Genomic DNA, 139,059 nt, shown 5'->3' with positions numbered 1-139,059 from the left:
TAATAACGTGCCCCTTCCTGGCCTGTCACTGTTCCTGTATAGAAGCATCAACTTCCTTTACGTGGGAATTACTGTCATTGAGCATATGAAGGTACAGATCACCTGCAGGGAATCACAAGGGCATAGCAGCTTCTTCCTATTTTAAGAACAGAGATCTCATGCTTGCCCTTTGCATAGGGGTAAATGGCACACAGAATGAGGTGATTCATCCCAAGTCATGCACTGAGGAACTGGCAGAGTCAGCATTTGAACAACAGTTCTGGCTTAAATGCACTGATCCCTTTCTCCCTTGCCTCTGGTCCTCATGGTCACTGAATTGCACTTTTGTATTGGAAGGTAACTCTGAGCCTATTATTTCATAGCTCAGGACTGCCCAAGTCTTGGGGCCTAAGCCCATAAGATGACTTTCTGTTTATTCTTCCCACACAGCCTGGCCTGGATCATTCACACGTTATAGCCCTGCACTGGTGCTTCTCTTCCATCCTGTAGCATTGTAACAGAAGGCCAGTGGATATTGGGGTCTCTTACATAGGGATAGAAGACATCTGAGAGGCCTGCATTTTCCCTGTATTATCTCAAGGAGCCAAACTCACCATCTTGACAGGTCAGCTGGTCCTAGTGTCACTTACTACAGTTGTTATCCCATTGCATCGCAGGATGTTTCAATGCAACAGTTCAGACTATGCAGAGCCAGCTTTTGGTGCATGCTACCTCTGCCGTTGAAGGGGACCTGAGACTCCGGGTAGCCCTGTGAAAGCTGGATCAGGAGCAAGCCCACCTGTGGACTGTACGTCACAACAGCCACCTTGATCAACCACACCAGAGGGGTTTTGAACCAGCAGAGCTGGGGCCAGCAGCGGGCAGAGGAGAGGCCAGTGCTATGCCACTGCCTACCCTACAGCTCGGGAGGCCAGAGCCAAGCTTACCCCTGGGAACTAGTTGAGGGTGGGCTTCCAGGGAAGCAGAACTGGTAGCCATGAAACACAGGGGCCTGCTGCCTCGCACCTCATGCTGCCCCACTTGCACAAGGGACTGCGTTTCCTAGAGCTAGCCTTGATGCTGCATGCCTATTGCAAATCTGTTCATGTGCTATTTCACACATACTCCATTGAACAGAAACTTTAGTAGATATTCGTTAAGGTTCAGCTGAAATGACAAGAATTTCTGAATGATGAGAGTTTCATATGACCAAATATCTTCTTTTTTGCCTCTGAATTTGTGAAGATTGTTCTTAAAAACAAACAATTATATTGTGATTTAAGGTAGGCAATTTTTCTTTGTAATGGAAACATTTCTAACTGCTAAGCCATGAGAAAAGGATGGAAAAATGTATAGAAGGCACTGTAAAAGGGGAAGTTGTTTTTAAGGCATCTTAAAATACAGACAGTGATGTTTCTAAAACTAAAGCATAAACAAGGTCACAAGCTGTCTGAGAAAGCTACAACAGCAAAAATTTTGGGTCACTAGAAGGGTGACTGGATTGTCAGAGGAAAACCATTGAGAGATGATACACATATTTTTTTAGACTTTTAAATGCATCCACTTGAGCTATCACCCACATTTTGTATAACAAGGCATTATCAACTCTGTTCCATGCAGCAGATGCTCCAGCTTGCTGAAGTGTGGGAGACTCTGGCCCTTGCTCTCCAGTCTGTTTGGTTCCACCTTTAGTGTGCTAGAGTTCATTTGGTTGTTTTAAAGAGTTCAAGTCTAATCCTTTCAGCAGGAGCTTGTGACCACATTTATGAATGGGCACCCATGGTGCTCTTTCTGCCCTAGCTTTGCTAACAATTCCAAGTAAGACATTCCCCAGCTCTACAACTCAGTCCCCCGCCTAATAAAAGGCAATCTTTTCTACTTTTTTACTCATTAAAAAGTCAATGTTTAGTCACATAATTAATACAAAAATCCTAGATAAATACAACAACTTATGCTGAAATTGCACTAGGAATTTGTCGTGGTTTAACCCCAGCCAGCAACTAAACACCACGCAGCCGCTCACTCACTCCCCCCAATCCAGTGGGATGGGGGAGAAAATCAGGAAAAGAAGCAAAACCTGTGGGTTGAGATAAGAATGGTTTAATAGAACAGAAAAGAAGAAACTAATAATGATAATGATAACACTAATAAAATGACAACAGCAATAATGAAAGTAATGGAATGTACAAATGATGCGCAGTGCAATTGCTCACCACCCACTGACCGACAACAGCTAGTCCCCGAGTGGCGATTCCCCGCCCCCACTTCCCAGTTCCTATACTAAATGGGACATCACACGGTATAGAATACACCGTTGGCCAGTTTGGGTCAGGTGCCCTGGTTGTGTCCTGTGCCAACTTCTTGTGCCCCTCCAGCTTTCTTGCTGGCTGGGCATGAGAAGCTGAAAAATCCTTGACTTTAGTCTAAACACTACTTAGCAACAACTGAAAACATCAGTGTTATCAACATTCTTTGCATACTGAACTCAAAACATAGCACTGTACCAGCTACTAGGAAGACAATTAACTCTATCCCGGCTGAAACCAGGACAGAATTATACTGGTTTGTCTACATTTTCCCATTCTTTGCCCTTTTTTTCAGTAGTAGTACACTCCAGGGCCCAGGTGACAGCTCACTGGGTCTGCTGTGATGGATTCTTTGGTTCTGTGAAGCAAATTCTAGTTGGCAAGCATTGTAGAATTACCCATACACACCAGAAGATAATACTGTCTTTGGTTAAAAAGATGGATTACAAGAAAATAAGACTTCCAAATGAAAAGTGCAAAGGGTCAGATACAGTGTCACGGAGGCCAACAAAACAACATGGGCCGGTCAGTAGATGCAGGTAAGGGTAACTCTAGAGATACGCCCTTGAAGAAATAAGAAAGCAGGAATCATGGGAAGGATACACCAGTAATAGCTAAGAGCAGATCAGAAACTCTTTGTAATTAATCTCAGTGTCCACAAAAGTCAGTGCGCTGCCAAGATGCACACAGAAGCACTGTGTCATGGAGCAAGCTGCTGAGTCTGATTCACCTCAAGTCCTCTTCCTGTTCCAGCTGATTATGTCTTTCTTTTTTGTTCCTGTCCTGAGAAGCAAAGGATTGGTGTTCCTGGTTTGGCTCAGGAAATATGACAAATCACCTAGTTGATCCAGTTCCCTGAATCCCAGTCACGCATTGGTTTGCTAAAGAGAGACAGCATCTGTCCTTCACTGGTGTATGATGTGCTGTGTGGTATTGAAAAGCTGCCTGGTTTCATTCCAGAAGTGGCTGCAATCCCTGCAGTGATCAATAAGCCAGGGTTTATACCTGATGACAGATCTCTGTTCAGGACTAAATCTCTAGAGAAATTAACTTTACTATTACATAATAGATGAGGAGGCTGCTGCTACAAACCATTATTTTCCCAATAGCATACAGTCAGATTTATCTGTGATTTTGCCTCTTGTTGACTAGCTGGTATGTTAACTCTTCACTGAAAACACGGAGGAAGCAGATGGCAGAAGGCAAATTTGCTTAGTTTACTTGAACAAGGAGACAGATAAACTGATTTTCCTAATGATATATTTGACTTATAGAGACCAAATGTTATTTTTATGAGCCAGGCTTCTTGTTTATAGAACTTTACCATTTTGCTTTCCTGCCAACAGACAAAAAAATAAAAGTGACCCTGTGACCTATAAAGGATCAGAAAGCAAGCAGGCAAGAGTAGGCATTCAGACCATGCTTTTCCAAGACTCTGCATGATTTTGAATGCCATCTCATGATTTCGGGGAAGCATGACTCCCAGATTGGACTGCAAAAAAGGTAGACAGTGCTGAGATTATATATAGCAGCAAGTGGGTTGGAAGGAAGAACACTTGGCTCACAGGAAGTGGGAGGCTGTTCTGAAGAAATCAAGTGACTTGCTTATGTTACAGTATAAACTGTAATGAAACCACACTTGCCTCCCAGTTGCTGGCTCTAACCTTTAGGCAATGCTACTTCTCCATCTCATACCTTCAGGCTCTCTCAACACTCAGCATTGTCAGTATTTTCTTACTTGCTGAGACTTGTTTGGGTATTGCAAAAATAGGCACTTAAAGAAGTACTGGCGAGAGCTTGACAGAGATGAAGCAAAGCCCCAGCCAGTGGCCTGCTAGGGTTAGGTTTGGTATATTCTATTTGATTCCTTGCTCTCTGCTCTGTCTTCTTCCCTACTTACATAGAAAGGTCCGTCCCTTGGGGAGCAAGCTAACTCGCGAAGCACATTAAGACATGCAGGATCCCACATATTTCAGAGGGCTGAGGCAAACCTGAAGGCAGGTTGACCTCAAAAGGCAGGGGCAGCTGTAGGGCTACTCTTAGCATGGAGTAATGTCTGTTCATGAGTATCCTATTTTAAAGAGGGGATGCAACAATCCACACTAAAAGTTATGAGGCTAGGGAACTAGATGGAACCAAAATTATGCATGTGCTTAAGGATCAGCAGCTTAATGAGGAAAGGAAGATATTCTTGGTTATAAAACTGTCCTTCCTTTTTATCATTAGCCACAGGACTTCAGCTGCTGATGAAAAGCTTTTGAATTAAAATCATGATTTTCTCAGCCCATTTGTGAATACGGAGAACACAGAGGGATCTAGCAGAGCCATCTGCTCATGAATTGGAATTCCTGGTTGGGAAAAGTTGAAGTACTGTCCTTCCCTGAAGCACCTCTCAGCTGAGAGATTGTCTAGCTGTCTCTGCTCTTTCTCCCCCTGTGGCAGGTTCCCCATCTCACTGCATTGCATCTAAGATGTCTGATCTGATGGCCAAGGGGAGTATCTTTAGGGTGATGCCATATGATCACATGGCTGTCAAGAACAGGAGGACCATTATGCAAATTCCCAAGTTCTCAACTGCGTCTGCCTCACCACCTAGCTCAGCTGTGTGCTTATTGTGTCCCTCATGCCACTGTATCTCAGCACCCCCACAAGCTGCCTCATGAGGAACCTTGAGGGACATCACCATCCTATGGCTTGTACTCACAGCACCCATCGTCAGCATCATGCTGATTTTTCTTTCAATCAACCAAGACCCCTTGCTGGTTCTCTTAGTCTTGTGAAGTTGGCAGGCACAGAGAGAACAAGGTGAGCAGATTTTCGAAGAAAAATATTAAAGATACTACTCTTTAGGCTCTCCATGGATGGAAAGAATCATTTTGCCACCTAATAGCCAAAGGCTGCCTGCATCCTTCAAACTAATGATTCCCTTCTAGTGCATTTGCATTTTTCTTCTTTAGATAGCTACACTATGCGTTTGCCATGACTAAGTCCATCTGTTGAGAGTTAGTCCTTTAAATAATTATGTCCACATCTCTGTGGAATAGTTCCAATTAATGCCGGTCTTTTACATACTGTTCAATATCAGACTGTAAGCCACTGATTCTTACAGCTCTGAATAATACCCTCTGTCTGCCTATCATGCATGTATGAACTCTTTATTCTAACCACAGAGCTATGAAATGTCTCCTTTCTGTCAGCCTGAAGGGAGAGTTTTTGGAAGAAGCAATAATCATTTATATGCATAACTCCCAAGCCACTAGTGTCATGAGGGTCTGATCTCCAGTGCTTTGAATTCTGGCTTGTCTGACCTCTCCCAAACATTCAGAAAAGTTGTAAAGATTTAAAAAAAAAAAAGCTGTCTTCCCTCTGAGCAGGGAAGAGTTGTTTCAAAACAGAGCAAAACAGAGCAAAAGAGTTGTTTAAAACATTTAAAATTAACAAAGTGGAAGGCTCACTATAGTTTTCAGTCCCTCGGGGACTTTAATAAAGTCAAACAAAATAGATATGTCTGAAAATACAGCAGATGATTTGCCATTCTTGTGCCATGCTGATAGAAACATTTCCAAAAAGTATAACTCACAGCTACAATTTTCAACCTTTTCTATACCAGATGTCATGTTAAACAGCAGAAGTGTCAAAACACCTCCTCTGACCTCACACGAAGGGAAGGAGTACTAGTGCTAGTGTGGAGGGGTGCTCTGAGACTTATTAGTAACTCCCATGAACAGCTCTTCTAGTTAACAGGCTGTGCCTCGAAAACAAACGTGTTGTGCATTGACTGCTTCCTAATCAATCCCACCACATCTTTTATAGGTGGATGAGGGATTGTTATCTTCATACAGACAGGGGAAACTGGGACACGGAGATCAAGTTTCTTGGGCAAAGTTGCCAAGGAATTAATAACTGAGGAGCTGCTGGCTCCGAGCTGTGATCCTGGAGCTTGGTTTCACCCCAGTGGACCGGAAGCATTTTTGAAATGCTGACTGCTTCGTGCTGAATGCTCGCTGCACAATTCACACCATGCGTTCTAGTTCCTGAAACAAACACTTGATGGCAGGAGCCAGGCTTCCAGGCTTGTCAATACATCTCATTACAGTTTCCACTAGCCCTTCTAGTGTCTGCTATTCCTCAATCACTTGGGGATATATATATATAAAAGTGTACATATAAAATATATGTATCCATATATGTGTATATATATCTGCTTTTTCATCTGTTTGCTTTCCTTAATATCATCTTTTATCCCAGCTGCCACTTCCTGGCAGTCAGAGGAGAACCATTTTGGCTTGTGTTCCAAATCAAATTTGGAAAGGAGGTGCAGAAAACCCAGGATTCTCCCAGATCCCCTCCAGGGAATAAAGGAAGAGAAGAAAACTGAGAAAGGGAAGAGTGGAGAAACAGGGGGCGTCTGTCTGACATGTGACCTGGGTATCAAGCATCCAGAAGTCAAAACCAAAGCCCAGGAGCTGCCCACAACTGGCTTAAGCTTCCTGTGATCCTCTGCTTTCACCAGAATTCAGACAGGACAGGTGTCTCCCAGAGCTTTGGCACCTGGAGATGGCCAAAGGTGACGTTAGCGGGGTGAGGGACTTGGTGCTCAGTGGTGTTGCCCCTGTGGTTCTGCTGCCTCTTTGCCTTTGCCTGGGGGTTCCCCTTCGCCCGCCCAGCACCTCCTGCAACACAGGAGGGAAGTTCAAAACCGAGGAAACCTTAGGCAGGACCCAGGCAGCCGGAGGGGACGGGAACAGGGACAGAGATGGGGACTGGGAAGTCTCTGCTCGCTGGGGAGAGAGGACAGATTAGCATCTGCTCAGGAGGATTTTGGGAGAAGTACGGTTACGTGCTTGTTTACCCCTTGTTTGGCAGACAACAGTCATGAACCAATCCGAACGCAGGGATTTACAAATTGCGCGGTGATTGGCGGGAGGCCTGCACACTGGTTATGCCAATCAATGAACACGGCCAACCCAAGAGACAGTACCCAGAGGGTGTGGAGCCATCAGCAAAGTGACAGGGTGGTGGCAAGGCCACCGCCAGTGGTGCAGCCAGCCCGAGCAGGCCGTTTGGCCAGGGATGCTCAGTGGTTGTGACCTGCTGATACTTCGTACAGGCAAACAGGGGACTGTCCCAACCGGTAACACAGCACCGTATGTTGTACTGCTACAGGACTGATTTCCCAAAGATGAAGGAAACTGTGAGTCAAAACTGACAGCGGAAGATTTTGCATGGAAGGACACAAATTAACGTGGATGAGTCTGTAAAAAGACTGCATTAAGTTGCCAAAGAGCCATAATTCCTCCTTCAAGAGAGTCCATCTGGCACAGACTCAGTGCAAAGACAGCAATTAGAACAAAAAAGCAATATGTAACAAATAGAAATGAGGAGATGGATGGATTGAGAGCAATTAAGATGAATTAGTTTTATGAAGTGCATGAAATACAGAAGGAAAAAAGGCAACTTAAGACAGAAATTCCTGGCTGTCAGTTTTAAGGTCAAAATAAGGTATATTTAAAATTTTATTTAGAGAAAAGAAATCCTAGTAACAGTCTAGGACTTTTAATAGATGAAGAGACTAACACTGTTCATAATTATGCAGAAAAAGCCAGAAATCTTTGATAAATATTTCTCATTGGAGTTCAGAAAGAATCAAGAATGATGTGACAGAATCACATAACGATGATGTGCTATTTTCCAGTTCATTAGTTACAGATAACAGCAAGTAGGGAAAAATTGTTTAAAACAGCCAGTCTACAAAGCTTACACGAAGCATCCTCAAAGAGCTAATTGAGGAGACCTTTGGCTAGCTAATATTAACTGTTAAATATGTGGATTTGTGGAAATTTTTAGAAGAAAAAATACCTCTTCTGCCTTAGTATTCAAAAAAGATCAAGTGGGATAACCCAGACTAGGCAAGCAGTCAGTCTTTAAAAGAACCGGTGCATGCAAAGCGAATGACTCTCCTGGGTGTTAAGTGCTTGTAAAACAATGTGAGGTCCATGCAGTTACTTGGTGACTGCCTGTGGCTGGCTCACCCATCTCCAGTAGGACCCTGCCGCCCTTAACTACCGGAGAGTCCCTGCAGTAATTACAATGTATTGAGGCAGCAGAAACTCCTAAACCTGGAGACCAAGAATGTGGTAAGATTTGATGACTCATAACAGCAGTTCCCCAAGTGATAGGAATCTTCCTGCTTTGGATTCTAAGCTGGTCTTTTAAGGTGGCCAAATTTGGGAAGCAGAGTCTCACACGTTCCCTAAAGCATCTAGTCCTGGTCTGTTCTGGATATGACACTGAACTAATGGGCTTTGAGTTTCATCCAGACTAGCAATTCCTGCATTCCTATTAATTAGCTCTATAACTTGCTCTCAAATGAGGGGTGCTCTGTCTGAGGAGAGCTGAGGCTGCATAATGACTTTTACCTGCAGAATTAATTCAGCCCAGGCCCATTATATCTTTAAAAGGGATGGTCTGACTGACTGGTGGCTCATTTGGAAGATGTAGAGAGACTGCAGGAAGGGTAGGTACGTTAGTAACACTATCATATTTCAGTCTCCAGAGTCCTTCTCCCTGCTCTCAGCCCACAGCACAACCCTCCCCCCCCCCGATTGTGCAATACACCCAAGAACTTAAGGACAACAACTCAATCAGATGCGGTTTTCGCTCCCACAGCAATGGTGAGATCATGGATAAAAATGGGTTGTGAATGAGGTTTGGTTTGCCATAACTTACACCAGAGGTTTTCTTTGGTGTCTTCAGAGTGATTCCATGGTGTGGTCACTTGGCTAAAACTAAGGTTTTAGCCCTTTCTTTGCCATTAATTTTAGTGACATTACATAAGTCATCCTCACTTCATACCCCAGAATTGTTACAGTAGAATCTTAGAGTAAATTCTCATTATCATTCAAAAACCTTTTCTGAGCACTGCACTATTTTTTTAGAGAGTGGATTTAAAATGATCAGTGGTTCTCTTAGCTTTTGTGTAATTCCTTTCCCGGACACTCAGTAATAGCTGTTTACAATAGTTGTTCTGTATGGACACATGTCATCACTTAACTGCTGTCTGTCTTGACTGTGAGCTGCTGTATAAAGTTCTGTCTCTGCTCTCTTTCTTTTGCATGGCAAACACTGTATAAAAATAAATGGGACTGTGCAGCATTGTTCCTAGATGGAGAAATTAATTTGCCTGCGTTTGCACATAAAAATATTAGTAAAAATGTGTGTCCTAACCCAATCGCTGCCACTGTCAATCACCTGTGATGTAATGAAACACCCCAGCTCACTACTAAAAACTAAAAACTGAGCCCAGTAATGGCAAAATAATCAGGAGATTAAATAGTTCTGCTTTGTGTATGATACTGTTTCCTTCTCGGTAGCCCTAATTCAGGAAAGCACTTAAGCCCATGATGAATTAAGCATCTGTTTCAATATTGTGTTGAACAGGGAAGTTTCCCTGAATCAGTGTCTGTATGATATCTTTTTCCTGAGGTGAAAGATTAGGGATAAAAATGCCTGTGCAAGGTTAGGGTTTAGGAACAAAAGCCCTCTATATATTGATTAACTGGGATTATTATTAAAAATCAGTTACAATTAATTCATTACAGAATCAAAATTAGGAATTGGCCTTAATAAATCATCCAATCCATCTGTCTGGCCTAAGGCAGGATCAGGTCTATCATTAACAATATTTTGTATCATAGTCCCATGTCTTGATTTGGGATCAAGTAGAATCTTGGAAGTCAAAAAGGAGCTTTAAAGAGAAAGTACCTTCAAAACAGTAGATTTCTGTGGACTCAGGACACCAATGGAGATGTTGATGTCATTGAGAGTTTCTGGTAGAATATAAGAAAGAGTTCCCTGAGCACAAATGCTAATCATTACTTTTTCAGCTTTTCCTTGCTACTTTCTTTTTAATTCCAGTCTTAAGTATTGATATTTGAAGGCCTTTCCTTCTTTCTTCCTTAGATGTTAATTCCAGGCACAAGTGTCTCTGATGCTGATTGTTTGTAAGTATAATCCTGAAACTCTTGAATCCACAGCTGCTGGATTTCTGGTTCCATTGGTCCATATGCTCACAAGAGGGAAGTGCTAAACGAGCTCTTCTCGGGCAGTTTATGTTAATGGTTCACAGTTGTGTTCCCAGCACTGCTCACATAGGTTCCAAAGAAGGACTGTAGCCTGCCTGGCTGTACATATCCTGCCATACATCTTCCTGGACAGAGAGCGTGCAGAAATTGCTGGTCAAAGATCGGAGACCCACACTGCAAGGCACTGTACAACATCTCACAAAAAAGAATTCCTTCCTAAAGAGATACAAGCATGCACAAATAGTCATACATGCATATTCCAGGGATACATTTACATATGATCACTGCACACATGTACATCTGACATATAATAAGACTGATTTTTTTCCTTTTTTTCTTTTTTTTTTTTTTTAGGGAAGTGGGTCTGTTCTTGCTGAGCTTTAATTTGAAAAACTGGTTGGAACTTGTTAAGTCAATAATTATTCTTGTGGATGTAGGTCAAACTATTTTCTATTTTTTCCTCTCACTCTTGGGACTTGGAAAAGGATTTCAATACTCCAGTACTCCAAGGATAGAAGCACCGTGCTTTCCATTAGTAAGAGACAATTCTCAATAACAAAGCATAAAGACTTGAGGGATTCAAGATAAATATACTCCTATATGCTTAAGTAGGTTTTCCTATAGAGCAACTTCCCTTGAAGCAGGAAATTTGCAGAAATAAAACTGCCTTCTCAATACACTGCAGTTTTTGAAGCAGTCCAAGATTTTCAAAAAAATTAACCGAAAAATGGAGTGTTATGATAAGTGAGTTCGGTATAAGTGCATTCTGTTCTGTCGAGAGCTTTTCTCCACAGCAGATAGCTGCCCATTTACATGCACTCAACAGGCAGTAAATCCCTGGCACTTTCCCATAGCAGGTAATTTGCAGGATCTCAATGTTAGTAACCTAGTTATCAACAGTCCCTCTATGATCAATGGAAAGATGGGCTTCTCCAGAGGAACATTTTATTTCAAAAGCTCAATGGTCCACATCAAACTAATTGCCCCATGGGGGATAAAATTGATAAGGCACACAGTCGTGCAAACAAGCTTCATTGTAGCTCCAGGCCACCCTCTGCTCCCCGGCCTAAGTGACTGTGTATTCATCTACAGCTGCTGATACAAGTGTCCAGGAAATAATTCACCCAGCTCTGATAACATAATGGAGTGCATTTGAATCCCACTGATTTTATTCTAAGTGTATGCTGAACATATTATTCAACCATATTTTACCATCATAGTTGGGATATCAGAGGGCCTACAGCTTTCCACCTTCTGCAGACCTCCAGAAATAGATCTCACCTTATCTTTTTAAGGCATTTGCCTTATTAGAGAAAAAAAGCAACAACACCTTTGGCAGTTTCCTTCATCAGTAACTCCAAGAAATACTTCTGCACAGCAGGAATTATCGGCTGTATCAGAAAACTGTATTTATACACCCACCTCACCAGACTGAGAACCCTCTGGCATGAGTCACAATTGTTTATGCTCTGTTCTGGGGTTTGGGGGCTTTTCTTTTTTTTGCCCTTAATACAGTGGAAAGCTTAAAGACTGGAAACTGCTGGAGAAATATGACTTTATCCACCATAATTTTATTACTGTGAACTGTTTTTGTAAGATATAATTCCAGGATGTGGACCGCTGCTATTTAAACACCGCAGGCCAATTTCTTATTTATATCAAAGCCCTTTACCTCACTCCAGCAGTGTAAAAGTTGCCTCCGAGTGTGTGTAAATTCTATTTATAGCCACCAAAAGCCTCCTAATAGTCATCTTCTGCTTTAAAGAGGCCTTGCAGTAATTCAGAAATTTTGCAGCTGCTGTCTTTATCTGGCCTGTTATGCTTGCTTTGAGTTACTGATTCTGAAGGGCGTAAACAACCTATGAAAATAAGACATGGGACAGACTTAATTCCACAGAGGGTAAAAGTCTGTTACGGCACCAGCTAAGAAACAGTGGCTTCAGCAGTGGAGATCGTGTGTTTGATCATCAGTGTCAAACAAGGTGGCAGCTACCACAGAGGTGTCACCAAAATGGTGGCCAGACATTCTCAACATCCATAGCACAAGCAAGATTGTCACGTTCCTCATTCTCCCCCCCACCTAAAATTTTTGGGGCAAGGCTACTAGGTGCCTAATCTGCCTGGGGTCTATGATAACCACAGCAGCTTCTGCTCCTGGTGCTGAAAGTCCAGGTTGCGTGTGCCACACAGTTGCCAATGTGTATAACCAGATTGCCTCATGGTTCATTTATCCTCAGCTAAATGACTATTAAAGACCAGAGATACAGGACTGCAAGGGGCCCCGTCTCCTCAACACTCAGAGACCAGCGGGCTGTCAACAGTTTTCACCATAACTGTTATGATTTCTTACTTTGGGGGGCCACATTTCTTCCATCCCTCCAGTCTTGCTAAGTGGAAAGAGAAGGTCATGCATGTGCTAGAAGAGGATCCTGATAGAAAAACCACTGTAAGACTTTCAGATATGCTGTTTTGTTTTTCTCAAGAAAAATTAGGACAGTGTGAAAATGTTCTATGGGCCACAGCTATAAGGCTGTCTTCCCATCTCCAAAAAAGGCCCATGACAATGCAGTGTGAGGGATGGTGACTGCATGGGACGCCCAGCCCAAGAGGGGAGTGCAAAGCAAGTTAACTACAACTCCCTTGAGGCACCGCAGCAGAATTTAAAAACTGAAATATTTTGGGTTTGCCTCATTTGACAGAAGGCCCAACTTTTTCTGTGGAAAAATCAACTGAAAATATACATTTTGTCATTGTTTTCATCAAAAGCATTTGTGGAAAATCTTCAATTCATATCTCCCCCCTCCCTGGCTTTGTTGACGGCTGAACCAGTCACAAGATGAAGCTAGTTTCCACTCACTGCTGATCTAAGCACTGCAAGGCTGAAAATCCAATTTCATACCTTGCTGTTCTCCCCCATTCTGCCTGGGTCTCTGCTTTGAAATGCCTTTTTAAAAGCTAGAAGGGCATCATCTGATGCTGAGCAGCAGATCCTTGTATACTGCTCCTTGCCAGCAAACAAGGGCTCCTCGCTCCAGACTTGCTGTGGGACCAGAGGAGATGGTTGCTGCTAAAACTGACTTGCTTTACAGCTTTAAATGCAACAGACTTCAGAGAGTAGGGCAAGGCTGGTAGAGGAGGCAGGCTGATTCTCGGTGTGAGAGGGGGCTGGTTAATGAAATATCTTTAAGGATTCACAAATGAGCCACTAGTTTTGTGATTAAAATTTGATTTTCCTCGAAACATGCAATGCGTAAAACTTAAGGACACCCTACAACTCCCCCTTGCTGCAGACACAGCAGCCCCAGTGGTGCTGATCTGCAGAGCCGGGCACCCTTTGCACCCTGAAATGTGCTCCTGTGGGCAGGTTTGCTGTGCACTGTGACAGCTTCTCTCGGTGCCTATTTTCCAAATCAGTTCAGCTGCAGGCTGATGCATGGCCCTCTGTTGTTGTGATGGGTTTATTGTTTGTTTTTCAAACCTCTTTTCCCAGACCATTGTGTACCCATAATACCCCAGGCATTTCCCAGGTGTGTCTCCGTTATTTCTTCAGAAAGGCAGAAGAGGGAAGGAGAAGGGGGTTTGCCTGTCTTTGAGCCAGGGAGGGGGAAAGAACCAAAAAAAGCCACTTTGGCTCAGCTGCTCAGCTGGGTGGGTGCATGGGTGCCTGCACGCACCCGGGGTTTCTTGCGCTGCTTCTCCTTATTTGGCTGGGAGCTGGAGCGTGCCGGGGATTGGCTGTGGAGAGGGAGCAGGCAGCGGAGATGGAGAAGGAGAAGCAGGCAGAGAGGGTGAAGGAAGGCGAGCTTACTGCCTGCAGAGTGACAGCTGACAAGCAAAGCAAAACCACACTCACGCTCATTGGCATTTGTCAAGCAAATCGCAGCTATTTTTATAGGAGACTCTTTGCCTACATCTTAACTAAGAATCCAGGGCCCGATCTGATCTCCCTGAAGTGTAATGAGAAATACCACTTCTCAACCCCCCTTCCCCCCATCTTGCATGTGTTTTCAAGGCACAGTTGTGCAGAGTCGTGCATAAGCAAGATTTCTTGGCCATTAGCAGGCTTCAAAATTGTTCTTTTCTCTGCTACTCTGCCAGGGTGCTCTTTATTCTTATAATGATACAATTTTTGTCTCCAGAGCTGACATAATTGACACACTGGACAATACAGCCAGCCCTTTCTGGGAATGGCAGACTTGTTGCTCTTCTGTTGGCCAAGCATGCCCTCTTTGTGCAGTGTTACTCCCGCATGGATAGACCCACAAAAATGGTGTGCGACGCACAAAGCAATGTCTGTGCTCTCTTTGGCTTTGAAGCTCCATTAGGGTTCATTGCAACATGCCAGTGTCTTTGGAAATGCCGTCAAAGGCAGGGGACCATCTAAGGGGCTGGCAGGGAGGGAGCAGAGAAACAGAGGTGGAAAAAACAAGCAAGGGGTAAGGAGAGGTGATCAGATGCAAGAACGAGGACAGGAAGGGGAGCTGAGGCTCATACTGGAATGGTGAGATTATCTTGGAAGTAAAGACCAGAATAAATGTCCACAAACAGATACTTTGGGAAACTAAGCGATTATAGGGCAAGAGGAGGGAAAGCAGAGGTTTGAGGAGTGGGATTCAGAAAAAAAAAAAGAGTAGTCAGACATGAAGATTAGAAACTGGAGAAAAGTGGTTGCAACAATATTCCACTTTGCCAACAACCTTCATTTTTGGTGTTTTTCTTAAATTGTCAGGCTCCTGGAGTCATGCAACTAAATGAGATTCCCGAAAAGCTAGAGACAACAGCAGGCAAAAAGAATTCTGTATTGACTCTTTAAAGCTCTTCCTTGAAGCCTATATCTTCATCTCAGAGGGTTTGTAATTTCTATTGCTTCACTAGTCCAGCAGAAGCAGTTGTCAGTTATTTTTCAGGTTACTGCTTCTGCTTTTCTAAGTTCTGCACAAGACTCAACACAGAGCCTTGGAAAACGAGCAAGCTGTTTCTTCAGGTCTTTCCAGACTATCTGGATGCAGGAAGCACAGGGAAATGTGTCCAGCCTGTTTTTCAGACTTCTGAAATATCTTGGAACAATTTTTGAATTTCTGAGGGCTTATCCAAATGAGTCCCGAACACAACACTTTTTAAGGTTTTCCTGTCACAAAGCATCAGGCAGCTTTTTTGTGCAGCTGGCAACTGAATGGCAACAGACCTGTTGCAGACTCATTTGTTCTGCGGTTAGTTTTGGCCCACAGATAGTGTGTATTGCAAAAGGGTCTAGCAGTTTGTGTTGTGGAGTGTGATTCCTGCCGCCACCCCAGGTGCCAAAATTGCTGTTGGTGTCTCGCCGCTCAGGCTGACCAGGTGTATCAGCTACATAAGAAGTGAGTAGAGGCCATGGTGTGACACTGAGAGTAGTGAATAGATCTACGTACATGTATATGTATGTATCTGTCTATCTATCAAATATTTTTGCAATATTTGGACTTCTCTGGGGAGAAAAATTCCCTGTGGAGACCTCCTTTTTCATCACACTCTGCATGATCACAACAGACAGCTCAGACTGAGCGTGTCTGAGATAAAAAAAAATGGGAACAAGTTTATACAGCTGGTTATTTATCGTGACATGGCCTTGTTGCCTAAGCAGAACATGTGGGTTTATAAATCAGGACTTTTCCTTTGGGGTAGATTGGTGTGATTTGTAAATCTTTAATAGGAACTGTAAATCTGCAGCAGGGTTAATAAAACTAGGCTCAGATTTATAAACTGAGAGTAGGGTTTGCAAATTCATCAGTGGGGGTGGAAATCCTATAGGCCAACTCCTACAGCTGTTGAATGTTTTTATTCTCCATCTGATTTTTAAGAGAGTGATTTTTTGAAACCAGTCTGTAAGACTTGGCATATGCAGGTGAGGTTATTGAAATATGAACCAAGAAATAGGACATTTCTTAGCCTTTAAAAGCAAGCCTAGAAATTGTGGAAACCATGGAAGAGTTTAATGCATTTTTGTGTATTACAGATCTATTTTTCCAAACTGTTCTTCCTATCTCTGCTTGGATCACTGTTATTGTAAAAATAGCCTGTACACTTTCTTTCTGCAAACTACCAGTTACTGTTGAAGAGGTCACAGAGAACAAACCTTGTCCTTCGTTACCAACAGATGGAGTGATTTTATTGACACCAGTAAAGGGAAATAGAAATATTCTCCCACAGAATTATGCTAAGGCACAAAGTTCAGATTCAAGCCCAAGTTATTAAATCTGATACTGGAATTGGTGAGTGAAAATATCTGGCAAATAGAGGCAGAGCACTTGGCTCACAGCCGTATGGTGACACCTGGGTGTGAGTTGTGCTGTCGATGAGTTTGTGGTGCCTCTGGCCTGCTGTCCTGCCCCTCCGGCGTTGCTGCCCTCTCTGCTACCAGCCAGCCTTGCCAGGACATGTCTGAGTGTTATTTAAACGCTCTGTGAGCCTGAAGAGGGGTCTTTTTGGTAGCATTAGATACCTCTGTGACACTGATCTGGTGAGAGCAGACACTGAGGTAGGTCATAGTGGTAAAAGAAGGAAAAAATTGCCTTGATTCTCATTCTGCTGGGTGCAGTATGTTATTGCATATTTTAAGGAAGCCTGTAGGAGGGAACTGTAATTCTAAGAGCTGTAAAGTGTCCAGGGCTTGAGCTTGTGGTGTAAAAGATGAAGCCAGTGGTACTGTAGGATCTGATGACTCTCTGGTAGTCTGTGTGAAATAAACAGGCTGCAGAGAGTTAATGCATGAGTGAACAGGCATGCCTAGTGCCCACTCCCTATGGGCCTGTGCTGCTGCAGTAGGTGCTGGATAAAAATGTAGCCCCATTTTCTCTGCTAAGGAGTGAGTGAGGGCCTGGGGGAAAGGCAGCTGATGTGGTGGAGACTGGACCTCACCATGGCAGAGAACTCTGGTTCTGTGGCCGGCCTTCCCTCAACTACAGCGAGTCCTAAATTTACCCAGGCTAAGAGCTCTCCCTCCTTACTCCTCATTAGAGGAGGCTTTGACAGTAACCTGGAAGCAACAGGAACTTGCTCCCTTCTTCCAGCCTAAGCCAGCTTTCAGTTAATGGCAAAGGTTTAGGCAGGAAATACTCGAGTCCCAGCTGAGCTGTTAGCTGTTGCCTGCTCTCTGGTAACCTCCCTTGTCATCCGCCTCTCTTCTCCCCATCCCCAAAACATGGTCCTTCTTAGAAACTTCAGGGACTTCCTGAATCCTGTCTGAAAGGCTGGGCAGGTTAGCTTGGGCGTACCAGGTACCACAGCATTGCCAGCTGTTGTTTGTGACCTTTCAGCTGTTCTGCAGGTTTTCAGCATGAAACAGAGCTTGTGCTGGCTTTTTTAAAGGCTTCAACTCAGAGTAGCACTGCAATAGGCTTTCTGAAATATGAGGAGAGTCACTGGGGAGACCCGCATCTTGTTGGTGCTACCTGGGTTGCAAGAGGTCACACATGATTTTCAAGTGGTTCAGTACTTTTAAAATTGAAACTAAATGCCTTTCCCACCTTAACCACTGCTTTAATAAAACTATAAGGAGGTGACTTGCTTGAGTTTGCTGGCAATGCTGTTGCAGCATTAACAGAGGATGCTGATCACTGCCCTTACCTTGTGTAAACAGTGACACACACTGGTTTGTACTGCTACCATCCATCTCACTGGGTCAGGAGCATAGATAGCCCTTCCATTGCAAAAGACTTTTTGTGGAGCAATCCAGTTCATCAGCATGAAAAAGTGCTTGACATTAGTCCCGGAATCATCACTTGATTCTAGTTATGCAAAACCCATTAAGAAAGACTTCTCTTTTTTTTTTTCCCTTAATTTTCCTTTAATTTAAAAAAATTCTTTTCATCACATCCTTAAAATCAATCAAAATAAACAGAGCTGCAGCAGACTGGAACAATGGCCCAGAGTCTGTACATATGGAAGGTTTAATTTACATAAAAATCAGTGCAGATCTTTTTCCAAAAGCAACACGCCATTCCATTCCCCCCCTCCCAAATCATCTTTTTAAGAAGAGGAAAGGGGAACCTGAAATACAAGTCAAAGAGGAAAAGAATTGATAGATCAAGCAACATTAAAATCAGTATCATGTTTGTAAATATTCTTTTGAGCAGTTGCAGCAAAAAATAGCACCTTCAAAGCCCCTTTGTAGAATATATGTGGAAACCAAGGCTTTCCAAGGAGTTTAAATGAGTTAGAGACATGACATGATGTTTTGCTTATGGGCAAGAATCCTCTCCTTCAACTTTAACCATTTGGGCTTGTGTACAGTTAATAGAAAGAAATCAATACCTGTAGAAGGTGACTTATTCATCCCAAGATAAGCACCTAAATTAGTTTAGATCTGCTGGAGATACCATTCCTGTGGAAGGAAGCTAAATGACTAAAGGTAGGCAAAATGAATCCTTTCCTGACTGACCTGACTTTCAGTGATGTTTGTACTCCTAAACCATTTAGGCATTCTTGGAGAACGGAGGGACCCAAGCCCTTACATTCCCTTCTAGCTTTTCTGAAAACTCTTGTTTTGCTCTGAGCCGTGACTCGTTAGGGGATAAACCCCATGTGGCTCGCTAGGCATGAGTATTCATGAAGCTCAGGGTCAGATCTCCATTCACTCACTGTCTTGGTTTGAAAATTATTCGATTCCTTCAATTATTGGATACAGAAAAGTGAAAGAGGAGAATGTTCCTTTCTCACACAGCAAAGCATACATAAAGGTTAATTTCAGGGAATTCTGATTAAATGGATTTTGGATGATTCTTGCATATCTGTGCTTCCTTGTGCTTTGAAGTTCTGATCCGTTGCTCCTGGAGCTGGTCTTTGCTGGGTGATGAATCAAAGCTAAGTGTAGAGGATCTTTGGATTTCCAAGTAAAATGGGAGATGGAACACTTGTGTCAATGAGCTCAACCGCCCTGCACAGCAGGGATTTGCAAGCAGGTGGGCAGCGCTGGTACAGCCTATCAAGCTTCTCGGCATGGATTCAAAGTGTCATAGCATCCTTCAGATGTCTCCTGTATACAACTGCCTGATCCCAGCATCAGTCCTTGCCAGTTGTGTGGATCAGGTCCTCATGCACATATTCCTACAAGTTTCATAGTTGATATAAGTTAATGCAGCTCTGTGGAAGTTGGTGCAACTGAGGGCCATTTGTGGCTGTTAATTATCTGGCCTAGCAGACAAGCTTCTTCTTACAAGCTGTAGCTTTTGGTGTTTTGATGAGGACTGGGTTGGCAGATCAACATGTCCCTAATCTGCCTGCACTGCTGTACTTAAAGACCAAACAAACCTTCCAGCAAATAACTAAAACTCTTGAGTCCCTGAGATCCTTTGCTTTTGCCAGAAGGCCAGGAATTGGCCTGGGTTATTGGATGGGCTGGGCTGTGACACAATACTTCAGCATCACACCCACCCTGTTGCAGCATGGAGAACAAATCTACAGGCTCTGCTAGTGGAGCCAGATTCAGTCAAATGCTGAAGCATATGCTCAGAGCTATCGTATCAGTGAAGGAGGAAAGAGCCTGGGAGCTTCATGGAGCAGGAGCACCCTGAACTTAACTGATCCATGCACAGACCCCAGGGTGCTTGGAGTGGCCTCTCAGCCTGCAGCTGGCTTTTCTGCTCCTCCTGCACTCCACTTGGTTTCTTTAACAGAAAAGAGATGTAATGATGGCAGGAACAGCATTCCTCCCTTCCCTCTCCCATCCTTCCTTCAACCAGTACATGCACTCCTTCAACAAGCTCAGCAGTCTCCTAGAGCACACTTCTCTGGGGTGTTGCCTGCTTGTTTTTTAGACTCATGTAATAGTCTCTAAACCCTCTCTTTTCTCACCCAGTCACCCCCAGCTTTGCTCCATTTACATCAGTCACTGTTTGGTTCTTCCCAGCACCTTTTGTTCACTATGGGTTCTTGCAGCTCAGATACAAATATCTCCCGGTCCTCTGGAAACCATTAATTATTTATTCTGAGGGGAGGATAGGGGGCCCTAGGCTTCTTCCCAGCTTTGCCGATTGAAATGCAGTGCCAGTTTGGTGGGTAGGGAGGGGCAGGTGGGTTGGATGGATAATGTCTTCTGCTCTCAGGGCCCAGCTGTGCAGGTGAGGTGAAATTCACAGAAAGAAGTAGCCTTCAAGTTTTCTAGGAGTATGTGGCTGAAACAATCTGACAGGGCCCTGGGGGAGAGGGGGAGGAAGGCTGACACCTTGTTTACTGCCTGCTTGGTATTGGCACACTCCTCCCTGCAGGGCTGGATGGTGTGTAAGCAGGCAGCAGGGAGCTTGTGATGCAAATCCCTGTGAGCAGAGCTCTGCTGAGAGTCTCTAATTAGGGGCTGTGGTCCCCTGTCCTTCGGTGAATCTCTGCCACTTATAAATTGGGAGAAAGATTTCTTTAAGGGGGCTTTCTGTCATTTTTTTGGAGGGGCAGGGGAGCTGTGAACTGTTTCCCTACAATGGAGTCAAGGAAAGTTGTTTCCCATTGAAAAAGCAGGTAAGCAGGTACAAGCTTTTAAATTTTAAATTTAAAAATATTCCACAGCCGGATCAAGGGCAGGTTCCTTAGTACATTACAGCTGTGCAGAAAGAAGGATTTGGGGAGGGGGATTTAGCAAAAGTCTTAAATACTGCTCAAAGTTTTAACACCTGAGAAACAAGTATGTGGCAGGGGTGCTTCAGGAAACAGCTTCCACTCTGTACTGTGCTCTGTGCTAAGTGAAACCCTCAGGCACAAAGCCAAAATGAAGTTGTTACTCAACTAAAGAATCCCCCACTCTTCCTCTAGACACTGCACTCTAACACTGGACACAGTGACAGCATTGATGCAAGGGATGTCCAGCTTTTGTCATCTAGGTGCACTCTGAACTGGCAGGTAGTGAAGATCCTGTGGCTCTGTCCCAACTAGTGTATCTGGTGCTCCAGCTGTTTCTTTAAACTAGCCCCACATGTCTTTAAACTGCCCTGGGCCTGGGAGCTGCCTAACCCAGCAGTGTGTTGGGCTGCGGAGCAGTATGTGTGACCACCCTGCCTTTGGGACCTGGTGATCTCTCTGCACAGCATAACCTTGCTCTCTGTCTGCTTGTCTGATGCCAGACAGATATCTCAGTGATGAGACCAGGGTAAGGTCTTGTGTGTATGTATGTGTGTAGGGGTCGTAAGGGTGTTCAATGAAACCTGACCTTGACAAGCATCTTGCAGTTAACACGCAGTGAGAGCCACTGGTTAATCACACAGTTTCTGCTCTCCCGTCACCCTTCTGAGCAGAGAGAGACTGGAGCAGCTTTGGAAACTGGGAACTGCTGAACTGCAAATGCAAACTGAGATAGAAATGCTGGAGAATGTGAAGGAGAGGAGCAAACAGGCAATGGTCTTCCTTTTCATTGAAGCCCCTGGGAGGTGGTTCAGGGGACCAGTTCCACAAGAATCCAGGGTTCCTCCGAGACCCAGATGTGCTGCTCAGCTGGTGGATTTCACAGGGGAAGACTGAGGAGGAAGAAGGGAGCAGTTCTGAGAGCGATGAAGTGCTCAGTGCTCCAAGTGGATTTGCCATTTCATTGTTAATGTTTTCCTTTGTAAACGTTTGAATAATGCTGTGGATGACAGCTGAAAGGGAAGAAAGTCAGAAATCAAAATGAAAGGCTTTTGGAAATGTCTCTGAAGGAGAAGTTGGGAATAATTTTCTGGAATAAAAGCAGTCTGGAAATTTCCTTTGTGAAAGGGAGTTTCAATTCTCTACACAGCTCAACACCTTAATCCCTGACTTCTGTTTTAGGCAGACAGCGCAGCCCCCACCTCCCCCAGGCACACAGAGAAGTCAAACCACAGTCAGCACTTCTATGATACCAATTCCTATTTTACATTTATAGCTGTTCTTGCACCAACTACTTCAGGCATTCAGCTTGCTCTGATTTATATGTCAGCTCTTCAATATACAGAGAATTGAGGCTTTTAATTCTCGTCCTTTAAATGATACCAAACATGGGTGCTGCAAATAGTCATGGTTGGTAAGCCCTGACCCCCCTCCCTATCACAGATGTTTGTTCCCTTGAGACCTAGCCTGACAGCTCCCGTGGCTGCTGCAGTGCTGCGCTCAGTGTGGCAAGGGCCATCTATCTGCCTGCCCTTCGTGGGGTTGTGTCAAGTGCAGTCCTTGGAGGACAGGCTTTCTTCAGGTTTGAGATTCCCTCCAGGCTCAGGCATGCAGTGCATGAAGCAGAAAGGGATCTTGCTCTTCAAATTCTTGAACTGCTTTTATAAAAATTATTTTCTCACATTTGACACTGCTTGTTTCCCTTGCAAATTTTTCCTTGCTATGCTGTGAAGCATCCCAGGCACATGCTGGCATAAGGTGTGCCTGCTGAGCCACCATGCCTACTGATTTATTTTTGGCATAGACACCTGCAGAGTGCCACAGTACAGCCAGGTGAAGGGTGCCCATGGGTGCAGGCAGACACAGCCATTCATGGAGACACTTCCTCTGTGGAGAGGCTGGGGCCGGTGCAGCAAGAGGAAAGGAGACAGGAGGGAGAAGTTTAAGCACCAAACAAGCATGAAAGCAAAATACAAAACCTCTCAGCTTCCAGGTGGACTCTGTCCTTCATCCTGTTGTGTAGAGACCAGGTATAAAGAAACTTCCATTTTCCTCTTTGTTTTATTCTGATCTTCCTGAAAAATTGCTGCCCAGTGCCCAAAGCAATTCTGAGGGGCTTTTTGAAGAGAATAGCAATGGTCCCAGAGAGTTTGGAAGCTGAAATTACCACTGCAGCACTTGAGCTTAATGTCTTAGAGATGACTGGGAGGTTGTCTCAGGTTGCAAGTGCAGTCTTCCCGTAGGCCTGCTGGACTGAAGCTCGAATTTTCTGTGCTTGATTTTCTGGGCTGTGGTGGAAGTGAGGGTGAACTGCTGCCTTGGGATCATCTGAATTATGTCTGAGGCAATGGGGAGGAGGCAGCCACTGGATGAGCCTTAGAGAACAGCAAACCCTCATTCTTGGCTGTTGTGAAGCACTTCAGCGTTCAAGCATGTTTTCCATTTGAGTGGCTTGCATGATAAAACTCAAGCAGGCCCCTGAATCCCCACAAGTCTCCAAACAATCTGCTGGAATCCTTTTCAAAGGTTCCAGTGGCAATTCAAGGACAATTCCCTTCCTTCGATGACTTAGGGGTGTTACAGTACATGGACTGCAAATCCATTCACAAAGAAGATCCCTTTTTATTGCAGCATCATAAATTCCTCCCCATCCCCTGGTGCAAGGACCACCCAGGGCACTAGCAAGCTGGGCTGGAGGGAGGTTCCCACTGCAGCCCACCCTCCCTCGCATGAATGGCTTCCTTGGCGTAGGCGTGCTGAGAAGAGACTACAGAGAATCACTGCAATTGCGGCTGAGTCATTTTTATTATTGCAGTTTGTAGGGTTTTTATGAAAAAAGCAGAATTTCTATTTGGTCCTTTCGAATGTGGTTCAGTTAGAGAAAATAAGGGTGAGAGTTGCTGTGTGTTCAGTGCTTTCCTTAGCCGTTTGTATGGCTAAATAAACTGTCGCTTACTGTGATCTGTCAATGAACTACACCCGCTGGGTGGGAGGAAACAGGCTCAGCCCACTGCTCCCTGCCCTCAGGAAGGTTCCCCTCCGGCAGGCCCAGCCACAGCTTCCCTGTCAATTCTCCACTCAGGAAGCTGTGCTCAAGAAGGAAAGAAACAGCAGCACTAACGTGACTGGCATGTGTTCCATACACATGCCATTCTTGCTCATAATTGGCTTTTTGTCTCTAATCCCAGAGGATTGACAGAGGGGAGAACTTTGCAAAATTTAAAATAAATAAAAAAAGAATAAAAAGAGGGCAGAATTATAGCCCATGTGGGAGAAGGGGAGAGAGATATTTTGATCCTTTCAATTTGTGCAATGTCTAGAGTCAGAGGCTCCTAATGTAGGAATGAGTTTATAGATATTCTTGTGAAGCATCTAATAATACACAGAACCCTTTGCTCTGGCTCTGGTGCGTGACTGGGTCTCTTAGCCATGACCTAGTCATACACAATGCTCGGCAGCACAGAGGCTGAGCCCAGGCTTGAAGTTTTCACAGCTTGGTAATCAGACCCGGTTGGAGCCTGGCATTTCTGCCTCATGAAGAATTCCACAATTTGAGTTTAATTTTGTTTTGAATGAAAACAATGTAAAAATTGCCTGTGGAAAAAAGTGTCAGGCTTCTTGAAGGGGGGAAGTTGGTAAAACAAAATGTTTTATTTTGACTTGGAGAGATTTTTAAGGAAAAATTCACATTTGGTATAATACAAAAATATTCCCAAGTGAAAAATATACTTTTCTACTCTGAAAACTCATGGTTTTTTTCCTCCTAAGTTATTCCTTTTCCCTGGGCCCCACCAGGAATGATGCTTTCTAACAGGGAACATATTCTGAAAGAAAGTTTCCCATCAATTTTAGAAAGAGTAAATCTTCACAAGATCCTACTCAGCAGTCATGAGCTGAGGTGGAGAGCAGGGAGGGAGAAGCCGACGTATTGACCACATCTGGGACCTTGTATTCTACAGTTTGAAAAATTGTCCTAAATCATGTCGTACTTGTGCTAGCCTGATGCACTCTGTTCCCTGCAGAGTGGAGGAGAAGAGCCTGGGGTAAGACACTAACAGTGTGAGAGCTGGACATCTTCTAGGGCAAGAACCTAGCACTGGGAGCAGAAAAGCTACCACTCCTACTGTTGTGCCGTGGCTCAGTACCCAGGCAGAACTCCGCTGTCCAAATGGAAATGCTGCACCTAGAGCTGCGTTGAACTTGGCCTTTAGGTTTTCAGACTGGAGCTAGGAAATTGCCTCCTGGGTTTTGGCAGGATGAGAACTGCAATTCTTCCCAGGTTGGAAGTAGTTTCTTCCTAACTTCCTAAGTCAGCTCCATAATTTCCTCCAAATCTTGTTCTAGTTACAAAATTGAAAGGCTTGCACAAGTTGGACTGAGGAGCAGAAATGGTCCTGTATTTCTGCCCAACTCTGACAAGTGTGTAATGCTTCCCTTTTCGGTGGACAGCAGAGACCTGAAGATGGCAACGCTGTGTCCAGACCTCTAGGTCTTATCAGATGTGATTCAATGCCATAATCTTGGGGAGGCAGGAGTGAAATGAAGATGCCCTTAGTTACCTGTCTAACAAAAAATGTCACCTGTTTTGGGTGACTGCTTAATGTTTCAGCCTTGCTTCCAGCACTGTTTTGACCCTGTTAATCAGCCAATTTTTATAGTACCTTGTTGCTTAAGAAAGACTTGAGAGTGCTTCATGACCCCTGTACAGTCAGGATCAAGTGTATTTTCATGCTTACATTTAACATCAGTCCAGTAGGCCAGTCACAACACACATCCATCCCAACTGAGTGCAATTCAAACCTCCAGGTTTTTAGACTAGCTTTCTTATTTTGAAAACAAGGCTAATTTTAATGCTGAATGTCACATCTGGAAAATATTTGCATATTTTTCTTCTCTCAATCAAAGAGCTGAATGGGAGGGTTTTATCAGAGTGGCTGACATGCATTCTTTTTTTTAATCTCTTTTAGAGATTATGTTTTTTCCTCTGATGCATCCAAACAGATCCTTCAAGTGATAGAAAAGGTGAGAAAAAAAATTGAAAAGAGCAAAAATGCTGGAAGCGTGACATGTATACCCCTGGACAGCTGTAGCATGCAGCTGTGTGACAAGAGCTTAGGTGAAAGAGTGATGCCTTTTCAAAACTGTCCTTTAAGAGTGGGCAATGAGCTGTGCTAGAGTCAGGAACATGTGAAAGATTGTTGCAAGGGCCAGATCTGAAGTTTGTAAATAATAGGAACAGTAATAATTCTACCAGTAATTCTAACAGGAAAGTGGGAGAAGGACTAATTTAAAAAAGCAGAAATGCTTTCTTTGCAGTGCTGGCAACTATACATCAGCAACATGAACCTGCATAGTAAAGCTGACCAGACACAAGTGAAAGTAACCAATCTCCTTTCCAAGGGAATTCAACCATTAAAAGAAAATAGACAACACCAACTGCAACCAGGAAATAACTCTGTTGGTTTTAATATTTTCATGGATTATTTGCAATGTAGGTAAGGGAATTAGGTTTACTTTTTTAAAAAAAGTAACAGTTGGATGTTACCACATTGGTGTACTTTAAGCCCTGTGAGACATCTTAACATCCTCCTTTCTTGTCTGTCTGCTTAAAGGAATGAAAACTGAGCCACCTATTTAGCAAAGTGCTTGGCATCACCAAGATGAGGGTATTTGAGCTCTCTTACAGGCTCAGCTTTCATTTCAGTAGGTCTGATTCTGATCTTAGGGGAGCAACAAGGACTATCTGTTGCAGTCTGACTGGCAGAAACCGAGCCTGTGCATGCATGAGAGAACAGAATCAAACCTACCAAAACTACTTCTGGCTCTTGGTTGCCGGCTGCCGCCTGTACACAACCCTGATTTTTCCATTTCCCCTCAGCTCAAAGAAAAGGAAAAAAAAAAATGAAATGAAAATGGAAAAGCCAGAAAACAATCCCCCCCAAACAACCCATCTAGGCTGTCTGTTAGATTCAAGGCTTTGATCCTCTATTTGCACAGAAAGGAAGACATAGAGCTGCTAACTCTCATTGCACGGGGCCAAGGGGGTTCTGTAAAGCATCAATGGACAGACAGGATTAGTTTGAACACAGATTGCATACCTGTAGTCCTCCTTCTGGAGGGCTGTATATGTACCACAAGAATAACAGCTGCTGACCCCAGGAGTTCACAAAAGAGACCTGTGCCAGGACAGAACCTCACTAGCTGCAGTCCAGCGAGTGCCTCTCATGACTCGCTTAAAACTTGAGGTCAGCCTGAACTTCCAAGCATCTTCAAGATAGTTCCTGGTTAATGGGGACTTCCAAGCATTGGCTGGGACGGACCTTTTTTTGTCATTTATTTCCAAGAGGACAGTCAGGGAACAAGACGAGACTCTTGGTCAAGGAGCTGTAATGCAGGATACAGCTCAGACGTTAGAGCAGCAAAGCCAGGGCTTATACAGCGCAAGAGCATCTGTCCCCATTGTTATGCATGTGCTGCTCCAGGCATGCAGGGGCATTTACTAGGAACTGGTGCTTTCTTCCGTCCTCCAAGCGTGACAGAAGTTGGGGGCCCGTGGTGCAAAGGGTGCTCTTTAAAAAAGGAGGTATAAACTGTAACTGAATTTATTGGAACGCAGGGTTGTTTCGTCAGGGGATGTGATGGAGGAAAGGAAGGGTTCAAGCTTTGAGAAGCAAACTTGGGTGAGAACAGGCACCTTTTCACTCTTTCGAACACTGTAAATAATAATAATAATTAAAAAAAAAGACCAAATGGCCGCCCTCCCCTGTCCCTCCCTCCCAGTCCCAAGGCTTGCCTTCACATCATGCTCTTCCTGTACTGAGACTGTGAGCTCTGTTTGGGTTTTGAGTCCGACTGCTGCAATTCAAACTGTTTGTACAGGTCCCTCAACTCTTTGATCTCCTGCAACACCCTCTTGGCTTGGCTCCAGGTGGAGGAAGCCTCCCCCAGCAACCTCTCAGATTCCTGCAGGATCCTTTCAGAGTCCGACTTGGAAGATGATGAGGAAGAAGAGGTGGTGGTGGTGGTGCTGGTGTTGGAATCCTTGGTCTTTCTCTTGCCTTCCCCGTAGCCCTTCACCTCTGTCAGCAGTTCCTGAGTTTTTTCCAGTTTCAGTGCAACCAGTTCTTGTATCCGGGACAGCTGCTCTGGTTCTGCTGAGGCAAACTGAGCCTCCAGCCCCCTCCTCAGCACCGCCCGGTGCGTGGAAGAGTCCCGCCGAGACAGAATTTCTTCCATGGAGGCACATTTATTCTTTTCTGAGTGCGAGAGCTTTTTGGGGACCTGTGGTGTGTACATGGTCCCTTTGTCAAAGGAGTCATTGCGCTGCCCCGATCTGTCCCATGAGGTCACCTCCCGTCTCGGGAGACTCCCTGTCCGGCCTTTCTCCAATGACTTGACATTCTCTGAATCCGACCGGCGCCGTCCAGCAGTAAGATGTGCCACTGACTTATCCAGATCCACCCGGAAACTTTCTTCGCAGGTGCTGTGATCCTCTGGAGAGGCGTCTTCCTCCTGGATCAGGTCGAGTGTCAACATGCCATCAGAGGTTGAGGTAGATGCCTGAACAAGCAGACAAAGAAGAGCTGTGTTGTCACAGGAACAGGCATGGCTGCACACTACTTCTGAGTGTCTCTTATACCTGAGATATGCATCACCTGCGCTGGGATCCGAAGATGGACCACGAATACTAGCAAGCATGACCTAGTGACAGAGGCACAGATATGCTGGGTTTGTGGTTCTAGCTGAGATGTGGATCAGCTGAACAGCCTTGGACAAGCCATCTATGCTAATCCATGACTGAGTTCCCCAGCTGTGTGGCTATTCTCCATCAGGAACTTGAAGGAGCATTTCATTTTCAGCATCAGGAAAACGGGCATCAGTGAAGGCAAGCTACCACTTTGCAAAAGGGTTTGCACAATGCAACAGTCTACTGGAATGGAGGACTAGATCTGATCACCCAGGACAGCCCTGGGTCTTACGACAATTTTCAGTTCAGGCCAGAACTTGTATCTACTTGTAAATGAAATAGTTACAAGGGAACTTTACCTATGCAGGTGTATGGAATTTGTTATACGTACCACAGCCATCAAATGTCCCCGTGTTGGAGGGCGTCGGGAGTGCTGTATTTTTGCTCTGTCACGTGTTGGGTGGGCGAGGTAGCTGTCCTCTTCGACAGTAACCTAAAATGGTGACAAAGGCTAGAGAACGTCTGGGAGCACAGGAAATACAAGCCATTCCTAGTTTCTGTAGCTGTAATTAGCCAGATGCACTGGGGCAGATCATTTATTCCTCCAGGATTCCCTTTCTCTTGTGACCTGGCCATATGCTGAGGATGAACTTCTCCCACATACCTCTGGGCCAGGATCCTTCCCTAAAGGCTGTCAGGCTGGAGGGCTCAGCAGGCAGAAGCTTGGGTTGCAAACAGTGAATCCTGACCTCAAACACAGATTTTGCAATTCTGTAGCACAAATGTTTGATGAACAGGAGGAAAGCTGTGATCACCACCTGAACCAAACCTAGTGCCCAGCTGGAATGAGAAAGGCAGTGCATTCCTGATGTGCTAACTTGCTGGACTCCTCTGGCTGCCGAGCTGTGCCAGGATTGCGTCTGGGAGCGCAGCCTGATCACCTGGTGTTACTGGGTGGCTACAGTCTGTAACACCCTTCCTAGGGAGTGTGCTCAGACACACACAGAACTGATAGGTTTGTAAAACCTGCCTGCATGTACTGGTCCCAAGGGCCATCACTGGTCCAGGACTTGTAGGTGGGACTTGCTGATCTATGTGCTTACAAAGTTGCACAGAGGTGATTTGCAGGTAGAGCCAACAAGGAATGGGGTGTGGGAATCCAGCCTTAGAAGAGTCTTGGGGTGTTTCCCTAGTCTCTCCCCTCTGTGCCTTGATGGGATCAGATCTACTTAAGTCATTCCTGACAATTATCTGTTGAATCTGTTTGTAAAGATTTCAGTGACAGACTTTCCTTGAAGCAATCTATATCATTGTTTGCTATGCTGCTTTCTGCTCTACAGCTTTTCCTATGGTCTGACCTTTGTTTTCCTTCACTACAGGGTTTTGTGTTGCCATCCAAGAGAACAAACAGCATCACAGCTGTGGGCTGCCTGTATTGCGGTAAGCTGAATGTGGATGAGATAGATCTGAGACAGATCTAAACTGAAGAATAATTGTCATGAAGCATTAATGTGAGACAGCATTGAAATGCTCTTTCAAACTGCAGCCCTGGTAGTGAGGGGCACAGCCTTCTCAAGGTAGTTGTCATTCACACTGGAATAAACTATGTGGGAATGCTCATACTGATCTAAACCTGGTCTCTGTCAGCTCAGCTGTGGTTTGAAGCGTACACTTTGTCTCCAGGAGGAGGCTGAATTGATGTTGCTTTGTTTTTTTTTTCTAGTAGAACCTGCTTTGCATAATTGTGGTAGTTACTTTGGGAGTTTCATGCAGCAATAATGCTGCCACTTTGGAAGTGGTAGGAGCTATGCTAGTGTGTTCTCAAGTAGGCAGGGCTATACTGTTCCAGGGTCCTCCTATCGCTGTCCCACAGTGCACTGATGCCTCATCTCTCTGGTTGTCCCTTCTTTTTCCACTAAATGGAGAGCTTGACTTGTCTTGACAGAAATATATATGCCACACAGTGCTGAGAAGGCAGGATTAAACATTCCTGGTTTGATTCTTGAACAGTAGGAAAGGATCTGCAAAGTTTAAATGCCTAGTAAGTCCCCTTCCTTAGCCAAAAGAGAGGAAATGGGCCTGTCTCTGGGAGATGGTGATTGAGAGGGGAGGGGTAGGCGGGATGAAGATGGACTGAGGTGGGTTGACAGATGGTGCCATGCTATTAGGGTGCTCTGAAGATAGCATAAGACTATATTGGGTTTCAGTTAATTCCTTAATTCAGTTCTACTACTTAAAGCTCCTTTGCAAACATGAGCACACTGCACGTTCACTCAGGAGCAGTGGATGGGAGGAAAGACTCTCTAAAGCCCTGGGAAACCATTCCAAACATAGTCCCACCATCCCTGTGTGAGGAAAGGCTGGGCTCCAAAGTGGAGGCATCTCACTGGGGCCAGGTGTGCCGGGAGGGCACAGAGCCTTGGCAGCTGCCCTCTGCCATGACTTTGCATCGGTGCTACATATTAATCCCAAGGCTGGGAGGACCAAACTTTCCCAGACCTTCGGAAGAGCTCACTCTATAAGTGTTAGTGGCTGTGTTTGAGTGCAGTTCATAAAAAACCAATGGCTTTGCACTCCTTTTAAATAGTAAATGGAGAGGATAGGGGCGGCTGCTGCTGTCTCCCGCAGTCTAAAATCTTCATCCAAGATTAAAGTTGAGACAATGGAGCCTGGGTCCAGCCCTCAGAGTCCTGCTTACCTCATCTAAGATGCGGTTTTTAGCACGTGTGATTGCAGAGTTGAGGGCATTAATCCAGGACTCTTTCTCTTCTGGACTCACAGCCAGGAAGATCAGATTTGGTGCCTACAAAAGAGGGAATTCAGGTCAGTGCCAGTGACTAAACTCATACAGAGATGCTTTCACGCTGTCCCTGCCCACAGAAAAGCTACATGGCCTTTACAGCTGGCTTGCCTTAGTGGGAAAATGCAAAGCAGACCTGATCCTCCAGTCCTGCAAAATGGCACTGGTCTGCCACACACTGCACCTGGCCTCTCTGCTTCTTGGCAGCCCTTTGCAAAGCAGACCATGATTCCTTACAGTACCCAGCTTTTCAAACCAAAAGCTGTGTACCATATTTACTTCCCTCGTGGCTGCAGTTCTTCCTTCCCCCTCTTTGCCCTCCCACACACCATCCTAGATTTTGCCCTCATCAAACGATGATGCAGCCTTTCTGTGCGTCTGCTGCTCACATGCGATTTATCTGTTGCCACCTCAGATTTTGACAGAGTCTGTTAGACAAGCAGCTACAGTAGGTACCCACAGAAGGAACCTGATTTTCCATACTTTGATATGTCAGATGCACACTGAGGGCAGAGCAGTTCTGAAAATACAGCATGTACAGGGGATGTAGGATCCTTAGGGTTTTTTTTAAGTTAGATACTCAGTAGAAATGAGTTTTAGCCTTCACAGCATTTTGTTCAATTCTCTCCATTGCTCAGGGCGCTTGGGGACAGTGCAGCCGCTTTCCATTTTCCCTTCCCTTTTCGCATTTCATGGTGTTATACAATCCTTATCAAAGTGCGGGGCGGGCAAGCTTGGTCTACTGAAACAAGTCAGAATGAGTAGTGTAAATCCAGATCACATGTGTGGCTGTGGGTGGGTGCGTGCCAGAGACAGCTTGTAGTTGGAGACTGGCTCTCTTTTTGCAGTGGCAACTGAGACCTTGTGGGAAGTCCTGCTCCTAGGTAGCAGTGCCCCCATTCTGGCACTCGTTAGCTTTCCTCTGGGCAGAAAGTACTCCTGGGACAAATTCCCGTGCAGTTCTTTTGATGCTGCCCAAATCTGGGCAGCAAACCCAGGGACCATCAGCACCCCTCCCTTCCCTGTCTCCTCCTGTGAATAAACAAGTGCAGTCAGCTAAACCACAACTGCCACAAGTGGCAGCAGTAAAATGGCTTTGTCCTTGCTCCTGGCAAATGTTCTGATACCTTCCTTTGCCAAAGTCAGAATACTCTCAGGTAAATGGATCCAGAGCTAAGTGCTTGGTCATATTTGCTTAGTACACCAGAGGCCTGAGTCCTCTCCCAGCAGAAACGCTGCTTCTCTTTCCATATGCCACTGTTGCTATCGGTCCTGATGTGGTAAATGGCCATTCATATATTTTAAACCACGAGACATGATCTGGACTGCTACACAACTCAGGCTATCCAGTTTCACCCCCCAATTACTGTGTCAAACCTCAGGCCTGGAGCAGGCAACTGAGAGGCAGCCTGGCCTGCACCAAGAGCTAATGGCTTTCTTGGGCTGACCGTGTGCTTGAGAGCAAAGCGTACCGTGTTTCCAGGCTGTCTGGAGTGGGCGAGGGTAAATTTGCTGTGGTTCTTTTTGCTTCTGCTTTTGGACTTCCTGAGCTCTTCACATTTCTCATAATCACTCAGGTCAAACATTTCCTGTATGTTTTTTTCATCTTTTACCTGCAAAACAAAAATAAAATTACAGCCTTGCAGATGTCAGAGAGGCAGTAGTAACAGGGCTGCTGCTCCAAGCCAGCGGGGTGTCTTGCTGAGCTGCTGTGTGCACAGGGTGTTTCAATGTACAGAATGTGTGCTGGAGCCTCTGGTGTGTTAGGTGGTCACTGAAACATTGTGCAAGAGTTTTCCACCTTAAGACACAAATGCAGTAATGGCACTATTAGCTGGGGAGTGCTACACTTGGTTTTGGGGGGGAGAAGCAGAGATTTTCAACATGATAGTTTTGACTTGAGTCTCTTCTGGAATGAGGGGGACATATTTATTAGGATAACTTGAAAATCACAGTCTCCTAGGTTAATTCCTGCTTTGCTACAGATTCCTTTGGGACTTAACTGCCTCTCCCACCCCCAAAGTTACTGGTGCTAGGCTGAACTGATATGCAGGTGTGATCAGACACAGTTCTTATGCTCGTGGACCCTCAAAATGAACAGGATTTACTCCAGCAGCAAGGAGAGGACCCTGTCTGCTAGGAGGAGGTTCATGCAGAGGCAGGAGATGCTGGGAGGAGGTGTACTTTCATCTGCTGATTAAAAGGGGCTATCATATTAGCGCTTGTTGCTTTTCTGGAGAGAGCATAACAAAAGTTTGAGGGATAAAGATTAGCACTTCCTATTTTTACCCTGGTGATATTACTGAAACCTGTGCTGACAGCTGATTTGGGGGGTGGATAAAGCACATCCAGTCCCAGATTACCGACACGATGCGTGTGCTGCTCTCCCCTGCTGCTGAGCCTCATCCCTTGTGAAGGGGCCATGGGCAGAACTCATCCAGGCACCAGTGACTGCCCAGATCGTGGAGTTTGTTTCAGCAGCTGCTTGCCAGGCTTTCACTGGTGGGTGGCTGGCCAGGTCTCCAGAGACCTTTGGCAGTCAGGGGATTTGTGGAAGGTTTCAAGAAGGAAGAGAGTGCTCGGGCTTGGCCGTCACTGACAGAAGCATTTCTTCATTGTCCTTTAGAGAGCCATCGAGTGGCCACTTTGTAGCTTCTACAAGATCTCATTTCTTCCACATCCATTCCCCAACACTTTCTGTATCAGCCACGGTATGACAGGCACGCAGCTATAGATAAATATTGCAGACCTTTAAAGATGTGACTTGCACAGGGTCACAAAGGCTGTGTGGCTGAGCTGGGGAGGAAGCCAGGGTTCTTGACGCTGTCCCATGACAGACAGGCCCCTGGCGTGAAGGTGCCACTGCTCAGAGGATACTTGGAGCAAAGAAGTGAATGCGCAGCCTGTCTTCTGCCTGGCCCCCTTTAGTTTTGTATGGCCTTCCTTTTCACTGCTCTCTTTAATGCACTATCCTCACATCCCACGTCTACAACAGGGCAGCTCTACTCTTTCCACAGTAAACATAAGGAATGTAGGTAACTGGGATGGGAAAGAACTTGGTTTTGCGTGTCCGCTAAGGACAGAACTGTAGCAGGCTCAAATCCATGTCAATCTGCTTAATCCGACTCCAGCCAGGGTCATTACAGGCTGGGATCTGCAGTGGAGTTCGAGTAACTCAGGTGGCAGAAAGGCAGACAGTCATGAGGTCTTAGCTCTTGGATTTCTTGAAAGGACTCCACCCATTTAATATGTTTCCTCCCTAGTTTTGGGAGGCACTGAAGGAATTCCCCATGTTTTTTTCAATAGAAGTTCAACAAAGAGGCTGACTAAAATGCTGTAACCAGCTTCCTAACCAGAGACGCAGATAAACTGACCGTCTGGCCTTGCATAATGACTGCAGTTCCCCATCTATCCTTTTTCCTTCTATCCCCTGAGTTTGTCTTCAAGAAGTAGGAGGCAGACACAGTACACAGCTATTCTTGAAGCCCCAGAAGCTACTGCTTATTTCTGCTTATAACAGCCACTGTGCATGGGCTATTATGAACAGATATGGAAATGTATCTCACAGATAAGGCCTATCTACATATCCTCCCCATGCATTTCTAATCGGCTTTTATCTCTTCCCAGTACCATCCTACAATCCACCTCTTTCCAAGAATCTTGGCTGAATTCAGCCCTATTCATTTGCAGCAGGAAAAGCTGATCCCCTCTGAGCCCCCAGCTGTGAGACAGCAGCTGAGGCAGGAGTCCTTACTCCAGATGTTTGCTCATGTAGGTCACTGGGACTTCCCCAGCTCTTCCCTCCTTTCTCAGACATGCAGAGCCTGCACTGTGAACTCATGGGAGCTGGGACTCAAATATCTTGCCTCTAGGAACATCTACAGGAGGCTGCAGAAAGGATGGGTGTAATTGGTTCAGATAAATACCCTTTGGATGTACTAGTCCTTTAAAAGACTTGGACTGACAAGTGCCAGGGCTCTAACACCGTGCTTGTCTACGCATGATGCTCACGCATGATGCTCAGACGGTGTATCACTTTCACCAAAGTGCCATATGTGTGTGTAGACCAGTTACAAAATGCTTAAGAACTGAGAATAAGCAACATCTATTTGCATTAAAAGGATGATGTCGGGGTCTCATTTCTAAGTTGCAGACAAGGTGGGCAGGTTCAGCCTCCCTCCCTCCCCCCCCAGGTATTTTGTGAGGGTGGGTGCACGCTTGGCTACTGTTAAGGATGTGGGCCAGAGTGAGTCAGGTGCCTAAGGGTATGTCTGCCCTTCAGCCAGAGCTGCAGCACAGGGAGGAAGGGCAGGTTCGTGCTCACTTTGAATTGATTCCCTCTTGTACACAGCCTTGGTAGTATAATAAGGCCATAAAATGAATGGGGCTGTAATTTAGTCATTTGAATGTGGCTTTGTTCTGCCTTGGTGGTGGGAAGAGGTCTCAGCATCAGCCTGAAATGGGCTCCATTGCGGTAGTGCAGTGGCAGTGATTTCACAGGGCACGGGAAGGACAGCACTCTTGTCTCACAAGGGGCATTGCCAACTAATTTCCCCCTCTCTCCTGCACTGAGACATGGAGGCAGAGAAGTAAGCAGCAGAGCAAAAGAACAGAGCATTCAGTGTGTAAACAGTGAAACTAGAGAGAAGGAAGGTGAAAGGCAAAATGCTGTAACCAGCCAGCTCTTTTGTCCTTTGTGGGAGGCTACTGAGGCCAAAAAGAGGGAGGTGGTGGCATGAATTACAGAACTGAGCAACCTCAGAGGCAGGAGAGAATGAGTGCTCAGAGGCTGAAGATAGTCATGCAGCCCATCCTTTTTAAAAAAAAGCAAAAAGCAACCCCTGAAGATGCACAAAACTCTGGAACCACGTGGTCAGCGAAGCCTAAATCCTGGTCACCTACGTCAATAGGAGGTGGGTGACAAACCTGCAGGGTGTCTATTCTCCTCCACATTTTCAGTGAGATTAGAGCCACGCAAATAAAACCCTTCAGGTTTCACCAGCAGAGAATTTGGCTTGATGTGTTCCCAGCACCCAGGCAATGTATGGGTCTTTGCATGAAGTTTTGGAGACCTTTGGGAAGAAGTAGCCTCAGGTCTCAGTTCTCAGTAGGAGGGAACGAAGCATGATTTCTCTGTCACCCGGTGTGGTTTGTAAGGGGAATGGCAGGGGCAGCACAGTAGCATTGATCTTCATTTATGTCAGGGTGACCTACCACAGCTTGTCACGCACCCAGGGTGCTCTGTGTCTGAGGAGTTAATCCTAGTACTGGAGATTTACTATGACCATTACATTTGCTTGTTTGTTTTCTTCTTCTTTGGTGAATATAGATTAAATACAGATTTTTGAAAGTGAGGGGTGATTTTTAGTCTCAGATGCTAAACTTGAAACACTTCAAGAAAAGGTCTGATTTCTGGGAAGGGCTGAGTATGTCCTCTGAATAGTCTTCAGTCTGGTCCCCCATCCCCAAACAGTTTGTCTAACTTGCAGAGAAGATGGCTTAAACAGTCTCTCCAGGACCTGACAGTTCCTCTTTTCTACAGATCCTTTTAGGGAGTCAAAAAGAAGCTTCCCTCTCCGGGGTGGTGTATCCTCTCCTGTCCACTGCACGGGGTTGCACACCTGCCTGTGAAGCAGCTGGGGCTCTGCAGACGTAGCTATTTTTTGGATCCTGCTGCTTTCACTAGCCTTTCTTAAGGTCTCCCACACTGTAGTTTGAGGCTGAGAGGAATCAGGGACTGTTTGGCTTAATGTGCTAGGAAGGGAGAGGCCTGGATGGTTGATTTTGGCAAAATCATTCCCAGCTGGGAGGTGGCCAGCAGGTCTTTCCTTCCTCACAGCTGCTGAGTGCCTGGCATGCAGTGAGCTGACTCAGAGCTTGGTGGGCAGGTAGGTCCTGTACTCCTCACCCTGCAGGGAAGCTCTGGATTGAAACAATTAAGGTAAATAAATCCCAGCAATTGCTGCCATGGGTGTCTGCTGGCTTTGCTATCTGTATTGCACCTGCCCTAGGCAGACAGAACAATTTCTTGTCCTGGGGTTCAGCCTGGCTCCTCCCCATGCTCCCAGAAATGCTTCCACGCTCCAAGTAGGCTAGGCAAGGGAAAGAAAACTCAGACACAGAGCAGTGTCCCCCATCACCTAAGACAAAGCCAGGTCCCTAAAGCAGGGTGTGTTAGACCCTGCAGCCATTAGACCAGACAGTCCCTGCACCCCCAGTGGCAGCTGCCACTGCTTGGGGTGTAGCTCCACTGCAGACAGCCATGCAGCCACTGGCTAATCTGGGCCTGCAGTCAGCGGTGAGATATACTGAGGCTGACATTGCTGGCGCATTGCTAAAGTTCAAGGAGGGGAGCTGCATTCCTCACACGCCTCGCCCCCGCAGCTGCTGCCCCAGCAGGGTCAGCCCAAACGTATGCCAGCCACGACGGCACTCCCTGTGTCTCTGGGACGTGGCGATCCTATGGACATGTAGGGCATCAGAACATCAGCCATGGTACTCAAAGTACCTTCTCTCAAAGGCTTGTAGGGCTTATTTCTAGCCTTCCAGCTAGTCATGCTTCCAAAGGTCTGTTTTCTCTTGTGTGAATGCTCCTTTACAGCATTCTGGCAATGGGAGGATCCCTAATGCGGTTTAAATTAACTGCCCCTTGGGTGTCTTGCTGACAGAGAGTTAAAATTCCCTCCCTCATCAAGCTGTCACCTGCAACAACTCCAAACCTCCTTGATTCAGATCTGGGCTGCAGTCACTCAGTCACCAGGCAGAGTTCTGCAGTTTTCCTTAGATTTGTTTGGTGGTGATTTGCCTGAGCAGTTCCCTGTTGAGATGTGACATGCTCAAAGCAAATGCAGAAGGTGCAGAAAATCACAAGACACCAAGTGTAACATATCCACGAGACATTCAAGAGGTCATAATGTGTCTCAGGGTGTAACAAGAAACCTACAGATTCTTGGTAAGGCTGAATATCCAAACATGGGCAGTCTCGGGGACAGCATCAGCCATGTTCCCCTCTCAAGCTAGGATGAAAGTTTCACTTCCTCAAGCTGAGCAGTTCTACCATCTATCAAGGGACAGAAATTTCTGCGGAGCTTAGCTAAAATCAGGCTGTCGCTAAGATAGGAATTCACGCATGTCTGCAACACGAGCTCTGGCAGTGCCGGGAAGCAGCAGTGGTGAGGGGACTGGCAGGTGACGGGGGAGACCTGAGTTTAATGGCCTGGTCTGTCACTGGCTCTTTGTTCTTCTCAGTTCCCTGGCTGCACAGGGGAGGTAACTGTGCGGTTCTGGTCTGCAAGGGAACTAGAAGAAGAAATACAGGAAACATTGGGAGAGTTTCAGGTATTACATTAACAGAGACCTGCAAAATGCTATGCACAGGGGGTAAAATTGCCTGTGTACAGCTGGACACTGCAGATGGTCCAATTTTTCCTTCTTTAGTATCAGTTAACGTGCATGTGTGGCAAGAAGACAGGGATATAGATTGTGTGTTTGTGCAGTCACTGGTGCAGCAGGACCATGGTTTCAGCCAGAGCCTCTGGACTTCGGTAGAATAGAAGTGGCAGTGCTCCAAGAGACTGCCTCCCATCTGCACACCTGCATCCTGAGTGGGAGATTGCACCATGAACTCGGTAGCTCAAGGGCATGAGCATGACCTTCCAGGCCTTTTCACTGCCAGACTGCTGCCCTGAGCTAATGAGGGAGTGGCAGCAGAAAATTGCTACCTACTCCAGTCCGTTGCCCCAAAGAGTTATCAGCCAAGGCTACCAGAAACGCAGGTCTCTCAGAATCAACTGGCCCCTGAACAACACCCTATGCTGGAACCAGCTCTTTTGTATCCCAGTGCTGTGCTGTAATCCCAAGGCCGTGCTGCCTCATCTCACAAACTACCTCTGTTGCAGGGAAAGGGAGTCAGGCTGTGTGTTGTTTGTGCCTAAGTGTTCTTTGACCCTCTCTCTGGTTGTGCAGGACGGTGTCATTGAGACAGAAAAGACACTTCACTGAAACTTTTCACCTTGCTCTGCAAAGTGTAGAGCAAGAGCAGGAGAGGAAAGGAAGGGGCAGCACGTCTCAGCCATGCAGTCACAGACTATTCTTGGCTACAGCCGAAAGCCAAGGGTTTAAACATCAGACTGACACTTAGTACCAGCCCTGTCCGTAAACACGTATGTAGTTGCACAGCTCTGATTTACACCTTGTGCACGCTGAATGCAGTGGACAGCAACATATTTTCTTCACCTACCAACCACAGACATGACACAGAGCCAAGAAAACATGGCCACCCCATACACAGAGGCATTCACCAAGTGCAAATGCACACCATAAAGCGTTGTCACAGTACCAAGTGTGCGAACAGCACATGCACAGAAACACCACAAGTACTTTGCAGGCTCCATCACATGCATGAAACATGTATGTGAATGTTAGACACTACTTTGAATGTGCACAGACATGCACACGCCCCTTCCAGGCAGAGAGCGAGCTGTGCAGTGTTTGATGGTGCTGTAACAAATAAGGAGCGAGAACAGACTACTTTTCAAGTGCTCTTGTGCTAATTGAGTCGATGCTTTTGGTAGCAAACAAGAAAAGGCTTAAGGAAGCCCCGAGAAGCATTTCCTCATTAACATCTCGTCATCACAGAGTCCGTTCATGCTGTCTGGACAGCCTTGGGCTTCCTGACAGGAAGTGGTAGGAGCCCAGCTGTGTCTGTGTTAGTCTGACTGCTATTCCCAAGTGTAAAGCAATAACAAAGCTGTGCTAGAAACAAGAGAACAATTACCAGAAATTTGCAGGGGGGGAGGGAACCTGTGTGGAGGACAGCAAGGGGAAAGAATGCAAAAATGATACTGAGAAGATGTTCTTTTGCTTAGCAGAGCTCAGCTCACTTCAGCACATCTTGTCTTGCATGTTTCTGCCCTGAATGCTTTTTTTGGCTGATGACCAAATACTTAATAATGAAGGGGTTTTTTTGCATAAGTTCACAGAGTTCGGCTTGCAGCAGGGGTACAGATCTCTGTGCAGGCTCAGAGCCCCTGGCTGAACAAGGTCTGTAAGCCTCAGCTACCATTTTGGTGTGTGGTTGGAAGAGCCAAAGGGTCTAGGTGTTAGAGCAGGTTTCACAGGTTCCAAAGGTTGATGCCCTAATAACAGAACATAACTCAAAAGCCCTGTTTGCATTTTCCAGGTGTATCAGCTGGTCTGATAAAATATATTTCCTCTCCTTACAGGCTTGGCTTCTGCCAAGCAGAAAGCCCAGGCTTCCATCAGGCATTCACATCTTCTCCTAACCAAAATAAATAAATCAGGGCTAGTCTCTAACCTGCAAGCCGAGGTCCTAGGTAGGCAATTGAAAAAGCACGCAGATTCCCAGCAGGTATCAATGTGGATATTGATGGGATTTTGGTAGTCTGACTCTGCTTGTGGGAGTTAGCCTTTTGAAAACCTATCCATTCAACCCTTCCAGATACCAGACTGGTGCTTAGCTCCAAGCAGTTTTATTGCTCCGTGTTGTCTTCATGCAACATCATTACCTGCCCTGAGCTGACATCTTTCCCAAGGGATCCCACAGTGTGTGACAATTGTCCCTTCCTAGGCACCTTGTGCCTTAGGGAGATGAGTGTTATTAGCCCTGCTTTCCAGATGGAGAAATTCAGGCAAAAGTAAATAAATGTCTGGTTTTAATTCATTTAGTGAGTGCATGGCACAACTGAGGATAGCATTCAGGAGTCCTGGTATTTAACCCCTTCTTCTGTGGTGCTTTGAGCTGACAGGGAGAGGACAGGAGTCCTGCTTTACCCACTAAACAACCTGCCTTCTGTTCTAGAGCAGCCACTGAGCTTAAGAGGAGCTGACAAGAAACACCAAGGTTAATATGAGTTAACTCATAAGCTCATAAGCTCCACGTTGCTCTGATGGCTTTGATGGAACAAAAATAATTTATAGCAGAGGAGGACTTTGATCTTTTGCGGAAACAGACAATTGAGTCTCCTCTCCCATCACTGCAGAAATCGAACTGAGATTCAACCTGTATAGTGACCATTTCCACTAGAGTTTTCTATTCACGTCTCCTCAGGGGCTCTGCTACTTAATTCTCTCTCTGCCTGCATCCAGTGCCTACCCCATCAGCCACACCAGCAGTGGCAGGGATTCAGAAGTGGAAGGGCCTTTCTCCAGAGCAGCGAAGAGCCTCTCACACAACTCATCAGCGCAACCCAGCAGTGGCTCCATTTCCTCCACTGGGCTTAATCTGGTGTGTGAAAAAACAAAAGAGGCTCCGTCCTGTTCTGATTGACAAATCCCAATTTATTAAGCTATTTGCAGGAGCTGCAGGCACCTGCTGCCAGGAAAGCGAGCATACAGAGGGAGCCTCGTGCTCCAGGAGCAGAGTTCTGAACATGTGTTAGGACCTGTGGACAGGACGGAGTCCTGGCTATGGGCCTCCCCGGGGCAGATCTCAGTTCTTGTTGGTATGTGAAGGCCTGGATTTGCTAAGGAATAAAGGTCCAGTCAGTATCAAAAACCCACAACGTGTTAAAAGACTCGTCTGTCTTTGAACAGAGAGTCTTGGAAATGCACAGCAACAGGGAGTCACACCAAACACATGCCCTCCGTCCACACACACGCACACAAGCGTGCTCACCCAGACAGGCAGTGCACTGTAGCACGTGCCAGGTGGCTGGAGCCACCTCGTATATTGAGATTCCCGGAGATGCTGGACCCAGTGACACAGGCATATTCTTCATTCCCACAGGCACACAGAGTCACTTCAGTGCACATGCAGGCAGCCAGATGTTACCTCTGTAACCACATTTCTACACAACCACAGTTTCTTCCATATAAAGACATAGGCAGTCACTGCTGCATGTTATTTATGGTCTTTCACACACATATTCATACGCGTAGAGCCACAGTGCTGCTTCAATTGCACATGTGTTAGTTTTTTCCCTGTAAAGAAATACACACACGCTCCCTGAAACAAACACAAGTGCTCCTTGTTCAGAACTAGCACCCACATGGCCCCTCAGCCAGCCTCGTCCCTCTTCTGGGCTCAGAGCACACAGATATTTGAGCGGTAGCTACCTGGACATATTTGGGAGGGAGGGATGGACAGACAGACATCTTTTTCCTGCACATCTTCACTGGTGTAGATTACTGTATGAATACATTCTCGCTTGTGCAGGCTTTCCTTAGCCAAGTAGAGCCTTTTGCTGTCAGTTTATTCTCCAGGGTTCAAACAGTTGAGGTACTGGAGAGAGACATAACCACCCACCCAGCAGTGCTGGGTGTCCAGGACATCCCAGTGGTACTGCAGCCAGTGGCAGTCTAGCTGGTGACTTCAGGGTGGCCAGGATTTTGGAAAACACTCTTGTTTTCCCAGGCAAGATCCAGAGTATTTCCCATCAAAGGGAGAGTTCGCACAACTGCTTAAAGGAGTGTATTGTGCCAACGCAACACGGCTTTGCTGTCCCAGACAGCTGCTGTGCAGGTCTGGGCTGCAGACAGAGGGTCTGGGAGGATCCTCCAAATGGGGCAGCTCTGGAGGAGTTTGCTAGCATGGAGCCCAGCCGCTCGGCTGGCCTCCCCTGCGAGCATTCCCCTGTTAGGAGTGCAGGCACCACAGCGTATTTGTAGCAGGTACTTCCAGAAGCTGCTCAGGGCTTATGGGCACTGAATAGCTTTCTGGAAGTGCCCTTTCCCTCTCCCTAGCAAAGGTACTCTGAGGAGGTCCTAAGCTCTGGCAGAATGCAGCCCATGGGCTCAGGTGGTCAGTGCAGCCTGGGTGGCAGTCGGGCCTCCTGTCCCACCTGCAGAGACACTGCAGTGACAGTCCCAGAGTTCTTGTTCTGCCTTTGCTTCAGCAGAGCCAAGTTTCCTCCTCTACCCACCCATATGACTCCTTCCCCCACTGAATGGTGGTGAGATGTTCCTGTGTCTCTCTCTAAGTCCCCCCAAAACCACATACACAACCTCCCTGCTAAATCAACTGTGAATTACAGTATTATTCAATCCCACCGCTGATACTGCACCTTCACACCTGCTTGAAGGACCATACAGCTTCCTGCTAACATTGTTAAGAATCTATCTGCCCAGCCTGCAGGGAATTCATAATTACTGAGCTGCCTAGTCCTGCCTATTCCCAATCCTGCCCATTCCCAATCCCTTCCCAGCAGTTCCAACTGTGTTGGCACAGCCGATACAGTCTGATCTGAGCAGGCACCTCCCCTGTCATTTGGACTTGGTCATAATTATTCCCTTCTCTGGCTCAAAAAGTACAAGCTCCAGTTCGATCCCCGTTAACTGGGCTTAAACATATGTTTCTGCTCAAGCACATGCTTCAGTGCTGCCTTGAATCGGGGCCCCAGTACAGAAAAGGCATTGACCCAGACTGGTAGAACACGAGGCAGCAGGTAAAATCCTTCCAGCCATGTAATCTGTCTGTCTAGCAGTTTCTAAACTCTGATCTGTGGCCCCAGAGGTATGTGAGCTGCTTGTAAGAGTCATGCAAGACAAGCAGGCCTGCTGTTGAGAAATACATGCTGTACAGTCTGCGTTACTACTGGAAAATTTGGAAGGACCACAAATCAAAGGAGATTTGTACGACTCGCTGTGTACCTCTCACATCCATCTTTCCATCTAACTTTTCCCATCTATAAATGTATCTATAGATTCATCATAGGTTTAGTGTCTCACTACCACTAGGGTTGCCTACAGTCTCTAATCTTTCTTTTATTATGTCTCTACCTGCGCATTTCTAAGGCACCCAACCGCACCCTGCAGACAACATTTATTCCCCACGCCTATGTCTTTCTCTGGTTCTGGAGCAGCCAAGACATCAATGGGAGCAAGCTGTGAAATGCCAACACATAGCTAAGCGCGACCTGGGCTTTCAGTCCACTTTTAGGTTCTTTCTGTGTTCTAATAACCCCTGATCCATCTGTACTTTGCCATGCCCCGTGATTCAATTAGCCTCTAAATCATATTATGCTTGGCGCTCTGGACCCTATTACCTCTCCAGATCCTCAGCTGGCAAAGCTGGGCCAGGCAGCCATGCATCTGAACAACAGACCACCCTGCAATGCCCGTCAGAGAGGGACCTCCACTTATGGGAGGAAACACACAGAGACCCAGATCCGTATTTTTACCCCAAACGCCCTGTCCTAACACCAGCCTGACTCCAGACAGCCCCTGTGCCTCTTCTTGTGGGTACAACTCTCACTAGTGCTAGCGATTAGTTTTTAAAAGGTAATCAGAGGGAGGAGTGCTGTTGCCTGGGGAATTCTTCCTGATGAATTTATCAAGACAAAAACTAAGGGGGGAGGCTGTGCAAGGACAGCTGGATCCCAGCCTGCCAGAGCCTGCAACACTCAGCCTGATAGTCACATCCAATTAAGTCTAATGTAAACACTACATTAAACCCCAAACCCCAGCCAATGGTGAGCAGAGATGAGGGGGAGGAGAGGGGACACGTTTTTCAACAAGGTGTTGAATCCGTGGTTAAATTTCCCTGTTGTCCTCTTGCGGGGTGGTTCAGGGGCAAAAAAATACAAGAGATAAGGGCTCGATTCCAGTTGGGAGACCACAGTTATTTCCAAATAGAGCAGTGCAGCAGCTGGGAACAAGACCACTGTCGAACTTAATGACAGAGGACAGGCACAGAAGGAAGCTGGCATTTTCATCGTGGCGGAAAGAAGGATGAGGGTTTTAACTCTTGCTAAGTGAATCCTTTCATGTGTCCAGTGCTGGGAAAATGTCTCCCAGCCAGAGCTGTCTGTGAGACTCGCTGTTGGAGCTGACACACCAACCCAGGCCAGGTTTCTCCGCTGCTGACTTGGGGGGAAGAGAAGCCCCTGAGAAACCTCCTCAACGCAAGCTGGCGATGGAGGGGCGATGTCTGGGCAGAGGCGCTGGGGAAAGGCTGGGGCTGCTCGGCATGTGCTTTTCATATGCAAAGGGAAGGAAGGGGGGATGGGAAAGGAAAATGAAACCGATCGTACCTCCTTCTCCGAGATGTAAAGCTGATCTCCCTTCAAAACCACATAACGGTTTTTCCAGATTTCCCTAAAAATGCCTTTCCCGCAAAATTTCCGCACCCAGCCGACCTTCTCTGGCTGCACAGATTGCTGGTTTCCATCCTGTTGCCCCTAACACAAAGAGAGAGGGAAGAAAATGGGGGAAAACTGTTATTATTCTTGGTTTTACACTCCTCTTCTCCCCCTCTCCCTCTTTGCCCAACTTTTGCCTCCCCCTCCCTCTGGCCCCTCTCTCCACCAAAGCTGGGACCAAGGTACTTTGCTTGATTCACTCTACATAGATTTTTCTGCTGCAGACATGAAGCAACAACAGTAATACCGAGGGGACGATGCAAAAATTGCAAGCAGGGTTTTCACTCTGTGCATTATATAAGAAAGGCTGTTATGTTACATTCGCCTCATACAACGTGCATTTGTCTGTGGAAAGAGGAACAGGAGGCTGTTGGGGAGAATTTAAACTAGCTGACTTTTTTTTACTGCAGTGAAAATTGCATTTTTGAGCCTTTTATGAACAATTAATCCTAGAGGCGAAATCTATGTATGGGTTTATATTTAAGATTCCTTCATAGACAGCAATAAGATCTCTGGGCACAGCAGACACACACATACAGCACAGAGCAGACAGAGAGCGACAGATAGATGGTGTCTCTGTATTTTATCATTTCCTTGTGATCAAAAATGAAAACTGCCTGCCTACATCGCTCCGCACTAAACGGCAAATAGTATCGCCTGGCAAATTCAAGAGGAAGGAGAGGCGCTGGGCAGTAGGAGAGAAGGAGAGACGAGTGCTGGGTTTGGTTTTGTTTTGATCTGATTAGGGGTTTTTTTTTGCAAGGCAAGGGCTGGGGGGGGGGCGGGGAGCAGAGGCAAAGTGAACAACTGGAAATCAAGAGACAAGCCCCCCTCCCCAAAATATCCGGGAGCTTCCCCCGCCCCACCGTGCCCCAGAGAAGAACCGATTCAACTCACCCTTTTTGCAGAATTATTTTTTTTCATCATTCCTTGGTGTGCTGCGCTGGAGGGAGATTGGGGGGGGGGGATCAGAGAGGGCCTCCTCTTGGGGAGAGCGTGGCTGGGAAATACACAGGGTACCTCCTCTTACTCCCTCTCTGTCTTCACCCTTTGTAGATTACAGAAGCTCTCTAGTTACATTAAGACCAGCCCGCCTCTGTAATACATCCTTAGCCATACAGACACAGCATCCCCCCCCACCAACCGGCACCACCACCACCATCACTGAGCTCTCGTGGGCTTGCACTGGGCTGGCCTGGGCTCCCGAGCTCCATCTATAGCCGTGCGCGTATGACGTCTGGAGTTCACAATAAAGGGCGAATCGCAGCCCACGAGGGTTTTTCTTCTTTGTTTCTGACTCACTGCTGATGTGAGTGGCTGGATGTGTGTGTGGCTGGATGTGAGTCTGTCGAGGCTGGGGTCAGTGGGGGGGACGGGAGCAGACAGCACATTGTCAGATGTGTCCCCTCCCCATGTCCGAGCCACATTCCCAGCTGTGTCACAAGGTCACTGCAAAACTTCCTGGGAGACGGAAAAGCGGCCAGGTGGCACTGGGAGGGTTTTCTGCCAAGAAAGTGGCGGAGGGTTTAGAAGTATAAACAAAAGCACCCTGCAGAGAGGAGCAGGGAGGAGATTCCCTGGGGAGGGAGTCAGGGGAGAAGGGATGGCTTCCCAGCAGTGAGGGTCTGGTAGCAGGGAATTACACTGCAAAAAGACAGTGAGATTCAGAGCACAGCTTCCTAAAAGTGAGGAGTTGCTTGGCTTCTTAAAAAATACCCTTTTTCTGCTTATTTGGTCTCCCTCCTGTATGTCCTGCGAGTCTGGAATTATCTGAGCATGGGACTGAGGTCATAGACTGGGTTTATAAGAGAGATGCATGAAAAAGAGGGAAAAACAGAGAAAGAAGAAAGTAGTTCTGTTCAGAACTATATAGATAAAGAGATTGATAAATCATTGATCAATTGATCAGTTGCTTGCTTTACAGTGAAAACCTTCCATCTGATCCTTAGTCTGGCGCACACCCACACTACTGATTCTAGACTGTATTTTAACCCAAGTACTTTGGAATTAATGCGTTGAGAATACTGATGATGTACTTGTGCTGCTAACATCTCTTAAAACATTATATGTTGGAAGCAAAAGCAGTGGTTGAATGCTTGGATTAGAAGGCATTTTCAGAGCTTTTGTGAGTGAGGGGCTGGCAGGTTTATATCTTTTTTAAGTGCTGGCATTTCTGTAGTGCTCTGCTATTTGTGTCGTGAGCTGTGGGATGCACGGAATGCCTGGGACAGTGCAACAAGTTATCGTCTAAAACAAATTCACCCTCTAAGATGCTCAGAGCAGGGATTGCCTTTTCCTTTGGTGCCTGTGCAGCACCATACTCCATGGGGCCCAGGACTAGGAGTTGCTGTCTTTGTGCCTCAGTTTCCCCTTTTGTACCACGAGGATAATAAGTTTTTGACAATTCTAGTGAGGAGTTACGAAGTGGCTAAATGTTTTAGCATTGCTTCCATTGTTCTTATCAGCAAATTCAGCGGTGTCAGGTGCCGGTCTGTTCTGCTTGCTAGACACTGGGTTAGGTGGGTACGCTATAGCTTCTTCCTGCAGAGTGGGGAAGAACCACAGTGATAGCACATGTCCAGCGAGGGCTGCGGAGGTCCAGCAGTGACACCTACCCTGGACAGCTGGATTATGGCATGTAGGCAAAGCTGGAGAAGCAGGTGAGTTGTGATGGCAGAGGGACAGAGATGAGTCATGCTCACTGGAGCTAAAGTTGTCTGTCTAAAGCCCCCGGGGTCAGTTTGCAGAGTCTCCTACTGCACAGTGGAGTGTGCCAATTTATTTAATAACATTTTGCCTCCCAAACGGACTTGTTATTCTTCACATCCTGTTTTCAGTGGCCAGGTCCTACAGAGCACCCCAGAGGTGGCTGCAGGCCAATGCCAGATGGCACAGTGCTGGTAGCAGCGGGAGAGCTTTGTCATGCCCTTTGAATCAAGACTCATGCTGGTCAGGGCCCACTCTCTTCCCAAATGACCTCCTTGCAGACTGTCAGGACAGCCCAGCACTCACAGTTACGTGATATTCTCACCAGTCTAACTCAGGTCTCTGATACTCTGAGCACAGTTTGTCTCGGGATTGTGTTTGGGGTTTTATCAAGGGATTTATGTGCCAAAAGACTAACCATTAGGTGCCTTATGAGAATTTTAAAAGTGGATGGAGAAGATGCCTCTTGCCCACTGAAATTCCATTTAAGAGTCTATATCATGCCTTAGCTATACGCTTCCCGCAGCCGTATGCTAAGTCACTGGTGTAAGATTCCCTGTTGTCACATACAAATTTTTAAACCAATACACAGTATCTGAAAGATTTCCACAGACAATTTCAGCTGTGACCTAAGTTGCTTTTACGAAAGCAGCCGCCTGCCATCATCATGACACGGAGCATACCTACAGTGTCGTCTGACGACATAAAACTTCTTTTCATCCAGTCACATGTTGCCAGTAGGGAGCCCTGGGTGGTGGAGTGTGGTCTGGGTGCCAGCAGCGTGCAGAGGAGAAGCTGCCTTCAGAGGAAGGGCTGCCTGAGCAGCAGTCAGGCTGATGCTGCTGGCCTGCTTTGGGTTATTGTTCTGGCTCTGGCATGCCTTCTCCAAGCACATCTTGCAGAGATCAAAGGAAAGGGCAGTGGGTCACTCCTACTGGTTTCTTCTGATCCTAACAAACTCTTGTTTGGTGGTTCCCAATAAACAGCCCTTCCTACTCCCTCAGCAGCAAGTAATCAATTTACCCAGGCAGTGCAAAAAGGGGCTTTGAAGAAAATATAAAAAGTGTTTGACATCATAAATCTCTGTGGCAGTTTTAAGTCTGTTCTTGTCCTGGGGGAGTGTGCAGGGCTCCTTGCTGGAAGGGGACATCCCTTTCTCACACAGACCACAAAGACAAGGAAACGCAATGGCCAAGCAGCGCTGGGGATGGCCAAGGAGGGTCTTCAGCCACTTGGGAGCTCTCCAGGCGATGGCCTGGATTTCCGCAGGCACTGATGGCCCTTTGCACTGCTCACCCAGCAAATTTGCCATGCAAATGAACATCCCTGGTCTTTGTGCCTTGTGCCAGGGAAGTCGCCTTGTAACCACAGCAGATAAAGCACCTGCACACGTATCCCAAGGAGGAGGAATTTAGCTCAAGTTGAAATCCTCAGGCTGTTTTGGAGACTGTAAGGGGTGTAGCTGGTTGAACATGCCTGCAGGCAGTAGTACGACAGTGGCTTTGTAAAGGATGTGACCAGTGATTCAGATCTGGAAACATCAACAATTTATATGGAAGGAAGGGAGATAGGAGGGAGTCCAGCTGCAATTTCCATACTTGAAACAGGCAGTCACACTCCCAGTGGTGGAACTGACCCCCGGACATTGCTCACACTGGATTAACTGGGCTGGGGAAGGTGGCTAGAAGGGATGGGGGTGGTTGTGGCCTCCCTGAGACATGTTTGCACCAGTGTGTCACGTGAAGTTGTCTGTATGCCTGTGCAGCTCCCCCACCCTGTCTCCATCCCTGTCCCAGCTGTGGTGGGCCCTGATTGTCCTGTGATTTGCATTCATGGTTACCACAGTAAATATGGCCTTGTGCCCACAGACGCAAATGGCCCCCAATGAAATCAGTGGATCTCACATACTGGAATAGCTAATGGAAGAATTTAGTCTTTTATTAGCTGCTAATTAACTCAGTCCATAGTTTAACAACCTTTGTGTAGACTGTATTCTGGGATGATTTGTTTTCCCAGTTTGTATTTTCGGTAGCGGTGTATTTTTTATTGTGGTTGCAGGATATATCAAAAGTACCTAATAAATAACACCACAGGAAAAAGCAAGTTGTGGCCCAGAGCTGGGAGCAACCACCTGGACATGAGCAGGAAAGACGGAACCAGAAACGTTTAGATTATAATGTTACAAAACTATGGCAATCGCTTCTTTAGTACCTTCTTGCGATAGCTTTGAAGAGTCCATGTCAGGCTGTGATTTTCCTGCTGTGAGCATTGCCAAGAGACCTTGGTCCTGGTGCTCAGTGCTGAACATTGGGAGGTGCAGCACAGTATTTCCAACAGCTCCTGCCCTGCACTGGGACTCCTCTGCATTACACAAACTGGCCCAAAGTCTCCACCTTTTGCTTTGTAAGGCTGTAGTCTGAAAAACTGATTCCACAAAGGCTCTCTGTGGTACTCTGCTGGCTTTGAATCTGGGCACAAGGAGGCTCTTGCAGTGGTAGGGGAATGTGGGAGGGTGTCCATAGAAGCGTGGATCACGGTTGTGGGTGCAGGAATGCTCTTCCATGCACCTGCTGGCATAAAGGACTGTAAGCAGGGGAGGCAGTGGAGAAGCAGGAGCCCTGGGTTGGTGCACCATCCTTTGCAGGGGGGATGCGAGCCTGGGGCTGAGTTCCCGTGCCATGGGTCACACGCAGCTTTCTCTAAGGGAGCAGGGAACAATGGACTTGCAGGGAATTGCTAATATCACGGCTTTGAATTTTGTTACACAGAGCATAAAAATATCATTGTTTTTAAAAGAGGGGGGAGGGTGTAAGAAGGAGGGAAAGGACCTTGAAAATGTGGGCAAAATGAAAAGAGAACCTCTTTCTAAAGTTATGTTTATGTCCTCCTGCTTACTGTGCTCAAACATCCTATTTGCTCTGTTCAGCCCTGATGTTGCAGTTTTGCTCCCCTATGATGTGTTGATTCATAATAAACAGTTACCAAAATATCTTCTTGCTGCAAAAGCAGAACAACAAACACTCTCGGTTTATTTATGTATTTAACACCCCCCCTGCATAATTTTGCCTCTGGATATCAACTGTGAAACTGCTGCTTAGAAGATGAATTGAATTTAATTAGGACATGTGTTTTTCCTTGTCTCTGAAGATAATTACAGCACTATTGTCTGGGAAAGGGGTCTGCTTAATGGGAGAATTTAACCCCCTGGAAAGGACCAGGCCAGGGGACTGCCTAAGTTTCCTTTAAGGGCCATGACTCAGCTCTCCTCTCTTCTCTACAAGATCCTTTCAGGGTCTGATGGCTCAGGTTGGCAGCAAGATCTGAGAGTCACCTGCTGTACAGTGACTCACTCAAGGCTCTGCCCAATTCCCAACAACTTAAAATTTACTGTATTGGGCATAGAGAGGGTGGGAAAGACAGGAGAGAAGGAGGCTCCTGTCCAGAGAAGCACTCAACAGGGATGTAATTCTGAGCAGGTCAGGCTGCATCTGTGTCCTGATGAAGTACTGTAAATCCTACAGGGGCTTCCAGCAGGGCAGAACCAGAACCAGAATCAGAGCCGGAGCTGGAGCTGGAGCCAGAGCTGGAACCTACCTCTAGCCCATGATCTGCAGGTGATCTTAGACCTTCACAGAGTTTGAGCCAACCTCATCTGGAGATCAGGTTGGCTTGGGCTAGACATGAGCTAGGGTGTAGGCAAACAGATTTAGGCCACTGGGAACTTGGGGTCAAGGGCAAGTTTGAACTTGAGCTAAGACAACAGTGATAAGAGTTAACCCAGGCAGTTAGTGGAAGGGCCAGGAGTAAACTCAAGATCTCCAGAGACACAGCCCAGAGCTCTGTCCATGCCTGGTGTAGTATTTCCCATGTGAAGGTAAACTCTCCTAAGACGAGGCACCTTTATACCAATCTAACTTCACAGTGCATTCAACACTGTCCCAGTAGGTCCAACCAGTACAAACCTACTGCTAAACCAGTGCACCTCTGGCATGCCTACTTGATGGCCATTCTCAGTGACTCTCCTTTTGCTGGTGCTTTACAGCAGTTGCAAATTTAGCATCTCCTCTCCCTTGACCCTGCAGCACTGCTGATCTGATGCAAAGTAGCCTCCATGTAACAGAGAAACAGGCCTTTATTTCCCCTGCAGTTTATTTTAGTTATAGACAGGTTTGGAAGTTTGGGGTGGTTTTTTTTCCTTAAATGAAATGCCTCATCTGTGTGTTCCTACTGCAGTGTGTTTTCCCTTGCTGCCATGACTTCCCTCCCAGAGGTCCAGTTTTATTTAACATCTCTAATTTAATGATGTGGAAGGGGGAGGAAACCAGCCTGCTAATGAAATTCCCAGAGAGCTAACAAACTGGCCACCTCAGCAAACATAGCTCAAGACTGAAAAGACAACACAGGAGGGGGAGGTCAGGAATCAGAGTGAGATAGAAGGTAGGCCTTGGCCTGGGAAATTGCAGGCTAATGATCCCAGGGCAGAGAAGATCCGTGGAGAGTGGTAAGATGGTAGACAGGGACCTGGTAAGGTTGGAGTTCATCCAGAGCTTCATACCTTGTGCAGGGCTAGCTCTTCCTGCAGTGCAGGGACAAATGAGGTAGCAGCATTCACTGGAGCTAGAACATTAGCAGAGAGGGGAGGAGAGAAACCAACATAACATCTGCCTGGCTCTGTCAGCCAGCACACAGCCTCAAAAACATGCATCTCGACAGGGTTTTGATGCCCTGACTTACCCCTCTGGGATTGCTCCAGCAACCCTGTCTCTGTGGAGAGTTTCAGCAGAGTGAAGAAGCCCCTGGGCCACACTGACCTGGGACATGAGCCAGGTTCTGTCCTTGGTGCTGTGTCCTCACTCCCACTCCCAGCGGGACACAGGTCCACAGCACAGAGCTCCACGTCACTGCAGATCCTCACCATATCCCTTGAGTACAGCTTGCACGATCCAGCTGGAGGGAGCTGCTCCTTGCCTGACGATGGCTGCGTGCTTTTACAACACAAAAAAGAGCTGTCAGGACACCTGTGGCAGGGTCCCTGAGGGAGACTGCTAGCCAGGCTTGGCTGGCCCCCTAACCACTACAGGGCTTTGCTCTGTCCCACATTGCTCCACATCAACAGGACTTATTTGTGATGCTAAGATAATTCCCAGGGATTTAGGAGCTCATTTCATTTGATCTGGCTTGTTAATTCCCAAGTCAATCGCTGATTAGAGGCCACGTGTCAGAGAGCTGGAAACTCACTTGCAGGTTTCTCAGTGAGACCCTTCGCATAACCGTGGGGATTGCAGGGTCCTGGCATCCATGGCTGCTGCCGCTCGACATGGTTATGCCGAGGGTGGCAGGCTGCCGTCAGCCTTGTAGCAGAGAGCAGGTGAGGAGGTAAGCAGCAGGGGCAACTGGGGGTCCTCAGGTCCTGCAGTGCTCACGAGCACTCTGCTGTCCCTCACAAGACTCCCACAGGGACAAATTTACTGGGTAGAGCTTAGGGGACTCTCGCTCCTCATTTAGTACCAGTATCACTTGTGATAGCCAGGGCCACTAACCAGCAGAGCCCCACTTTGGTCAGCACATAGCAGATAAAACAAGAACAAAATCCTTCCTTTCTGAGCTGTCTTAAACTCCTTCAGTTACAAAGAAAGGAAAAGCTGGAAACAAAAAGGATTTTTTATTTCATACCTCTCAAAATGTTTTGGTGTTTTCCAAATGAAAAGTTTCCCCAGAGTTTTGACACTGAAAAAAACACACTACCCCCCCCAACAATTTAGCAAAACACATTTGCAAAGTGTTTCAATGCTACCACACTTGAATTTTTCTCTGAAAAAGCAGCTTTGCTGCAAAAACTTCACTTAGCTCCAGCCTCACCCAGTTTCAGCATCATTCAGCAGAGGTGTCACCTCCCTTTCTCTGTAAACTATTATCATCACATCCTCCACATAACAGCAACTTGCACTTTGTATTCCATCACCTGGGTACGGAAAACGGCAAGGGACATTATTCCATCTGTATTCTCTTGTTATTTCTGCTCCTTGAACAGATTGAAGCTGTAGCCAAAAGAAGAAATTACACAGCTCTTCCCATTTTGCGAGGAGCCTAGCACTTGCCCAATAAATCTCCATCTGCAGAAGTACTAGTCACCCGTGCCAAGGAAAGAAGCAAGGGTTTGAATGACTGAGAGTCTCCCATTTTGCCTCTGTGAGTACAGGAACAATACAAGCCAAGCCACAAAAAGCCGTGGCTCAGCAGAGTGATAAAGGAACCAGCCTCGCAGAGAGTCTTCCCACCTCCTACCAAGGGCCCTGCTGTTTCCTTTTCAGCTCAGTGATTTTTCCATGAGAAAATGCCCTGGGAAACTGGTTCTTCAGTGTGGGGATACTTCTGTTCATGATGCCCTAAAACAGAGTCATCATACGCCTTTCCTTCCAGACGGGAAAACAGAATCTTCCTAAGACGTCAGAGGAAGCCCCCTGGGAGCTGCTTCTCTTTCCCCTCCATCCAGTAAGTTACATGGCCTTCAGAAGGCAAACTAGTAACCCCACACATACTGTGGGCTAAAATTATCTTGAGTGTGATCTGTGCATCCACTGGCATGGCAGAAAGCTCTGAAAGAAAAGACAGAGCAAAATCCAGCGGCTGAAAATTGAAGCAAGTGCAATTTTAGCTACAGTGTGTACTTAGAAAGAAAAAAGAAATCCAGGGAGGATAGGCAGTCTGGGGATATGTGTTTTTAAACAAAGACTGGGTACATTTTTAACATGCACTTTAGCTTAAGCAGAGTTAGAAATAAGATGTAGAAACTACTGAATAAACTTCTCTGGCTTGTCTCGTGTGGCCCTGGGTGTGTTTAGAGCTTTGCATGAACCAAAAGCCGCAATTGCCTGTTCATTGCTAAAGTGCACTCATTTTATACCAGCACAAAAGTTTGTGAGCAAAATCCTTACAGGTGCCTGGAAACAGGATGCAGGTTGCTGCAGGCTCAGCAGAGGCAAGCCTGTGTTACAACCCAAGACCTGAAGCTCTTTGCAGCACAGAAAATACATGGGGTGTCTGATCCTGGCGTGTGTGGGATGCCAGTCTCCCCAGCAGGGCTTAGCCTCTAAGACAACAGCCCAGGAATTGTTCTTGACAATCTCTAGTTAACAGCAGGGATGCCCATCAGGAGGCAGCCCCCTGAGAAAGGATGCTCCAGGTCCAGCATCTTTCTCTCACCCCACTCTGTGCCTCCACAGGACCCACAGTAGCAACTGAGCTCACTGGGGAGAGCGGAGGGCTCCCCAGGCGCTGGCAGAGCTTGGCTCAGAGCTGTGGTACTAATGCAAGGGCTCCTGCTCTGTTGAATAATTTCACTCCCTGCTGCACTGAGAGCAGGTGCCCTGGAGGCCTCTTTGCTGATGGCCCAGTAGAAATCGCAAGCCAGGGATTTCAGGTGAAGAGACAACTTTTGCCTCATTTCTGAGGAACGATTAGCTTTGCCTGCAGGAAAGCAGTGGGATTCCAAGCAGGAGGAGGAGCCTGAGGTGAGACAGTGTGAGATACAAAGTCCAAATGTAACTGAAAAAAAACCCCAAACCAAACAAAACCCAGCATTGTGCCCCTTCTCTCCAATTTTTTATCCGCTCTCATTTAAAAATCTCTGGTTGTTTACCACAATGCTGATCAAAAGGGAGCCAGCCAACCTTACATGATGTCAGCTCTGTTTGAGCCTTTGCAAAGGGTGGCACTATGATCCTCCAAGCCTTCATGATGTGAAGCAAGGGAAATGCAATGGGAATGGGAAATAATGACTATGCAGGGGGCAGGGATGGTTCCTGAGGACTTTGTGTCAGGCTTGGTCCAACCCTTCAGTGCATTTGCCAGTAAGCAAAAATGTGTACCGAGGAGGCTGCAAAAAGAAACACAGAGGAGACAGGTTTCACTTGGGAAAGGTTGATGCAACATCACACATTGTAGGAGTCTCATAATCCACCACTTAATCCAGTACCAGGAGCACAACCTTTTACAATATGCTGTTAGGAAATGGAGCTGCCTGATAAGCTTAGAGCCTGCTGACTAGATAAAGCAAACACCTTGTTTTGTGAGGTACCTCCATCTCCTGCCTCCTGCAACAGCGTCAACCCCACCTTGGAACTCCACTGCCTGACGCGGACTGCAGCATTGCAGGACATTAATCCTACAGGGAGGAGAGGAGCAAAATGTGTCAGCTTCCCAGACACGAGGATGAAGGCGACAGACTGGAAACCATGCCAGTACCCATCCCTTCCAAAACAATGCCTGACGCTCTCGAGTTAGAAAGGAAATGCTCCCTAATGATGTGGCATGGGAACTCTGCCCCACAGCCTGACCCCATTGTTTTCATGCGAGAGCCTGGAGCAGCTCCACAGCGCACTTACTGTCAATCCTTCAGCACTGCAGGGAGATTTTTGGATGGACAGGCACCCAGGCTCGGAATGACCTTGCTTCAGGGAATTAAGCCAGAGAAATGAGTGTGAATTCAAGTACTTTCCATCCACAGCAGCTCTGCAGAGCTCTCAGAGAGCTAGAGATTCAGTCTAATTTAATTATGGGAAAAGATAAGGGGAAGACTTGCTCATTGGTGGTGGACATTCACAGAAGCCAGGCATCCAGTTTGCTGATGTCTGTTTTGACTCTCAACCTGTGCTGCTTTTCACAGTTCCTGTACCTAAAAAAAAGGAAACCAAAAAAAAAAAAAAAATCTTCTTGAAGGTACGGAGAGCCTGCTTTTCTCTCCTGGATGCCTGCACCCTCAGAGGAGGCAGGGGCTGGGATTACAGCTCTCCCCCTGCTTGTCTCCACCTTCCCCAAAGCCAGGGTAGGGGAAGCAGTGAGCACTTTCTGGTCCAGCTCCCATGCCTAGGAGGATGCCAAGCACCCTCCTCTGCTCCCAGGTCTGCTCCACAATTACAGTTCTCTTGTTTCTTTTCAAATCCAACATGTTTTATTACTGCTAGAATTATTTTTATTGTTAAAAAGAAATCACAACACTTTTCCAGTTCACAACATGGGAGCAAAACCAGGGGGCATGGAGTTGTGTTTCTTAAGGTAAACAGAAGTTAATAAAGAAGATTAAGAATGTAGTTATAGCTGAGTGGCATTACAAAAGGGATATTAGGAATCATTTAACAGACAAAAGGTTCAGTCAAAATGGGTTATTTAATAGGACTCAAAATATACAGACAACTGAGCAGAGCAAAGGGCTTCTAGTGCCCATCATCTTCACCTTCCAGAGATGCACACAGAAGTCTGGACCAGGATCATTAGATGTTCATTAGGGGAATCATACCGTGTGTTTTGACAAATCAACTAAGAGCACAGCCTTCCCACAGGCCGGCAGAGCTGCAGAGACTCAGTGCTTCTGTAGTAACATTTTTCCCAGGCTCTCCTGCAGGTTACAATTCCAATTACGCAGCCACGTCCTGTTCAGAGCTGTGTTTGTGAGAAGACAATGAGGGTGCTGCAGTTTGGGGCATGTCCTGGTTCATCAGGGCAGACGCCAACTCCAGCGTTCACTGCCCAGATGCTCCTTGTGCCCATTAAGGTTCCTGGCATGGACAGGGGAAGCTACGGCAGCAGTGCAGTGCAGGAACATCCAGTTCTGCTCCAAAGCTGTACTGTCAGTTCGTGGAAGCTCCGGATGGGCGAGACAGGGTTTCTCCAAGATTTACCGTCTGCTGCTTGACCTTGGTGTAACTTGAGAGCTCTCGGTAGTTCGGCCACGGAACCCTGAAGCTGTAACTTCCTCAAGGAAGCTGCCAAGCAAAGGTAAGGTTAGCAGAGACAAGGGCCAACTTTTCACTCATGCAGACAGAAAGTAACCACATGGCCTGGCCTCAAGCCTTTGAACAAAACCAACAAGTGTTCTACAACCTCAGTGCTATGAAAACATCTGTTTTCTCCCATGGTGTCACCAGGATGGGGGGACAGAGTGACTCCTTCATATGTGGTTACAGTGGCAAAGAGGAGAAGACCTGCTCACAACAGCATGGGATCCAACAAAAAACCCTACCCAGAACAGGGATCCTGGTCCCAGTGGTGATGATGCTCCTTCCCCTCATCAGGCTCATGTCAAACCCAGCAGCTCCCTCTCCAAGGAGGCAGCAGCGAGGAAGTGTCAGGGACTGATGGTCCCTGAAGGGGCACATGACAGAGACACTCAGATCAGGACTCATGTCCTTCAATGTAAAAGCAGCATCCTGAGAGATGGCAGTTGAGGGACAGTGGCAGAGTGGATGGATCATCCTCTGACTGACCTACTCCTCCAGCTGCTTGCAAGGGGAAATGTCCTCAGACTGGGACAGCTACAGCTACGAGACACTAATCAAGGAGGAAATAAGTGAATGGCAGCCTGCAGAAAGCTCCTATTTTCCAGTGACAGATCCTCCCACCAGCCAGGATGAATTCAATGAGGGAGAACAAAGTGCAAAGCTATGGGACTGCAATGACCTGCCCTGGGGACCAAAATCTGGAGCACCCAGCATGGATCACCAGGTCAACATCTTCACTGAACATGGCCATTCATCCTTAAATACTCCATCCTGTCTGGGAGGTCTCCTGTCTCTCCCTGTGCCACAAATGGTAAGGCTTCCAGAATGAGGGCAGCAGCTCCTCATGGGCTCAGCTCAGCATCTGCACCGAGGTGGTAGCCCCACTCGCCTTTCAGTAACAAAGCCAGGAAGGCCAGCATTCAGGCTTGTTTTTCTGCTCACTCAGTCTTCCTGTGTGGATGATAAGGCAGGAAGAGGCAGGGTGGAAACCTCCTGCTGAGGCATCTGTGACATTTCACAGCCAGGGCTTTCTGGAAAGTAGCCCCTTGAGCAGCCTGGGTCACTGTTTGTGCCTCACGCCCCAGCTCCTCAGCCTTGTCCCAGGGCTCACATCCACAGCAAGACCCTACCTCCAGTTTCCAGCCTCTTTAGACCACATTCAGATCTAAATAATGAGCCACAGGAAACCTCTGGGCACTAACCATTCATTCAGTTGGATCTCAAGAAAGTTTTAACCCAGTAAAATATTAAGCACACACTCAGCTGCATCCCAGTCTCTCCTCTGTATGATTTTCCCAGACACCTTAAGGGATTTTGAGGGCTAGACTCCAAGGAACTTGTCAGTTTGAGACTTATGCACAAGTTTGCCCTGTAAAGTCAAGTGAACGGCTCAACTGCACACCAGAGCAATGGTTCCACACAAAACCCAAAAGACAATGCATTCAGAGACACATTTGAATAAGTGAGCTGCTTCTCAAGAAAAAAATTGTCAGGTGGCGATCAGCTGCCAAGGGCTGGCATTGGCCAACTGCAGAGGGAAAAATAAAAATAGGTTGAAGCAGGGATCAAGCGTGCAGCAGTTAATGAAAATGTCTGGGAGTCAGGAGGGCTGGGCTCTGTGTCTTGCTCTGGTTCAGATCCTGAGATCCTGAAATCGGAATCTGCAAGACCGTTCAGTCCTAGCCCAAATCTGTTTCCACTTAAGCCCTGTTACGTCTTTAGAAGCGGAGTTAGGCTAAGCATTTGATAGTTTGGAAAGTCCTGTTCTGGAATGCTTGCGGTGTGTCTTAAAAGCCTTGTATGGACATGGCTGAAGTCGTGATCACTGTGGAGGCAACTCTGTTAGCAAAGAATTTCTGCTGCGTGCAGGACTGGGCTTGCATGGTTAGGTGGCAAGAGAGATGATTTCTACCTTGATGAGTCTGCAAAATGAATTTCACTCATTCTGTCACCAGGCAGTCTTCAAAGGCCAATTTTATCCCTGGAACATGCCACAGCATTTCAGTTTCCAGACTTACACCTGTCATGAGCCCAGATTCATTTCTTATCTGGGTGGACAGGTATGTGCAGCAAGCTGAGAGGTAGGTGTACATACAGACTGGTATTTGTTGGAGCTGCACCAAGGTCAGCTGCATCACACCTGCACTCTGGCAGTCTCAGCCCTGCTTCACAAAGCACAGCGGAGCCTAATCCAGCAAAACACACCAGAGCAAGGGAGACTAAACCTTGGAAACACAGTTGTTTGAATAGGTCTAAAAGTGGGTTAAGGTTTGAGACCGATTCAATCCTTTCAAGAGGACCCGCCCCCCCCCCAACCTTTGAAAGAATAATGCTCTTTGCATCGTTTTTGTTTGATTATAGGCTTCTATATGCTTTCATACGGCACTCCTGCCTGCAAAAGCCAAATGGGAGCATGGCCTACAGAGGTAAGTGCTAGACTAAGACTGAAGCCTGGAGCTAGTCCCAGTTTCACCAGCAAGGCACAGCTCACTCCTGCCCTTTGCTGCTGCTCCCCACCTCCATCTTTCACGTGACTGGCCTTGTCTGGAGTATACACGGACCAGACTGTCTTCTCCTGTGTGCTGATACAGCTCCTGAGCAGCTGGGTCTCTGAGTGCTGCTATAATACCAACACCAGAGCAAGACAGGTGTGAGTGAACCTTCACATGACATCCCTAGACATCTCTGTGAGAAGTCTCTGAAGCCAAAGGAGCTGTGAGGACTGCCCACAAAACAAAGCTCTGGCCCACTAGCATTACTTCATCACAGTTACTTACACCTGCCGGTCTGTGCAGTTTGGGAGGCGGCTGAATACTGTGCAAAACCACAGCAACGCTCCCACGTAAGATCTAATGAGGATGTGTTACCAGGAAGATGGTTACTCTGGCAATCCGATACAGTGCTACCCGTTTCTAGGTTGACTCATTCCTTCAATATGCTGATCAAGTTATCTGAACATTAACGCTTTAAAAAAGAAAAAAAAAGAAATAAAAATCAGGCTATACCACAAATCCTACAAAAATATGATTCCCCTAAAACAGGTCTAAAATAGGTCTACCTGCCCAGGTTGTGACTTTTGAGGGTTTTAAAAATAATAACAATAATAATAAAAAATCTCATGCAAATGCCTGTACCAGTTTCCAGATCTCAACACCACACCATTTAGAAATATGCATTCTAGGAGAGCAGCAGCCTGATTTATAAGAGGTGTACAGGAACATTGCTTGCGCTATGGTCACTCAGCTCTGTGATTACAGCTAGGGAGCTGTCCCTCCTCCCATTTTATTTTTAGGCATTAGAGTCAGGCAGACTGAGTTCTTAACAGAGAATGACTTGCTTTTATTTTTAAAGGGGACTCATGTTTATTTCCTATCTGGAGAGAAAGTGTGTGTGTGTGGAGAGGGAGATGCAGCGAGACGTTGTCACTTTATACTTCAGGAAGGTCTTAAAAGTAGGCAGCATGACCACCTCTGAGCAGCTCCTGCACAGAAGGTCTCCCCATCTGGAGTGCAGCTGATGTAAGAGCCAAACTCCCACCTGCAGCGGAGGGGTGAGGTGGAGCACAGTAAAAATGCACCATGCTGCGGCTGTTGTTATTTCCCAGGACCCTGAGGATCCTGCGAGAAACAGTGAGCATCTAGTGCAGTGGTCACAGCTACTTCAGCTCTGGCTGGGAAAGCCTCTGATCAGGGTGCGAATATCAAACCACAAGAAGAATTTAAACTGATCTCTCTGCTCTACTCCAAACCCTCCCTCACTCCGTAGTAAGGAGGAACTGCGGCTGGTCCAAACACTTCTCCCAGAGGCACAGGTATCCGGTGACCAGGCTCCACTGGCTAAGCACACTGCAGCCACGTTTGGCACAACCAGGCTATTACTGTAACTGGGTAAGTGGGTCAGGCTAGATATCCCCTTGGATTAGTCACAGCAGGTTTGTGCTTAACCTGTGCTCTGGATGAGTCAGCCCCACGTGCCAGATGTTCCTCCTGGTCTTGGTCTTCCATTTTTAGCTGATTATTGATCACTTTTTAACCCTTTCTCCCCCAAACCCAGCAGAATTTCTTTGAAATCCATTTGCGTGTGCCAGAAAAGAGGGGAGCTCGTTGCCCGTGTGACTGGTGGTAAAACTGTTTGCCAACAGCAAGGAATCAGCTCCCTCACTTTGAGTTTTCTTTAGGAAGCGGGGGAAGCCAGAGCCACTTATTTCCAGCTTTCAGCCCAGAGAAGGGGAGCAGCTAGGAGATGCTGCTGGCCACATTAGGCTCTCTGACTTCTTCAATTTAAAGTCCAGTAATTATGTTCCTGGCTTTTCTCTCCCTGCCCTAATGCCTAAGATCTCTTTGCATTCTGCATTTTGGTGCGAGCCCATGACCCTCCACAAATGTTAACTTAAAGAGTGGAGAGCAATTGAAAACCCAGAGATTTAACTCCAGCACAGTTTTGCCCAAATTCATCCAGTTCCTGCAGGTAATTACAGATGTTGCTATGGTCAGTGCTAAGGAATAGCACCAAGTCAAGAAAGAACTCTCACTTTCACCATAAATATAATTTAAATACATATTACATATGTATTTTTTAAAGAACCTATGATTAATAATCCCCAGCCTTCCAGCCCTTCCATTACAGCTCATTATGTTGCAGGGAAAAAAGCAGACAGGAGTTCTACACTCAGACTTCATTTATCAAGTGGTTTGACCCATAGCCAGGTGCAATGGCGTAGCTGCAGACTGAGTCCCCAGCATGAGCCCGCTGTAGAAGAACCACATTAAGTGGGCAGATGTGGCATTTCAATTCTCATACGCTGGGCACAGCTCTGCAGCGAGCTGTTGCTGAGGCTCGTCATGCAGGAAAACACATCCAGGAAGGCTTTTTTACCTTTTTGACAATCAAGTCATAATAGAAGTATTTTTAGTAGGGCTGCCAAAATTTCAAAAGTAACAGAGGCAGCCAATCTGGTTTGATTAGAAAAACGCTGAAAATTCCTTGACAACAACAGATTTTTTTCCACCCTCCTGGTGTTTCTCAAAGGATCCCAAAGCCTTACCAAATGCATATCTGTATACCCTCCTAGACTTAACAGCGCGAGGGTTGCCTGTTAACAGGAACAGAGGAAAGAAAGAAAGAACTAAGTAAACTGAGATGGGACAGATTTAAGGCCTCATCTGCAGCAAAACTGAGTGTGCACAATCAAAGAGTTTTTCTGATCTTTGGATTTCTGCATTTCTCTGGCTTTCAGCACTTGACTTTTCAGCACGCTTGCTGCTTTAATGCATTTTTTTCTCACAACTTGTGGTTGCAGGCAGGAATGGAAGACCCAAGCCACATTCCCAACCCTATCACAGACTGACCTGCCCATGGGTAATGTCAGGAAAGAGGCCAAGGAATAGGTGTGCTACATGGATTTATCTGTTAGAGGATGGAATACAAGAAACAGAAATTTTCTCATACCTTGTAAAGCCACCGGGATTTTTTCAGACGTGAATAAACTCCAGCAGCAGAGCCTGTTAGCTTCTGTAGCCTGATTTATTTATAAAGAATCCCTTAGTCTATGTGTCTCTTTTCAGCATATGAGCATTGTTATTAGATGCCTGCCCCTATTTAGCATCTCTATGGATATAAATCCATAAAGATCAACAGCGACAGATTCTCTTTGACTTGACTGTGCAGCATAAGGAAACTTTAAACAGGTACATACTATGCCCACTTTGGGACCCTCTTTGCAAACACAGAATGTTGTATTCTCCATCCCTACACAGAGTATTTTTCACTCCCACACTTTAAAGCATCTACTTACAGTACATTCATTGGACAATACAGATGGTCTCTTAAACAGATAAGCTTCCCACAAATATACAGCTCTAACAACAGAACCAGCTCCAAAGGCTTGTTTGTCTCCTGTTTTGTAAAAAAGCATGATGGATATCCCTTAAGCCATCCCCCATCCTATAAACACAGATGTTGATCACAATTTAAGTTGGACTGGTAAGAACAATGAAAGCACAGGATTAGTGTGCTTACATGGGCTGCTCAGCGCATTAATATAAAAATCTCCTTGTTTATTGTGACATACCAACCCTAATCCAGCAGAAATCAGCAATAGTTCATTAAAGGAAGGCCAGTGGATTACTAGAGGAGTTAGGACACGAGAAAATCTAGGTTTCCTCAATTAGACACCTTGGTGTATTTGCTGAAATATCCGTGATCCTCACGCACTTGGCTAGAGTTGCGGTTAACACTCAGTGGACAGGAAACTTCGTAATTTCTCAGGTGTCCTGAGTGAGTCGGCTTGCTCCACTGCACAGGCTGCTCCTCCTCTGTGTGCAGGAGCTAAGCAGGCCAGTCTTCCCTTGAAAAGGGCTCGAGATTACCGACTTGAAAGTTCTAAGTTTTTATTATTGTTAATGTGGCCTCTCATCAGTAAGGAAATCTTATTCAAGCCACTAGGGAAAAGCAAATCATTCAGGGCCGGGCTATTTTTAGAATGAGACCCTTGGCAGTCCTCATCCCGGGGTTCCCAGACAGGACCTTGTAGTAGTCAGCCCTTAAAAAGCAACAGCTGTTTTTTTTTTTTCTTTTTCTTTTTTTTTCATTTCATTGTTTGAAATGCAAATTTTGATAGAGTATCCTAGTTTTTCTGTAAATAATTCAGAGACTGCGCCAAAATGTAGTCACGGTAGAAGCCCTAACTAGCTAACATTGCTCATTACAGCACAAATCTAAGAAGCAGAACCCAACAATGTAGCTGCAAATCTTGAACTTCATAAAGCAGAAGTGAGAGACAGTCCCCACTCAGAGACCTTCTGGTGATCTAGACAAAGGAGAAAGTTGCCCAACATCACCTAACAGGTCAACAGCAGAGCTGGGATGGCAACCTAAAGCTCAAACCATCTTCTCACACCCCTCCTGCTCCCCACACTACTGCTTTCCTTCTCCTACTCAAAACACTGCTGGTGAGTTTTCTCTGTTCCCCCCCCCGCCAAGCGACAGTTTTTGCTGAATCTGCTACACTGATACACTTTCAGGGCAGGTCTCAACCTCCAATATGGTGTGAAAAACTATACCATCCCAGAGATCTCCACATTGCTTACTCTGTTTTTTGTGTTTAGTGTGGCGCAATGACAGTACCATCCAGGTTCACAGCACAGATGCTGGTAAAAGTTTGATGCAGGCGTGTTGGTAAATGTCAAAATCAGCCTCAAAATGCACCGGTAGACTAAAAGGTTACAGTGGATGCAAGGCTGAATATGAACCAGGTTTTTTTGTGTCCTTGCAAGATGACAATTTACTTCTTTCTTTTTATCAGTCAAAGAGCGGCTAGTATGTCCGCTGATCTCTTTTTCTTACTATTTCTAGGCTTGGCTAAAACAGGATTTAGTCCAAAGGCTACTTTGTAAAGCAGAAGGTTCAGCAAGCTGGGTAATTTGGGCAGGAATTGGTCGATATGTGGGCTAATACAGACTTGCCTTTGTAACCCAGTTCATAAAAGCAATTTACTTCTGGGCTAGCATCAGTTCAGGAGCTTTCCAATCATCTGACATTAAGCTAAAGTAAGGACCAAGTTTCAGAGTGGGCACTGTGAATTTGGAGAGTCTGGACATTTTTTTCTGAGCAAGTGATGAGAGGAGCCACTGGATTTTCTTGCAAAAGAATTGTTACTGCTTCTGTGCAGGCAGCTTTGGAGCCTGAAGATCCCTTACAGGCATGAAAAGGAAGGGGTTTTATAAATATCACACTGGACTCTGATGCAGCAGCAGCGCACATACATGGTCTGAAAACCAAGCCATTTTTTAGCCTGCTCGCTACACTTGAGTCCACCTGTCAGTAACTGAGATCAATGAAGTGCTTGACAGCTGTATTTCTGACACGCAACGCCTGTGGTGTTAATGGTGTGTGTTTCCTGAACTCCAGGAGACTGCTGAGGCACCCAAAGCTGTTAGTCAGCTCTGAAAATTTCATCCCAAATGTTGAGAAGCATAACTTTTGCTTCCTGTTGCAGGACTGCATTTTGTTTGCATTCCTAGGTGGTAACATTGAAGCTCTCCTTCCACCCCAGCTCAGAGCAGGGTGTTCCCTTCAAGCTCAGAGCAGCTGCTGGACACCACCAGGTTCTCTCCCAGGACTTAGATTTCACCACGCTTCCTGCTGCAACATATGGGAGAGATGTTGGTCACCTGTCACATTCCTGACGTTATCATCCTTCTGATAACTGATCGGCTCCCGGCCATGGCAGTGTCATTACGAATGGGGACCGAACAGCGTGGCGGAAAGGAGCAAGGCACGTATTGAAAGAATTCACGCTCTTTTGCTTGGCTAGCAACAAGCCATGCTGATAGGAAACAATCCCCAATGTGGTCTAAATTTTCACCTGTGCTCAAATACTCAGATGAATAATTTGGGTTCAGGAAACATTGTTTGTATTTACAAACCAGACATTTCACAGAAAATAAACCAGGTGTTCCCTATTGACTGGAATTTTTGGCCAGCTACAGCAAAGCAGTTGCAGGTTTCTGTACAAGCCATCTGACTCTGTAAATCCCGACCAAGACCCTTAGGAATGGCTCACTCAGCTCAGTGCAGGGGACGTGAAATACCATCAGCATTGCGCGACACGAGCCCTTCTAGCTCCAACAGTCAGCTGCTGGAAAACCCCAGAGACAGTGACCTAGGAAATCAATGAAGCTCAGCATGGTCAGTGCTCCCTGGTATTGCTCAGTTTCTGGACGGATTAAGCCATTACAAATGTCTGGCCTCCCAGGAAAGGCAACTCGGAGTGTACAGCAAACCAATAATGAAAGCTCCATTCTCCAGGGAGAAATGCAAAAGACACAGCCAATACTCTGCAGGCTTGTGGGCGGCAGAGAGCCCGCTAGCAGTGTAATCATAGAACTCAGTTCTAATCATAGGTACATTAACTTCACTGCTATCAAATGCAGTTGCTCCAGATTTCAACAGGAGCAATGAGACCACAGTCAGTTTTGAATTCCTGTGTGCTGCACTGGCCTCTCATTCATATTAAGAGTGTGTGGTGAATTATAAGCAGGAAAAACTATACACATCGACTTCCCTGCCCTTGAATTCAGTAGAATGGACATTAAACCTTCAGCTTGGTAGTAAGTCCCTCAGCCATAATGAGCAGAGATAGGCTCGGACCATTTACACACATTTCTCTGTTTTACTGCGTGATGAAGATCCCTCAGGCGTCACAAATTCATGCTCATGTCAGCAGTTTTATACACACAGAATCCACAGTAAAGAATACAGTTATTACCTTTTTGTGTTGTGGATGGTGGTCCCACCTAGGACGATCCGGACCCCCGGGTTGGTGCGGTTAAGATTATAGACAGTCAGCGCCTCTTCGTAAGTTGCCCCTCCAATGATGAACACAATAATATCTTGGGGCCTGCAATAAAGATGCAAATGTTGAGATGGGATCAGACAAAACACAAGGATAAATCCTGTACTGCTCATGGGTGCTGAGGCAATGATCCTGCTGATTTCTCTCCCCAGACCATGTCTCATTTCTGTGACGTGCTGGGCTCAAGACTGACAACAATGTGTAGCCCATTAAATCGCTCTTAAAACATTGTCTCTCCTAAACATTTACACAACGTGCTAACGGTCCTTAAAAGCCTCCTCAGCAACACCCACACGCTGCATCCCCGTGGAGCTCTACCATGACACATACGCCAATGTTTAATGCATGATCGAGGCACTGCTGCGGCTGTTAAAGTAAGATCAATTCAGGAGTCAAACGAGGACAACAGTGGTGCTTCAGACCTCTCAGGCTTGGTTTGAAGGGCACAGATCAGCTGCAGTTTTGCTGGCTGATTACAGAACTACTGGGATTTGTCCATGACTTTACCTCTGAGGTTACATTCCCTAGCCAGCCTAGAAATACAGGATGTTACAGAGAAGTAGCATGAGGGGAAAGGGGGAGAAGGAGTGCCTTCATCCGACAAAATACAAAATCAGCCATATGCCCTGCACATTCTGCTTTCAAAGGAAGGCTGCACCTTCCTTGCACCGCTCTCCCCAATCACTTAAGTTTTCCACTCTCAAGGACAGCAGAAAGTGCTTGCAACCCATAAATCAGCTCTGCCACATCTACAAGCTGAGACAACGATTTCTGCAGAATCTACAGTTAAAAGGTGTGGATCATATCCTGTCAGTCATCCGCTTGATTCAGAGCAGTCAAGTCTCGACACAATTGACTTTCTGTTGCCATCTCAAAACTCATCTCTGTCTTCCAAGCAGGTACTTCTGCTAGAATACGGCTGCTTGCTGCAGTGGTGGAAGCAGCAGGCATTCATCTGCTCACTCTGTGCAAGCTCTGGATCAGTGACAAAGCAAATGGAGCATGAGAGAGGGATGACCCCAGAATGCACCCAGACTCTTGTGTCTCTGGTTACTCCCTGCTGAGAAGCCAACCTGCAAAGCCCTCAACACCTGTTACTGTCCAGAGAAGCAACACGCACATCGGAAGGACGAACAACAGGGACTTCCTTCTTGGCATCACTGAACACACAGTACTACCAAAAGCAAAACTGCTTCTGCTGTCAGAATGGGACACTGGCTCAGAACAAGCCATCAGATCTGCACAACTGCCTCCCTGCGCCTGGAGGGAATACAGAAAGGTAAGAAAAATTAATGGAAAACATTAGCACACACCCCTTCCCAAAGTGATCTTCGTTACCAATAACCTTCCAAATCATAAGTCTTTTTCAGGAAGTTAGGGTTAGGTCTGTGTAAGATGATTTGGACAGACAAAAGGAGATTTCAGACATACTTTAGAAAGTGCCGGTAGTCCCCCTTGGCGGGGTGGAGAGGGAATACTGCAGCCTCAATGCCTGGAACATGGGAACTCTATCATTTCAGGCACACCCTCTGGTGACACACAGCATTGCTATTTCAACACCAAAAAGGTTGTTGCATTCAATATAGTTCTTCTGCAGGTACTATGCAATTCGTTATCCTTGGGGACTATAATAATTCTAATAATGGCCAAGACTTCCAGCTGCGATTTACTGCACAGCTTCCTTGGAAAGAAAAAGGCTCAAAGTGGAATCCTTTGTAAGAAGTCAGCAATAGTGGAATGTGCTATGTTAGATGCCTTATGCCTGCGCTCTCTGGACAGAGCGGCGAGTTTTACCCTGCACATGATTCACCCCTTCCAGCCAGGAGCAGTGGTGCAGGCAGTGCTGCCCTCAGGATTTCAGTGATGCAGTCTTGCTGAAAGTCTTCACTTCCCTCCCAGAGCTCCAGGATTTGGTGTGCTCATCCCTCCCTGCTGAGCTACACTCTGTCCCCTGCACAGAAACAGCCTGTGAAATCTTCTGCACTGCAGCCTTAAGATAAGCAGGTTATATATAGCTACCGCACATTCAGGCTGTGCAGGTTCAAACATCTCACTGAGGCAGACGGAGGTTTTTGCACCTTAGTGACAACACAAGTAGCTGAGCCAGCCCCAGAGGACAGAAGAGTGCTGTACCTTGTCTTTTTAGCTACAGTCAGGCATACGGCTTTGGAAACTAGATGCAAATGTGCCCAAGTCTTTTGGGGAGAGAAATCAAAGGGAAGGGGAGACACAGCAATGAAATAATCTGGTAAGCCACTGTCAGTTGTCAGAAAAAGTATACCCAATATCTCTACAAGCCCACTTTTATCATGATGCATGTAAAAGATGTGCCAAGTAGGCCACGCCATACTTCGCTTCTTACGGAGAATGTCTTTTAGGTTGAGAAAGCTGCACCTCCCCAAAGTCCGGTAACACAGTTAGGACCTTTAGGGTTAAGGTCACCTTACTAACTGGATCAATGAAGTGACAAAGAAACAGATGAGGCAATTTCTTACCAAGGAGTCTTGTGCAGACTGAAAACCACAGGATCAGTCTCCTGGTACCATCATATATGCATTTTTGGTTGGAACTATCAAAGACCTAAGGAATTTAGATGCCGAAGTCATGTGACTAGCTCTCGTGCTCCTCTGGAATATTTTAACATGTACCAGCCTTTAAATTTGCCATCACCTTTCACTGTCACCGTGACACCAGCCTAACCCTAACCCCAACTCTAGGGTTAAGGACTAAGCCTGGCACGGGGTAGTGGGGGCAGGACTACAGCCTCTCTCCCACTTCAGGTGCCTTGCTCAAAGCATCTGGCATTGACCTGCAGACTTCTCACAGACCACAAGTGAGCTAAGTCATGCAGAGGCAGACAGCCACAGAAAGAACAAAAGGATCTTGGTGTTCTCGTGAAGTGCCCAGGGAATTACTGCTTATATCAAGGGCAAATAATAAGCAATTTCGGAACAGGAAGAAACTCCAAGACTGTTATAGGGTTAGTGGGAAAGCAATCTACAGCAACACTGGCTCCAGCTGTTGCGCTCCTCAGACCCAGTTTGTGGATGTGGCTATGTATCTCCTCGGCTTAACTACCAATTTAACAGCTAAATGCTCGAAGACCTCAGACAGGAGGAAAAAGCAACCTCCTTGAACGAACAAGGACACAGTCAGAGTTTTGCCTTAAAAAAACAATCCATGAAAAGCAAACTATACTAAACACAAGATAATATATATGATTTAGGAATAGTACTCCTTTCCCTAATCTTCAGGGCAGTATGTGTGAGCTCTGATGAAAAAGCATACAGCCAAATGGTTCCACATCACATGCTTCCAAAAAAGGAGATTTTATGTTCGCTGCCTAAGGAGATACCTCACCCATCCCTTTAGATGTGTGTCAGCTATAGACATTTCTAAATGGTTCCAAATTCTTCCTCTCCTCAAACAGTCAACAGGAACTTCCCCCTCAACAAAATCAGTGGGAGAAAGATCATGTCCTGTCATAGAATATTCTAAACTAGATAGTATCGGTGTGTTCTCATGTTCCACGTTTAAGTCTGAACTTTGACGGGCTTTCAGACACAGTAACTTTCCAAGATTTTTCAATAAGCAGGTAAGTAATTGTGGTAATTTGAGAGAGACATGGAACGAGCTGAGTCCCATCTGGATCCCCAGGGAGCAGTGTGTCTTCTCCTACTGCTATTTCATAGGCTGCTGCCTGGCTCCTGCAAAACATTGAGGACCCACGTTTGGTTTTAAGAAGTGCAGCAGTGACAGAGCTGTCTTGTGGTCCGATTACAAACTTGATGTTGTAAGAAGTGGATGCTATCCATCTTACGTAAGCACCACCAGGCCCAGTTGGTCTGCTCAGGACAAATGCCCTATTAGAGAAAATCCCAGGTCAAAGCATAAACAAAGCAAAAGCTCCACCCAAAGGGGAGGCTTTGGCAGAGCCTGGTAAGCAGAGCATGCTGAAGGGGTCACAAACTGTAGGAGGCATTTTGTACAGCATGTAACACAGCTGGGGCTCCTGCAGACTGCTGTGACCAGGAGAAGCTTTAGGAACTTTTCTAGCTAGTACTTTCCAGCAGCAAGGTGGAAGGGACTGCAGGCTGATGGCATACAAGAAAAGGATGATATTTAACACAGCGGGAAAGAGAGGAGAAGCAAAAGAAAGCAGAATTGCTTGTTGCTCTCTCCTAGGAACCTTGCTCAGTGCTTTGCAAAGATTCCCTTTCCTTCCCTGCTGCCAATTTCCACAGCTGAATTTGGACCAGGAGCTTTTCCTCCCTTGCAACAGTGTAATGTTTAATACAGAAAGAAATAGTTAAAAAGAATTCTTTCAAATTCTTTGCTGTTCAAGCAACTGCATCCCTTTGATCAAAAAATACAAAGGCTTTCGCCCTGACCTTTTGCTGAACTCCTGCCAATCACTGTAACACCATCCTCTGAAAGCAGAAAGCAAGAAGGCAGTGTAGCCCAGTTTGCCTTGGGCTGTGATTTATTAGACTAAGTTTTGTGAAGTTATTAAATTTAAATTCCTCGCTCAATTGGTTTGGCACTAAGGGAAAACCATCAAATGGGCCTTCTTCTTCCAAACCTGGTACCTAAAACCTGGTTTTAGATGAGCCCCCATTTTCATGATACTGAATATTCGTACTTGAGAGATAACAGTGCTGTGGCCCCCATTTTATGCAGCAAGTAAAGACCAGACATGAAAGTATTTAGGTGCCTACTTTTTGTCAGTTACGAACCCTCATTCCTATAGCTCCTATGTCTTAAACTCAACATGATCTACCATTCCCATCAGGAAACAACCCTAATAACCATGTGCCCTTACGCTTTTGATCATTTTGCAGACATCTGACCCAGCAGCAGCACTGTTGGACCCAGCCACTGTCGGTCCCAAGGACAATCCCAGACCAAAGGAAGACCATAAGAAATTTAAGGTAGAGAACAGTTTGGAAGCTCTGCCTTTGTATTTTGAGATTTACTTTAACAAAACTACAGGATTCTTGTCTTTTAGCTAAGAGACAAGACTGTAGCCACTGCAGAGAAGGGAGGGATGTGCAAACTCCATTTCCCTTCATCCAACTTCTGTTTTCCTTCAGTTCAAGGTAGGAATTAAACCTTTCTCATGCTCCCCCAAATAAATCATTTGCATGGTCTTTGTAGGATTCTCAGGAGCCGGTTCCTGTACCCTTTCCCAGAAACATTTAAAGAGGAATGTAAGTGAAACACAGCTCAAGAAAATGTAAGTGGGAGCTGAAAAAGAGAAGATAAAGGTCAGAAGACCACTTGTTTCTAGTTAGCTCAGAACAAACCCAGGTCAGGGATGCCTGGATGCAGTTACTGCTGTCCTGCAGGTCTCATTTCAGATCTACCACAAACCGCATCTGTCAACCTCTTTTTGTTGGGCTGAAATCCATCTCAGTCGAGAGCTGGTTTCAAGGACGGAGAGGACACCATTTCTGTTGCTAGGGGCCTTGATATTTCACACCTATTAAAACCACCCATCCACCCTATCCAAAATCCACCATTTTATTTTAAAGGAAAACTCTGGAGCAAGGCAGATTTTTTTTTTTTTTTAGTCTACCAGGGACATACACAAACAAATTGTCTCTTGTGAGACAATTGACTATAAATGACAAATTACTTTTTAATTCTTTCTTATTCATAAATAGAATTATTAATATCCCCTGCTGTCAGCCTGGCGTGGAATTTGGATGCTTTCCTGCTACAAAATACAGTTTTGCTTTCATCAGATGGATCAAGGGCTAAGGACGAAGAGCCGTGTGCCTGTGCATCTCAAAGAGAGCCAGACATGAGCGCTCACTCTTTGACATGCTTCTGCCCCTCCCACCCACTTGACACTGCTGAACCTTGGTCCCCAAGTCTACTTCTCTCTCCTGCTCCAAATGAGTCTGTGGTTTTCATCTGACCCAAACTGCCCTGCAACAGCCGCCTTGTTTGTTGAGAATTACTACCTTGAATTTTTTTTCTGCTTCACTAAAAATGTAGCAGTTGCTGATGAAAAGCCAATAATACGCAACATGTGAAGGGAATGATGATTGTTCTAATGCTGCAAGTAAAACACCTTCCACAGAACCCTGGGACATTTAACAGACATTGGAGAAGATTCAGAGAATCACTGTGATGACCTCATCACAGAACACCCAAAGGAAGCAAAGCAAGAGCAGGCTTTTCTCCTCAAAGACTACCACTGCTAGAAGGAATAAGGAACACCCAACCAGCGCTTACCTTAATTTACAGAAATGAAACTGCAGTACCAAAGAAAGGAGTGATCTGTACAGAATGCCATTAGAGGAGGACTTGTCATCTTCTCTCTAATGATTCAGTGCCCTCACTCTGTGGCCCATATTTACCTTTAATGACTTCATTGACAACAGATTAGCTTAGCTCCAGCAAAGTCAGCCAGAACCAGACAGCCAGAGTTCTTTTCAATTACAGTTATTAGCCACATTCAGCAAGATCCCATTCTCATCAGGAATAGTAACTGGCTCAGAAGGGAGAGCTTGCAGTTGGACTATTTTTGGTACTCTACAAATAAACGCCAGATGGCATGGAGTGAAGTTAGGGGGCATGTTGAAATCCATCATGTGGATGTCCTGGCAGCTTGGTGCAATGGCTTAATCCTTTACCTGAGCCCTTACATGGGAATGTCACATCTCGGCCAGCAAGAAAAGACAACCATACTTCAGTCTTAATAGCCCTCTCCAAGGACACCTACTTGAGGATACAAGAAAGATCTACACAATCAAGACATTTCCCTGCCAAGCTGAAGTTTTGTTCATCTACAGACAAACAACAAGCAAATGACAGCACTGGGAGGAGCAGATATGTTTCAGTTCCAAGCTCTGTCCTAAAAGGCCCCACATACCTGTCACGGAGAGTGTTGGGACCCAGGTAGGGGTACTGGCTGTCCTTGAGTTTTCCTTTGATGAGCTGATCTAGTGTTTCGTGAAGAAGAGGCTGGTGTTGCGTATACACATTCTCAACACCCTACAGTACAAGAGAAACTCTTGTTATGAATTAATACAGCAAGGCAGCAAGCTAAGAGAGAAGATCAGCAAAGGCACATAAAAGGAGCATCATCATCTGATGGATACATCAAGTGTTAACCACTGAAGTCCAGATTTAGAGAGGCTTTTCAACAACTAACTCCCACTGCCTTCAATGAGAATTATGCCCTAAAAGTCCAATGCACTTACTATTAAACCTCTGAAATCCATGACAAGTTGCATTGCACTGCACACGAGTACTGCTCTGTGACTGTAACTTTGACCAAAACTGTCATTATTTCATCTGTGGCAGATCCATACCTTCAGTCCTTTGAGGAATTGTTTGGTGATGGCTACAGCATCCTTGGGACTGAACAGGTCACTGCCCCGGACCCGTTTCCCTCCATACTCCACAACAGCAGACACTAGCTGTACAGAGAGAGGCAAAACCAGAGTCCTATTAACCTGGGAAACCAGCTTCCAAGCAGTTTTTGTCTAGATAGGCTCAGTAGAGGTACTGCAATGATGACCAAGGCATCAAGGAGATTGAGCCCAAGCAGAATGCAGCATAGAGAGAGGCGAGGGGGAAGAGAAGAAGTATTCCCCATAGCCACCAAGCAAATCAGTCCGCCGTGACACTGCCTGCATAAGGAGAGAGGCTTTCATTTCCATAGTCTGCTGCAGTGATAGCAGATCTTCCATACAATGTGACATCATCCTGCTTCTCCACCTCCTCTCCAGCTGCTCACTACATTTGCCAAGCACTGCCACCCTCTGCCTCCCAGCCAAGCTCCTTTTACAGTCTCCAGAAGCCCTTTGCTGCAACTATTGCCTATTCAGCAGGAGGTGGGGGAAAAGGGGTGGGGAGGAAGAGGGGAAGGAGAAAGGAAGCATGTTCCAGGCCCTGTTTACATGCCACACACCTGTCCTAGCAGACTCCTGACAAGCCTGCCATCTCTGCTTTATTCAATCCTTCATAATATCACTGATTTTGGAAATGGAAATTAAGTGATTAGTTATGCCTTTTAAAGTAACACCTGCAGGCCCCAGCCAAGCTCAGGGTTCTTTTCGCAAAGTGCGGCACCAATTCCACAAAAAGCATTGTGCTAAACTAAAGCAGGCAAGCTTTATACCAATTAACACTGATTTGCCACCTCTGTGCCCTCCTATCCCACTTGTTCATCCAGCTGAAGGAGAAATGCTGCCATTACCTTTCGGTATTTCTCTGACACACCCCTGTTCTTGAGATCTGTGATCAGCCCTGGCAGGCTATTGCTGCTGTGCCGCTCGTAGTGCAGGGCATAAAGCATCACCAGCCGGGCAGCGTCAAACTCTGTCACCTTGGGGTTCTGCAGGAGGCGTCGCACATTCTGCAGCAAGATAGAGAGCAGTATTAGTGGAGAGGCCTTCAAAGGACATTAAATCAGACTAGTATCAAGCCCACTGCCTAGCAACAAAATTGCATGCAGGAAGAATGCAATAGAATTAAATTGTGTCATAAGCAACAGAGCCCAGCTTCTTATGTGCTCTGCGGTTAGATTTATAGGAGTACAATGGAGCGCAAGTTGCTTTTGGGTCTTTTCATGAAGCTGGGAATTCATAATCCAATTCGGTTGTCCATTCTTAACTTTCCATAACATGCTGTGGGTGAGCTCAGGTTACCATATGCCTCCCCTAAAGGAGGGCATCAACAGGCACTTACAGAAACCTTTAACCTCTGCCCGTCCCTTTCCAACATGAGTAGAGCCAGAACTGGTTCACAGGTTCCATCGTAATACTGACTGTCAAGACAAAAGAGCTAGGACAATTCTGTTTTCTTTTGGAAGGTGCAGGGCAGAAGCATCAAAGTCTCAGATAACCTTTGTATGTGAGAAGTGGAGGAGCAAGTATCAAGCATTTGGAAGCAAAGGAGGAAAAGAATTAATGCACAAAAAGGAAAAGAGGATTACAGCACTGGAGGTAAATACAGTTATTACTTCTAATATGCAGATCATTACTTTTTCTGCTGAAAAGAACATGATACCATTGTAAATATAAAGGGTGCATGCCCCAAAGAGGCTGCCTGTTAAAGTACAGACCCTTTCCAGAAAAGTTTCAGAATCTCCGGTCCATGCCGTTGACCCTCCAGGCATCGCAGGCAGACTGTAATTGCTTGTGTAAGTTGACAATTGGGCATATAAGTGCTACTCCTTCTCATTACAACAAAAAGCACTTATTTCCTCTCTGCAACCTCTCAGTCATTGTGTCGAGTCACAGAGCTGAGATAATGGAGTTAACAGAACAAACACCAGAGCCAAGTTGGTAGCTTAGGTGAGCAGTGGGAGTAATAAGCTTCTTAACTCCAAGCTTTGAGATGGATCTCAAAGAACAGGCATCAACTACCAGATGTGTTTGCAGACATCTGGTTAGGGCTGGACAGATGCTTTAGGACACAGCAAAGTCTGAAATTCTCCCTGTGCTGAACATTAAAGCAAAACAATCAGCCTGTATTAGCTCAAATGCATGGGAGCAGAGGAGCTGCCGGTTTTACAGTTGCAGAAATGGCAGTTCCAAGAAAGTTATGATATTTTCCACTCTGTAAGCGTACATGACCTTCAAACACTCCAAAAGTCCCAGCATATCTTTGCGAGATTCTCCCACGCTCCCAATACAGGTAGGCAACATGGAAACATTCAGTGAACAGCTGTGAAACAGTGTTGTGAAACTGTTGTTATTCACCACAGCGATTCAGCTATATTTGCTTTAATTTGTTTGACTGATGCTGACTAGTTACAAAAATACAGGATAAAATCCTGGCTTTGAGGAGGATCAACAGTTTACCGTTAACCCTGGTAAGGTCAGGAATTCCCCTGTGAGGGCAGGGACAGAGTCCCACGGAGATGTTTGCTTGCAAGATTTTTGATCCTGTGCTGGCAGTGCAGTGCCAATGCCTATATAAGCAGGAAGCGTGTAAAACAGAAAAGCTATTGTCCATCTAAGGAGATGGGATTCAAAACCTCCCATTCATCTCTGAAGGCTCATGTACTATGTCAGGATTAATAAGAGACCAGGGGAAGAATAACCAAAATATACTGTACTCAGGGGCCCTAGGCCACTGAGAAATTAACAATTGCTGAAGTTACATCAGTGGGAGAACAATTCTGCCTTTATTTTGTGCACTGGCTTATTCTTCATTGTTTCTGTGGCCTTGGCCCTTCACTGCCATTAGGAGACTGCAACGGAGAACAGCCTGGGGCAGTGCAGCTAAAGAGATACTGATCTCTCATGTAGAAAGATACCAGTTCCATAGTTTTGCATTTATTTCCTAGCTGCTACATCTTTTCCAGTTGGTCTCAGCTGTTAGAAATATGATAAAGCCCTTCAGGCATGTGGCTGTAAGCAAACTGCAGGCAGATTTTCTGCTTTAAAAACTGCAGAAATACCTAGTTAGTGCAGACTAAGACCTGAATTAGCACCAAGGTGAACTCCAGTAACCATCCTGCCATGACAGTGTGGCACTCGGTGAGAGCTGACCTGCCTGCGTCTCTGTCCACTTTCCAGCACTGCCACATATCTCTGAACTGCAGAGCTGGTAATGCAACAGCACCATCACCAGAAGTTCACATCATCCCTTTCTTCAGTGAATCTGAGATACCTTTATAAAAAGTAGACCAACATTTTCCAAAATGGTCTCCAATGCCAAGCACCCAAGGTTCAACACTAATGCTCTGTGCTGTGTTAATATCAGAAATAACAGATCACAGCACAGACACAATGGGCTGATGGATTAGAACTCAAATACTTAACTTTTAAACTGCAAAATCTTGACCTAGAAACAATGATATAGCAAGAGAACCTCAGAGGCTGTTTTCAGCAAATGCATTTTATGGCTACATTCCCACTTCAATACTTAAGTCATCTAAATTCTACCAAATATAAGCTATCAAATCATAACTATATGCTCACCAATCTATATAGCTGCAATGACTTCAACAGGCCTATACTGATTCACATCAGCTCAGGATCTGGTAATAGATTACAGTACTTGAAGAATCTAATATTATCTCCTAGCCACCCACTTGGAGCACAGAATAACAGAGGCAAAGAAGACATGTATTTCAAATCTGTTGAAGATGCTTATCTTTATTTTCTAGTCAAACTGCTTCTCCACTATTGTGTAAAGGAGTCCATTATATGGTGTAACTTCTACCTTAGCTATAAAAAATTAAGGAATCGTTTTTTAATACTGAGTTGCTGGTTGAACTCTGCTGTAATACAGCCACACTCAACAATACTGCTATTTTCTCTGAATAGTCAGCAGCCACAATTCATCACTGTTGACATACTGTCAGATACTAGGTCAGGTCATAGGATCCAAGAAGCCAGCATGGGGTCAGAACTTCAGTCTATACTCAGCTATAACAGAAGTCTCACTTAGGCTTTTTCAGTCCTCTTTGCCAAAGAAATCTGTTCTCCAAGAGGCTTTCCACTTTCTTCTTTTTTTTAAAAAAAAAAAAAAGGTAAAAGCCAGCACCTCAATGAATAGTCTGATTTAGACAATTTCATGGATTCCATTTCTTCTCCTCCCCAACAAATACAACAAGCTTCTACATGGGGGTCCAAGTCTTTTTTTTCTTACTGGTGCCTGCACAGGCAGCCTGCCAGAACCCAACTGACTGCATATAATGAAGGAATGTTATATTGTGAAATGTGAAGACAGAATTTGCAAAGATGCTTCTCAAGCCAGTTATTAACTATGACTCATCCCCATCTGAACTGAATGGGGAGGAGAAGAGTAATTCTAACATCTAATGTCCCAACCCTGCAGGATATCTGCATGCAGAACTCCCACTGACTTTCAGTATCAAACTTCGATCGACATGGGAGTTACAGGATCATACCACCTAGATTCAGACAAAGGATCGAGGTTAGGTTTTGAGCCTGAGGTACCTGGAGAGCACTGGAATGGTCATTCTGGCAGGCCAGTTCCTGCTCTACTTCAGACACCTCCAGCAGGTTCTGCTCACCAACCAGTCGAGAGAGCTCTCCCACTACTGTCACGTGCTTCGATACTGTGCCTGACATCTTCTTGAACTGCGGGTAATTCTCCACAAATGCCTGCAATGGGGAAACCAAAGCAACTGGTTCTTCAAAAGAAAAGCAAGAGACAATGGATGTGTGCAACCCAGCGATAAACTGTACAAACTAATTTGCATCAGTATAAGCAAGACCAGTGCGGGTGTATGGATGACTGGGCACCTCAATCCCAGGAGCTCATAGGCTTTCTCCAACTACCAAGAGATTTCTGGAAGGGATGTACTTTTTATTTACTCTTAAAATAAAAGGATACAGAAAGTATCTCCAAAGACATCGCCAGGATTCTTTAAATCTTGAGCAGTGACTGAATTAATAGCCTGTGTTCTGAGCTGTTGCTAAGTGACCCAGCTCACATATAAAGTCCACACAGCCATACTGGAGTAAACCAAGTACTTAAACCAGAGCTTACTGATTCAATTGTAGGGCTTTGGGACTCCAGCAAGATCTAAGCAGCAGCTGAGGGAACAGTCAGAACAAACAAGCTTGCAGACCACACTGCAGTGGTGCAGAATGGCCTACCAAAGCATCTAGCCTTTGGTGAAGAACCACTGTAATGAACACAGTGCAAAAAGGAGGTTCCCACTCCACAAAACTAGCATGCCACAGAGATCTGAACTGTTGGTACTGGTAGTGTGGACTGTCAGCGTATAGACAGTAGTGATCTGCACTATCCTGCAATGGATGGGATTTAAAAATTCAGTCGGTTATGTGTGGATTGTCTATACCTTCATATCTGCTATGGATTCCAGCTTCTGCTGCTCCTTAGGTTTCCTCCTCTGGAAATCCTCCATAAGATTCTTGATGTTACTGCCAATCTCTGCAAAGTTCAGGTACATGTTCTGCACGGAACAAGACAGGGATCTGAGAGAAAGCCATTCTAACATGAGTCTTGACACCACTGGAACAAGGTGGCACTCTATGCCCAAAACACTGAAGTGCTGTTGCACATAGTCTCCCTGAGACCCAAGCTCGAGCAAGCAGCTCTGCAACTGGCCCAGGTTTTATTTAAAACTATAAAATGGACACACTACTTCATGTAGGTTGCTACTTGCACTACACACTGATTTGCACCACCTGCATAAGCTATACAGTACATCACCACCCCAATGCTCAAAGTCATTGGAAAGTTCCTTTCCCCTGGCAAAACAAAGAGCAGAACCTGATCCTCGAATTCAGCTACTCCTGAAGATCCCACTGAGATACCTACGTTGGCATAGAACTCGTCGTTCTCAGCAGACAAGACCACCTCTCGGAGATCCTTGCTTATCCCCGGTACCCGAGAGAGGTCGATGCGGTTGTTGTTAATCCCCAGCAATTCGTGAACCATAGCCTGGTACGTCCACTAACAAGGATGGTGAAACAGAAAGGCAAATTATGACCTTAGTAAGATAACAAACAGCATTGGAAAATTAATGGATTTCAGGCTAAACTCAAACAAAGCCAGTTTATATTCCTCTAGTAATATACAGAGAATTCAAAGTGTCCATTTCTCAAACTTTTGCCAGAATGTTACAATAAGAAATAAATATTACTTCTGTTATAATCAGATGGGCATCCCATGGTGAGAGGTGCTGGTATAAACACAGAGGAAACCCACCCTTTCCAGGGTGCTTACTGTAGGTATGTTCAAAAGACACAACTCTCTAAAAGAAGAGCAATGGGGATTAATATTCCTGTTCAAACAGTTCTGTTTGCCACCATTATCTCCTCCTCCTCCGCCTGTGAAGTGACATGTATTTTTGGCTGCAGAGGTTCCACAGTTACAAACTGTACAATTTCCTACGTGCTCCTTTGCTTCTTATGCAGCAGTAGGAGTGTGTTTCTGCACATCAGTGAGTTACTATGTTTATCCTGGGAAGACTAATATTAATCTAGAGAGAAAACTGAAAGCTGATCAGAGCACCGACATGCCCGACACTCCATTTACATTCATGTGAATCTCTCTTCTGGATAGAAATCCTCCGTTATAGCAGGTAATGCTTTTGGTGCCCTGTGCTGAGTGCAGTCCTTAACTCTACAAACTACATGTGAGCTGGGTTTCTGACTGTCAGATCACTCCAAGAATACAAGTATCACCACTACCTCCTACACCCCAGCATTGCAGAAGTGCTGGCTGCTCTTGCAGTAGCCTGGCTGCAGCTCCAGCCATTGCCTGATCACCAGGCTCACCTGTGTCTAAGTGTACCCCACAGAAATGAAAGGAGACAAACATATTCTGCCAGAATTTGCAGCACAGCAAACAAACAAAAAAATCACAATAGCTACATAGTAAGAAATACACCACTGCAAGATCGCTCAATAACTGTGTAAGTGTGCTGCCAAAGAGCCTATACAAATAAACCCTTGAAAAGGACACTACCAAGACACAAGGACTCCAAATGTAAAGTGTGTCTCACAGAGGTGCAAGTGGCCTGGTTTGCCAGGGTGCTGGCTACATCTGCCACTGAAGCCAGCACACACAGTCTGTGCTCAACTGTCTGAAAAATCAGGCCACAAGAAAAAAGAGGGAACTGAAAAAGAACTGGGGCGGGAGGCAGTACTTTTTACCTTTCAGATATAAACCATGCCCTACCAGGGTGTGAACTCCAACTTGCTGCTACCGCCACAGGGCTCTGTGCACTTGCAGAACTTGCATTCCTATCTCAGCCCTTGCACAACTGCGAGATGATTCACCTGGTTCAGAAGTGGGGTGATGGCATCGTCAGATCGGTCCAGAATAAGAAGTAAAGGAGGAACCTCAGTGCGCCGAAAGTCAAACAGCTCGTACTCTTTAGTGATTACTTGCTGTTGAGAAAAGGAAAGAAAAACCACTTGATCTTATGTATACCCAGAAAATGTTTCCTCTTAGTTTGGATACAGGTGAAGAAAAAGTGAAGAGCTGGTGAAAAATAAGTTGTGCTGCTACCTTAGTCTACACTGCTATTGAAGACATAATACAAAAGGCACCAGGTAACCTACTACAATTTATGACACTCACAGGCAATACAGTTCTTCACCTGCTCTCTGGTTGGAAGCAGGCCAAGATAAAGGATGTGACCTGCCCAAAGTCGTGCAACAAAGTAAATAACAGAATTTACATGAATCAACTGAAAAAGGGTATTTCTCTCAAATGGATCAATATGTAAATATATTAAACAAAAATTAAGTACATTGCCAAACTTATTTAACACCGCTGTAGGCTCTCACCATACCTTCACACATTCAGCAAGCCTCTTTGCTGACTCAGAGGAGAGCTGGTACCGAATCATGGGGCATTTCTTCAGAGACAAAAGCAGAGCAGTCAGCCCTTGAGTTGTCCGGGACAGCTGAGCTGGATCCCAGCTGCGACCCTGGAAGGAAAGGCTGCATCTAGTATGGACGCACCATCCCCAAACTCCTTCTCACATAAAGTCTTATTTCTAAGTCTTAAAGTCTTACAGTAAACTATAGTTTGACTGAAGGAGCAGGTACACCAGAGGCCACAATCCAGATTCCCCAGTGTTCCTCCCCTTGCCAGTTCCTCGTAAGGATCAGCTCCCCCCTTACAGACCCTCAGCAGCAATCTGCCTGCTGGGCAGCCCACCACGGCACCCTGCTTGTTGTGGCTACTGGTCTATTAACCATAAAACAAGGCCCTGGAGGAGCATTAGCTTTTTTCATACCTGGCAGCAGCCCAAGAGGTTGAGAGAAAAAACGTGTGGATTCACTGCAATGTAATCGCCATAGAACTCCTGCCAACAAGTGAAAGCAAATACAGTTATGTGTCTTGCCAACCCTTATTCAGCCTACAAGAGTACGTGTTCCAGCATCAGCCACATTGATGCTAAAATCCTAAGCAATGCACAGACTCATTGACTCTGATCATTTCTCCTTCCCCCAGGCCGAACCTCTAAAATCCCTACACAGCTGCTGACAACTCCATTGCCAATTTGTCGTGTGTGTTTTTTAAGTACGTAGCTCTTTGTCAACACCACAAACATGTAGCAGCCTTGTGAAACACAGGTGACAGCAGAACCAGCAGCAGCTCTGACAACTGGAGGGCAGGCAGAAACAGGGGACATGGGACTTTTTCTTCCTTTTACTTTTTAATCCCATGTGTATGTTCATCTGTTCTTGCATCCTAGACTGTTGCACAGTGCTGCTGCACACTGTTCAAGAACTACAGAGTCCTCCCATTGCCACAGCTGAGTTTGTTAGCTTGTACGTTCATTTTGCTGGTGCTTTTGGATTAGGAGATCTATTTAAAACATTCAAAATTCACCTGAACTTCAGCCACAACTTCCTGTTCATCAGCCTCAGCTAATGATTTGACATCACTCTTACTGATCACGTTACTGAAATCTGAAAGAAAACAAGAGCGAAAGAACAGTCGGGCTCTGCAAGTGACACGTAACACACAAGAACACCACAGAACAGTATGACCGGATTTTCCCCTGGAGCAGGAGCAGATTACAACAGAGATCCTTTGACCTTACATCTGCAATTATTATGCAGACATTATAATCCAGAAGTTACCTCACATGGATACTCTGAGCTAATTCTCTGTCCGACTTTCTGCCTCTGGTGCCAATATCCAGTACGTGACTGCAGCACTGGATCAGCATGTGTCATGGTTTAACCCCAGCCACCAACTAAGCACCATACAGCCGCTCACTCACTCCCCCCCAATCCAGTGGGATGGGGGAGAAAATCGGTAAAAGAAGTAAAACTTGTGCGTTGAGATAAGAATGGTTTAATAGAACAGAAAGGAAGAAACTAATAATGATAATGATAACACTAAAAAAATTACAACAGTAATAATAAAAGGACTGGAATGTACAAATGATGTGCAGTGCAATTGCTCACCACCTGCCAATCGACACCCAGTTAGTCCCCGAGCAGCGATCCCCCGCCCCCACTCCCCCCAGCTTCTATACTACATGTGACATCACACGGTATGGAATACCCCGTTGGCCAGTTTGGGTCAGGTGCCCTGGTTGTGTCCTGTGCCAACTTCTTGTGCCCCTCCAGCTTTCTTGCTGGCTGGGCATGAGAAGCTGAAAAATCCTTGACTTTAGTCTAAACACTACTTAGCAACAACTGAAAACATCAGTGTTATCAACATTCTTTGCATACTGAACTCAAAACATAGCACTGTACCAGCTACTAGGAAGACAATTAACTCTATCCCAGCTGAAACCAGGACAGTATGTAATGGTCAGCGATGGATTAAATGCCCGGTGGGACGTGGCAGTGCTGGAAAGGCAGCAGTGGCGCTCTCTCATCCTCTCTCCAGCCTAACATCTGCTCAATTAAGCAACACCACGTACAGCCCACTTGCAGTCAGTAAGTTTATATGTGTAAACGACAAGAAATATTAAATGGCTGAACACAGCAACAGCCACATCTCTGTTGAGCTCCTCGGCCTTGCTGTGCTAGCCAGTCACTGCTACCCTTTCCAAACTGGAGTCCCCTCTTGCAGCCGGAGCCCGGCTCCTCGGCGCTGCGTTCCTGCAGATCAGCAATGACATCTAGAGGCCACTTCAGCTCATTTCCCTGAATTTCACCAAGTGATTACCTGTGCTGGAGGACTAGACTTCAACACAAAAGCAGCTGTGGTTGTTCTGCTTAATTTTTAAAACCACAGAATATTCTGTGGCATGAGTAGAGCATGTGAGAAACACCCGCTTGATATGCCAGGCATCAGAAGAAGCCGTGCAGTTGGGATGTGAAGTCTATCCCAAGTTACTTACCTTCAAGATTTGGGCCAGTCTCTCGTCCTGTGCATCCGTTTTCCATACAATAAAGGCATTCTACCCCCAGCGTTAGCCTTCTTTCATGTTTACAAAGCAACACAAAGCTTTAAAATCCCAGAGATTTTTAAGGATAAGCCGTATTGGAAGGATGCAGATTTATGGTGTGGCTTGGTAAAGATCTCTTACAAGTTGCTTCAGTTTAATCATTTTATCTGGTATGTATGTACTCTTTGCTAAAAGAATTTGGTGACCTAAACAGTGTGAAAACTAGAATTTGCACGTTCTTAGCATTTTAGTAAAGGCCTGACAGAGGGAGTGGTCACAGCATCTCACATCTGTATTTTCTCCTGAACATCGGGTCGGTCTCTGACTGGCAAGTCTGACTGTTGGGATGGAATGGGACATACTTACAAATGAAATAGATGCTGTACTTCGGCCTCCGCAGCTCCTGGATGAGGAGCTCCACGTTCTCCTGGACAAAAACAGCACCGGGGAGCAGCAGATTTAAGAAATGTCGCATCAGAAGGCTTTGGAGTGACCCCTGCCCCCTCGCCATCCCCATCACGGACCCCCACCCTGACCTATAGCTCACGGGCGACCATCTCACCACCTCAGGCTAAGGGCAGGCGCGAAGGGAAGGGCAGGGCGATCCCCGAGGACGCGGTGAGGGGCAGCGCTGGCAGGGGGCTCTACCTTGGTGGGCCGAAGGAAGCAGATGGCCTTCAGGTGCTTCATGGCCTCCCTGTTGGCAGAATCGAGACGCTCGAAGAGGTACACCTCCTTCTGCAGGATCTCGGACTGCGTGTACACCATGCTCACGATACCGGTCTGCGGGCGGGAGGCGACAGCGCCCATCAAGCCGGGCCTCGGGCCCCGCCGGGCCGCTCGGCCCAGCACCGCTCCCTACCCGGGCCCGGCCCCGCCGCTCACCGTCTCCCGGTCCATGAGGAGCACCTTCATGCCCGGCCCGCTGTCCTCGATCATCTTGGACACATACTGCTTGACAGCCAGCACCGCGTTCATCCCGGCTCCGCTCCGCTCCCCTCAGCTCGACCCGCCGCCACGGCCGCCGCCCGCCCGCCTGGGAGTTGTAGTCCGCCAGCGGCAGGGCCCGCCGGGCGGAGCGCGGCGCCGGACTACAACTCCCAGCGAGCCCCGCGGCCGGCCCCGCCCCCTTCCCCCCGCCGCCCGGTGGGGTCGCGGCCCGCAGGCTCGGGGGAGCGGCGGCGTCCCCTGAGGTGGGGACAGCGCTCCCGCCAGCCCTGGCCCCCCCGGGGAAAGCCGGGAGCCGCCCGGCCCTGCGGCCTCCCCTGCGGCTGCGGGGGGTACACCAGCTGAGGAAGGGGGGCGGAAACGTCCTGGGAGGGCGAAAGCAGTTCGAGATGAAACCCGCCTCTTCCCCCCGCCCCACCCCGGGCACCAAACCCGCTTCTTCCCCCCACTATCAGGGCACCCAACCAGGCTCTCCCCCCAGCCCCCCCCCCCAAACACCCAACCCGCCCCCACACCTCCCCCCCGGGCACCCAACCCGGGTCTCCACTCCCCGCCCCGGGCACCTTCCCGCCCTGTCGGTAATGGAAGGAGAAGCTTGGTCCCTCCCTTCAGCACCCTTGCCGTCAAACGGAAGGTTAAAAAAAAAAAAAAAAGCCATTAAAATTCCATTTCGATATCGTGCACAATAAAGCAATGAGGGCAATTCCTTCATCACCAGTATAACCCACCAAGCAAGCTGGGACCCCGTTCTGGGAAGGTCTGGGCCTGGGCAAGGTGAAGCTGCAGGATGTGCAGCTGTAGCATCCCCGCCTGCCTGGGCGTTTGTTCATCTAGGCAGTTTTTGAAGTCCATGCCAGCTTGGCTTCCAAAAGCAAAGCAAATTTGTAATCATGTATGTCTTAAAAAGACACGCATCAGTACCAGGGTTTTGGGGGGAGCGGATGGAGGGGGGGGACGACACTCCCATGTCACTGCTCCCCCTCTGCATCGCTCATCTTCGGGATGGGGAGCGCAGTGTTTGACCTTCATGGGATAACTCGTGTGACTGGAGCTGATATCTATTTTCCTAACCTTTAAAAGAGCGTGTCTCTGTGCTATTTATTCTGCTGCTGTTCTTATTCCTGAGTGTGACAATTTTGGAAAGGGGCTGTTATGTTCATAAAAATGTAATCATCTAACGTGTGTGTTTTATACAGAAAATGGTGAGCAGGTGTTGCTGAAAAATGGAAGCTATTTGCAAATCTTGTAAGTACCTTTTCATAAAAGCTGACACAAAGGAACTCTTCCATGCTTATAGCTCATCTTTTGTTCTGCTTGATTTCTATTTAATATACATCAAAATACATTACGGAAATAGGGATATAGCTAAAAATTTTTATATTTTATAGGAAAAATAAAGGTCAGAGAAAGCGGCTTGTCCATGAAATCTTTTCCTTTTTAGACAGCAGCCAGTCTGTAAGTAATATTTATGAAAGCATTCTTGGAGACATTCACAATACATTAGCGATACGCAGACTATTGAGGTTTGTGTATGGAGATAAGGCATGAAGTTTGTCCATACCATAGTGTAACGGAGTTTTTCAGAAGTGTCATACTTTCCCTGGCTACATTAAGCTGAATATAACTAATATTTTCTCTCCTTAGGAGCTGCAGTCTTTCAACTTTCTAGTGAGTAAATGGGATGAGGTTTAGGAATCCCAGCTACTGCACACAAAAAGCAGTTGTAGTCAAGTGCTGAGAAATATCCTGATGAAGTGAGTTGAGAAAGTTTGGCTTTTAAATACATCCGATTGCTCTGAAGATGGATGTTAAAACAATACCACATTAAGGTTAAGACAAGGCTTTGTTTTGCCGAAGTTTTCTGGTGTTTGTAAAGAACACTAAAAAATTCAAGACGAAAGGGAAAGCAATCCTTTTGCTTGGTATCAAGAACAGCAGGTGCCTAAGTGCCTTTTCACTATTCCTATAAACTTGGCTTGGATAGAGGAAAAATGCAGCTGTGTCTCCAAAATAGTACAGGAGCCAACAGTCTTAAAATCCTTCCCTTTAGTCTAAGCACACAGACTAACTCAAGGCATTTGGATTTGATTGTAGTTTGTTTGCTGGCGTGATTAAGTGAGTATAATACTGACCCTTCGCAATATACACGTCATGTGTAAGCAAAGATCTCTTAGCTGCTGTCATTTCTGCCATCAGATAGCTAGTGCATTTCAGCATTTATTGTAATTTAAAGAAAAAAACATCCTTAAACTTGAAATGATCAGATATTTTTGTATTCTCACTTGTATCTGGAAAGCCATAAACATAGCAATGGCAGAAATACAGTCAGTGCAAGCAGAATGTTTATTAACTTTATGAGATTATATTGTTTTGGCATTGATTTGATATTGTAATTCGGAACAGCATGCAACATAAAGGCTAAAAGGCAAAGTTATAGGTATTTTAAAATCCAACACACTTAGTCAGCCCTCAAGAAAGCTGACGTTAAGGATGTACGAAGTTGATACTCATCTTAATGTTCAAAAAATGCGTTTTTCCTCTCCCAGGTCCAGGAAATCGATGCTTTGAGGACAGAAAATAGGAAGCTAAAAAATGCGGTACATTTTACACTGTTATTTAAATGTGTAGGCAGTTTGTTGTAGGACATCTTTTTGCACTTGCTCAGGGAATAATCATGCACATCAGTTTAACACCTTTGGTTTCTCTTGTATACAGAGGCTTCGCAGTTAGTGTTCCTATATTTGTGCTCATTGCTATTTTCATTCCATTTTCTCTTCCTCAGAACTCAAGACTGAGATACAAAACAAAAGGTATATTTTCTACAGTGCGCCTAAGCATCTCCCAACAGGAAATTCTTTATCATTAACATTTCATAAATTAGAAACTGAATTGAAGAGCAAATGTTTGTTATTAAAAATCTTTTAATACAAAAACATGTAAGGAAAATAATGTGAAGAAATTAATTGTGTATGCTTATAAAACTGACTACTAATACAACAAGCTAGGTGGGATCAAAATGTAGTTTAGATTACTTAAATTCTTACCTAGTAAACTTTCTTATTTGGAGAAGTATTGAAGCCTCCCTTTAAGTCAGTTGGAATTTGCACAGAGATCTGGGTGGAAAGGCTAGCTGTCTTAGGCCCTTGTTTCGCAGTAACTACCACCAAATATGACATTTTGCAGAGTCAGGCACATAAATCATTCATAGCCAAACACGCTGAAATGAAAGAAAAGTCTATTAAGATATCAGTGGAATAATTTGTACCCATCTTTTTAACCCATCTGCTTGGAAAATAACAGTGAGTTTTACTGTGAGTTTGGTAAATGGAGATTCATCTTTTAGATTGGGTAGCAAAAATAACGTATCATTCCTTTTTCTTCCTAGATTGGGCATTAAAGAAAGAAGAGCACAAAAAGTAAGGATGAGAATTATCTTACATTGGGTTAAAATGATACACAGCTGCGCTAAACTAACATGGCTTTGTGGTTTAGAAGGGCAGAGTGAATTTCACTCTTGTTTAATAAATCTTTCCAATTTCTGGTGGCTAAAGTTCTGTGACAAATTGATGCCTTTATCAGCTTTGTACTTGAGAATCATTCTGACACATCTATTTGCATTTTGCTTTGTTTTCAAAGTGAGATCAAGAGACTTTCTGGCCAGATATCCAACTACCCAAACGGCACCAATTTCTGGGTAAATATGTCAGTATTTAAAAAAAAAAATTCTGAGGGCATTTTAATGAGACTAAATGTCCTCTAAAACATATAGTTTTGCTACATGCTGCTGTGACACAAATAATAGTCAGAGGAAGGGAAGGAAGCCCTAGAGTTGTTAATTATAAACACGATTGGAGTTTGTGCCATTTGGTTGTAGGGACTAGGCAAGCATCAGAAATGGTTAAAAAACACCCTGTATCCCAAAATGGAGCAAAGGGAAACAAATTATAAACAGGCACCTTAACTCCTCCATCTGCATCAGAGAACCCCCCTGTTAGGGATGTGTACGAGAAGCACAAGACTTCTGTGTAAACTCCAAAGTGGACTTCTTCAGCCTTGTAAAAAATACCTCGCTTTTTACGATTGCTTATGAAATGAACTGTATCTCTTGTTTAGTACGAAGAGTTGAAGCACCTCAGCAGCCCAGATGTGTTATTTTTAACTGCTGAAAGAACAGCGGAAAATAGTCATAAAGAACGTTCCTCTTTACATATAAAACTGTTCTATATTTGTTCAGTTACATACTATAGCGATACACTTCCTATCTGCTTTGTAGCCACTGTAAGTGATTTAGAATGAAAACATTTGCATTGTATTAGAGTCGGAATAGTGTTACTTAGTTTAAAAGAAATGGTAACAAAGATATCTTGTATTCAGAGTTATAACTCGGATGTGAAGCATGCGGTCTGCAGGTAACTAAATGTTAAAATGATTGTGCTTCTATTTTTAAATTAGCAGATAAGAGAACACCAAGAAAACAGACCAAACATGCGAGGTGAGCAATGGGAAATGTTTGCTTTGCCAGTGCCTCTCGGAATAATAACATCATCACTTTCAAAACTTCATTTTTTAGCTGAATGGCTTAGAGAAATTATTACAAGGAAAACCAAGATTTTCAGAGGTGCTGAAGCAATTCATTTGCCTGCTAGTTAACAGAAATTTTGGGTGCATTCCAAGGTGTTTTCACAAAACTAGTGGCTACATATGCATCTTTTTTTACTTAAAGTACTTAGGTTTGAGTTGTAAAATGTGTGTTTTCATTTGTTATGTTTTAGGAAAAAAATTTTGAAAAGAATTGACGTCCCATGTTAGTATCATATAATTATCAATTTTAATTAAAGCACTGGAATTGAAGAAGCTTGTAGCAGCTTAGCTTAAATAACCAGTTAAACATAAATAGTCCCAACATGCAACTTCTGGGGAAAACTACAAAAGATCAGTGGCATTTTAAAATCGATTTTAATTGTGTTTGAATTCCTGCAGCAGGCAGATAGAGGGCGCCGGCGGAGCGGAGGAAAGGTGACTGCTCATCCTCTTCAGGGCTAAAGGCTTTCACGGCACTAGGAAAACACTGACCCCACAGAATTCAACAGACTTTATTGCCCATAGCTGTTTTCTTTGAAGGGATGTTGCTGAGATGCAGCAGTGCCCCAAAAGATGTGAAGCTGGCCAAGGACACGATGTGTTCGGTGACTCCGGGCTTGTCCTTGTGGCACAGAAGCTGCAGGGGAATTGAAAACCAGCAGCAGGAGCTGGTCTGTGTCTCACAAGCAATGTCTGTGTCCCACTGCTTCGTCCTCTGTGCCACGCAAGGCATATCATTCAGGCTGCTTTTTACCAGTTGTGGTGAAAAATCAGTAAAAGGGAATGACAGATGGGGTCAGTTGCAAGATGTAGCGGTAATGAAGAGATCTGCCTGGCAGTCTGATGGAAAATGTTTGTACAGTATTAATATGTCTGGGACGACTCCATGCATAGCTGCAATCTGTGCGTCACCGGATTCATGGAAGTCCCATAGCTAAATCTCATTATGTCTTGCCAGAGAGAGAGGTCTGGAAAAAAAGAACCTAGACTTGAAGGTCAGGGGACCTTGTTGCTTTTCTTTTGGCAAAATGATCCCACCCTATGGGCTCAGGCCGTCAGATCTGAGCCCGGGTTTTTGGGAGCAGTGGGAGGCAGCTGGGGAAGTCTGACATGCAGCGCAGTTTTGACCAGGCAGGCTCCAGAGAACCCCAGTAGCTTTGGCCCAGAGTGTGCTGGCATGGGAGGGCTAAAACCAGCCTGTAAAAGAGACAAGGGAGTATTGTACACCTTTTTTTCCCCACGTCATTAATATTAGCACACAGGAACTTCTCCTTTTTCTTGGACAACCCACTGTTTCTCATCCCTTTCAACCATAGGGAAAGAATTGACACACATTATGTTCCTATTTAGGAAACCTAAAGATGGCATTAGAGCTTTTTTTGTGTCTCTATCACCCATTCGTACACTTTTGCAAATCCTATCTTTTAAGAGCTCTTTCCCCCCACCTCCTTCCTTTGCACAGTTTCCATCTCTCCCTCTTCCATCCCTAGTCCTTCTGGTCCTTACACCCAAAATCACACAGGCTTTTAAATTTGTGCTTGTACCAAGGAGTGCTTGGTAAATCAGAAGAGTGTCCTTCCAGGTTCCAAGTACAAGCATGTTACTTAGTTTTACTGAAAACGAGGTAATGCTCCTTTTCAAGAACACTGGCTCTGGGTGAGTAATGTTCAAGCACCCAGAAAAGCCTTTGGTCCTGCTAATCGCAGTAAAAATGGCAGTTGGGATTAGATACTATTCCGAGAGGGACAGAGCTAAAAAGGGGCCGCACGAAACAGAGCCAGTGTACCCTCGCTGTCAGATCACTATTTATAGAAGACTGGATAAATGAATAAATCCTGCCTTTCACTTCCAATTAAGCAACTCCCCATTTCTTTGTTGAGTAACCTGCACGTTTGTTGTCTTTTAAGCACTTAGATTACCAGCTGAGATCACATTTTAAATTGCATTTCACTGTTCAAAATACCTTGGGTCTTCTTCCTACAGAGCGGTTAGAGGCCAGGAAGTTTTGCATATGTACAGATCTTAAGACAAAAAAAAGATTTGCATGGTTTAGATGGTTCAGGATTTCTCTAGGAAAAACACTATTCCAGGCACCTGATTTTACTCCTCACATTCAAACTGACTGACACCTTACTTAAGGAGTTAGTGGGGGTACTCACGGCAAAAGGTACTGCTTTATGGGCATAATAATTGCAAACTAAATAAAAAATTGGTATTTAATTGCATTCTATTGTTTTCTGGCCTTGTTTAGATTTGAAATGTTTTAGTGCCTGGAAAGTACTTATCATTTAATTATTTGTCCGGTTTCCTTGGAAATGCTTCTGTAATGAAGTCAGTGATTATTTTTTTCAACTAAAGAAGACCAGAATGTTGTCTACTTCTTAAATACACCTTTGTAATTGTCCTTAAAGGCATACAAATGCCTTTTTGTGCCTTTGCCATTTTTCTGTAGTGATAGATTTGTTTAAATGAATTACAAATCAAAAGTATAATGCAAAAGTTATTTTGTTATTTTAACATTAATATTCTACTATCAAAAAGGATTCAAAATTCATGTAATTATGGGGGGGATATTCTTTTATACAGGACTGTTGTAACTCACACAAGTAAAGAAAGCTGGAGGTAATGTATAGTAGAATGAATGCATACTAAAAGCACTAGCAAAGCAGTAGGTTTATAAAAAAACCAAACCAACTTGCTATGTGGACTGGAAATTATGTTCGCATCAAATGTGTAAAATAGTTACAAAAATATCCTAGGTTCTGTATTTTTGTTGCTGAAACTTATTATTACATCAGAAGGTGTAACACTGCATCTCCGTAATTTTGAATGTCCACGTTGAGACATCAGGGACTGATTTTTAGTCAAATTTAGGTAGCAGTAGGCACGTCTAAAAATAAAGTCTAATGCTTGCAAGACATTCAACCATAGAAAACCACACAATCAGTTGTAAATTGTCCTCTGCTGCTGGAGCCTGGTTTTAAATTGCCAGATAAGGGATTGCATTTTTAATGTCTCTTCAAAATACCTTTGAGTCAGGGACTTTTTGTTCTGCCTTAGTGCAGAGCCTAGCAGCTGGGCTGGCACCAATCTCCTGCAAGCTCCTGTAGTACAAATGCATAAAATAATAATGATAATGGACAGATCTGAGCACCTTCCTGAAAAGTACAAACAAACAGCAATACTGAACACAAATTAGAGGTACACTAGCCCAGCAGCATAAAGCTTTAGAAGAATTATCTAGTTCATTTATTTCAAAAGATAAAGTAGATCTCCCAATGCAGATTTTATCTTTAGTATAGTCTATTTATTTGCCTTCTAAACTTAACTGGATGTTTGTCGAGTCACTGGCCCTAGTAATTCAAACACCTTGGCTTCATATGAATCCAGAAAATGGTGGTCAGGTGCTACTTGGGTTTACTCTGTTTCCGTTTTCCCCTTCCCCCATCTAAGCTTTGCCAACATACCACAGTGTTGGCCTTCAAATCAGCCCTAAAACTCTGCTGACCAATTTTATTCATGCCAAAAGGTGCAGCACTCTGGGAACTGTGGACAAAAGGGAACCACAATAGGATCACAGTAAAATCTGCCGTTTCCAGAAGTCCCGAACTCTGACTTGCCCTCCTGGCGAGCCCATCAGACAGGATGGCCCTCGAGGTTTCTTAGTTCAGACTCCTTGATTCCCATAATTATTCTTCCACCATGGCTTTTATCCACCTGCAAAAGGTCAGTGTGGGATGTGGGTGACTTGGCTGTTTTGAGGAGGATGTGGCAAAATGTTTGTTGGCTGTCGTGCTGAGGTTTGCTCGTATTTATGTTTCATCTACATAGAAGTCGGTGGATCTGTGCTGATCTACCACTTTTACAAATTATCAAATAATGGACATGATAAGAACTAACAGAAAAGAAATATCTGAGGGTAAAAATACTTCCAATGATAATTTTATTAATTTCTGAGAGTGAGAATGTCCATCTCATTTGTAGGGTATTTATCTGTTATTTGCAAATAAGACATTTAAAGCAACTGTATTTTTATTTTGAGGAAATCTTTATGATTTTCCTTTCCCACAGAATGACTTTGGATGGTAGAAGAGCAGTTTAATGTCAACGGGACTTGTTGCTGGACAATGTAACATTTGACATTGTTTCTAATTTAAATCTTCCTTAAGAATTCATTCAAGTATATATTTGTATAAATAAAAAATTGATTTAATCTCACTAATAATTATTCTAGTCCAATTACTATTTAAACAGCATGATAACAGCTTCAGGGGCAGATTTTGTTACCTAAGTTTAGTCAATAGGATTGTCCCAGGATTACAGTGCTGTCTATTTTAAGAGATCAAATTTTATCTTGATTATTTAAAAAGGAGTCAATTTTCCTCTTCTTGTCTCAAAGAGAAAGTTGGCCAAGGCAGTTTGCGCTTCCTGGGACATCACACACTACCACCTAACAGAAAATTCCAGCTCTCTGCACCTTTGAGTCACATCCCATCCCATCTCACATCTCTAAAATGGTTCTACTTCGTTCTCAACATAGGAAAATAATTTTTCACCATCTCTGCTCTAGCAGATAATATTGGTTCTTTTACCAAATTTGAGTAGCTGTCCCATGAAACAGCAAAAACTGGGGATTGATGTGAGAAGAGCTCCTCCTGTTCAGAGAAACTCCACAAACTTGCACTTCACATGGAATATATTCCAAGTAGCTATTTTATATTTGACCCACGTATCAAACCAGTAACGTTACTGGATCAGACTGTGCTTCCTTTATTTCTTCCTACTCTAAAACAAAGGCACGGTGTCAGCTGTGACTTTGGTTGTGACACTTGTGCACAACTGCTCAGCTCAAACTGTCTAACTGAGCATAAGCTCATAAATGAAATCCCAGAGATTCTTGTTGAAAGTGTAGGCTGGAAACCATCCTGATGCACACAATGCCATGGAATAGCTCCCTGGTTTATGTGTTCTTGGTACCAGTTGCACACCAGACACACCGAGTTAGAAAAACTTAGATGTGCCCCTTCGAGCCAGATGTCTCGGCCGTTCTGACGTCAGCGTCTGCTTCCCACTAACGTCATTTGTGCCTGACGAACCCATTAGCCCATGTACAATATTCCACTTCTAAAGCTTTCTGCCTGCTGGTGGGAGAGAGCCGAACTGCAGAAAGCTACGTCATCAGGTATCAAGTCAGAAGAGGAGATAATCCTTCTGCGCATCCTATTACTGATTCATGTGCAAAGCTGCAGTGGAAGCCAATGGTGATACCGCAGGGGGACGGGACCAGCTGCGGGCATCCAGCCATGGGTGGCTCGCACCTTTTTGTCAGCTCCCTTGTATTAAGGAAATGGAAATGTTTGTGTACACCGTGAAAATGGCATATTGGTTCAATGGTCATCTCCCTCAATACTTCTTCAAAGCAGCAGTCTTTTAACCAAAGAAATACTGTGAGCGTTTCCCTCAAGCCCCGTTACACCCCAACCGTGTATGTGTTGTGGCATCCAGGGGCCAAATCAACCCGTGGCATGAGTGAGTCCGGCTCTGGAAATGGGCCAAGAACTAAGCATTTGCTCCCATAAATTAACATCTTTGGTTCAGTGACAAAATCCTCTTTCTATCGTGTCAGTAAAAGGCTAATAACGTTAGTTATAGGAGAGAGGAAAAACAGATCACTGCCAGCAGAAGGGAGCTGAAATTCATGCAAACTTTGAAAAATATAGTTGCTTAGAAACAATTGTGCCTGTATGTCTTGTGATGTTTTTCTTCCTCTGGTTTTCATTAATCCAAAATAATTTTCTTTACCTCTCTCCTGTGTGCAAGAAAGTTACAGCATCCCTGGTGATGGTCCTGGCTCCACATCTGGTTTCCGGTGACTTGGGAAAATCCCAACCCTTTCCCTGTGCCTCAGTTCTTACACTCTAAAACGATGCTCGTGTACAAGACATCTTCTGCCACAGAGTTTGGGTCTACTGAAGAAAAGTGCTACATAAAAAAGAGGTCCTTGGCAAGTAAAATAAAGTTTGGATGAGTTTCCATCTTTGAAGAGTTTCAGGCCTGTGAAACCAAAAATTAGTTTGTTTTCCTATTAGCTTTGCTTGTCAGTTGCCATTTAACCCTCTGCTTTTTCTAACGGAGTAGAAAAAAAAAGTCATCACACCATGAGTAGGCATGTCTTTTTTCCTACTCAATTATGTCTCATTAGTCAATACAAGTAACTCCATTTAACTGCCTTGGGAACAATTTCTGCATCTATTGAGCTGGCCTACAGTAAGTCTTGTGGTTTCCTGTTGGCCTTGGAAAATGAGCACACTTCATTATGTAGAATGGTTTACTTCACCTCATTATTTTTTCATAATCTTATTGTGCTTCCCTTTTAACAGTGACAAGGAGGAGAAAAAAAGCAAATAAGCAAGCAAAAGTCCTTTTGGGTCCAGAACTTTATCCGCTTTCTTTTGGAAACTGCATATATATTTCAATTATGTTGAGTTAATTGCCCACTCCATAAGGTTTTTTGGGAAAAGTCGAGTGAGTTTTAAGACAAGAAAAGCTCTTTCATAACCCTGCTAGCTGAGGCCTTTAAAAGTCTTCTTCACAAATCAGTCCAGAGCTAACCGGTCAAGCCCAAGTTAAGCTGAAAAGACTTTGTGTCTCTGATCCCTGTGCTTCCTCATCATATGTTTCTCTTCACTAGTGAAACGATTTCTAGACAAAGCCCGACAACGGTGGTCCTGGGCTCACGAATGCCTCGCCTCACTTCTTCGGTGTCTTGGCGATGATCGCCATCTGCTCCTCTGTCTTTATCCCCCTCTACTCCAATCCCTGATCCTCTTTATGGCACTCTTCTTATTTATCCTAATGTCCCCTAACAAATCCAGGCGAGTCATTGCACTTGGTCGAGACAGTGCTTTAATCTTCCTTCGTATCCCTGATGTAAAGAGCTGTAATGGTGCTGGTGTGTCATGCTGCGGATGCTGTAAGGACAACGGGCATTTAACTGCTGCTTTAGCAGTCTGGATATCAGCCCCGTGCTACGTTGGGCATTAATTCTGCTGATGACTGGCACCCGAAGCTTCAGAAGAAAGGGAAAACCTCTACGTTTTGCCTGTTGTGTGAAGCTCTGGGCTCGTTCCTCGTCGCCGGAGGAGAGGAGGATTGGTGTGGTGGAGGAGGCGTGGTTGGGTAACTCAAGCTCAGCAGCCAGCCTGAAAATCAGCTCCTTGGTCAGACGCAGTGGGGCTGCACAGGAGCTTTACTGCACTGGAACACTGGCCCGTGTCCCTGCAGGGGTGAACCCAGTCCGAACCTCGGGTGACGTGTCCTGGGGAACCCAGCGCTTTACAGCAAGTTGAACAAGTGCTGGCTTCTGTGCCACCAAGTCAGTAACCTCATATAAATATACACTTTACCTCGCTCTCCACAGAAGGGACAGTAACATCCAATATAGTGAGATAAGTGTGACTCAGGGCTTTAGTTCACCTCTGGTTTTATGAGTTTTTAATATGTTTTACAATGTTTTTTTAACTTCCAAGGCATTAAAAGCCAGGCAGTCCATCCCAGCTCTCACAAAATTAAGCTTAACAGTTCACGGGTGAGCCAAACGTATCCAAACAGACCCACAATCATCCCAGATTTGCTTCTCCTTTGGGGTTTTCCAAAGAAAAGGTCATACCCCGGGGTATGCCTGTTTCTGCAGAGCCACATGTGGATTCCCCTGTCGGCAGAACCACAGCCGGCAGCTCTGACTCTGCCTCTTGCCAGCCCTGCCTCACCCTCACATTTTTCCCGTGTCTTGTCCTCACTTTCACATAATTTATGACAATGATCCAGCTAAAATAACCAGATGAAGGCTCCGCTCGCATCACAGAGAAACTGAGTGAAAACGGGGGGTTTCAGCTGAGTTGGTTGATGCCTTCCCTCTTCATTTCCCTCCTGGAGCTGGTCCTCTGTTCTTCAGCATGCTTCTTTAGGTTTCCCTTCTTACTTGAAAGCAACTGCCCCACAGCACCCCCAAGTCCAAACCCACACGTTTCATTGCCTTTACTCTGAACCCAGCAGCCCAAGGCTGGTCTGAGCATGCTCCATCACATGGGTCACCCTGCAATTCCCATGTCCCAGCTGTGGTGTCCATTTCTGTTCATGTTCCTACCAGGATAAACATGTGGCGATGCTCAGACTCTGCGGATCAACAGGAGTGGTTGGCAGTAGACCATCCAGACTTGGAAAAATCAGGATGTTTCACCTTCTGCTATTGGCAAATAGGGCTGGATATTGGGAGTCCCGCTTTCCTTTACCAGGCTGACCCACAGGGAATGCAAACGAGCCCATTAACCTCCCAGAAGTGAGAGCTGCCTCCTGTGACTGGAATAAAACTGGGGACTGCTGGAAGGGTTAATGCATTTCTATACGTGAAGCCCTCTGAAATCCTCAGATGAAAGGGTCTTTACAAGTGCAAAGCACTATTATTTCTCTGGCATCTGAGAAGTGACTTGTGCAGGAGTTGCTGTGAGATTTCCAGCTAGGAAGTTCTGAGAAAGCTTTCATCTGAATGAAAAAAGAAAAAAAAAAAAATCAAATCCATAAACAGACTCTGGAGCTGATGTAGGTGTGTGAAACTCCGCGTAGCTCAGTGGAGCTGTCCCTCCTTGCGTCATGCCAGAATGTGACCCCAAATGAGTGATGGCACCATAGTGAGCAGCAAGAATTGAACTATTCAGTTGCTGGTGTCTGCTGTCAGAGGTGGCATTGTGCTTTCCATAATCTCTCATGTCGGGTCCCTGCCTCAGTGTTGTGCCAGAGAGGTATGCAGGGAGTTGAGCCTGCTGCTCTTTTCCCGTCACCTTCATTTCAAGTCCAACGAAGAGGCTGAGACTGAGGGCCTGCTCCTCTGCTGCCCTGTCTTCTTGCTGAGGATGGAGAACGGCGCTGAAGGTGTTTTTAAGACACGCAAACGGCACTGCTGTAATGATAACACTACAGTAGTGTCACCTTAAGTGACAAATGGTTGGAAAAGCATTTGTAGCTCGGCTGGTCGCCCCTTGGCTGCATCACAAGTCATCTCATTAGACCCATGCCTGCTGCTTGTTCTCTCCTCTGAAAAGCCCCTTCCCTGGCTCCTGCGTTTTGCAGACAGGCCCTGTTTCCCATCAAGCTGCCAAGATATATTTTAAGAACGATCCTACACTTCCAAGTTTAGCCTGTCAGAGCATCCGCTGATGGGAATGATGGTGATTGCTGGACATCTCGCAGGATCCCAGGACAAGGCTACTTCACCACAGGCTCCGAATTGCAGTGACAGGATCACAGAGTTGCCAAGCTCTGGATGAAATCAGGGTCAATGCTCAGAAGCGTACAGTTGCTTGCCTGGAAGAGCAACACACCAAGAAAAGCACCCGGGGGGGTGGGTTGCACGTAGGTAAGTGGAATCACGCGCAGTCGCTTGAGGACATGGCACGTGGCATAGCTGATGGAGACCAGCCCCTGATGACTGCAGGAGAGAGGAGCTGAGCTGCAACGCTGGCTTACGTTTGCCCGAGTGCTTTCTGTTTAACGCTCCTCGTGCAGTTCGGGGTTGCACAGAGACATCCCAGCCAGGGACAGGGTGTTTGGCAGTGGAGAACACAGGAGCAAGAAGAGAGCCCTTGCCCATCTGTATGAGACAGGAAGACGTGAACAGAGAAACGGGGAGGCTGCGCGCAGATTCAGCACCCTTGCGGTCAGCAGTTTGAATCTCCATGATCCATTTGCAGCTTCTCCGTCAGGCCCAGCTTCTGCTCAGGCCCCCAGGGAGAGGTTAGCCTGGCCCGGGCTTTGCACAGACCCTTGCACTAGCCAAGAGGAGCTGCCGCTGTGGCTGCATCGATCCTCCCGGGGAGACCGGTGCCCCGGCTGCAGCAGAGCCGACACGACACAAACGCATTCTCCCTGCTCATGGAAACTGCTCGAGCTGGCCTTGTGAAAGGGGGAGCAGGCGTGCCAAGCCACTGAGCTCAAAATCTTGTGAACGCTCAGCTGAAGGCAGGCTGAGGACATAAAAAAAAAATTGTGCTGAACTCATAAAATAGCTAATGCTGATGAAAGTCAGGCCCAGGAGAGCGTGGGGGAGCTGCGGAGCGGCCATGGGTCAGCCCGGGAGTGGCTGCGTCACGGGGGCCAGCCGTCACCGTCACCGTGCCCACCACATGGTTTTGGAGGGAAGGGCGGTACCAGCATTACCGATGACGGGTGCGGAGGCCTTGTACGTCTCCTCAGAGGGAAACTTGTTGACAAAACCATTTCTCCCAGCTGTGGAAATGGTTTAAACAAGAACTAGCAGAAAAGAGGCAAGATTTTACTTATGTTTAACACTGCGCCTGCCTTGCTGACCCCTTACAATCGCTCCAGGCAGCTGGAAAAATCAGCTAACACAAGCGGCACGGGAGGAGGATGACACGAAGCCTGCCAGTGCAGGCAGCAGGGACCGCTTGCCATACCATTGCTATTGATCGCTTGGAAATCAGGGGCACTCAGAAAGATCTCTGCTTTGAACAAACACTGCAGCGGGAGGGGGAAGAAAAAAGCCTCTGGGGAGGCCAGGACTCCACGGCACAGACCGTTCTTTCTTTACTGGACTTTTCTCTGCCCCTGACATGATAAACAATCCTTTTGTGTGAGATATAAACAACGCCAGGTTGCTGGCGGAGAACAAAGGCTGCGATTCAGTGCCGGGATCAGCTGAACGCCGCGCATGATGGGCCCCACGCCTGGGGGTTTGCCACTGACCGCCACCGGCCCCAACAGCCCCCGAACCCCAGCTGCCACTGTTGCACCGGCCCAGGGGGCTCTTTCCCCATTTTTCTCAAGGGAAACGCGTTTATGCAGTGGAAGGGCTGAGCGGGAGATGGACCAGAGCGGCAAATATACTTGACGGGCAGTTCCCGGTTGGAAGTTCTGCCGGGGTTTCCCAGCACGCCCCGACACCCCGCGGCAGAGCTGGTGGCATCGCGAGTCTCCCCGTGCTGGCCACCGACACCTCTGGCTTGGCTTCACGAGGACGCGTCCTCCTGGCTCTGAGGAATAACCCGAGCGGCAGCACCGGGGCACATTTTCATCGTGCTTCGCCTGCAGCCATGAGCACCCACGGCACGGGGAATGCCAAGCACTTGGCCGGGTGGACGCCCCGTCCCGCCAGGCCCCGATGCCGGCCGGCCCGCTCGACATCGTGTGTCCCCCAGCACCCACTGTGGGGCAGGAGGGAGAGATGGCGTTTCTTTCCCCAGGGGGGCAGGGGGGGCACGGTGGGGCCGCTCTGCCCTGTGGCTTTCCCTGGTGGTAAAAGCAATTCCCAGCGGGAATCGGCCTTGAGGGATAAGGGACGTTCCCCATGGCCTCCTGGATTCTGGGCGTTCGGGCACCACACTGGGGGTTCAGGCCCCACGGAGGGTCCCAGGCCCCGCGGGGCGGGTACGTGCCCCCGGCGGTGTTACAGCCCCGCCGCAGGGGGTCGCTCTTCCCCCCGCTTCCCCGTCCCCGCGCAGGCGCCGTTGCGCCGCCGGGGCGAAAGGGGTGGGGTGGGGAGGAAAGGAAGGGGGCGGAGCCACCTCGGCGCGGCCATTGGCTCGACCCAGCCCGGCGGGGCGGGGCGGCCGCGTGCGCCCGCCAAAGCGTTCCGGGCGGGAACGGGGGCGGCGCGGCGTTCCGGGCGGCGGCGGCGGCTCGCGCTCCCCTCCTCCCCCCCCCCCCCCCTCCCGCCCCTCCGGGAGCGCGGCCTCGGCCTCGGCCTCGGCCTCGGCGGCCGGGTCCGGTCCCGGTCCGCCATGGAGCCGCGTACAGGTAACGCCCCCCTCCCCCCTGCCCGGTGAGGTCCGGCTCGCTCTCGGGAAAGTTTTCGGTGGGGCCGGGTCTGGGGCGGCGGCGGCCTCGGGACTCCCGGGAGCGGCAGCGGGTCCCGTCGGGGTCAGGGCGCTGCCTCAGCGAACGGCGGGGGTCCCCGGGGCGCCCACGGGTCACGCCTGGGCCCGGGGCCAGCGGGGTCAGGGCGTCGTGCCCAGGTATCGCCCGCTCCCGGTGGCGACCGGGCCCCGGGGGTGGGGGTGGGGGTGGTGGGAGGGTGGGGGTCCCTGGGCCGCGCTCAGTGCACGGCAGAGCTCCCGCTGCAGCCACGGTCACGCCCGCGGGCCCAGGAGGGAGGCGGTGGTTACCGGGGGCCGCCGTGGCCTCTTCCCCCCCCCCCGGTTCTCCCCCGGTGGAGACCCTTCGGGCAGCGGCTCCAGCCCCTCGAAAGTTCCTTCCACTGAAACGGTTCGGCAGAGCCGAGGGGTCAGTGCCTTCGGGGGTCGCGGGGTCGATCTTGACGATTTCAGCTCGACCCCAGTCCCTGGGGAACGGGGAGGACAACGATCCCGGCTTCCCAACAGGAACGATGGCTGGAGCGACCGCCGTCGAGCCGGGACGGCAGCCGCAGGTCACCAGAACCAGGCACCAACTAAAACGGGGCGTAGGAATGGGCGAGGTGGGCGCCGCGTTAGTGAAACGTTCCCATTTGTGGTGATTTTTGGACTAAATCATCGTAATCTGGTTATTTTTCCTTCGGCACGGAGCAAATAGGATTGGCGTCGGCAACCTGGGAATACCTATGGCTTTTCAATCCCGTGTTTCGTGTTCAAACCGGAGAGAACTTTGCTGCCAGCATCCATCCTCATGCCAAGGGGTTTCGCCTTGGTGAAAAGCTGTTGTTGGGTTTTTTCGTGTGCCTGTTTCACAGCGCTGGGCATTGGGGCGAAGATCTGTGCATAACCGCCAAGGCTGTACTCGGATTCGGGTTGCTCAGCCGTGCCGCAGCGAGACATGAGCTTAAAAACAACTCCCGAGAGTTTACCCGTCTTGATCTCAGGAGGAAAGGGAGTTTCTCATCTGGCTAATTACAGGTTGCCTCGCTGCCGAGCCATGGACTCCGTATGCTTTCCTTGTGGGCGAGGAGGCTGGCAGTGACTCACTGGCTTGAGCTTCTCTGACAATCCCATGCTTAAGGGAAATGTCTTTGCACCAACGCCGTGTCGTGGGAGTCGCTTACGCAAGGAGCGTGGTAACGGGCCGGATCCTCCCAGGAGGTGGCAACGGCTCCTCGCTACACCAGGGAGAGCATGGCTCGTGGCTTACCCATCTGTAAAATGGGCTAACACCAGCATGGTGCTGTATACGTGATAATTAGTTACCGTGATGTGCTTGCGGCATGCGCGGAGGGGAGATGATTTTCAACTTTGAATTGCAGGGCTAAAAAAGATGTTCTTGTCGGCTTAAGTCGCATAGCCAGAAAAGCCAAACCTGGTGGCTGGAATCCTCTGCATCGGATTGCCAACAATGTCAGATTTCTTCTTCCTGACCCTGCCACGTGTTTCCAGTCCTTGGCGAAGACTGATCGCAGTCGCTGCCGTTCACACGCCGCAGTTGGACATTCTGGTTTGGGTTTGGGTTCACTTTCGGCTGTGCCTTGCATGGAGCTCGGCTATTCCTGACCCTGGAAGAGCTGTGCTCTTCTATACGCCACGATATAAAGAGCGTGCAAACTCCTGTTGCAGGAGGAGAGCGGGCTGGTTGGTTGGAGCTTAAAGCATCGTGGCAGTTTTTTCTTTGGCAGTTCTTTTCTTCATAGTGTTTAAAATAAAATGTAAAAAAAAGCCTTGCGGTGCTAATTGTGAGACTTGGGTTAATAGTTTCAGTAGAACAAAAGCTGCTGTTTAAAGAAGGTGTAAAAGGAAGATAGAACAGTTGGCGCGGTGACTTGTGGCATCGCAGCTTTAACCTGTACGGAGCAGGGACTGCCCGCACCAAGCTCCTTTCTGCTGACTGCGAGTTGTTACCCTGGCATAGAGAGAAAACCATTCTTTTCCCAGGAAATATAAGGGATATTCTTGGCAGAAAACGTATTGGCAAAGCCGCCGCACAGTAGCTTGAGTGGCATGTGCCTGTGCTGTGTCATTTTTTGGGGAAATGTGATGTTTAAACTACTTGAACAGGCACTTTTTCTTGCTAAAGAAATAAGCTTAGAGAGGGGAGATGGTGCAGCAGCTCACGGCTTTTACGTTTGATGCATCTGGAAGGGATGTCTGTTGAGATATTAGTTATGAGCACGCGACTCGGAAGAGCCTGCTTAGGGAGCCAGGCTTCCTCCAAACACAGGTCTAGACGTGAAACACTTGTCAGCTCTCGGCATGTGAGCGGTGGGTATTAAGTGTGCAAATCCCTGCCAGAGTAGAGGAAGGCAGGGGATGCGAAGAGGAGTTGTGTGCCCAAATACTTATGAAGATCAGGACTGTGGTCTTTCTAGTGCCTCAATTTTTGTTGGTATAGTTTTCTGCTGAGAGTTTACCATGTTTCTGGTGAGTCTCTGCCACTCCATGCCATGCAGTTGCAGCAGGATGCGACTTTCCTCTCCGTGGCAGCACTGGAAGGGATGCTCTCTCGCCCCATATCTCAACAAGTGCCTTGGCTCTGACAGTGCTTTAGTTAAACTGTAAACCCATCTCTTCAAATGACAGAAAAATAGATTTACCCAGCTGGAAGAGGGCTGGATCAAAATACTATGGGGAGAAAATGATGCAAAATCGGTGGCAAAATCTGCCATGGTCTGATTTGCGGAGGTGCTGATTACGAGCATCCCATGGGAGGCTGGCGAGGACAGCAAGTGCTGGGCTCTCTTGCAGAACCAGGGTTTGCGCTGGAAATAGTAGTGGCCTGGTTTAAGCAGGTGAATTTGTCTCAAACTGAATTTCCTTGCGTGTAGCTGCTGAGAAAACTGTGTTTATTTTAGATATGTGCCTCGTAGTTGGCTAAAATGGGAAGAGAGCCTAATATGGGTCGTTATATAATTACTATAATTCTTAGGAGTATAACCCTGCTCCTGAGAACGCTATGAGAGTGGGTGCTGCTGGGCTTGTCAAACGATTTAATGGCTTTATCAAGCATGAGGAAGGATGACTTTAGGAAACTGCTTTGTGCAGTCATTTCTTCACCTCCTGTTCCTGCCGCTGCCATCCCTCATCCTAACGAGGTGGTTAACGCAGCCCCGTGAATTGTGGCGTGTTTCTGGCCAAACTAATTCTATGCTGCCATGGGATCCTCACCATCAGTTCTTGTTTACCCCAAATGCGGTTACGCTTTTGCTCCTGGGTGCTGCTTCTGCGCCGGCTGGCCTGGGGTCTCATCCCCGCTGGACCAAGCATCCTCTCCCGCGGGCAGCCTTTGGAGATGAAAAGTTGATGCTTAAGTGGAAGCAAGGACTTTGTGAAAATTAGATCATGCATGCTCATCCTTGCAAATTATTGGACTGCAATGACAATGCTTTTTTTTAATGCAATACGTGATCTGTGTTAGGGTTTGAGCTGTTGTTTAGCCTTCAGGACCTAACAGAAAGTTAGGGTTTGTAATTTATTCTGAAAAGCGCAAATGCTCTCCGAAGAGGAATTGATAAGTCAGAGTGATGATGGTGTGGGTAGAGCCTTAATGAAGCTGCTGCGTTTGTGTTGGAGACTTTTCTGGCTTTTATACGGCTTGGAGGCTTCATTCCTGTGTGGCTGCTGACGTGTTCTTCAACCCAAGTTTTAGAATAATGCGGGTGTTGAAATTAGCATGGTTGTATTTAGAGCAAAGGGAAGCAGGCGGTTGTAGCTCTGGAAAATAGGGTGAAGTTTTTATTTAAAAACAGTTAAGCATATGGAAACTGTCACGTTTTTATAAACTTTCACTGTGACTCTTGCTTAACTGCTGCTTTTCTCATGCTCTGACTCTTCAGCAACAGCGTATTTTTAAGAACGCCTTTTCCCTGCTGGAAAACCCCCATTTGTGGGGACAGCATGCTGTCCTGAAGCAGCCGGGATTGTGCCAAAAATCTGCAGGAGGCTTCCGAGGCTAGGGTTTCACAAGACGGTAAGTCTTGTTGAAGAGCTACTTGTACCAAGCACGAGATGCTGTAGCCCTGTGACCTCAGGGCTACATCCAGCCTGACCGCGGGGCTGCCCGTCGCATCTATGAACAAATATTCCACTTTTTGCCTTGCGGACTGGTTTCTTCTTTTTGCATCCACAGCGCCCTTTCTTTGGGCTGAAGGAGTTGGCGAGCTCGCAGGTTTTCTTGCACCTTCCTTTTCACCAGGAATAACTATTTTGCTGGGCTTTGGTAACAGAGGTTTGATGATCTGCCAGTTTGATTTTTGCCCTCGATGAAGCGAGAGCTGCGCAGTCCTTATCCAGTCTCGTACAGCACCTAGTCGGAGCTTAGCAACTATAATAAAGGTATTAGGTCAGGTCAGGTTCAGCACGGCATCGCTAATCCCAGCTCTGTGTTTCAGCTGTTCTTGCATGCGTTAGGTAACCTGCCAGCGTCAGGTCAGGTATGCAGGCTGGGACGGAGGCAGAGCCCCGCCATCGTGGGAAGGAGGAGAAAGCGAGGAACCTCCCTCAAGGACCTTCAGATCTTGCTCATTTGGAGCTGAGCCATGTGAGTAGCTTATTTTGCTCGTAGCTATTCTGATAAGGCTCGTTAAGTAAAGAGCAGGGCTTGGTCAGCAAAGGTGTGGGGCTGCTTACAGCACCGACGTCTCGGCTCTGGGTTGAACATGGACCTTTCGTTGGGGCAAGGTTTGCGTGCAGGTCTACAGGGAGAGCGAGCCAGCCCCGTTTCCCTCCATGTCAGCCGTTCAGTACTGCTAATTGCAGGTTTTCGGGTGGATTTTTGGTTTAGGAGTTCAGTAGGTTTCAGCCTGCTGCCTTGCTCATGGGAGCTTCCTTCTGGCAGAGCTTTGCAAAGCAAAGTGGGTGACTGACAGTGGGGAGCAAAAAGCTTCTGGCTGGGTCTGGCAGAACTAGATCTCTCGTGGATTTTTGGCACCTCCTGCCTTGGTTCTCATCTGAAGGTACCTGAGGGCTTTGGAGGGTCCAGCTCGGAGCTCCCCTGATCCTTTCTGCTGCCCAGAAGGCTGGGATGTGCTGGAGGTGCCTGGCAAAGGTTGTGCACTGACTTTGTGCTGCTGGGACCAAAGCCCTGGTGTCCTGGCTCAGGTTCCTGCCCTTGTCAAAAAAAAAAAAAAAAAAAAAAAAAAAGTCACGTGGTGAAACTAGGGAAGAGACATCATAGTTTTATGCTCCTAGAATATTTCTGGAAATACCTTTTTAAATGTAGCAAAGGCTGCTTACAATACAGGAGTTCCAGATTGTGTTTAATGCTTAGGTTTGACATTAGCCCTTAAAAATATGTTTGGTTGGTTGTTTTTCTTTTTTGGAAGTACGTGTTCTCAACATGATTGAAAAATCAAGAAAATAAGAAAATTAAAGCCCCTCAAAACTATGATCCTGGAACTAATAGTCCATCTTTCCTGTTCTGCGGGTTGTATTAGTTTCCGGTGAAATGCTTATTTAGTTAAGGGTGCTTGATCGTTTTGTTTGGGATTTTTTCCCCATTTTGCCCTGGAAGACCCAAGTGATGAAGCTGAGGTATATTTAATTATTTTACCTTGCTTCTTTTTTATTTCTTCCCTTGGTCTCTTAATTTGCCTGATTGAGTTAGGGCAGGGAGTGCAGTCCTGCTGTTTCTGCATACTGCCATTGAGGACCAGGATGCTCTATGCTTCTCCAGATTTGCTTCTGGTGAGGTTGTACCAAAACCTAGCAAATGAATTTTGGTGTTGTGTTATCCTGCAGAGAGGATGTGGGAAGCGAGGACGCTGCAAGTCGCTTTGCTTCTGTGTATTTTTTCTGACTTTACTCTTGTTTTAGATGGACATTTGGTATTAAGCGTTTTAATTTCTGTTATGAAGGTTTTGCAGACTTGCGTAGAGGTTAACTAAACATGTGTTTTTTCTCCTTGCTGGCCCTTTCTGAAGGGCAGAGGCACAAACGGACAGGTTCTCGTCGCCTGTCATTTTGCCACCTGGAAGGATGAAGGTCTGAATTAGCGATAGGTGGAGGCATCCTTACGGCACTTTGGGATGCCTGGCTTTCACTCTCTGTTTTCATGGGTGTGGTGACCAAGCAAGAAATACTGTTTGTGTAAGGATCGAGCTTATTACAGTTCAGAGCTAGGTGTGACTCACAGCTTGGTGTAATCTCCCCACTACATTGCTCCATCGGAAGCATCGCTGTGCTCAGGCCCTCGTGCAAGCTGGGGAGGAAGAGTGCGCTGATGTTGTGCTAAAAATCCTGGGCAGAAGTAGCAGAGAAGCCCCAAGGTAATGGAATAAAATCCTGTGTGTCATCCGTGGGTGGGGAGCTAGCAAAATTTGGAGTGTTGTGGCATAAGACTCTGTTACGGGTGTTTTCTCATGCATTAAAACCACTGATGGCACGAACTTGTCATATGGATTGGTTGGCTTCTGCTCTCAAAGACCCCCAGGATGGTCTAGCCTGGTCCTGCCTGGTCTGCCCTTTCTTCGTCGTGTTCCTCGTTAGCAAATGTACACCGGCTCAAAGGCTGCCTGCTGGCCCCGTACTGTGATGTTGGCATGCCCAATCTTAAGAAAAGAGATTTTTTAGTAACTAGGCTGGGAAACACACCTACCCAGCCCAAAACTCTGTTTAAAATCGGAATATATGCGGTGCGAAGGGAATATTTAAATGCGCTTGAAGATGAAAGTCCTCTTCAGTTGCTGGTGTCTTTTATGATGTTGACTTGAAAGCTAGAGTTTAAAAACGGGAGAGGTTGCAAATGGGCTTTTGACGCAAAAGGAAACGTTTTCCTTGGGCTGAAACTGTAACATTTCCTAATATAGTTTTGGTTGCTGTGTCCTCCTGCCTTGAATGAGCAGGAAACGGATGCCCAGGGGCTGAAGGAGGACACCTGCTTTGGACTTTTGTTTTAGTCGAAGATCAAGACACACTTAAGGCACCTCCAAGAGCCTGGTCCTGCACTGATGGCCTGAGCTTCGCCTCTGGTTCTTGATGCAGCTGGGACTTGGGGATCTGTCAGTGCAGCACCTGCGTGTCTCTTGCCAGGCAGCTTTTCTAAGACTGGGAAAAAACCAAAACAAAAAACAAAACAAAAAAACAACAAAAAAAAACCCCAACCCAAGTTTTGTTTCTTTTTCTATTCAACCTGCTTTTGTGCCAGAACTGAAGATTTCACGCTGTGTTGCTGGTTTTGATAAGATTGGCTTTCAGAAACCAAGGCGGTCTTACTGTAAAAGCAAGCAGAATGATGAAGGCTCCTAAATATTTGTAATCCAGAAGGCTCTTATCGGAGGTGTTGAGTGTATGGTTGTAAACTTGCATTTTCTGTGCTTTCCTCAGTTGTGTATTTGCACACAACTGATAAAGCAGCTGGTGTGGCGAGGTGCCAAGCAGGAACATGGGAAGAGTTTTTTAGAAGCAGAACTTGGTACGTCACTGTGACTGGGAGGGTTAGTCTGGTGTTGAGTCCGGTATGAAACCTCGTTTTGTTTGCAAAAAAGGTTTTCTCATAGGGGAGTCATCTCCTTTGTTAGGGGATGCTGATGGCTTGCTCCCTGCGAGGCTCGTAGAGGACTCCACTCTGCAAGTATGACAGCGTGTTTGGCCATGACAGCAAAACGGGGTGAAGTGTTTCCAGCAGCAATGAACTCAGTCATCTTTTCTGGACAGGACAATAAAAAAAACCCCAAAACCAAAAAAACCCCAAACCCAGTGAATCAGCCTGAAACCATTTGCTGGCAGTTCTGCAAAACACCTCTGGGTCCGGTAGGGCACCGTGCTGCTCCTTCCTGAAATCCCTATGCATGGCAGGAGAGGGGCTGGCAACTCGTGAGCTGTTCCTCTTCTCTTCTCCTTGCTCGTGTTGATTTAAGCAACACCCTGTGGCTTTTACATTCTTAGAAACATCTCGAGGTGGGGAGTAATTTGTTAATAACCTTTCAGCTTTGTCTTGAGGCTGTGTTATTCAAGCCCAATGCAGTTGGAAAGATGTTATACCTTGAGTTCATGTGAATATTTAAAAGTCAAGAGGAGAAGAGCAATTAAAACTGAATTAATTGGCCTTTGGAGATGTGATCAACTAATTCTGTTGGACTTAAATTCAGGCTTACTTAGGAGCTTGTCCGCACGGAGGAGCGGGATGCCCTTGCTGCTCACTTCGTGCAGGCTGGGCTGGGACTTCAGTCTGTGACCGGCTGCGCAGGTAAAGGCTTTGCCCTGGTGCCAGAGGTTGTTATTCCCGCAGATCTCCCTGGAGAGCAGTTGGTGCGAGCCAACAGCAGCCGTGGGTGTTTAAATCATGTTAATTAGCAGTTAATTAGCAGCCTGAGTCGCTCTCCCTGCAGGTGAGGGGGGGGGGTCCTTGTGCCGCTGGCCCCGATGACTGACGCAGGGGATGGTGACTTCTTGCAGAGACTGATCGGAGCAGCAGCAGTCACCACCAACTAGCCGATTTTGGGGCAGAAGGAGCTCCCATCACCTCGGGCCACCCCGGCACCCTTTACCGATGCACCCAGCATGTCTCTAGAGGGTGTTAGTGGTGAGCAGTTCTTGCCTCGTAAACTACCGTCTTAGCATGGAGAAATCACTGCAGGCAGCAGTATATCCACACCTTTCCACCTGACCCAGTCAGGTCGTAAATAACTTTTATAAGCTTTGATAGCAGAGATAGAGCGGAGGAGGCTCTTTAGTCCTGTAGTTGGCGGTCGGTCATGCAAGAATCTGCTCCTTTCCATAACGAGGTTATTATTTATTAGATTTGAGTCTTGTGCTCTTTTGCAGGTGAATGTTTAAAATACTGGCCTGGATCTTGGTCTCTGGCTGCGAGGCGAGTGCACTTGCTGTTTTTCTGGGGTTTTCCCCAAGATTATTTATGAAATGTCTGATGATGGCCTGGCTGGAACATGGAAGCTCTTCCCAGGCTCGTGTTTTTGCTGCCTAGCGCTCATCTGTCTCCTGCCTCTGAAACAAGCTTGTGAATCCTTCCAGTGTCTCATAAGGGTGAGGCTTAATTAAGCTTTTTATAGCATTTTACAAGCATTAGCTAACTAAATATTGTGACATCCCTGTGGGGTAGGTGTTTTTTCACTTATCCTAATAAAGCCGTTTCTATCGGCGTGGGCACTCGGAGAATTGCGTTGGGAGGGAGATGCTTTTGAAATGAGATTCCTGACGATGCCCCATTGTTGAGGGCAACCCGTGCCTGACGTTACACTAAGCTGCTCTAAAAATACGTGGATTCCCAGAGGTTTGAGAGTGCTAATGTTATCCCGTGCCTGTGCGACGCATCCAATGGAAGTGTAAGATGGTGTCATAAAGAGAGTCCTGGAGATATGAGCATCCTTTAAAAAGCGTGGCTTTTAGGACAGCTGAGGTTGCAGAGGTGCTGAAGATGCTGCTGGGGCCCTGCTGATAGCGATGTCTGGAGCTCATATTTAAAATGTGTGTGTTCCTAAAGGAAAAGGAGAATGGAAAATAGAGTGAACGTGGGTTCCATGTGAACTGTGCTGAGCTTTTCCCTTATTTCTTATCTTTATGGCACTTGGCAAGAGATTGGGGGCATATGAAAGGGGCACGGGTGCTGGTACTTGGGATGAGGGAGGAGAAATGTCAACCTTCTGAAAAACCAATTTTATCTGGACAGTGATATGGCAAATTCTGGGGAAAAGCATAACGCTGAGAGATGCCAGTGTTTGCCTCGAATGGAGGGGTTGTTTTTAACCGGGAGGCAAGAAGCAAGCAGCACGACTCCTGCTCTGGTCCCTCGTGTTTCGCCCGCATAGTTCAGCGCTTGCATCACGGCAGAAGAGGCGTTGGGCTCAGAGGATTCCTGACAGTCTAGGACATTGTGGTTTCTAAAACAAGGAGCCACGCACGGTCCAAAGACAATATTGACACCATTGTCAGCTCCGGGGCTTGGTCGGTACGTACTCAGTGGAAGTCTCTGTCTGACCCCCTGGTGCTGCCACTGACACCAGGACAAGGTTTGTTTTTTCTTGAGCTTTTCCTCTTTTGACTCTTCTACCTTCTTTGGCTTGTTCTGTTTGTATTTTAAATTTAGCTTCCTTGCACTGCCTTTTGCTTTGGTTTTGAGTTTGTTTCCCCGGGGATTTGCCATTTTTTCACCAAAGCACACGGAAACCTCTGGGAAGCTGCGTGCTCTAGCAAAATCCATCAGCAAAAGAGGGGCTAATAAACTCTTACGGTTTCAAAAATTTGACCAAAAGTAGTTGGGATGAAAGTCTTCCGTGAATTTAATGCTCTGCAGTTTCTAGTGGAGGGCAGTTTCTTGTAGGAGGCTGCGATGAAATGGATAATCCTCATCTACGGTGTTTCGTTGAAGCATTCAACCTCCCACCAGCTCGAAGGCTTCACCGTGAGATCTGAGCAGATGCGAACCACGGGAGAGAAATGTAAAGTATATAAGGAGATAACGAAGTTGCAGAACAGCTCTGAAGGGGAGCAAGCTGGAAGTAACTGAGCTGCTATGCAGAGAAGATTAGGATTACAACTAAGGACCTGAAGCCTGAAACCCCACGTTCTGCAGTGACCAAACCAGTGCTTCAATCAAATCATTTATTCCCTTGAAAGTGATTTTTTTCCATGTTTTAAGGTAGAGCTGAACGGGAGGGAGAGTGGGAAAAAATGCGCTGCGCCCCTTGGTCTTGCTTCTCCTGTTTGTTTGCAGGGAGATGGCTGAAATGGGATAACTTCTGTCCATCGGAAATCGGGAGATGTGACTGTATGTACGTATTTTGCAGCACCCCCCCACCCCCACCCCCCCCAAAATATGCTGGGTGCTGCATAAACACCCACTACTGTGCTTTCGCTCAACGCCATCTGTGCCAAATAGTTTTACTGACGGGGTGCAAATAACAATGTGCAATTGTACGCTTCCCAGCAGTGCGGCTATTCAAATAGGAATCTTTTCCCAGATTTCACTGTGAAGGAGGCACTCGTTTTCCCCCAGTCATCTGTTCTCATCCTCTGTGCAAATTTTTGGGAAACCTTATTCACATGAGGCCAAACTGAGATGTAAATGTTCCAGATTTACAGAGCAGAGCTGCCTTTGCATCCCCAGCTCCTGAGGTGTGATATCAATATTGCATTTTGCAAATAAAGGTGTTTTGATATTTTTGGGGAGGGGTTTGTTGGTGGGGGTTTTTTTCCCTCCAAGTTTTGAAAACCTCACTAAGGGAAGCGTGACAGTTCCCCTGTGAATTTTTTCTTAGGTAAAATATTGAGTATATACTGCCAAGATACCCCAGCTATATCTCCTTTGGGGTTGCTCATCATAGACCATGGTTTCAGTCCTGGAAAAGCCATTTACAAAGCATTTACCCCACGGTGCCTGTGTGAGCAGCAGTTGTGATTTGGGCTGTGGTGTAGTATTAGTGCCAAAAGCTGCAAGAAAGTCTTGATTTTAGCCAAAAAAATGACGGGAAGGTGATGATAGGACCTTATCACACCAGGAGGATTGCTGCCAAGTGTTCCTGCCCGCTGTTTTGAAGCTCTGAAGAGCATGTTTTAATTTGGAGTTGATAACAAAGCCTCGCTGATGCTGGTCTGCACGAGCCAGCTGTCACCTCTCCTTAAGTTCAGAGCTTGTTATGCTCCATGCTGTTATTTTCCCTCTCTCAAATCAAGATTTTTGTTATCTGAAGAGCTCGGAGATATGTTTTCTTGACTCCTTTTTGTACCTGGAAATGCAATTAAGGAAAACACGCCGGTTTTCCAAAACCTTCCGTTAGTGGCTACAGCTCTGCAGCCCAGTGGGGGAATTAAAAGAGAAAAGCTTCGAGGGCTGTGCAAGACTTGAAGATATCTCAGAGGAGCTTGGGGAGTGTCTGCTAAGAGGGAAATTAAAGGAATTTAGGGATAGTGGCATCTTCCAAAGCACGCTTTGTTGGTGTTTCTGGGTTCTTCCCTCCCGTAGCCAGGCAGTGTGCAGGGAATTGTGCTAATTAAAGTCTTTGCAAATTAAGGCAATTGGGGTTTGGCTCTTCACTAGTGGAAAGAGGGAAATTTTGACACTGTCCTTTCTGCGCAAGGGCAGTGGATTGCAGCAGGAGGCAGGACTCGAAATTCAGCTGTTAACTTTGCACACAAGCTTAAACAGCAAAAGCTTTGGGTGTACAGAGCATTACGTTTGCTTTTTTTCTTTTTCCCTTGGAATAGCTTAAAATGTAAATATTTAGAAAGTAGCATTTCCTTGTTAAGTACTGATTATGAAGTATTTCTCGGATAGCTTAAAAGAAATGGGCTGGATGATAACGGAAAAACCTGTAACAGGGGATACAATGGCTTTCTTCAGTATTTCAGATTTGTGACAAAGCTGTGTGATAAATATCTGATAAACCACTTTGCTAAAGATGCAAATTCATCCCCAAAATCCAGAAAACGTGAAAGGCAGGGCATTTTGCATCACAGGCTTTGCATCCACGTCAGATGCCCTGGGGCCGTTTGTCCAATATCTTCAGGCAACTTGTTTTCTTCATCCTGTTGCCCTTTTTATCTCATTCTGATTAAATACTGGAGGAAAACTGGCACTCTCGGCTTTTTTGGGTGAAGTTCATGTGATGGTGATGCTGGCTGCCATGCAGACTTTGGCTGTAGAGGAGAGGCTGGATTGTTGGGGAAGATTAAGTCATGGCTATTCACTATTTAATTTGCTTAATTCCTGCTGGTGTGTCCTGCAAATAACTGTTGGTATTGCAGAGATCGTAGAAACAACTGGTTTTTAGTCCTAAGTATGTTTTCTTTAGCTCATTGCTATTTGCAGTGTAATGGGAAAGCTCACTTATGGATTACATCCAGCATTGGAAGCAGTTGCGATAGCATTGTACCTGCCCATGTATATATGTACCCTTATGGGGGGTATTTGGGCATGCTTGACAGCTATAGCCTTTGCTGGATGATATATTTGTGGTTGCAAATCTCTTTGGGCTTGGATTTCCTACCTGTTATGGAGGGAGGGATGAGGATAGCACGTTTCCCTTGCATGGGAAAGAAAATAATAAATAACAACCAAACTGAGAGGGAGAGGATGTTCCTTCACATGAACCCCGGCAATAAATCTCTCTTAACAGTTCATCGCCGTGTCGTCAGGCCCGGAGTTTTCCATCTGTGTTTTGCCTGACATTTTTGAGCGCGAGGGAGTTTGCTCAGTAACTGCAAATGCCATCAGTTAGCGGGTGTGGGCTGTGCTGCTGCTCTTTTCCTCCTAAAAAGCCACGCTTTGCTGCGTATGCTTATTTATTTATTTATTTTTAAATGCCAATCCCACCAGAAGGAAATTATCTTTTATTGCAGTGAGTTTTCATTTAGAAACTGTTCGCTGTTTCTGTAGCTCTCACCAGTGGTTAGAGGATACAAACGTGGGGCTTCTAATTAGGGATGTTCCCTACGTTGTTGATGGGGCAAGAGCAAGAATCGGCTGCCAAATTTTGCCATCTGAATACACTTGGTTTTAGGATTGCCTTCAGCTGACAATAGCCCTGAGGTTGCTGCGGTGATAAAAGAATATTAAGTAGTTTTTCTATGTGCACAAAGTTAATAAGTATATGATTAGCAAGCGTGGAAGATAATAAGAATGGTATTTAACCAACAAAGCCAGGAAATTCCAGATTAAAGCGTGGATGTTTAACTTTCTGCTCTTGGGGTTTGGGAGTTGCGTGCCATTAGGGAGTTTTGCCCATCTTTAGGAATAATCCTGAAAAGAGATGTTTGTAAGGCACCAGGGAGTTTTGCTCATCTTTAGGAATAATCCTGAAAAGAGACTTTTTTGCAAGGCACCAGGAAAACAAACAGGTTTGTTCGCCTTTCACGTAACACTGAGATTTCCTCTCGATATGGCAACACGTCCCTCAGCCAGCCTTACAGAATTTTTCCCCTCTTCCTTATGTGCCAAATTTTCAGCTCAGGGTGAATTTTTTTCCAGCAGTTTCTGTTCCTTGACAGTAGAATTTTTATCATAACCCTTTAACTGCAAAGAAAAAATCCCGTGGAGCTTTTTGCCTGGTCCAAACTCCTGCAGATGTGCGCTGCTCTCCATTTCTGCCTCGAGGAATGCGGAAAATCAGGATTTGAATGCACAGCAAGAGCACACACCTTTCTGAATCTTAGGACCTGCTAAAACTGAAGATTTACGTAATGTACCTTTGGACGGGGCTCATTTTGTTCCCTTCTGGGAAGGAGATCCTGACTGGTGCATTTATTTTTTTCTGCAAGAAGAGGAATTGGCTTTTTTTTTGCCTGAAAGGGGCTTTTTGTTTTGTTTTGCATAAGCAACATCTACTAATTACAGCGTTTTGCTCTTGCTTTTATTTCCCTTGCGCACAACCAGAGTGCTTGGAGGAGGACTGCCTGCCCCGGGGAGGGCAGGGATGCTGAGCTCTCTGCAAGTATAGAAGAGAAACTTTTTGCTTGCTTGCTGCTACCAAATAAACTCATTTATTCTCCTGGCTACTTGGCCACTATTTTGGAAAGAAAAGCTCCACCACCTTTGAAATGAGAATTGGGGTTTTTTTCCTGAATTTGCTGAGCCCTTGGTATGCCTATTGTTAGCAGAGTTGTTACAGCCTGTTAGCATGCGGGGAGAAAGCAGCAAAATTTGTGTTTTTTCTCCCAATTATCAATTAGTTAAATATCAGTCCCAAAGCATAATTAATTTGGGGGGTGGGGGGGGAGGGGTATTTTCCCCCTGAGGCACCTGCCATCGGATAGTTCCTGGCCAGCTCAGAGGCTGCCTGGCCAGGCTAATTATTTTATACTTTGTAATGCGAGCCACGTGCGTTGTTGGTCTCATTCCTAGATTGATGCAGAGGTGCTGATCCAAGCACCGCAGACCCCAGCTGCCGGGAGGAATCCATGAGCGCACGACCTCGGCTATGGACATCGTCCTGTCGGATTTTGTTCGCTCAACGGGGGCAGAGCCGGGACTAGCCAGAGACCTGCTTGAAGGTAAATAAAATTGGAAATAAAAGAAGGGAAGAGCCAGGTAGTGGCTGACGGGGAGCTGGTTGGAAAAAAGGGGTTGCAAGAGGGGCAGGGAGCTGCCGGCCGGACCCCCGGGGCTGGTGGTTGGCGAGTGTGATGCTGGAGATACTCAAATGGTACCGTTGGCAGCATGGCTGGTGAAATTCTGCCTTGGTTTCTTGTTATGCGTCCATCAGGTAATGAATTTCAAATGTTGGGAAGGAGAACGCATCAAGCAGGAGTGTGGTTTCCCTTCCTTCGTCCTCTCTGTTCATGAGAGTTGTTCGCTGCCAGCAGCAAAACTTAAGGGTTTTTTTTCTTTATAGCAGCGATGCCTTCAGAAGGGTCAAAGGAGTAGCACTGGGTGAAGGCTGCCTGCATTTTGAGAGCAATATAGGGGTAATTATATAGACAAAACCGTGCTGTTACTGGTATATCTTGTTCTGCTTGTGAAGGTGGTTTGATTATGCTGATATAAATTGCTGTTTTGTCGGTGCCAGTGACCTCTCCTGGCAGAGCATCCCCTTAGAGCCCCATTTGCTCCCAGTGTGGGAGGCTCCTACTGAACAGGATCAGTTGGTTTTAAGGTGATGGAGATGCTTAGGATGCTCAGGAGTTGAATGCGAGCATCATCTGCGTTCAGTCAGTTTGCTTTTAAATGGGCAAGCCAGCCCTCGACAGCCTTGGCATGCCAGGCTGGCAGCTTTCCAGTGCTCTACCTATTTTTTTTACGTGTGTATGTTTGCCCTAAAATAGAGCGTAATACTGGCTTTCTCAAAAACTCCATAAGATGGAGAAGTTGCTCATTAGCGATGGCATTTAGTTGAAGGCTGCAGGTAACTTTTTTCACCCTGTACTTATAGGGATGGGAAGCCTACAAGAGAAAGGATACTAGGGCTTAATTTTGGGGCTGTAAACTTGCTCACAAGCATTGCCTTTGGGTTAATGTTGACAAAAGGATGGTGAGAAAATACTGGCATGTGCTGTAATGCTGGAGGACAGAAACATTGCATGAGAAGCAGAGCTGTTCGTACATAATTAACCAATCTGTAATTATAATGCAAGACCATACTTGCTGTGTTCCTTCCTATCATCCCTTTTCTTGTATAATACAGGTCATTTTTGTGGTTGCTTGAACCTGGGACCAACTGATGCTCCTGCAGCATCTGCACCGGCTCCCCAGCTGCTGCCGCTCCGGATGCTGTAGCAATAATGAATTCAAAGCCCTGAAACTGTTGCTAGAATCTGTGTCTTTAGGCAATTTGCTCCACCTACTTGGCTCTAGTTCTCCTCCTCAGCTCGACGCTCACAGCATTGATTCGTAGCTTTTTCCTCTTCAAAACTCCCATTAGCTTTGCTGGGTTCAGTGCTTCACCCTTTAAATTTTCACAGCTGAGCGTCGTCTCAGCGGAAGTCTGGCAAGTTGTGGGTTTTGTGGTGTGTTTATGTTCTGGTTTCTGGGTTTAGGTTGCTTTGTTTCATGTCAGGATTTCTAATATTATCTTTTGGAAGAAATATTTAGGCTTGCGATATAAAAGGTTAAAGCAGATAATTCCTTCAAACTCCCCATCTCCTGCTTGGTGCATGGGTTGATTTATTTTGACAACAGTAGTTTTGGCTCATTTTCATGATGTGCTGCTGAGTTGCTGCTATTTCTCCTGCAGCCTCGGTGGACCTGACAACTCCAGGGGTGGAAATGAGGGAAAACGCAGAGATTTTTCTTTTTTGGGTGGGTATTAGTGAAAGCAGACAGATAAAATAGATGTATGAAGTGGATTATTCAGGTGTGAAGTTTGAGGGCAATATGAGCAATTTAAGTCATGTTTTCTGTCTGCGGTTTGAGTTCCGTGTGTGTGTTGAGCGAAGTCGCTGTCTGGTGGCAACGACAGGTCTTCTGACTGATTGTCTTCTCCACCACTCTGCTCTCCAGCACTGCTGCAAACCTACCACCTCCACAGCAAAGGATTGCAGCATATGAAAGCACACAAAGCTAAAGAACTGGGGGAGAAGGGGACACAGTAATTGGCAAAATTATTTAGGTTCTGCTCCCTAAAATCCAAGTTTCCAAACTTTTTTGGTTTTTTCTCAATTTCTGAAGCGGCTGCTGGTTGAGAAATGCAGCTGCAACAGGTCAGTGTTGCTGGTGTAGCCTCCTGTTGCTGACATGCTAAAGCAAATAGTGATGTGACAGCAAATTTAATTTTAATCTGATGGGTCATTCTCATTCCTTGATACTGATTCATTATTTCATTTAAAAAAAAAAAAAGGCAAAAACAAAACAAAAAAATCCCCTTGACTCAAAAGGTAAAGCTTAAAATAACTTTCCGTTTGGAGTCAGTCATTAAATGCTGTAAATTACATCTCTCAAAAGAATTTAAATACTTGAGAAGCTTATTTCCTTTAGGGAATTAGACATAATGACTTCTTTTATTGTCCATGAGCTATCATATAAACCAATTGGTGGTTTATATATCTTTCCTGTAGTGGAGTTACTATATATAAAGTTGGCTTTCTTTCTACAGTTTCTGCTAACTTGCTAATTTAAGAGCCTAGATTACCAGTGTTCATAAAAAAAAAAAAAAAAAAAAAATCAGTTTTCCTAAATGTAAGCCATATGGTAGACCTTTTTTTTTTTTTTTTTTTTTTGCTATGTATTCTTGCCTTTGGAAGACAGTGGCTTCTAAAAGGTCAATTTATTGCATACTGAAAGACTTCAGTGCATTAATTTATTATTATGTTCTTGCAGCTTGCTGGGTAGTGTTAAAAGGAAATGGAACTGCTTTAAGGATTCATTCAAATCCACGAAGTTCAGGCTGTTTTGCTGAACAATTTATCTGGCCAGTAATGACACAAGCCTGCTGAAAAGTCTTCTGGATACCGCCTAGCCCGGCTGGCACCTTGCTTGCTTCTGTATTTCGGGTGTCAGCTCAAAAAGAATTGGGCGGCTGCTTCTTAAACCACTCACAAAGATTTCAAAAGTCGTGTTACAAATCATCAGCTTTTAAAGTTGGGTGGTTTTGCTCGAGCATTATCCTGTGATGAAGTGGGGTAGAGAGAGCTGTTAGCTTTGTCAGCAAAGAAGTGGTGCCTACATCATGATGGATGATGTTCACAGTGGTTGGCGAGGTATAAAACAGAGCGCTCGGTGTGATCTGAAGCAATTGGTCACTGGGTTTATATAGATGCTGGTGGACATGACACAGCCTGACCTTCCATTTCCCTTTCCTAAGGGCAAAATTATGTTTATTTTCCTCCGGTCCCATGCTGTGCTCAGTGTATGCTGTTATGGTGACCCTGCCCTTCTTCATTTTACAGCCAGGAATCTTCTCCTGGCAAAATTATATCTCAGACCAGATGTCAAGAAGAAATGTTTTACGCTGTGGGTGGTGAGGCACTGGCCCAGGTTGCCCAGAGAGGTGGTCGATGCCCCATCACTGGAGACGTTCGAGGTCAGGTTGGATGGGGCTCTGAGCAACCTGATCAAGTGGGAGATGTCCCCGCTCATGGTGGGAGGGGTCAGACTAGGTGACCTTTAAAGGTCCCTTTCAACCCAAACTAATCTATAATCCTGTGATTCTGTGAAAATTTGAGGTCTTTGGACCTTTGTTTAGGTTTTGCAGATGTCCAGCAACAAGAGCAGTAGCTCCCTCTAAGCTCTGGACGTGTCTCTGCACACACGAGGTATAAACCATCCATATAACCTGGGGCAGTAGAGCCAACGCTTTCTGGGCACTTCAGGTTTGTGGTTCTATCTCTTCTAGAAATGCAAGTTCTGGACATATGTATAGTGACCAGCTGAACGAGTCGTGCTGCTCCCACCCTGCTTGCCTCCTTGTTTCGGCTAGACAGCCTTCGTGCTTCGTGATAAACTGCACTCTTAATAGTTTCCAGTGTTGTAGGAACTGACTTGATTTCTTTCTTGTGTGATGGTGACCACTATTGATACCTTCCCATCCAGGCAAGAACTGGGACCTGAGCGCAGCCCTGAGTGACTTTGAACAGCTAAGGCAAGTGCATGCTGGCAACCTACCCCATTCCTTCAACGAAGGACGCAACTATAAACCCCCTGAAAAAGAGGCAGCCCGTCCTGGGCGACCGCCGCTCCAGCGGCAGGATGATATCGTGCAAGGTCAGTGTCACAAAAATGATACGGATCAATTAAATCTTACTTCTGGTGCCTGAAATGTTTATATGCTGGAGCAATCCAGCCACTTGCAACCAAAAAATACTAGCTGAAGGCAGCGATTTGATAATTGCTTCTGCGAGGTTTGCTGCTTCTGCACCATTGAGGTGTTTTTTTCATCTTCCTTTTCTCAGAAAAACGCTTGTCTCGAGGCATTTCCCACGCCAGCTCAACCATCGTCTCCCTGGCCCGGTCCCACGTCTCCAGCAACGGCAGCAGCGAACATCTGCTGGAGATGCCCATCTGCACCTTCCAGCTGCCTGACCTTACCGTGTACACGGAGGACTTCCGCAGCTTCATCGAGCGAGACCTCATTGAGCAGTCGATGCTGGTGGCGCTGGAGCAAGCTGGTAAGTGCTTTTTTATTGCTAATACACTGTGGCGGTGGCAGTTTTGCAGCAGTACCAATGGGAACGAGCCTAAGGCCGCAGAGAAGCGAGCCCATTGCAAGGATGTGTATCTGATAGGTATTATTTCATCCCTTTTTATAGTGCGGTGCAAGAGTTGAGTAAAAGCCTGCTTTGCTTTGCCTGCAGACACTGAATGTAAATAAATGGTGGATGTTGTCATCGCTCATGCAGCTGAATGGTAATGCTCAAAAAAAAGTTGCATTATCTCACCCCCTGAGCTTCCCTGTGCCCTGCGCCATCCCATCAGCCTTGCTGAGAGAAGGGGGAAAAAGAAGTTCCTGCATAACACAAACAGCAGCTCATCACCGCTGACAAATATTAGAAGCAGTTACAAACATTTGAGATTGATGATGCGTTTTACATACAGGAAAACTCATCTGCTGGCTTTCTGTTTGCCTGGAGAGGAACCACCTTACGAGTGCAGATGGTTTTGTTTTCCAACATGCTGTTTTCTTCCTGAATAGTTGCTAGGTGACCTCTAAATAAGATTTAGAGGGGGAATGAATGGGACCTCCATGCTGGCAGAGAAAACCTAATACATGTTACCAGGACAGCTTACATGGGGTGGGGGGCAGAAGGACACCAGGCAAAATCTCAGGAGCCTTTACACCTCTCCTTTGCTCTGTCACCAATGCATATACCTAGAAAACTATTCCTTCAGAGAAAACATATATTCTTAATGTCAAATTTTAGCCCTCTTCTGCTCAAGTGTTCCTGTAATAAGTATTCTCATGTTTTGGAAATGAACACTTGATCCAAGTGATCTCGTTACAGCAGCATGGCTCTTTGTCGATGGCGAAGCTGTCGTGTCTAATGCAGACAAAACACACTGGTCTACATCTGAGCAGAGTCGGGGGGGTATTGGATTGCTGTGTTTCAGCACAAATGCTGGGTGAGGGAACCAGGGGTGGCTGTGCTTTTTCATCCGTGTGGTGGAGATGCTTCCTGGCATGCTGAGACAACGTTAACATCAAGTAACTGATTTTTAGAAAATGCCTTTTGAAGACTAAAGTGTATCTGCATTATGTATGTGCATTTGTTATAAATGGGTGTTTATCTTTATTAAAGGGCTGTACTGCATATATAGAATATTCCAAGTGTAATTCAAAGTAGGGTTTTGAGCGTTGCGTTGTGATCTACAGTGACTCCCGTTATTAATTTAGTACGTGCTGTCCTTAGGGGATTAAGCAAATATTTTATAGAGCAATAAATGTTCAGATACTCTTCTCCTCCTGTCCAGAGATCCCTTTACCCCACTGTGATGGAGTAAGTGCACTTTAAAGTGGCTGTAAATTGTAATGACATCCTCTTAAAGCTTTTAATGTGCTCAGTTGTATGAAAAGGTCTTGGTGAAGCTCAAAATTTGGCCCTTGCCGCAACCTGAGCGTTCTTTGTCGCAAACCTAAATGGATTAAGCTTTGCCCTATATTTTGAAGATGCAGAGTGGTTTTTCTCGTTGCACACACGGAGGAGCAGTCGGCGGTGCCTTGCCCGAGGCTATTAAAAAAAAAAAAAAAGAATCGGGAAGAAATGAAAGAAACCCCTGGGTTTGATGGCTTTGCCTTGGCTCCGAGGTCAGGCTTTCTCCCTGGAGTCAGGGACACGGTGCCAAGCATGCCTTCCAAAGTCCCCCAGCCTGTTGGCAAGAAACCTCCCACTTCGCACTTGAGCCTAATATTTAATAAACATCTGTAGGTGGACTATTAAAAGCTGCTGAGTTAAGAGATCAGCGTGCTTGCTTTGCTGCAGGAACGACATCGAAGGAACATCAAACGGGTTCCCCGTTCTTGGGGCATAAATGTCCCGCGTCTCAGAGTGGGCAATCAAAGAAATAGGTGCCTTGGTGATGCATCACCTGGGGTTTGAGAAGCTTTTCAGCCTGGGTTTAGCCCATGCATGAGCAGAGGCACGTGTGTACACATACCCCTCTCTGTCTTACGTACCTAGCATCCGACTTGCAAATATTTTCGCCCATAAGTCATTGGCCAGACTGGTTCCCTTAGCAGGAGAGACGAGCTCAGGTCTGGGTCCACCTTGCTTCAAAAGGCAGGTGAAACCTTCTCAGAAGTCGGGTGCTGGGCTCTGCCCATGGCGCAGGACCACTGCTGCGATGCCTTCGGCCCCTCTGCTGTCATCCTCAGCAGCAAGACTGGGAGGCTGAGCCTGTGCTGCAGAGGAGGACAACAGCCCAGAGGAGGATGACCGAGTTCTTGGTGAGATGCCTGCTGCCATGGGTTGCATCGTTTTGGCATGCAGAGCAATAACAGGGTTGGTTGGAAGCCTTCGATTCCCACCCTTTCCGAAACATGGGAGAAAGTAGCTACCAATGTGTAAATGCACTCGGAACAAGCTTTTGTTGCTGCCAGATCCTGAAAGAAAAATGTTTTCTGCAGGTATTGCTTTCATCAAAGAGATGGGGTCCAGATTAGATAAGGAGACTACAGATTATCTCATTTTAGCTACATGAAGTGAGTTTGCTTCAGCATAGATGCCACTTTTTTCTAGCTGCTCTCCTTTTCCGGTCTCTTTTTTTGCTCAGTTCTAGGTGGTGAACCTGCTCCTTCACCACCAGCGGTGATTCAGCAGTGGGGGAAAGCCCCAGTGGTCTGTAGTCACTGCACAGAGGTCATGGTGGGTGTTCATGTTGGATCTGTCACGTCAGCCCAAGGAGCACAAGGCCAAGTCATCCCCAGGAATACTACCTTTGTCACGCAGAGAGGATGGCCTTGTAATTAGGGCGCTGGGTTCCCTGGTAGCCTTAGGGGAGCCATTTGGTTTTTCGATGAGTCAATCCATGTCTTCGGGCTGGGAGGAGCACCGTCTTTGTTCCTTCCTATCACCGTGACCTATTTAGATGGTTCCTGTTAGAAGAAATGACCATCTTTTACCAAATGTACACCTTTGGGTGTAGGTTCCTGATCTCTGCTGGGACGAACAGATGTTCTGTAGCAAAACCAGCAGCGGAGCAAAACTGGACCCTGTAAGAGTCGTGGTGCTGGATGCAGAGGAAGTGTCTTGGTGCCGGTGGACTCTTTCAGATGGGCAGAAGCACTGTCGCTGACCTCGCCGCTCAAGCGATGATTGCAGGAAGATCCCTTGAATCCAGAGATCTTTCTCATAGAGCTTTCAGGGTGTGTTCCTAATAACCACGTGCAGAGAAATACGTTGCTTTAAATACTTCTAGGAGGCCTCTTGGCATTTGCACCACCTTGATAGGAGCAAAACATTCAGAGAAGGGTTTGGGGAATGTGGTTTCTTTTGAGATGACTTCTCTTGCGTAACTGGAAATCTGTACAAATTACTCTGCCTGCCTTGCTGGAGATGTGGGTGGCACGGCGTGACCACACGCTGCAAATAGAAATGCCTCCCCAAGGTGTGTCCCCTCTGAATCGGACCCGACTCAGCTCAACGAGAGGTTGCACAACCTCCGAAGCGCTGACTGGAGATGCAAACACCCCAGAGCACCCCACCCCGGCTGTTGAGAAGAGCAGCAAATCATCCAGGAGCAATGTGAAATGGGTTTTTAGAAAAAATGAGCAGCTCAGAGCTGCCTACAGTAGCATTACATTTTGGTTAGCTTTTGTGAGACGCTGTTTTGCTGCTCAGTTTGCTCCTCTGGCCCCATGCCACTTGGCGCGGGCTTGTGACTTTGCCGTGCCAGGAGCTATATTGAGTGAAAATAGCCGGCTTTTCCGAGCGGAGCTATTGTCCCGAGGCTGTGTACTAAACACTTTTCAACTCCAATGGGTTCCTTTCCCGATGCTGAGAAAAGAAATTACCCGCCTGGCGTTGCAGTTAGTGCTGCGTTTTTATGTTTTCCTGTGTTTATCAGTGTTTAAAAAACAAATTTTCTGTATTTAGCTCTTCCACAGCTGCTGTTGCTGAGGTTGTGCAAACAATTTCAAGAAATCCTGTGTTTGAGAGCCGGGGTCCCTGGCAGGGACCTTGCTCGGGAGCAGGGAGAAGTTCATTAGAAATGCTGGGAACGGGCTGGTTTTCTGCAAGAGCAATTTAAATGCAACTCGTTGGAAGCCTGAACAGCATCTACCAGCCAAAAAAATGCCTCTTGCACAGGATGTGCGACAGAAAAGCTACTGGAAAAAGTTGCAGCCAAGGGAGACAGCGCCTGTTTTTGAGGGCATAGCAGAGTGAGATGCAGGCTGGGTTGTAAGTTCAAAGTCCTAATTCAGCCCAACTCCGTTTCCTTGATAAATGTTTAACCTCCAGTTGCACCATACTTGACTGCAATGTGTATGTTAATTTTTTCCCAGCTTCTATTTTTAGATGCTCTTGACTTGGATTACTACAAGTGCCTTATATTACTAAAAAGCTGCTATTTTTAAATGGCGTAAAGCACTGTCAGTTTGCATTTTCATTGGTAAAGCTGCTGGGATCAGCAAAAGTCCCTGAGTATTGTACCTAAACCAGTGAGCAAGGAAAAAATGACTGTCGTGAGATGGTTTAAATAGGGGTGATTTGGTTACGAGAAGAATCGAAAAGAGGTTAACTGGAGAAGCTGTTGGGCACCATTTGTGACAGGCACTTAAGGAGGTGTTTTCAGCCTGGTGGTTTTGGGGGGTTTGAAATAAGTAGGGTGGGGGGAGAAATGGAGAGGAGAGCAGCGCTGGTCTGGGTTCAAGTCCTGGCTGGGCTGGCTCCCATTTCTAATTAATTCTAATTTGTGTGACCTTAAGTTCAGCCTGGCCATTTCCCTGCATTGCCATGAAGTTTTGCACTCTAATCTTCCCTTTTTGTTGCTTTATTACCATCTTGAATCCTTCCTTCTTCCAGCTGCGGGATGGGTCTATAACTGCTCATCTCTTTGGGTGCTCTCCTGCAAATTAAGCAGGTTTCAGTCCTCGTTGGCGTTTTTTGAAGGGATGAACGCAGCAGTCCCACGTTGTGTAACGGGCCCCGTTTTCACGCTCTCAAATATTCCCGCAGGTCGTCTGAACTGGTGGGCGAATGTGGATCCCAGTTGCCAAAGGCTGCTTCCCCTGGCCACCACTGGTGACGGGAACTGCCTGCTCCATGCCGCCTCCCTGGGTAAGAGCTTGACTTAATTCACGGCAGGTGAAATTATAAACTGGTTCACTTCAGACCCAGTAACATGCACCGTGCCGGTGCCACCTCCCTTCACCGGCTGAGGCTGGGGAAGAGGCTGTGCTGGGAGGAGAGCCCAGGACCATCCTTTGGGAGCAGGACTGAGCGTTTCCCATCCATTCCTGTGGAAAACCGGGATGCTGCCACTCATGCCAGCTGCCGCAGCAGGGGGTGTGCAAGCAGTCGTGATGCTCAGGCTCTGTGGGAGAGGAATGGGTTGAAGGAAACAGGGTGCCAGTAGCCTGTGTACTTCTGAAATACCTCTCCCTTTCCATTTGGCAAGTTTCCCTCTATTTCTGAAGGAAATGTGAAATAACGGAGCCACCCCTTCCCTCCTCTTGCACGTTGAAGTTTCAGGAACTCAGGTTTGTCTCCAGCGACTTCATCTTGTCAAATGTGACCATAGTAAATTTTCTGAGGTTTCCAGACTTTGAAATCAGCAGCGTTGTGTATTTCCTTCCTATTTGTATTTCAGACACAGCACAACCACAGTCTTCTTTAATCTGCTCTCATTTTCCCATCAGACACTGATGTAAAGGAGCGTGTAATTTTGTGAACAAATATTTTGCTGCATCTGTAAGATGCTTTAGAGTTGAAAGCAGAGGTGGCAGCATCTCCATTTAGCTGCATGAAAACTCACCACAGGTGGAAAAATGCAGGCTTTGAACCAGGAGTTTTGTTATTTAGAGTGAGAAACTTGCATTTCTCTGCCTCTGTTTCCCAGTTTAGCCGCTTCCCCTGGTTCGTGGCAGATTGCAGGACCTCAGCAGATTGATGGAACAATACCAGGTGCTGCTAATCCTCTGCTGCTGTTTCTTTCCCCCCCCCGTGCAGGTATGTGGGGTTTCCACGATAGAGATCTCATGCTTCGCAAATCCCTTTACACCTTGATGGATAAAGGCATGGAAAGGGAAGCCCTGAAGCGGAGGTGGCGTTGGCAGCAAACGCAGCAGAACAAGGAGGTAGGAACCAGACTGAACACAATCCTCTGTGCCGAGGAGAAAGTCTTGATAAAATATCCCATGGGTCTGAGAGATGCTTCCTATCGTGATAAAGTCTGTCTTGAATTTTGGGCAACTCCCTGCCTTGTGGTACTTGGCTATATCATGACAAGGCATATCCTTTGATCTAAACTATGGTGAAATTTTCTTTATTACAAGGTAGGAAAATTCTTTATTAGAGCCGTGTTATGACCAATATTGATGGAAAACAAATGTTACCTTCAGGCATTTAATATCCAGCAGGATGTGCTGGCCGTGCTGGGCTTTTAAGAGAAAAGCAATGCTGCGGTGTAGGTCTTTCCAGCGATAAAGATCAGCAAGATGCGCCTCAGTCAAAGCATGGAGCAAACTCCTTCACCAAAAAAGGAAATTCATGAACTTGCCACATTAAAGGCTTTTCAAAGCTGTGACACGGGCCCCCCCGAAAGCAGGGAGAGGACTTTGTCAAGGTGGAAAGTTTTACCAGATGTCCTCACGTGGCGAGAGATGGCCCCTCTGTGTCGAGAGGGTTTTGTGAACAGGGTAAACTTTTGTTTTCACCTGACACTGAAGGATGTTGTTTACTCTCCAGCTTCCTTTTCATTTTTGGAAGGGCATGAAGATTCATATCTTGACAATTTGAAAAAAATATGTATTTCCGTTTGAAATTCCCACAGAGTAGTTAGAATGGTGCATTTTAGTAGAGGATGTAGTACATTTTAGTAGAGCATGTGGTACTGCTGCAGTAAAATGCAGCAGTAGTTGAAGCAGAGTAGTTAATAAATTATCAGAGATTTTACTGCTATTAAAAGCATGCTTTTATGCATCTCTTTAAACTGCATGCTCTAGAATTAGCCGTCAGCAAAGTACTGTCTTAAAAGGACTTGAAAATACTCAGGTTATAGGATGGGGTGGTGTCATGCCCTGGTCCTCAGCACAAGCCAAAGATCCCGGTAGTAGATGTGGGATGCAGGTAGTGCAACTGTCCAGGAATTGCATGTACTGCTTAAGCAGTTGGCTGGAAGTCGAGGATGATGAGCTCCTCCTTTCCAAATAAGCTCTGAAAGAAGCAGCCCAGGGTGATGGATGCTGCTTTGAATTTCACAACCCGCTCTGGGTGCAATATTCTCCTCCCATGCTTTGCTTCACAAGCTTTAAATCAGCGATGAAAGAATTTGCATTGACATAACCAGGCGTGGAGACACTTAATCAATACCTTATAGAACAAAGCAGAGAGCTTAACATGCCATCAGTTACTTCTGGTGCACAGCTCGATAGCTTTCTTGGCAGCTTTGAGGGCTTACGATGTTGTGTTTGGATGCTGGACCTCAGATTATGGAGCTGGGGAAAGGAGGAGGGTAAGGGTGCTGCCCTTCCTGTTGCGTTTCTCAGCTTATGGCCTTAAATACAGGAGGCTTGAGCTTAGCTTTGTGCACAGTCTTGTGTTTTTAAGGTATTTCTCCCCTTCCTTGGGATGGATATCGCTTCTGATACTGTCGTGGTTTAACCCCAGCCAGCAACTAAACACCACGCAGCCGCTCACTCACTCCCCCCCCACCCAGTGGGATGGGGGAGAAAATCAGGAAAAGAAGTAAAACTCCTGGGTTGAGATAAGGATGGTTTAATAGAACAGAAAAGAAGAAACTAATAATGATAATGATAACACTAATAAAATGACAACAGTAGTAATAAAAGGATTGAAATATACAAATGATGCACAGGGCAATTGCTCACCACCCGCCTACCGACACCCAGCCAGTCCCCGAGCCGGCGATTCCCCGCCCCCCCCTTCCCAGTTCCTAAACTAGATGGGACGTCCCATGGTATGGAATACACTGTTGGCCAGTTTGGGTCAGGTGCCCTGGCTGGGCATGAGAAGCTGAAAAATCCTTGACTATAGTCTAAACGCTACTGAGCAACAACTGAAAACATCAGTGTTATCAGCATTCTTCACATACTGAACTCAAAACATAGCACTGTACCAGCTACTAGGAAGACAGTTAACTCTATCCCAGCTGAAACCAGGACAGATACCTTTCAACTCTGGGATTGTGTTGGAAGCAGCTGTTTGAAAAGCTTCTGTGTTAAGGAGGAAAGGTGTAATTCCTGAATCTAATGCTCGATACAGGCTTTATAAAGTAGGGTGGTTGTACCGAAGGCAATGTATTCTGTCAATAGACCGCTATGGATCTGGCTTCAGAGCATCACAGCTTTTCGAGGAGAGGGCTGTGCCCTGCGTGGGTTTCCCTTGCCATGTCTCCTCAGTGGACTGTGATGTCTCCTATCTCGCATGGTGTGATTGCGGAATGGACGTTTTGCAATGATAATGTAAGGAAATGTGAGTAAAATGCAGCTTCGCCATGTGTTGAAATAGCAAAGCAACCCTTGAATTGAATATTTATAGATGCTATGGTGCCTTCATTGTTTTCTGAAGGAAAATAAATTCTGTATTTTAGCTAGTCCAATTATCTGTCCCACTGTCTCTTGTCAATAGATCATGTCATCTTTAATACTGGAAGGATTTAGTGTAAGAGTAAAGGTTTTCTCTCATTCTGTGGGTTGAAATGTTTACTTCCACCCTGCAAAAAGGCAAACTTCCGTTTCAGGCAGGTTATCTCCCTGGCTGGCTTGAGAACACAGATTTGGAAATGTGCACTTTTTTTGCATAATATATTGATTATTTTTGCATAAATCCATAGAGAAAAGTTGTGGCTGTGTGCATAAAAGTACGCTGCAGAGATTGGAAAATACTGACTTAGAAGATTTTGGGTTTTATTTGCCATTTTCCAGTCTGGTCTTGTTTACACTGAAGAGGAGTGGCAGAAGGAGTGGAACGAGCTGATCAAGCTGGCATCCAGCGAGCCTCGCGTACACTACGGCACCAACGGGGGCGGCTGTGGAGGGTACGTGGAGGGGACTGAATTAAAAAAGAATACATCTAGATGTAAAACACAACAAATACCTTCCTTCAGTGTACATCTCGGGATAATTCTGAAGGGCAGGACAAGGGACAAGGCTGGGGATTGCTGCTTTGGTCCAACTTGTAGGGTTTTAAGGGGAAGGATTGAAGGATCATGGGGAACAACGAGAAGTCCATAAAGCATCACAGGAAATTATTTAAATGCTGCCTGACCTCTTTTTGTGGGGTAACGCATACACTGAACAGAAAACTCATCTTTTCTCGTGTTTCATTGTGTTGATGGCTCCAAACCGAGAGTAAGAAACAAAAGTTGAGAATTTCTGCAGTGCTCACTCTGTATTTCAAGGGCACTTTATTGCCGCAGCCATCCCAAACAAATACTGCTTTTGAGGCTCTTTAGATTAGAGACTCCCAGAAGTGCCAAGCAGCAATGTGGTATTTCCTGGGTACAACCCTTGTCTTAGAATAGGGCATTTTGGGGGTATCTACATCTAAAATCTCAAATTAGAGCCAAGATCAAACTTAGTGCTGTTAATATGATCTGCCTCTACGTGGCTGCCTATAAAGACCTCATCCTGCTTTTAAAAGCAAGGATTAAATAACAGGTGAAAATTAATTTCTCATTTCCCAAAGTGTTGAAAGCTCTGAAGAGCCGGTGTACGAGAGCCTGGAGGAGTTTCACGTCTTCGTCCTTGCCCACGTGTTGAAGAGACCCATAGTGGTGGTGGCAGACACGATGCTGCGGGACTCGGGGGGAGAAGGTAAGAATTGCACTCTCTTTTAAAACTCTTTATGAATCATGCATGCTCAAACTGTGTGTTTGCACTCTACCAGCATGTTTTCACGGGGTCTTTTTGCTCAATGAAGCTGGATCTTGAATCGGAGAGCAAATGCCGGGGTATGTTAAACTGCTGCAGGGTGCCATGGGTGATTCCCATGAAGGTCATGAGAAACAGCTCAGCATCGTAGTCTGATCTTTTGCTATTTCTAAGAGCATCCACGTGATCGGGGTTTTTTCTACCTCTTTTGCTGCCACACGTGTGTGTACAGATGGGAAATTCCGTTCCATGCATGTCATATTTTCCACTAGCAGACTTAATTTCCTGTCAGAAAAGATTAATCAATTACCATCATTCTGTATGCAGATTTTAAGTTGTCTTGTGGAGGAGTGAAGAAGGGTTTTTTATAGAAAATACAGTCTCATTTTGCAACTGTGTTCCTCCAGATGTAAAATAGATGTCTATTTTGGGCTGTGGTTTTTTTTTTGTTTTTTTTTTAGTGTCCCTTGAGCTGACAGATGATTGCAGGTGAAACCTTGAATGAAGCAAACAGCTTGTTCTGGAGCAATTTCAGTATAAACAACTCTTAACTCTTTAACCTATTATGAAAACTAACCACCCTGATTTCTTTCCAGCCTTTGCCCCTATTCCCTTTGGAGGGATCTATCTTCCCCTGGAAGTCCCAGCCAACAAATGCCATCGTTCTCCGTTGGTCCTGGCTTACGACCAAGCCCATTTTTCTGCCCTGGTATCCATGGAGCAGAAGGAACCCTCAAAAGATCAAGGTAGGTGATAAACAAGATTTATATCAATATAGCATCGAGAGCAGTCCTGCGGAGAAGGACTTGGGGTACAGGTGGGTGACAAATGGGACCTGAGCTGGCAATGTGCGCTGGCAGCCCAGCAAGCCAACCGTCTCCTGGGCTGCGTCACCAGCAGCATGGCCAGCAGGCTGAGGGAGGGAATTCTGCCCCTCTGCTCCACTCTGGTGAGACCCCCCGGAGCTCTGCACCCAGCTCGGGGGTCCTCAGTGCAGGAAAGACACGGAGCTGTCAGAGCAGGTCTGGAGGGGGAACGCAAAAATGATGCGAGGGCTGGAACACCTCTGCTATGGAGAGAGGCTGAGAGAGTTGGGGTTGTTCAGTCTGGAGAAGAGGAGGCTCCGGGGAGACCTTGTTGTGGTCTTTCAGTACTTATAAGAAAGATAGCGACAGACTTTTTAGTAGGGCCTGTAGCGATTGGACAAGGGGTGATGGTTTTACACTAGAAGAGGGGAGATTCAGACCAGATGTCAGGAAGAAATGTTTGACGCTGCAGGTGGGGAGGCACCGGCACAGGTTGCCCAGGGAGGTGGTCGATGCCCCATCGCTGGAGACGTTTGAGGTCGGGTTGGACGGGGCTCTGAGCAATCTGATCGAGTGGGAGACATCTCTGCTTATGGCAGGGGGGTTGGACTAGGTGACCTTTAAAGGTCCCTTCCAACCCAAACCATTCTGTTATTCTATGGTGATTCTATGATCCCAAGCATTGGCAGTCGCTGTGTGATTTGGCATGACACCAGTTGCCATCAGAGGTGACGTTGTACTTGGCGGGCACTCAGAGCTTGGCTGCCCATGTGAAAGGTTTGTCCTTTCAGGCATTAAAAGTGAGCTTTCTGTCCCTCATGCAGCTGTGATCCCCCTGACAGACTCCGAGCACAAGCTGCTCCCTGTGCACTTTGCCGTGGATCCTGGGAAGGAATGGCAGTGGGGAAAAGATGACAGTGACAACGTCAAGCTGGCCAGGTTGGTTAATGGCAAACCGGAGCAGTCCCAGCTGGAGGGTTTGTGGCTCTGTCCCCAGCTGGAGATTTCTTGTGTCTGGATGAAAGTTATACTCAGGGTATGAACTTATTCAGTGGGGACGGAATGGCTTTTTCTTTTACTTCATTCTCTTCTGATGCCCTGATTTCGGTACATTTTGGGCAGGACTGTGACATCTCATGAGCTTCATTCCCACAAGGTGAAGAGTTGATTTCTCCAAATCCTAGAGCTCCAGACTGGGCGTAGCTCAGAAACAAGAAGCAGCAGAGGATCGGCTGTCGTATTTACACAAAAAGAAGTGTATTTTTTCCATTCCTCTCTCCCCACTCAAAGATGACAAGTATCTCTGAGCGTGGGCCCTGGAACTGGGAGGGTGACTTGCAGTCAGACACCCTTCCTATTTTTGACTCAGACTAAGGGCAAGCATGTCAGGGTTTGGTAGTAGCGAGTTTCCTGTTATTGAGCCAAAAGGCAGCAGCAGTGGGTGTAGTGGTCAGAGCTGGCAGCATGACTTGTCCATCATCTGACTTTGGGTTAGGAAACCTAGAAACCTCCAAGATCAAAGTATTAAAATTCAGCACAGGTTTATACTGATACAGTATCTCATTTTGAAGGGTTTGGAGCCCATGGAAAAGGCTCTGTCCCTGTTTTTACTGAAAAGATATTTTTTTTTTTTTTTTTTTTTGACAAGTGGAAATTTTTGAGAAAACATCTTTACTCTTTTCTGAAGTTGTTTTTGTGGAGAGGAGAATCATTTTGAAACTAGCTCTATTTAGATCTGTGACATCTGCTTTTTTGGTATTTGTCTCATATATGAGTAAGATTATTTGTCAAGTTCATTTTAATTTGTAGCAAGCTTGATTTGGACATTCAGGAATCTTCTTATTTATTCATTTGGGTTTTAATTGAAAGGTTTGGAAGGCTACAAAAATGTCACCTTTTGTACTGCTGCTGTCTTGATGCAGTTATACCTGCTTTGTTAAAACATGCTTTTTAACATAAAGACAACAGGCAAATAACTAATTATAGAGGAGAGAACCTCAGTTATTAAAATAAAACTTAACTCTAACTTTTTTTTATCCTTATTTTAAATTTTAGTGTGACATTATCACTGGAAGCAAAGTTGCACTTGCTGCACAGCTACATGAATGTTAAATGGATCACATTGCCTTGTGACATGCAGGTAAAGAGACAAGGAGTATTTTCTTTACTCTTTAATTATTTAAACCTCCTTTCTGCAAGGCAGCAGATGCGAAGTTGTCAGCTGGCTTGCTCTCCTTCACGTGAGGTGGTCTGTGCCTGCAGAAATTGCAGCTAATACCGCTCTGAGCGGATAAACAACCTGGTTTTTTTGCATGTGCACTTTTTTCCTAGAGCTTTTCATGCCTGTTTTTACTCTTCATGCAAACTTGAAACGCAGCCCTTGTACATCCCGCAGGGCAGGCTCTTGTGTAGGTGGCTGGCAGCGAAGACGATGCTGCCTGCTCCAAGACAAACACGAACTGTTGGTTTACAGCTGCCAGAAGCTGCCTTGAGACCCGTGGTTTGACTGTAGTTTTCCTGGGACCTTTCCTTGGCAGGAAAACTCCCGTCCACTTCCCAAATCTCTCTGGTGGTGCGCTGGCAGATGGTGGTAGGTGCCTTGACAGCATGAAGGGTTGGTTTCCCCGCCCGCCCTTTTTAGGAGAAAACTCCCCGAAGTTGAATGTGAGCTGTTCCGGTCTGTCGGAAATTGCTGAGGCGTCATCTCTGTAGCAAAGCTCGAATGGTGACGTTTTGGTTGTGACCTCCTTAATTGGCCACATGCTCTCAGATGCTTTGCTTAGAAATACCGTAACCCGTCCCTATCTCAGCCTTATCGATGTACGAACCATTGATGCAAAGGAATGGAGGATGCCGTGACCCCAGGGAAATGGGTGCCAGCCGTGCCCACTGTGCTTCTGGGTGACCAGAGGGGGAATTTTTTGGCCCCATCTTCGCCAGTAGCACCTCTTCTTCTCTAGCTTTTCCCCTGGAACCTCTAGCAAGTTACGATGTTTATGGATGTGCAGGACGGCTGCTGGGGACGTGTCGCATTGAGGGTGTTTGAATGTTGTCCCCTCCATTTTCCAAGCAAGCGCCTACTTCTCTGTTTCACCTTCAGCCTGAAAACACTTCTCCGAGGAACTTGCTGGACTTTGATATGTATGTTTTCTTTCTCCCTAGGCGCCTTTGGCCCAGCCGGAATCCCCTACAGCCTCTGCGGGTGATGACGCTCGTTCAGCTGCGGAGTCGGGAGAGTCGGACAAGGAGTCGGTCTGCAGCAGTTCAGCGAGCAATGGTGGCAGCAGGGGCTGCAAGGACAAAGAGAAACCAAAGAAAGAGCGAGAAAAGGATAAGGAAAAAGATAAAAAACGGGCAGACTCGGTTGCCAATAAGCTGGGCAGCTTTGGCAAGACTTTGGGAAGTAAGCTAAAAAAGAACATGGGTGGCTTGATGCACAGCAAAACTATCAAGGGAGGTGTGAGCAACGGGCAGGGGGATACCTTGGAGAAGAAGAAGAAAGGATCCTTGAAGTCCAGGAAAGGCAGCAAAGAGGAATCTTCTCAAGGAGACTTGTCAGCTCCTGTGGAGAAACCCTGCCCAGGTAAAGCAGCCCCTGAAAAGCCGGCGGACCCCTACAAATACAGCAACGACGTCAGGCTGAGCCTGAGCATCCTCCGGGCTGCCATGCAGGGAGAGCGCAAGTTCATCTTTGCCGGCCACCTCAAGACCAGCAGCCGGCACCAGTACCAGGAGGAGATGATCCAGCGGTACCTTCTGGATGCCGAGGAACGTTTTATGGCTGAGCAGAAACAAAAGGAGGCCGAGAAGAAGGCGCTGGGGAGCGCTGCTCCTGCCAAGAAGCTGGAGCCGGAGGCGAACACCCACAAGGGTGAGGAAGCGATGCTCACACCCGCTTACCCCCAGCCTCCCCCCGCATACGCCATCCAGACCCCAGATCTGGCCATAGGCACTAAAATAGCAGCTTTTCCCTCCGGCTATTCGGGTGTTTTCACCTTTCCCAGACCCTCCATGGTGAACAGCATGGAAGGGTCGCACCCCCCCAGCTATCAAGACAGCAGGCGGCAGGTAGCCGGGGGGTCCTGCAGCAGCCTTCCTCCCTATGCTACCTTACCCAGACATTGCACCCAGGCGCGGCCGAATCCCTACCAAACCAGCCCTTCCCACCTGGGGAGATTCTCCCCCACGGACATGGACATCCATCCCACCTACCCATCTGAGTGCGATGGCTCAACCTGCCTCCCCCCGCACAGCAACGGCTACAGGGAATACCTCGACCAGGAGAGCTCGCAGAAAGGAATGCCGGCAGACAAAAATAAAAGCCGAGTTCTTTATAATGTTCAGCAGACCAAATGCAAGCAGCCAAACTGCAGTTTTTACGGACATCCAGAAACTGGGAATTTCTGCTCGTGCTGTTACAAAGAGGAGCTGAAACGCAAGGAGCGGGAGGCTCTAGTGCACAGGTTCTGAGCGCCCTGCCCTGGCGCTGATCTTGGGACCCATGAAAGATGGGGAATGCAATAATATATATATATATATAAAATTTTTTTTAAACCCCCCCCACTGCTCCTCTCCCTGTCTGTGGAGAGGAGGGAGCGGGTATTTGGCTGGATGGGCTGAGAAATGAGATTTGGCTGGTGTGATGGAGGTGATGCAGGAGGGTGGTGGGAGGGATAGGAGGTGAGAAAAACCAGCTCCCCCCTCCCAGAGACCCTGCAAGAGGGAGGAGGATGCTTTTCAAGAGGCTTCTTCTGGCAAGGGGTGAATAGGATTAGCGGAGGGTGTGCTCAGGTTGGAGCACAGGGTGCAAGGGGGGGTTCTTCAAAACGATTCAATAAACCAGACCAAAGCTTTTGGAGAAGGCAAACAGGGAGCAGCACCCTGCCGGGTCCTGCCAGCTGGACTCCGACGGCACTAACTGCCCAGAATTGAGCGAAAATGCCCCAGCGATTTCAGTTTGAACATCACAAACCTTTTAATTGAGATTTTTTTTTTAACAGTTTTTATTTTATATTTCTTTTTGCTGGTACTGAGTGAAACTTAGTTGGAATTGGATGTTATTGGGGGTTTTTTTGCAGTTGAACACATCCAAGCCCAGCCCCATTGGATGTCTCCGACCATGTCTTAGCAGCGGGCTTGGGGCTCTGCCCTTCCAATGGGCTCAACTCTGTTTTTAAAATGTTATTTTTAAACTCTTTTTTTCTTGGGGTGGGAGGGAGACAGAGGGGTGGTCACAGTGCTTGAGTGGTTTTGAGGTTTTTTTCCTGCAGAAGTACTGTGCAAAACCATTCTGTTCGCGGTACGGTTGACCCGACTTAGTAAGAATTGAGACAAGAAACAAGGTCGGTGTCCCCACCCAGCAATAACCATCGGCGTGGGGAAGTAGAGAGGACAAAGAGCATCCCGCAGCACCGGGAGGTAAATCTGCAGTGGGCTGCCAGGCGCTTGCAGCCATACGTGGACACACACACCCGCGATAACTCTTTCTACTTGAGCAAGCTACTTCTGTACTACCTCTGTTCTGCTGAATCGAATTAACTCGGCTCCATTTTGCTGAGCCACATAACTGACCTTAGGCTGAGGAATATTAAAAGATATTTTTGATAATAGGGCCATAGAGCGAAACATTAAGAAAAAATGAACCCGTAACTAATTTACACACTCAATGTGGTCCACTACGTTCCCTTCTCCCCCTGTCCCAGCCCCTGCGGCGTAGGATGAACTGTACGCTCCCGTTCACGTCTTGCAGGGTGGGTTTAACTTTAGCACTGCAATGTTTGCACAGATTTTTTTTTTTGTAACTACAGCTCCCAAACCAGACTTGATCCTGTATAGAGCGAGGTTCAGCGTTTTACCACGTGAAAATAAACATGAATTATACCGATAATTTGAAACTTTACAACATTCCCTCATTATTTTTTTTGTTTTTTTTTTTCAGAAGGCACCAAACTATGCAATCCCTTCCCATGCTGATCCTGCCCGCTGCCCTTCCTGGTGAGAAGGGACGAGAGGACTGGGCAGAGGAGGTGAAAGTGTACTTAACACTGGAGAATCACCTGAAGCCTTATTCTCACAAATACCCTAAGGCTTGGTTCTAATGTACAAGTTTTACCACTTTAATTAAGGCCTTTTCTAGAGGAGGCGGCTGCGCAGGGTCATTAAGCGTGGTCCTAACGGTTTGGGTCCAGCCATCGAAGCTGCTTGTGGGTG

At 46.3% G+C, this 139,059-nt stretch overlaps 3 protein-coding genes across 12 annotated transcripts; 1 reads left to right on the top strand and 2 right to left on the bottom strand.

The window, feature by feature from the left end:
* Positions 1-10,076: 10,076 nt before the first annotated feature.
* Positions 10,077-46,867, bottom strand: PLEKHO1 (pleckstrin homology domain containing O1). 4 transcript variants are annotated; one of them, XR_012652265.1, is made up of 8 exons: positions 46,434-46,867; positions 45,429-45,575; positions 32,910-33,050; positions 31,336-31,440; positions 29,029-29,130; positions 27,744-28,510; positions 27,049-27,663; positions 10,077-10,585 (listed from the first exon to the last, which is right to left on the bottom strand). XR_012652265.1 is itself a non-coding variant. In XM_075040813.1 (7 exons), exons 1-6 carry the CDS (start codon positions 46,461-46,463, stop codon positions 27,746-27,748), a joined length of 1,290 nt encoding a protein of 429 aa, XP_074896914.1. In that variant the 5' UTR covers positions 46,464-46,867; the 3' UTR covers positions 26,401-27,663; positions 27,744-27,745. The 4 variants fall into 4 exon arrangements, 2 of the variants coding, with proteins under 2 accessions (XP_074896914.1, XP_074896915.1); XR_012652264.1 differs by lacking the exon at positions 10,077-10,585 and adding an exon at positions 18,159-21,963; XM_075040813.1 differs by lacking the exon at positions 10,077-10,585 and having other exon boundaries at positions 26,401-27,663.
* A 10,521-nt stretch (positions 46,868-57,388) lies between these two features.
* Positions 57,389-86,269, bottom strand: VPS45 (vacuolar protein sorting 45 homolog). 2 transcript variants are annotated; one of them, XM_075040811.1, is made up of 15 exons: positions 86,098-86,269; positions 85,861-85,995; positions 85,579-85,639; positions 83,694-83,773; positions 83,095-83,163; positions 82,645-82,782; positions 82,127-82,237; positions 80,661-80,795; positions 80,179-80,292; positions 79,307-79,474; positions 75,589-75,747; positions 74,699-74,806; positions 74,257-74,378; positions 67,287-67,418; positions 57,389-58,003 (listed from the first exon to the last, which is right to left on the bottom strand). In XM_075040811.1, exons 1-15 carry the CDS (start codon positions 86,188-86,190, stop codon positions 57,916-57,918), a joined length of 1,713 nt encoding a protein of 570 aa, XP_074896912.1. In that variant the 5' UTR covers positions 86,191-86,269; the 3' UTR covers positions 57,389-57,915. The 2 variants fall into 2 exon arrangements, with proteins under 2 accessions (XP_074896912.1, XP_074896913.1); XM_075040812.1 differs by lacking the exon at positions 57,389-58,003 and adding an exon at positions 58,010-60,982.
* A 16,144-nt stretch (positions 86,270-102,413) lies between these two features.
* On the top strand, positions 102,414-138,736 carry OTUD7B (OTU deubiquitinase 7B). 6 transcript variants are annotated; one of them, XM_075040808.1, is made up of 13 exons: positions 102,414-102,549; positions 103,324-107,211; positions 117,466-117,614; positions 121,588-121,758; positions 121,947-122,162; positions 127,167-127,268; positions 128,160-128,287; positions 131,096-131,208; positions 131,859-131,986; positions 132,640-132,789; positions 133,674-133,788; positions 134,905-134,989; positions 136,012-138,736. In XM_075040808.1, the coding sequence occupies exons 3-13, from the start codon at positions 117,542-117,544 to the stop codon at positions 137,317-137,319; spliced, it is 2,589 nt and encodes an 862-aa protein (XP_074896909.1). In that variant the 5' UTR covers positions 102,414-102,549; positions 103,324-107,211; positions 117,466-117,541; the 3' UTR covers positions 137,320-138,736. The 6 variants fall into 6 exon arrangements, with proteins under 6 accessions (XP_074896909.1, XP_074896910.1, XP_074896907.1 ...); XM_075040805.1 differs by lacking the exons at positions 102,414-102,549; positions 103,324-107,211 and adding exons at positions 111,437-111,653; positions 112,297-113,398; XM_075040809.1 differs by lacking the exon at positions 103,324-107,211 and having other exon boundaries at positions 102,466-102,549.
* The last annotated feature ends 323 nt before the right edge of the window (positions 138,737-139,059 follow it).

The sequence above is a fragment of the Buteo buteo genome, chromosome 11, assembly GCF_964188355.1.
Source record: "Buteo buteo chromosome 11, bButBut1.hap1.1, whole genome shotgun sequence".
Lineage (NCBI taxonomy): Eukaryota > Metazoa > Chordata > Aves > Accipitriformes > Accipitridae > Buteo > Buteo buteo.
The sequence above is the reverse complement of the archived record's forward strand: the minus strand, read 5'-3'. Positions and strand labels throughout refer to the sequence as shown.

Coding starts and splice junctions, on each gene's coding strand:
- PLEKHO1 (XM_075040814.1), bottom strand. CDS start 46,463: ATGATGAAAAAAAATAATTCTGCAAAAAGG. Junction 33,051..45,428: donor TTTACATCTCGGAGAAGGAG/GTACGATCGGTT, acceptor TTTGTTTTGCAG/GTAAAAGATGAAAAAAACAT. Junction 29,131..31,335: donor AAAACCGCATCTTAGATGAG/GTAAGCAGGACT, acceptor TCACCATTTTAG/GTTACTGTCGAAGAGGACAG.
- VPS45 (XM_075040811.1), bottom strand. CDS start 86,190: ATGAACGCGGTGCTGGCTGTCAAGCAGTATGTGTCCAAGATGATCGAG. Junction 83,164..83,693: donor AAGTTGTGGCTGAAGTTCAG/GTGAATTTTGAA, acceptor ACTTGTTGGCAG/GAGTTCTATGGCGATTACAT. Junction 82,783..83,094: donor ACCTCTTGGGCTGCTGCCAG/GTATGAAAAAAG, acceptor CTTTCCTTCCAG/GGTCGCAGCTGGGATCCAGC.
- OTUD7B (XM_075040808.1), top strand. CDS start 117,542: ATGGACATCGTCCTGTCGGATTTTGTTCGCTCAACGGGGGCAGAGCCG. Junction 131,209..131,858: donor AACGGGGGCGGCTGTGGAGG/GTACGTGGAGGG, acceptor CATTTCCCAAAG/TGTTGAAAGCTCTGAAGAGC. Junction 134,990..136,011: donor CATTGCCTTGTGACATGCAG/GTAAAGAGACAA, acceptor CTTTCTCCCTAG/GCGCCTTTGGCCCAGCCGGA.